Below are 144,179 nucleotides of genomic sequence, written 5' to 3'. Positions count from 1 at the left end.
GGGAGACCAGGGAGTCGTTGTACCAGGGGTAATGATGAGAGAGACCAGGGAGCCGTTGGACCAGGGGTAATGATGAGAGAGACCAGGGATAATGATGGGAGAGACCAGGGTGTCGTTGGACCAGGGGTAATGAGAGAGAGAGACCAGGGAGTCATTGTACCAGGGGTAATGAGCGAGAGACCAGGGAGTCGTTGTACCAGGGTTAATGATGAGAGAGACCAGGGAGTTGTTGGACCAGGGGTAATGAGAGAGAGAGACCAGGGAGTCATTGTACCAGGGGTAATGAACGAGAGACCAGGGAGTCGTTGTACCAGGGTTAATGATGAGAGAGCCCAGGGGTAATGATGAGAGAGACCAGGGAGCCGTCTGACAAGGGGTAATGATGAGAGCGACCAGGAAGCCATTGGACCAGGGGTAATGATGAGAGAGACCAGAGGTAATGATGAGAGAGACCAGGGAGCCGTTGGACCAGGGGTAATGATGATAGAGACCAGGGGTAATGATGAGAGAGACCAGGGGTAATGATGAGAGAGACCAGGGAGCCGTTGTTCCAGGGGTAATGATGAGAGAGACCAGGGGTTATGATGAGAGAGACCAGGGAGTCATTGTACCAGGGGTAATGATGAGAGAGACCAGGGAGCCATTGTTCCAGAGGCAATGATGAGAGAGACCAGGGGTAATGATGAGAGAGACAAGGGAGTCGTTGGACCAGGGGTAATGAGATAGAAACCAGGGGTAATGATGAGAGAGACCAGTGGTAATGATGAGAGAGACCAGGGGTAATGAGAGAGAGACCATGGAGTCATTGGACCAGAGTTAATGAGAGAGAGACCAGGGAGTCGTAGGACCAGGGTAATGAGAGAGAGAGACCAGGGAGTCGTTTGACCAGGGGTAATGAGAGAGACCAGGGAGTCGTTGGACCAGGGGTAATGAGAGAGAGAGACCAGGGAGACATTGTACCAGGGGTAATGAGAGAGAGACCAGGGAGTCGTTGTACCAGGGGTAATGATGAGAGAGACCAAGGGTAATGATGAGAGATACCTGGTGTAATGATGAGAGAGACCAGGGGTAATGATGAGAGAGACCAGGGAGTCGTTGGACCAGTGGTAATGAGATAGAGACCAGGGGTATTGATGAGAGAGACCAGGGGTAATGATGAGAGAGACGATGGGTAATGAGAGAGAGACCATGGAGTCGTAGGACCAGGGGTAATGAGAGAGTGCAGGGAGTCGTTGGACCAAGGGTAATGAGAGAGCGAGAACAGGGAGTCGTTGGACAAGGGGTAATGATGAGAGACACCAGGGGTAATGATGAGAGAGACCAAGGGTAATGATGAGATATACCAGGGGTAATGATGGGAGAGACCAGGGAGTCGTTGGACCAGGGGTAATGAGAGAGAGAGTCCAGGGAGTCATTGTACCAGGTGTAATGAGAGAGAGACCAGGGAGTCGTTGGACCAGGGTTAATGATGAGAGAGACCAAGGGTAATGATGAGAGATACCAGGGGTAATGATGTGAGAGACCAGGGGTAATGATGAGAGAGACCAGGGAGTCGTTGGACCAGGGGTAATGAGAGAGAGAGACCAGGGAGTCATTTGACCAGGGGTAATGAGAGAGAGCAGGGAGTTGTTGGACCAGGGGTAATGAGAGAGAGAGACCAGGGAGTCATTGTACCAGGGGTAATGAGAGAGAGAGAGACCAGGGAGTCGTTGTACCAAGGTTAATGATGAGAGAGACCAGGGGTAATGATGAGAGAGACCAGGGAGTCGTTGTTCTAGGGGTAATGATGAGAGAGACCAGGGGTAATGATGAGAGAGACCAGGAGTAATGATGAGAGAGACTAGGGAGCCGTTGGACCAGGGGTAATGATGAGAGAGACCAAGGGTAATGGGACAGAGACCAGGGAGCCATTCGACCAGGGGTAATGAGGAGACAGACCAGGGGTAATGATGAGAGAGACCAGGAAGCCGTTGGACCAGGGAAAATGATGACAGAGACCAGGGGTAATGATGAGGAAGACAGGGAAGCCTTGGGACCAGGGGTAATAATGAGACAGACCAGGGGTAATTATGAGAGAGACCAGGAAGCCGTTGGACCAGGGGTAATGATGAGAGAGACCAGGGGTTATGATGAGAGAGACCAGGAAGCCGTTGGAACACGGGTAATGATGAGACAGACCAGATGTAATGATGAGAGACACCAGGGGTAATGATGAGAGAGACCAAGGGTAATGATGAGATATACCAGGGGTAATGATGGGAGAGACCAGGGAGTCGTTGAACCAGGTGTAATGAGAGAGAGAGTCCAGGGAGTCATTGTACCAGGGGTAATGAGAGAGAGACCAGGGAGTCGTTGTACCAGGGATAATGATGAGAGAGACCAGGGGTAATGATGAGAGACACCAGGGGTAATGGGACAGAGACCAGGGAGCCATTGGACCAGTGGTAATAATGAGAGAGACCAGGGGTAATGATGAGAGATACCAGGGAGCTGTTGGACCAGGGGTAATGAGAGAGAGAGACCAGGGAGACATTGTACCAGGGGTAATGAGAGAGAGACCAGGGAGTCGTTTTACCAGGGTTAATGATGAGAGACCAGGGGTAATGATGAGAGAGACCAGGGAGTCGTTGGACCAGGGGTAATGATGAGAGAGACCAGGGGTAATGATGAGAGAGACCAGGAATTAATGATGAGAGAGACCAGGGAGTCGTTGTACCAAGGTTAATGATGAGAGAGACCAGGGGTAATGATGAGAGAGACCAGGGAGTCGTTGTTCTAGGGGTAATGATGAGAGAGACCAGGGGTAATGATGAGAGAAACCAGGAGTAATGATGAGAGAGACTAGGGAGCCGTTGGACCAGGAGTAATGATGAGAGAGACCAAGGGTAATGGGACAGAGACCAGGGAGCCATTGGACCAGGGGTAATGAGGAGACAGACCAGGGGTAATGATGAGAGAGACCAGGAAGCCGTTGGACCAGGGAAAATGATGACAGAGACCAGGGGTAATGATGAGGAAGACCAGGAAGCCTTGGGACCAGGGGTAATGATGAGACAGACCAGGGTTAATGATGAGAGAGACCAGGAAGCCGTTGGACCAGGGGTAATGATGAGAGAGACCAGGGGTTATGATGAGAGAGACCAGGAAGCCGTTGGACCAGGGGTAATGAGAGAGAGACCAGGGAGTCGTTGTACCAGGGATAATGATGAGAGAGACCAGGGGTAATGATAAGAGACACCAGGGGTAATGGGACAGAGACCAGGGAGCCATTGGACCAGTGGTAATAATGAGAGAGACCAGGGGTAATGATGAGAGAGACCAGGGAGACATTGTACCAGGGGTAATGAGAGAGAGACCAGGGAGTCGTTTTACCAGGGTTAATGATGAGAGACCAGGGGTAATGATGAGAGAGACCAGGGAGTCGTTGGACCAGGGTTAAGGATGAGAGAGACCAAGGGTAATGATGAGAGATACCAGGGGTAATGATGAGAGAGACCAGGGGTAATGATGAGAGAGACCAGGGAGTCGTTGGACCAGGGGTAATGAGAGAGAGAGAGACCAGGGAGTCATTTGACCAGGGGTAATGAGAGAGAGCAGGGAGTTGTTGAACCAGGGGTAATGAGAGAGAGAGACCAGGGAGTCATTGTACCAGGGGTAATGAGAGAGAGAGAGACCAGGGAGTCGTTGTACCAAGGTTAATGATGAGAGAGACCAGGGGTAATGATGAGAGAGACCAGGGAGTCGTTGTTCTAGGGGTAATGATGAGAGAGACCAGGGGTAATGATGAGAGAGACCAGGAGTAATGATGAGAGAGACTAAGGAGCCGTTGGACCAGGGAAAATGATGACAGAGACCAGGGGTAATGATGAGGAAGACCAGGAAGCCTTGGGACCAGGGGTAATGATGAGACAGACCAGGGTTAATGATGAGAGAGACCAGGAAGCCGTTGGACCAGGGGTAATGATGAGAGAGACCAGGGGTTATGATGAGAGAGACCAGGAAGCCGTTGGACCAGGGGTAATGAGAGAGAGACCAGGGAGTCGTTGTACCAGGGATAATGATGAGAGAGACCAGGGGTAATGATAAGAGACACCAGGGGTAATGGGACAGAGACCAGGGAGCCATTGGACCAGTGGTAATAATGAGAGAGACCAGGGGTAATGATGAGAGAGACCAGGGAGACATTGTACCAGGGGTAATGAGAGAGAGACCAGGGAGTTGTTTTACCAGGGTTAATGATGAGAGACCAGGGGTATTGATGAGAGAGACCAGGGAGTCGTTGGACCAGGGTTAAGGATGAGAGAGACCAAGGGTAATGATGAGAGATACCAGGGGTAATGATGAGAGAGACCAGGGGTAATGATGAGAGAGACCAGGGAGTCGTTGGACCAGGGGTAATGAGAGAGCGATTAGGAAGCCATTGGACCAGGGGTGATGATAAGAGAGACCAGGGTAATGATGTTAGAGACCAGGGGTAATGATGAGAGAGAGCAGGGAGCCCTTGTTCTACGGGTAATGATGAGAGAGTCCGGGGGTAATGATGAGAGAGACCAGGGGTAATGATGAGAGAGACCAGGGAGCTGTTGGACCAGGGGTAATGATGAGAGAGACCAGAGAGTCGTTGGACCAGGGGTAATGATGAGAGAGACCAGGGGTAATGATGAGAGAGACCGGGGGTAATAATGAGAGAGATCAGGGAGTCGTTGGACCAGGGGTAATGAGAGAGAGAAACCAGGGAGTCATTGTACCAGGGGTAATGAGCGAGAGACCAGGGAGTCGTTGTACCAGGGTTAATGATGAGAGAGCCCAGGGGTAATGATGAGAGAGACCAGGGGTAATGATGAGAGAGACCAGTGAGTCGTTGGACCAGGGGTAATGAGAGAGAGACCAGGGAGTCGTTGGACCAGGGGTAATGAGAGAGAGACCGTGGAGTCGATGGACCAGGGGTAATGAGAGAGAGACCAGGGAGTCGTTGGACCAGGGGTAATGAGAGAGAGACCAGGGAGTCGTAGGACCAGGGTAATGAGAGAGAGAGAGACCAGGGAGTCGTTTGACCAGGGGTAATGAGAGAGACCAGGGAGTCGTTGGACCAGGGGTAATGAGAGAGAGAGTCCAGGGAGTCATTGTACCAGGGGTAATGAGAGAGACCAGGGAGTCGTTGTACCAGGGTTAATGATGAGAGAGACCAGGGGTAATGATGAGAGAGACCAGGGGTAATGGGACAGAGACCAGGGAGCCATTGGACCAGGGGTAATAATGAGAGAGACCAGGGGTAATGATGAGAGAGACCAGGGAGCCGTTGGACCAGGGGTAATGATGAGAGAGACCAGGGATAATGATGGGAGAGACCAGGGTGACGTTGGACCAGGGGTAATGAGAGAGAGAGACCAGGGAGTCATTGTACCAGGGGTAATGAGCGAGAGACCAGGGAGTCGTTGTACCAGGGTTAATAATGAGAGAGACCAGGGGTAATGATGAGAGAGACCAGGGAGCCGTTGGACCAGGGGTAATGATGAGAGAGACCAGGGATAATGATGGGAGAGACCAGGGTGTCGTTGGACCAGGGGTAATGAGAGAGAGAGACCAGGGAGTCATTGTACCAGGGGTAATGAGCGAGAGACCAGGGAGTCGTTGTACCAGGGTTAATGATGAGAGAGACCAGGGAGTCGTTGGACCAGGGGTAATGAGAGAGAGAGACCAGGGAGTCATTGTACCAGGGGTAATGAATGAGAGACCAGGGAGTCGTTGTACCAGGGTTAATGATGAGAGAGCCCAGGGGTAATGATGAGAGAGACCAGGGAGCCGTCTGACAAGGGGTAATGATGAGAGCGACCAGGAAGCCATTGGACCAGGGGTAATGATGAGAGAGACCAGAGGTAATGATGAGAGAGACCAGGGAGCCGTTGGACCAGGGGTAATGATGATAGAGACCAGGGGTAATGATGAGAGAGACCAGGGGTAATGATGAGAGAGACCAGGGAGCCGTTGTTCCAGGGGTAATGATGAGAGAGACCAGGGGTTATGATGAGAGAGACCAGGGAGTCATTGTTACCAGGGGTAATGATGAGAGAGACCAGGGAGCCATTGTTCCAGAGGCAATGATGAGAGAGACCAGGGGTAATGATGAGAGAGACAAGGGAGTCGTTGGACCAGGGGTAATAAGATAGAAACCAGGGGTAATGATGAGAGAGACCAGTGGTAATGATGAGAGAGACCAGGGTTAATGAGAGAGAGACCATGGAGTCATTGGACCAGGGTTAATGAGAGAGAGACCAGGGAGTCGTAGGACCAGGGGTAATGAGAGAGAGACCAGGGAGTCGTTGTACCAGGGTTAATGATGAGAGAGCCCAGGGGTAATGATGAGAGAGACCAGGGGTAATGATGAGAGAGACCAGTGAGTCGTTGGACCAGGGGTAATGAGAGAGAGACCAGGGAGTCGTTGGACCAGGGGTAATGAGAGAGAGACCGTGGAGTCGATGGACCAGGGGTAATGAGAGAGAGACCAGGGAGTCGTTGGACCAGGGGTAATGAGAGAGAGACCAGGGAGTCGTAGGACCAGGGTAATGAGAGAGAGAGAGACCAGGGAGTCGTTTGACCAGGGGTAATGAGAGAGACCAGGGAGTCGTTGGACCAGGGGTAATGAGAGAGAGAGTCCAGGGAGTCATTGTACCAGGGGTAATGAGAGAGACCAGGGAGTCGTTGTACCAGGGTTAATGATGAGAGAGACCAGGGGTAATGATGAGAGAGACCAGGGGTAATGGGACAGGGACCAGGGAGCCATTGGACCAGGGGTAATAATGAGAGAGACCAGGGGTAATGATGAGAGAGACCAGGGAGCCGTTGGACCAGGGGTAATGATGAGAGAGACCAGGGATAATGATGGGAGAGACCAGGGTGACGTTGGACCAGGGGTAATGAGAGAGAGAGACCAGGGAGTCATTGTACCAGGGGTAATGAGCGAGAGACCAGGGAGTCGTTGTACCAGGGTTAATAATGAGAGAGACCAGGGGTAATGATGAGAGAGACCAGGGAGCCGTTGGACCAGGGGTAATGATGAGAGAGACCAGGGATAATGATGGGAGAGACCAGGGTGTCGTTGGACCAGGGGTAATGAGAGAGAGAGACCAGGGAGTCATTGTACCAGGGGTAATGAGCGAGAGACCAGGGAGTCGTTGTACCAGGGTTAATGATGAGAGAGACCAGGGAGTCGTTGGACCAGGGGTAATGAGAGAGAGAGACCAGGGAGTCATTGTACCAGGGGTAATGAATGAGAGACCAGGGAGTCGTTGTACCAGGGTTAATGATGAGAGAGCCCAGGGGTAATGATGAGAGAGACCAGGGAGCCGTCTGACAAGGGGTAATGATGAGAGCGACCAGGAAGCCATTGGACCAGGGGTAATGATGAGAGAGACCAGAGGTAATGATGAGAGAGACCAGGGAGCCGTTGGACCAGGGGTAATGATGATAGAGACCAGGGGTAATGATGAGAGAGACCAGGGGTAATGATGAGAGAGACCAGGGAGCCGTTGTTCCAGGGGTAATGATGAGAGAGACCAGGGGTTATGATGAGAGAGACCAGGGAGTCATTGTTACCAGGGGTAATGATGAGAGAGACCAGGGAGCCATTGTTCCAGAGGCAATGATGAGAGAGACCAGGGGTAATGATGAGAGAGACAAGGGAGTCGTTGGACCAGGGGTAATAAGATAGAAACCAGGGGTAATGATGAGAGAGACCAGTGGTAATGATGAGAGAGACCAGGGTTAATGAGAGAGAGACCATGGAGTCATTGGACCAGGGTTAATGAGAGAGAGACCAGGGAGTCGTAGGACCAGGGTAATGAGAGAGAGAGACCAGGGAGTCGTTTGACCAGGGGTAATGAGAGAGACCAGGGAGTCGTTGGACCAGGGGTAATGAGAGAGAGAGACCAGGGAGACATTGTACCAGGGGTAATGAGAGAGAGACCAGGGAGTCGTTGTACCAGGGGTAATGATGAGAGAGACCAAGGATAATGATGAGAGATACCTGGTGTAATGATGAGAGAGACCAGGGGTAATGATGAGAGAGACCAGGGAGTCGTTGGACCAGTGGTAATGAGATAGAGACCAGGGGTATTGATGAGAGAGACCAGGGGTAATGATGAGAGAGACGATGGGTAATGAGAGAGAGACCATGGAGTCGTAGGACCAGGGGTAATGAGAGAGTGCAGGGAGTCGTTGGACCAAGGGTAATGAGAGAGCGAGAACAGGGAGTCGTTGGACAAGGGGTAATGATGAGAGACACCAGGGGTAATGATGAGAGAGACCAAGGGTAATGATGAGATATACCAGGGGTAATGATGGGAGAGACCAGGGAGTCGTTGGACCAGGGGTAATGAGAGAGAGAGTCCAGGGAGTCATTGTACCAGGTGTAATGAGAGAGAGACCAGGGAGTCGTTGGACCAGGGTTAATGATGAGAGAGACCAAGGGTAATGATGAGAGATACCAGGGGTAATGATGTGAGAGACCAGGGGTAATGATGAGAGAGACCAGGGAGTCGTTGGACCAGGGGTAATGAGAGAGAGAGACCAGGGAGTCATTTGACCAGGGGTAATGAGAGAGAGCAGGGAGTTGTTGGACCAGGGGTAATGAGAGAGAGAGACCAGGGAGTCATTGTACCAGGGGTAATGAGAGAGAGAGAGACCAGGGAGTCGTTGTACCAAGGTTAATGATGAGAGAGACCAGGGGTAATGATGAGAGAGACCAGGGAGTCGTTGTTCTAGGGGTAATGATGAGAGAGACCAGGGGTAATGATGAGAGAGACCAGGAGTAATGATGAGAGAGACTAGGGAGCCGTTGGACCAGGGGTAATGATGAGAGAGACCAAGGGTAATGGGACAGAGACCAGGGAGCCATTCGACCAGGGGTAATGAGGAGACAGACCAGGGGTAATGATGAGAGAGACCAGGAAGCCTTTGGACCAGGGAAAATGATGACAGAGACCAGGGGTAATGATGAGGAAGACAGGGAAGCCTTGGGACCAGGGGTAATAATGAGACAGACCAGGGGTAATGATGAGAGAGACCAGGAAGCCGTTGGACCAGGGGTAATGATGAGAGAGACCAGGGGTTATGATGAGAGAGACCAGGAAGCCGTTGGACCAGTGGTAATGATGAGACAGACCAGGGGTAATGATGAGAGAGACCAGGAAGCTGTTGGAACACGGGTAATGATGAGACAGACCAGATGTAATGATGAGAGACACCAGGGGTAATGATGAGAGAGACCAAGGGTAATGATGAGATATACCAGGGGTAATGATGGGAGAGACCAGGGAGTCGTTGAACCAGGTGTAATGAGAGAGAGAGTCCAGGGAGTCATTGTACCAGGGGTAATGAGAGAGAGACCAGGGAGTCGTTGTACCAGGGATAATGATGAGAGAGACCAGGGGTAATGATGAGAGACACCAGGGGTAATGGGACAGAGACCAGGGAGCCATTGGACCAGTGGTAATAATGAGAGAGACCAGGGGTAATGATGAGAGATACCAGGGAGCTGTTGGACCAGGGGTAATGAGAGAGAGAGACCAGGGAGACATTGTACCAGGGGTAATGAGAGAGAGACCAGGGAGTCGTTTTACCAGGGTTAATGATGAGAGACCAGGGGTAATGATGAGAGAGACCAGGGAGTCGTTGGACCAGGGGTAATGATGAGAGAGACGAAGGGTAATGATGAGAGATACCAGGGGTAATGATGAGAGAGACCAGGGGTAATGATGAGAGAGACCAGGGAGTCGTTGGACCAAGGGTAATGAGAGAGAGAGACCAGGGAGTCATTGTACCAGGGGTAATGAGAGAGAGAGAGACCAGGGAGTCGTTGTACCAAGGTTAATGATGAGAGAGACCAGGGGTAATGATGAGAGAGACCAGGGAGTCGTTGTTCTAGGGGTAATGATGAGAGAGACCAGGGGTAATGATGAGAGAGACCAGGAGTAATGATGAGAGAGACTAGGGAGCCGTTGGACCAGGAGTAATGATGAGAGAGACCAGGGTTAATGAGAGAGAGACCATGGAGTCATTGGACCAGGGTTAATGAGAGAGAGACCAGGGAGTCGTAGGACCAGGGTAATGAGAGAGAGAGACCAGGGAGTCGTTTGACCAGGGGTAATGAGAGAGACCAGGGAGTCGTTGGACCAGGGGTAATGAGAGAGAGAGACCAGGGAGACATTGTACCAGGGGTAATGAGAGAGAGACCAGGGAGTCGTTGTACCAGGGGTAATGATGAGAGAGACCAAGGGTAATGATGAGAGATACCTGGTGTAATGATGAGAGAGACCAGGGGTAATGATGAGAGAGACCAGGGAGTCGTTGGACCAGTGGTAATGAGATAGAGACCAGGGGTATTGATGAGAGAGACCAGGGGTAATGATGAGAGAGACGATGGGTAATGAGAGAGAGACCATGGAGTCGTAGGACCAGGGGTAATGAGAGAGTGCAGGGAGTCGTTGGACCAAGGGTAATGAGAGAGCGAGAACAGGGAGTCGTTGGACAAGGGGTAATGATGAGAGACACCAGGGGTAATGATGAGAGAGACCAAGGGTAATGATGAGATATACCAGGGGTAATGATGGGAGAGACCAGGGAGTCGTTGGACCAGGGGTAATGAGAGAGAGAGTCCAGGGAGTCATTGTACCAGGTGTAATGAGAGAGAGACCAGGGAGTCGTTGGACCAGGGTTAATGATGAGAGAGACCAAGGGTAATGATGAGAGATACCAGGGGTAATGATGTGAGAGACCAGGGGTAATGATGAGAGAGACCAGGGAGTCGTTGGACCAGGGGTAATGAGAGAGAGAGACCAGGGAGTCATTTGACCAGGGGTAATGAGAGAGAGCAGGGAGTTGTTGGACCAGGGGTAATGAGAGAGAGAGACCAGGGAGTCATTGTACCAGGGGTAATGAGAGAGAGAGAGACCAGGGAGTCGTTGTACCAAGGTTAATGATGAGAGAGACCAGGGGTAATGATGAGAGAGACCAGGGAGTCGTTGTTCTAGGGGTAATGATGAGAGAGACCGGGGGTAATGATGAGAGAGACCAGGAGTAATGATGAGAGAGACTAGGGAGCCGTTGGTACCAGGGGTAATGATGAGAGAGACCAAGGGTAATGGGACAGAGACCAGGGAGCCATTCGACCAGGGGTAATGAGGAGACAGACCAGGGGTAATGATGAGAGAGACCAGGAAGCCGTTGGACCAGGGAAAATGATGACAGAGACCAGGGGTAATGATGAGGAAGACAGGGAAGCCTTGGGACCAGGGGTAATAATGAGACAGACCAGGGGTAATGATGAGAGAGACCAGGAAGCCGTTGGACCAGGGGTAATGAGAGAGAGAGACCAGGGAGACATTGTACCAGGGGTAATGAGAGAGAGACCAGGGAGTCGTTGTACCAGGGGTAATGATGAGAGAGACCAAGGATAATGATGAGAGATACCTGGTGTAATGATGAGAGAGACCAGGGGTAATGATGAGAGAGACCAGGGAGTCGTTGGACCAGTGGTAATGAGATAGAGACCAGGGGTATTGATGAGAGAGACCAGGGGTAATGATGAGAGAGACGATGGGTAATGAGAGAGAGACCATGGAGTCGTAGGACCAGGGGTAATGAGAGAGTGCAGGGAGTCGTTGGACCAAGGGTAATGAGAGAGCGAGAACAGGGAGTCGTTGGACAAGGGGTAATGATGAGAGACACCAGGGGTAATGATGAGAGAGACCAAGGGTAATGATGAGATATACCAGGGGTAATGATGGGAGAGACCAGGGAGTCGTTGGACCAGGGGTAATGAGAGAGAGAGTCCAGGGAGTCATTGTACCAGGTGTAATGAGAGAGAGACCAGGGAGTCGTTGGACCAGGGTTAATGATGAGAGAGACCAAGGGTAATGATGAGAGATACCAGGGGTAATGATGTGAGAGACCAGGGGTAATGATGAGAGAGACCAGGGAGTCGTTGGACCAGGGGTAATGAGAGAGAGAGACCAGGGAGTCATTTGACCAGGGGTAATGAGAGAGAGCAGGGAGTTGTTGGACCAGGGGTAATGAGAGAGAGAGACCAGGGAGTCATTGTACCAGGGGTAATGAGAGAGAGAGAGACCAGGGAGTCGTTGTACCAAGGTTAATGATGAGAGAGACCAGGGGTAATGATGAGAGAGACCAGGGAGTCGTTGTTCTAGGGGTAATGATGAGAGAGACCAGGGGTAATGATGAGAGAGACCAGGAGTAATGATGAGAGAGACTAGGGAGCCGTTGGACCAGGGGTAATGATGAGAGAGACCAAGGGTAATGGGACAGAGACCAGGGAGCCATTCGACCAGGGGTAATGAGGAGACAGACCAGGGGTAATGATGAGAGAGACCAGGAAGCCTTTGGACCAGGGAAAATGATGACAGAGACCAGGGGTAATGATGAGGAAGACAGGGAAGCCTTGGGACCAGGGGTAATAATGAGACAGACCAGGGGTAATGATGAGAGAGACCAGGAAGCCGTTGGACCAGGGGTAATGATGAGAGAGACCAGGGGTTATGATGAGAGAGACCAGGAAGCCGTTGGACCAGTGGTAATGATGAGACAGACCAGGGGTAATGATGAGAGAGACCAGGAAGCTGTTGGAACACGGGTAATGATGAGACAGACCAGATGTAATGATGAGAGACACCAGGGGTAATGATGAGAGAGACCAAGGGTAATGATGAGATATACCAGGGGTAATGATGGGAGAGACCAGGGAGTCGTTGAACCAGGTGTAATGAGAGAGAGAGTCCAGGGAGTCATTGTACCAGGGGTAATGAGAGAGAGACCAGGGAGTCGTTGTACCAGGGATAATGATGAGAGAGACCAGGGGTAATGATGAGAGACACCAGGGGTAATGGGACAGAGACCAGGGAGCCATTGGACCAGTGGTAATAATGAGAGAGACCAGGGGTAATGATGAGAGATACCAGGGAGCTGTTGGACCAGGGGTAATGAGAGAGAGAGACCAGGGAGACATTGTACCAGGGGTAATGAGAGAGAGACCAGGGAGTCGTTTTACCAGGGTTAATGATGAGAGACCAGGGGTAATGATGAGAGAGACCAGGGAGTCGTTGGACCAGGGGTAATGATGAGAGAGACCAAGGGTAATGATGAGAGATACCAGGGGTAATGATGAGAGAGACCAGGGGTAATGATGAGAGAGACCAGGGAGTCGTTGGACCAAGGGTAATGAGAGAGAGAGACCAGGGAGTCATTGTACCAGGGGTAATGAGAGAGAGAGAGACCAGGGAGTCGTTGTACCAAGGTTAATGATGAGAGAGACCAGGGGTAATGATGAGAGAGACCAGGGAGTCGTTGTTCTAGGGGTAATGATGAGAGAGACCAGGGGTAATGATGAGAGAGACCAGGAGTAATGATGAGAGAGACTAGGGAGCCGTTGGACCAGGAGTAATGATGAGAGAGACCAGGGTTAATGAGAGAGAGACCATGGAGTCATTGGACCAGGGTTAATGAGAGAGAGACCAGGGAGTCGTAGGACCAGGGTAATGAGAGAGAGAGACCAGGGAGTCGTTTGACCAGGGGTAATGAGAGAGACCAGGGAGTCGTTGGACCAGGGGTAATGAGAGAGAGAGACCAGGGAGACATTGTACCAGGGGTAATGAGAGAGAGACCAGGGAGTCGTTGTACCAGGGGTAATGATGAGAGAGACCAAGGGTAATGATGAGAGATACCTGGTGTAATGATGAGAGAGACCAGGGGTAATGATGAGAGAGACCAGGGAGTCGTTGGACCAGTGGTAATGAGATAGAGACCAGGGGTATTGATGAGAGAGACCAGGGGTAATGATGAGAGAGACGATGGGTAATGAGAGAGAGACCATGGAGTCGTAGGACCAGGGGTAATGAGAGAGTGCAGGGAGTCGTTGGACCAAGGGTAATGAGAGAGCGAGAACAGGGAGTCGTTGGACAAGGGGTAATGATGAGAGACACCAGGGGTAATGATGAGAGAGACCAAGGGTAATGATGAGATATACCAGGGGTAATGATGGGAGAGACCAGGGAGTCGTTGGACCAGGGGTAATGAGAGAGAGAGTCCAGGGAGTCATTGTACCAGGTGTAATGAGAGAGAGACCAGGGAGTCGTTGGACCAGGGTTAATGATGAGAGAGACCAAGGGTAATGATGAGAGATACCAGGGGTAATGATGTGAGAGACCAGGGGTAATGATGAGAGAGACCAGGGAGTCGTTGGACCAGGGGTAATGAGAGAGAGAGACCAGGGAGTCATTTGACCAGGGGTAATGAGAGAGAGCAGGGAGTTGTTGGACCAGGGGTAATGAGAGAGAGAGACCAGGGAGTCATTGTACCAGGGGTAATGAGAGAGAGAGAGACCAGGGAGTCGTTGTACCAAGGTTAATGATGAGAGAGACCAGGGGTAATGATGAGAGAGACCAGGGAGTCGTTGTTCTAGGGGTAATGATGAGAGAGACCGGGGGTAATGATGAGAGAGACCAGGAGTAATGATGAGAGAGACTAGGGAGCCGTTGGTACCAGGGGTAATGATGAGAGAGACCAAGGGTAATGGGACAGAGACCAGGGAGCCATTCGACCAGGGGTAATGAGGAGACAGACCAGGGGTAATGATGAGAGAGACCAGGAAGCCGTTGGACCAGGGAAAATGATGACAGAGACCAGGGGTAATGATGAGGAAGACAGGGAAGCCTTGGGACCAGGGGTAATAATGAGACAGACCAGGGGTAATGATGAGAGAGACCAGGAAGCCGTTGGACCAGGGGTAATGATGAGAGAGGCCAGGGGTTATGATGAGAGAGACCAGGAAGCCGTTGGACCAGTGGTAATGATGAGACAGACCAGGGGTAATGATGAGAGAGACCAGGAAGCTGTTGGAACACGGGTAATGATGAGACAGACCAGATGTAATGATGAGAGACACCAGGGGTAATGATGAGAGAGACCAAGGGTAATGATGAGATATACCAGGGGTAATGATGGGAGAGACCAGGGAGTCGCTGAACCAGGTGTAATGAGAGAGAGAGTCCAGCGAGTCATTGTACCAGGGGTAATGAGAGAGAGACCAGGGAGTCGTTGTACCAGGGATAATGATGAGAGAGACCAGGGGTAATGATGAGAGACACCAGGGGTAATGGGACAGAGACCAGGGAGCCATTGGACCAGTGGTAATAATGAGAGAGACCAGGGGTAATGATGAGAGATACCAGGGAGCTGTTGGACCAGGGGTAATGAGAGAGAGAGACCAGGGAGACATTGTACCAGGGGTAATGAGAGAGAGACCAGGGAGTCGTTTTACCAGGGTTAATGATGAGAGACCAGGGGTAATGATGAGAGAGACCAGGGAGTCGTTGGACCAGGGGTAATGATGAGAGAGACCAAGGGTAATGATGAGAGATACCAGGGGTAATGATGAGAGAGACCAGGGGTAATGATGAGAGAGACCAGGGAGTCGTTGGACCAAGGGTAATGAGAGAGAGAGACCAGGGAGTCATTGTACCAGGGGTAATGAGAGAGAGAGAGACCAGGGAGTCGTTGTACCAAGGTTAATGATGAGAGAGACCAGGGGTAATGATGAGAGAGACCAGGGAGTCGTTGTTCTAGGGGTAATGATGAGAGAGACCAGGGGTAATGATGAGAGAGACCAGGAGTAATGATGAGAGAGACTAGGGAGCCGTTGGACCAGGAGTAATGATGAGAGAGACCAAGGGTAATGGGACAGAGACCAGGGAGCCATTGGACCAGGGGTAATGAGGAGACAGACCAGGGGTAATGATGAGAGAGACCAGGAAGCCGTTGGACCAGGGAAAATGATGACAGAGACCAGGGGTAATGATGAGGAAGACCAGGAAGCCTTGGGACCAGGGGTAATGATGAGACAGACCAGGGTTAATGATGAGAGAGACCAGGAAGCCGTTGGACCAGGGGTAATGATGAGAGAGACCAGGGGTTATGATGAGAGAGACCAGGAAGCCGTTGGACCAGGGGTAATGAGAGAGAGACCAGGGAGTCGTTGTACCAGGGATAATGATGAGAGAGACCAGGGGTAATGATAAGAGACACCAGGGGTAATGGGACAGAGACCAGGGAGCCATTGGACCAGTGGTAATAATGAGAGAGACCAGGGGTAATGATGAGAGAGACCAGGGAGACATTGTACCAGGGGTAATGAGAGAGAGACCAGGGAGTCGTTTTACCAGGGTTAATGATGAGAGACCAGGGGTAATGATGAGAGAGACCAGGGAGTCGTTGGACCAGGGTTAAGGATGAGAGAGACCAAGGGTAATGATGAGAGATACCAGGGGTAATGATGAGAGAGACCAGGGGTAATGATGAGAGAGACCAGGGAGTTGTTGGACCATGGGTAATGAGAGAGAGAGAGACCAGGGAGTCATTTGACCAGGGGTAATGAGAGAGAGCAGGGAGTTGTTGGACTAGGGGTAATGAGAGAGAGAGACCAGGGAGTCATTGTACCAGGGGTAATGAGAGAGAGAGAGACCAGGGAGTCGTTGTACCAAGGTTAATGATGAGAGAGACCAGGGGTAATGATGAGAGAGACCAGGGAGTCGTTGTTCTAGGGGTAATGATGAGAGAGACCAGGGGTAATGATGAGAGAGACCAGGAGTAATGATGAGAGAGACTAGGGAGCCGTTGGACCAGGGGTAATGATGAGAGAGACCAAGGGTAATGGGACAGAGACCAGGGAGCCATTGGACCAGGGGTAATGAGGAGACAGACCAGGGGTAATGATGAGAGAGACCAGGAAGCCGTTGGACCAGGGAAAATGATGACAGAGACCAGGGGTAATGATGAGGAAGACAGGGAAGCCTTGGGACCAGGGGTAATAATGAGACAGACCAGGGGTAATGATGAGAGAGACCAGGAAGCCGTTGGACCAGGGGTAATGATGAGAGAGACCAGGGGTTATGATGAGAGAGACCAGGAAGCCGTTGGACCAGTGGTAATGATGAGACAGACCAGGGGTAATGATGAGAGAGACCAGGAAGCTGTTGGAACACGGGTAATGATGAGACAGACCAGATGTAATGATGAGAGACACCAGGGGTAATGATGAGAGAGACCAAGGGTAATGATGAGATATACCAGGGGTAATGATGGGAGAGACCAGGGAGTCGTTGAACCAGGTGTAATGAGAGAGAGAGTCCAGGGAGTCATTGTACCAGGGGTAATGATGAGAGAGACCAGGAAGCCGTTGGACCAGGGGTAATGATGAGAGAGACCAGGGGTTATGATGAGAGAGACCAGGAAGCCGTTGGACCAGGGGTAATGATGAGACAGACCAGGGGTAATGATGAGAGAGACCAGGAAGCTGTTGGAACACGGGTAATGATGAGACAGACCAGGTGTAATGATGAGAGACACCAGGGGTAATGATGAGAGAGACCAAGGGTAATGATGAGATATACCAGGGGTAATGATGGGAGAGACCAGGGAGTCGTTGGACCAGGGGTAATGAGAGAGAGAGTCCAGGGAGTCATTGTACCAGGGGTAATGAGAGAGAGACCAGGGAGTCGTTGTACCAGGGATAATGATGAGAGAGACCAGGGGTAATGATGAGAGACACCAGGGGTAATGGGACAGAGACCAGGGAGCCATTGGACCAGTGGTAATAATGAGAGAGACCAGGGGTAATGATGAGAGATACCAGGGAGCTGTTGGACCAGGGGTAATGAGAGAGAGAGACCAGGGAGACATTGTACCAGGGGTAATGAGAGAGAGACCAGGGAGTCGTTTTACCAGGGTTAATGATGAGAGACCAGGGGTAATGATGAGAGAGACCAGGGGTAATGATGAGAGAGACCAGGGAGTCGTTGGACCAGGGGTAATGAGAGAGAGCAGGGAGTTGTTGGACCAGGGGTAATGAGAGAGAGAGACCAGGGAGTCATTGTACCAGGGGTAATGAGAGAGAGATTGACCAGGGAGTCGTTGTACCAAGGTTAATTATGAGAGAGACCAGGGGTAATGATGAGAGAGACCAGGGAGTCGTTGTTCTAGGGGTAATGATGAGAGAGACCAGGGGTAATGATGAGAGAGACCAGGAATTAATGATGAGAGAGACTAGGGAGCCGTTGGACCAGGAGTAATGATGAGAGAGACCAAGGGTAATGGGACAGAGACCAGGGAGCCATTGGACCAGGGGTAATGAGGAGACAGACCAGGGGTAATGATGAGAGAGACCAGGAAGCCGTTGGACCAGGGAAAATGATGACAGAGACCAGGGGTAATGATGAGGAAGACCAGGAAGCCTTGGGACCAGGGGTAATGATGAGACAGACCAGGGGTAATGATGAGAGAGACCAGGAAGCCGTTGGACCAGGGGTAATGATGAGAGAGACCAGGGGTTATGATGAGAGAGACCAGGAAGCCGTTGGACCAGGGGTAATGATGAGACAGACCAGGGGTAATGATGAGAGAGACCAGGAAGCTGTTGGACCAGGGGTAATGATGAGACAGACCAGGTGTAATGATGAGAGACACCAGGGAGCCGTTGTTCCAGGGGTAATGATGAGAGAGACATTAGGTAATGATGAGAGACACCAGGGAGCCGTTGTTCCAGGGGTAATGATAAGAGAGACCAGGGGTAATGATGAGAGGGACCATGGAGCCGTTGTTCCATGGGTAATGATGACAGAGACCAGGGGTAATGGTGAGAGAAGCCAGGGAGCCATTGTCCCAGGGGTAATGATGAGAGAGACCAGGGATCCGTTGTTCCAAGGGTAATGATGAGAGAGACCAGGGGTAATGATGAGAGAGACCAGGGGTAATGATGAGAGAGACCAGGGAGCCGTTGTTCCAGGGGCAATGATGAGAGAGACCAGGGGTAATGATGAAAGAGATCAGGGAGTCGTTGTGCCAGGGGTAATGAGCGAGAGACCAGGGAGTCGATGTACCAGGGTTAATGATGAGAGAGCCCAGGGGTAATGATGAGAGACACCAGGGAGCCGTCTAACCAGGGGTAATGATGAGAGCGATTAGGAAGCCATTGGACCAGGGGTGATGATAAGAGAGACCAGGGTAATGATGTTAGAGACCAGGGGTAATGATGAGAGAGAGCAGGGAGCCCTTGTTCTACGGGTAATGATGAGAGAGTCCGGGGGTAATGATGAGAGAGACCAGGGGTAATGATGAGAGAGACCAGGGAGCTGTTGGACCAGGGGTAATGATGAGAGAGACCAGAGAGTCGTTGGACCAGGGGTAATGATGAGAGAGACCAGGGGTAATGATGAGGAAGACAGGGAAGCCTTGGGACCAGGGGTAATAATGAGACAGACCAGGGGTAATGATGAGAGAGACCAGGAAGCCGTTGGACCAGGGGTAATGATGAGAGAGACCAGGGGTTATGATGAGAGAGACCAGGAAGCCGTTGGACCAGGGGTAATGATGAGACAGACCAGGGGTAATGATGAGAGAGACCAGGAAGCTGTTGGACCAGGGGTAATGATGAGACAGACCAGGTGTAATGATGAGAGTCACCAGGGAGCCGTTGTTCCAGGGGTAATGATGAGAGAGACATTAGGTAATGATGAGAGACACCAGGGAGCCGTTGTTCCAGGGGTAATGATGAGAGAGACCAGGGGTAATGATGAGAGAGACCATGGAGCCGTTGTTCCATGGGTAATGATGACAGAGACCAGGGGTAATGGTGAGAGAAGCCAGGGAGCCATTGTCCCAGGGGTAATGATGAGAGAGACCAGGGATCCGTTGTTCCAAGGGTAATGATGAGAGAGACCAGGGGTAATGATGAGAGAGACCAGGGGTAATGATGAGAGAGACCAGGGAGCCGTTGTTCCAGGGGCAATGATGAGAGAGACCAGGGGTAATGATGAAAGAGATCAGGGAGTCGTTGTGCCAGGGGTAATGAGCGAGAGACCAGGGAGTCGATGTACCAGGGTTAATGATGAGAGAGCCCAGGGGTAATGATGAGAGACACCAGGGAGCCGTCTAACCAGGGGTAATGATGAGAGCGATTAGGAAGCCATTGGACCAGGGGTGATGATAAGAGAGACCAGGGTAATGATGTTAGAGACCAGGGGTAATGATGAGAGAGAGCAGGGAGCCCTTGTTCTACGGGTAATGATGAGAGAGTCCGGGGGTAATGATGAGAGAGACCAGGGGTAATGATGAGAGAGACCAGGGAGCTGTTGGACCAGGGGTAATGATGAGAGAGACCAGAGAGTCGTTGGACCAGGGGTAATGATGAGAGAGACCAGGGGTAATGATGAGAGAGACCGGGGGTAATAATGAGAGAGATCAGGGAGTCGTTGGACCAGGGGTAATGACAGAGAGAAACCAGGGAGTCATTTTACCAGGGGTAATGAGCGAGAGACCAGGGAGTCGTTGTACCAGGGTTAATGATGAGAGAGCCCAGGGGTAATGATGAGAGAGACCAGGGGTAATGATGAGAGAGACAAGTGAGTCGTTGGACCAGGGGTAATGAGAGAGAGACCAGGGAGTCGTTGGACCAGGGGTAATGAGAGAGAGACCGTGGAGTCGATGGACCAGGGGTAATGAGAGAGAGACCAGGGAGTCGTTGGACCAGGGGTAATGAGAGAGAGACCAGGGAGTCGTAGGACCAGGGTAATGAGAGAGAGAGAGACCAGGGAGTCGTTTGACCAGGGGTAATGAGAGAGACCAGGGAGTCGTTGGACCAGGGGTAATGAGAGAGAGAGTCCAGGGAGTCATTGTACCAGGGGTAATGAGAGAGACCAGGGAGTCGTTGTACCAGGGTTAATGATGAGAGAGACCAGGGGTAATGATGAGAGAGACCAGGGGTAATGATGAGAGAGACCAGGGGTAATGGGACAGAGACCAGGGAGCCATTGGACCAGGGGTAATAATGAGAGAGACCAGGGGTAATGATGAGAGAGACCAGGGAGCCGTTGGACCAGGGGTAATGATGGGAGAGACCAGGGATAATGATGGGAGAGACCAGGGTGTCGTTGGACCAGGGGTAATGAGAGAGAGAGACCAGGGAGTCATTGTACCAGGGGTAATGAGCGAGAGACCAGGGAGTCGTTGTACCAGGGTTAATGATGAGAGAGACCACGGAGTCGTTGGACCAGGGGTAATGAGAGAGAGAGTCCAGGGAGTCATTGTACCAGGGGTAATGAGAGAGAGACCAGGGAGTCGTTGTACCAGGGTTAATGATGAGAGAGACCAGGGGTAATGATGAGAGAGACCAGGGGTAATGATGAGAGAGACCAGGGGTAATGGGACAGAGACCAGGGAGCCATTGGACCAGGGGTAATAATGAGAGAGACCAGGGGTAATGATGAGAGAGACCAGGGAGCCGTTGGACCAGGGGTAATGATGAGAGAGACCAGGGATAATGATGGGAGAGACCAGGGTGTTGTTGGACCAGGGGTAATGAGAGAGAGAGACCAGGGAGTCATTGTACCAGGGGTAATGAGCGAGAGACCAGGGAGTCGTTGTACCAGGGTTAATGATGAGAGAGACCAGGGAGTCGTTGGACCAGGGGTAATGAGAGAGAGAGACCAGGGAGTCATTGTACCAGGGGTAATGAACGAGAGACCAGGGAGTCGTTGTACCAGGGTTAATGATGAGAGAGCCCATGGGTAATGATGAGAGAGACCAGGGAGCCGTCTGACAAGGGGTAATGATGAGAGCGACCAGGAAGCCATTGGACCAGGGGTAATGATGAGAGAGACCAGGGGTAATGATGAGAGAGACCAGGGAGCCGTTGTTCCAGGGGTAATGATGAGAGAGACCAGGGGTTATGATGAGAGAGACCAGGGAGTCATTGTACCAGGGGTAATGATGAGAGAGACCAGGGAGCCATTGTTCCAGAGGCAATGATGAGAGAGACCAGGGGTAATGATGAGAGAGACAAGGGAGTCGTTGGACCAGGGGTAATGAGATAGAAACCAGGGGTAATGATGAGAGAGACCAGTGGTAATGATGAGAGAGACCAGGGGTAATGAGAGAGAGACCATGGAGTCGTTGGACCAGGGTTAATGAGAGAGAGACCAGGGAGTCGTAGGACCAGGGTAATGAGAGAGAGAGACCAGGGAGTCGTTTGACCAGGGGTAATGAGAGAGACCAGGGAGTCGTTGGACCAGGGGTAATGAGAGAGAGAGAGACCAGGGAGACATTGTACCAGGGGTAATGAGAGAGAGACCAGGGAGTCGTTGTACCAGGGTTAATGATGAGAGACCAGGGGTAATGATGAGAGAGACCAGGGAGTCGTTGGACCAGGGGTAATGATGAGAGAGACTAAGGGTAATGATGAGAGATACCTGGTGTAATGATGAGAGAGACCAGGGGTAATGATGAGAGAGACCAGGGAGTCGTTGGACCAGTGGTAATGAGAGAGTGCAGGGAGTCGTTGGACCAAGGGTAATGAGAGAGCGAGACCAGGGAGTCGTTGGACAAGGGGTAATGATGAGAGACACCAGGGGTAATGATGAGAGAGACCAAGGGTGATGATGAGATATACCAGGGGTAATGATGGGAGAGACCAGGGAGTCGTTGGACCAGGGGTAATGAGAGAGAGAGTCCAGGGAGTCATTGTACCAGGTGTAATGAGAGAGAGACCAGGGAGTCGTTGGACCAGGGTTAATGATGAGAGAGACCAAGGGTAATGATGAGAGATACCAGGGGTAATGATGAGAGAGACCAGGGGTAATGATGAGAGAGACCAGGGAGTCGTTGGACCAGGGGTAATGAGAGAGAGAGACCAGGGAGTCATTTGACCAGGGGTAATGAGAGAGAGCAGGGAGTTGTTGGACCAGGGGTAATGAGAGAGAGAGACCAGGGAGTCATTGTACCAGGGGTAATGAGAGAGAGAGAGACCAGGGAGTCGTTGTACCAAGGTTAATGATGAGAGAGACCAGGGGTAATGATGAGAGAGACCAGGGAGTCGTTGTTCTAGGGGTAATGATGAGAGAGACCAGGGGTAATGATGAGAGAGACCAGGGGTAATGATGAGAGACACCAGGGGTAATGGGACAGAGACCAGGGAGCCATTGGACCAGTGGTAATAATGAGAGATACCAGGGGTAATGATGAGAGATACCAGGGAGCTGTTGGACCAGGGGTAATGAGAGAGAGAGACCAGGGAGACATTGTACCAGGGGTAATGAGAGAGAGACCAGGGAGTCGTTTTACCAGGGTTAATGATGAGAGATCAGGGGTAATGATGAGAGAGACCAGGGAGTCGTTGGACCAGGGGTAATGATGAGAGAGACCAAGGGTAATGATGAGAGATACCAGGGGTAATGATGAGAGAGACCAGGGGTAATGATGAGAGAGACCAGGGAGTCGTTGGACCAAGGGTAATGAGAGAGAGCAGGGAGTTGTTGGACCAGGGGTAATGAGAGAGAGAGACCAGGGAGTCATTGTACCAGGGGTAATGAGAGAGAGAGAGACCAGGGAGTCGTTGTACCAAGGTTAATGATGAGAGAGACCAGGGGTAATGATGAGAGAGACCAGGGAGTCGTTGTTCTAGGGGTAATGATGAGAGAGACCAGGGGTAATGATGAGAGAGACCAGGAGTAATGATGAGAGAGACTAGGGAGCCGTTGGATCAGGAGTAATGATGAGAGAGACCAAGGGTAATGGGACAGAGACCAGGGAGCCATTGGACCAGGGGTAATGAGGAGACAGACCAGGGGTAATGATGAGAGAGACCAGGAAGCCGTTGGACCAGGGAAAATGATGACAGAGACCAGGGGTAATGATGAGGAAGACCAGGAAGCCTTGGGACCAGGGGTAATGATGAGACAGACCAGGGTTAATGATGAGAGAGACCAGGAAGCCGTTGGACCAGGGGTAATGATGAGAGAGACCAGGGGTTATGATGAGAGAGACCAGGAAGCCGTTGGACCAGGGGTAATGAGAGAGAGACCAGGGAGTCGTTGTACCAGGGATAATGATGAGAGAGACCAGGGGTAATGATAAGAGACACCAGGGGTAATGGGACAGAGACCAGGGAGCCATTGGACCAGTGGTAATAATGAGAGAGACCAGGGGTAATGATGAGAGAGACCAGGGAGACATTGTACCATGGGTAATGAGAGAGAGACCAGGGAGTCGTTTTACCAGGGTTAATGATGAGAGACCAGGGGTAATGATGAGAGAGACCCGGGAGTCGTTGGACCAGGGTTAAGGATGAGAGAGACCAAGGGTAATGATGAGAGATACCAGGGGTAATGATGAGAGAGACCAGGGGTAATGATGAGAGAGACCAGGGAGTCGTTGGACCAGGGGTAATGAGAGAGAGAGACCAGGGAGTCATTTGACCAGGGGTAATGAGAGAGAGCAGGGAGTTGTTGGACCAGGGGTAATGAGAGAGAGAGACCAGGGAGTCATTGTACCAGGGGTAATGAGAGAGAGAGAGACCAGGGAGTCGTTGTACCAAGGTTAATGATGAGAGAGACCAGGGGTAATGATGAGAGAGACCAGGGAGTCGTTGTTCTAAGGGTAATGATGAGAGAGACCAGGGGTAATGATGAGAGAGACCAGGAGTAATGATGAGAGAGACTAGGGAGCCGTTGGACCAGGGGTAATGATGAGAGAGACCAAGGGTAATGGGACAGAGACCAGGGAGCCATTGGACCAGGGGTAATGAGGAGACAGACCAGGGGTAATGATGAGAGAGACCAGGAAGCCGTTGGACCAGGGAAAATGATGACAGAGACCAGGGGTAATGATGAGGAAGACAGGGAAGCCTTGGGACCAGGGGTAATAATGAGACAGACCAGGGGTAATGATGAGAGAGACCAGGAAGCCGTTGGACCAGGGGTAATGATGAGAGAGACCAGGGGTTATGATGAGAGATACCAGGAAGCCGTTGGACCAGGGGTAATGATGAGACAGACCAGGGGTAATGATGAGAGAGACCAGGAAGCTGTTGGAACACGGGTAATGATGAGACAGACCAGGTGTAATGATGAGAGACACCAGGGGTAATGATGAGAGAGACCAAGGGTAATGATGAGATATACCAGGGGTAATGATGGGAGAGACCAGGGAGTCGTTGGACCAGGGGTAATGAGAGAGAGAGTCCAGGGAGTCATAGTACCAGGGGTAATGAGAGAGAGACCAGGGAGTCGTTGTACCAGGGATAATGATGAGAGAGACCAGGGGTAATGATGAGAGACACCAGGGGTAATGGGACAGAGACCAGGGAGCCATTGGACCAGTGGTAATAATGAGAGAGACCAGGGGTAATGATGAGAGATACCAGGGAGCTGTTGGACCAGGGGTAATGAGAGAGAGAGACCAGGGAGACATTGTACCAGGGGTAATGAGAGAGAGACGAGGGAGTCGTTTTACCAGGGTTAATGATGAGAGACCAGGGGTAATGATGAGAGAGACCAGGGGTAATGATGAGAGAGACCAGGGAGTCGTTGGACCAGGGGTAATGAGAGAGAGCAGGGAGTTGTTGGACCAGGGGTAATGAGAGAGAGAGACCAGGGAGTCATTGTACCAGGGGTAATGAGAGAGAGAGAGACCAGGGAGTTGTTGTACCAAGGTTAATGATGAGAGAGACCAGGGGTAATGATGAGAGAGACCAGGGAGTCGTTGTTCTAGGGGTAATGATGAGAGAGACCAGGGGTAATGATGAGAGAGACCAGGAATTAATGATGAGAGAGACTAGGGAGCCGTTGGACCAGGAGTAATGATGAGAGAGACCAAGGGTAATGGGACAGAGACCAGGGAGCCATTGGACCAGGGGTAATGAGGAGACAGACCAGGGGTAATGATGAGAGAGACCAGGAAGCCGTTGGACCAGGGAAAATGATGACAGAGACCAGGGGTAATGATGAGGAAGACCAGGAAGCCTTGGGACCAGGGGTAATGATGAGACAGACCAGGGGTAATGATGAGAGAGACCAGGAAGCCGTTGGACCAGGGGTAATGATGAGAGAGACCAGGGGTTATGATGAGAGAGACCAGGAAGCCGTTGGACCAGGGGTAATGATGAGACAGACCAGGGGTAATGATGAGAGAGACCAGGAAGCTGTTGGACCAGGGGTAATGATGAGACAGACCAGGTGTAATGATGAGAGACACCAGGGAGCCGTTGTTCCAGGGGTAATGATGAGAGAGACATTAGGTAATGATGAGAGACACCAGGGAGCCGTTGTTCCAGGGGTAATGATGAGAGAGACCAGGGGTAATGATGAGAGAGACCATGGAGCCGTTGTTCCATGGGTAATGATGACAGAGACCAGGGGTAATGGTGAGAGAAACCAGGGAGCCATTGTCCCAGGGGTAATGATGAGAGAGACCAGGGATCCGTTGTTCCAAGGGTAATGATGAGAGAGACCAGGGGTAATGATGAGAGAGACCAGGGGTAATGATGAGAGAGACCAGGGAGCCGTTGTTCCAGGGGCAATGATGAGAGAGACCAGGGGTAATGATGAGAGAGACCAGGGGTAATGATGAGAGAGACCAGGGAGCCGTTGTTCCAGGGGCAATGATTAGAGAGACCAGGGGTAATTATGGGAGAGACCAGGGGTAATGATGAGAGAGACCAGTGAGTCGTTGGACCAGGGGTAATGAGAGAGACCAGGGAGTCGTTGGACCAGAGGTAATGAGAGAGAGACCAGGGGTAATGATGAGAGAGACCAGGGGTAATGAGAGAGAGACCATGGAGTCGTTGGACCAGGGGTAATGAGAGAGAGACCAGGGAGTCTTAGGACCAGGGTCATGAGAGAGAGAGAGAGACCAGGGAGTCGTTTGACCAGGGGTAATGAGAGAGACCAGGGAGTCGTTGGACCAGGGGTAATGAGAGAGAGAGACCAGGGAGCTGTTGGACCAGGGGTAATGAGAGAGAGAGACCAGGGAGACATTGTACCAGGGGTAATGAGACAGAGACCAGGGAGTCGTTGTACCAGGGTTAATGATGAGAGACCAGGGGTAATAATGAGAGAGACCAGGGAGTCGTTGGACCAGGGGTAATGATGAGAGAGACCAAGGGTAATGATGAGAGATACCAGGGGTAATGATGAGAGAGACCAAGGGTAATGATGAGAGATACCAGGGGTAATGATGAGCGAGACCAGGGGTAATGATGAGAGAGACCAGGGAGTCGTTGGACCAGGGGTAATGAGAGAGAGACCAGGGAGTCGTAGGACCAGGGGTAATGAGAGAGAGCAGGGAGTCGTTGGACCAGGGGTAATGAGAGAGCGACACCAGGGAGTTGTTTGAACAGGGGTAATGAGAGAGAGCAGGGAGTTGTTGGACCAGGGGTAATGAGAGAGAGAGACCAGGGAGTCGTTGTACCAAGGTTAATGATGAGAGAGACCAGGGGTAATGATGAGAGAGACCAGGGGTAATGATGAGAGAGACCAGGGAGTCGTTGTACCAGGGTTAATGATGAGAGACCAGGGGTAATAATGAGAGAGACCAGGGAGTCGTTGTACCAGGGGTAATGATGAGAGATACCAGGGGTAATGATGAGAGAGACCAGGGGTAATGATGAGAGAGACCAGGGAGTCGTTGGACCAGGGGTAATGAGAGAGAGAGACCAGGGAGTCGTAGGACCAGGGGTAATGAGAGAGAGCAGGGAGTCGTTGGACCAGGGGTAATGAGAGAGAGAGACCAGGGAGTCATTGTACCAGGGGTAATGAGAGAGAGAGACCAGGGAGTCGTTGTACCAAGGTTAATGATGAGAGAGACCAGGGGTAATGTTGAGGGAGACCAGGGAGTCGTTGGACATGGGGTAATGATGAGAGAGACCAGGGGTAATGATGAGAGAGACCATGGGTAATGATGAGATATACCAGGGGTAATGATGAGAGAGACCGGGGAGTCGTTGGACCAGGGGTAATGATGAGAGAGACCGGGGAGTCGTTGGACCGGGGGTAATGATGAGAGAGACCTGCGGTAATGAGAGAGAGACCAGGGAGTCGTTGGACCAGGGGTAATAATGAGAGAGACCAGGGAGTCGTTGGACTCACAAGCCTTATTGAATTTAATAACCAGGTGTGTGTGTGTGTGTGTGTTTGTGTGCGTGTGCGTGTGCGTTTGTGTGTGTGTGTGTGTGTGTGTGTGTGTGTTGCAGGGCTACAGGCGGTGATGTGTTTGACTGGATTCTGGACCAGGGGAATTACACAGAGAGAGATGCTTCCAACGTGATCAAACAGGTTCTAGAGGCTGTATCCTATCTACACTCACTCAACATCGTACACAGGAACCTCAAGGTAAATGTGTGTGTGTGTGTGTGTGTGTGTGTGTGTGTGTGTGTGCTTCAGGTTTCTGAGTGTGTGTGCTTCAGGTTTCTGAGTGTGTGTGCTTCATGTTTATGAGTGAGTGTGCTTCAGGTTTATGAGTGTGTGTGGTGTGTTTTGTGGTTCTACAGTTGGAGAACCTGATGTACTACACAGAGAATAATCACAACAAAGTGGTTCTGCGAGATTTCTACCTGTCCAAGTTTGAGAACGGTTCCATCACAGAACCCTGTGGAACACCGGAGTACCTGGGTAGAGTACCTCTCTGCTCTCCACCTCTCTGCTCCCCACTTCTCTGCTCTCCCCCTCTCTGCTCTCCCCCTCTCTGCTCTCCATCTCTCTGATCTCCACCCCTCTCTGCTCTCCCCCTCTCTGCTCTCCCCCTCTCTGCTCTCCCCCTCTCTGCTCTCCCCCTCTCTCTGCTCTCCACCTCTCTGCTCTCCACCTCTCTGCTCTCCACCTCTCTGCTCTCCACCTCTCTCTACTCTCCACCCCTCTCTGCTCTCCACCCCTCTCTGCTCTCCCCCTCTCTGCTCTTCACCTCTCTCTGCTCTCCACCTCTCTCTGCTCTCCACCTCTCTGCTCTCCACCTCTCTCTGCTCTCCACCTCTCTGCTCTCCACCTCTCTGCTCTCCACCTCTCTCTGCTCTCCACCTCTCTGCTCTCCACCTCTCTCTGCTCGCCACCTCTCTCTGCTCTCCATCTCTCTCTGCTCTCCACCTCTCTGCTCTCCCCCTCTCTGCTCTCCACCTCTCTCTGCTCTCCACCTCTCTCTGCTCTCCACCTCCCTCTGCTCTCCATCTCTCTGCTCTCCCCCTCTCTGCTCTCCACCTCTCTCTGCTCTCCCCCTCTCTGCTCTCCACCTCTCTCTGCTCTCCACCTCTCTGCTCTCCCCCTCTCTGCTCTCCCCCTCTCTCTGCTCTCTTCCTCCTCTCCTCCTCATCCCTCTCTTCCTCCTCCTCCAGTCCTTTATTTACAGTAAAGGGCAGCTCAGTCATTCACACCAGAGAGTAATTACATCAAAATGAAATAGATGAATAAGGAGGGATGGAGGGAGGGAGGGATGAAGGGAGAGAAATAAATTAACTGCATTAAGGGATTGGTGAAATAAAAGTTAGGAAAGACGGAGGAGAGGGTGAGGCACGGCAGAGCAATGAGAGATGAGGGGATGGAAAAAGAGAGGAGAGGGGACAAGGAGAGGAGACAGCGAGGTAATGAGAAGAGGGAGAGAATGAGAGATGAAGGGATTGAAAGAGGAGAATGCTGAAGGAAGATACAGACTGATTAATCTGCTGATTAATGAAGCCAGTTTGTTGTCGCCTCTCCGTTCCCCCTCCCCTCTTTCTCCGTTCCCCCTGCCCTCTCGATCACCCCTTAACTCTCTCTCTCTCTCTCTCTCTCTCTCTCTCTCTCTCTCTCTCTCTCTCTCTTTCTCTCTTTCTCTCGCTCTCTCTGTCTCTGTCTCTGTCTCTGTCTCTCTCTCTCTCTCTCTCTCTCTCTCTCTCTCTCTCTCTCTCTCAGCTCCTGAGGTTGTGGCCAGACATCGGTACGGTCGACCAGTGGACTGTTGGGCAGTAGGGGTCATCATGTACATACTGTGAGTGTTCATAGAGGAGTTATAGCATGTAGTCTTCACACTGTGAGTGTTCATTTAGGAGTTATAGTATGTACATACTGAGAGTGTTCATAGAGGGGTTATAGCATGTACATACTGTTAGTATTCATAGAGGGGTTATAGCGTGTACATACTGTTAGTGTTCATAGAGGGGTTATAGCATGTACATACTGTTAGTGTTCATAGAGGGGTTATAGCATGTACATACTGTTAGTGTTCATAGAGGGGTTATAGCATGTACATACTGTTAGTGTTCATAGAGGGGTTATAGCATGTACATACTGTTAGTGTTCATAGAGGGGTTATAGCATGTACATACTGTTAGTGTTCATAGAGGGGTTATAGCATGTACATACTGTTAGTGTTCATAGAGGGGTTATAGCATGTACATACTGTTAGTGTTCATACTGTTAATGTACATACTGTTAATTCATGCCTTGCCAGCCGTTCCTACATATCTAAATATCTCATCAATAACATCTGTCGCGGCAGCTGGTTTGAATACAATAACATTTATTGCTGTATTACTAAATCGGCAAACGTCGATGACCTCTAGGAGATCTGGTTCTGCGGACATTAAACTACAAGCTTTCTCTCTGTAAGTCTCTTTGGATAAAATAGTCTCTTTTTGTTAGTCTGTCGGGGAATCCTCCGTTCTACGACGAGACAGAAGAAGAGAACACAGACCTTCACAACCGGATCATCTTCTGTCGTATCATAGCCGGGGAGTTTGAGTTTGACGCTCCTTACTGGGACGACATCTCTGTTCCAGGTACACAACGACAACTCAACGACAACACAACGACAACACAACAACAACACAACAACACAACGACAACACAACAACACAACGACAACACAACGACTACACAATGACACAACGACAACACAACAACACAAAGACAACACAACAACAACACAACGACAACACAACAACACAACGACAACACGACAACACAACGACAACACAACGACAACACAATGACAACACAACGACAACGACAACACAACGACAACACAACGACAACACAACGACACAATGACAACACAACGACACAACGACAACACAACGACACAACGACAACACAACAACAACACAACGACAACACAACGACAACACAACGACACAATGACAACACAATGACAACACAACGACAACATAACGACAACACAATGACAACACAACAACACAACGACAACACAACGACAACACAACAACAACACAACAACACAACAACAACACAACGACAACACAACGACAACACAACGACAACACAACGACAACACAACAACACAACGACAACACAACAACACAACGACAACACAACGACAACACAACGACAACACAACGACACAATGACAACACAACGACAACATAACGACAACACAGCGACAACACAACAACACAACGACAACACAACGACACAACGACAACACAACGACAACACAACGACAACACAACGACAACACAACGACACAATGACAACACAACGACAACATAACGACAACACAAAGACAACACAACAACAACACAACGACAACACAACAACACAACGACAACACGACAACACAACGACAACACAACGACAACACAATGACAACACAACGACAACGACAACACAACGACAACACAACGACAACACAACGACACAATGACAACACAACGACACAACGACAACACAACGACACAACGACAACACAACAACAACACAACGACAACACAACGACAACACAACGACACAATGACAACACAATGACAACACAACGACAACATAACGACAACACAATGACAACACAACAACACAACGACAACACAACGACAACACAACAACAACACAACAACACAACAACAACACAACGACAACACAACGACAACACAACGACAACACAACGACAACACAACAACACAACGACAACACAACAACACAACGACAACACAACGACAACACAACGACAAACAAACGACACAATGACAACACAACGACAACATAACGACAACACAGCGACAACACAACAACACAACGACAACACAACGACACAACGACAACACAACGACAACACAACGACAACACAACGACAACACAACGACACAATGACAACACAACGACAACATAACGACAACACAACGACAACACAACAACACAACGACACAGTGACAACACAACAACAACACAACATCAAAGTACCTACGACTGACTGTGGTATGTACCTAGAGACGGCCAACCACATAAGCCGGCCACTAGAGACAGCCGGCCACTAGAGACAGCCTGCCACTAGAGACAGCCTGCCACTAGAGACAGCATGCCACTAGAGACAGCATGCCACTAGAGACAGCCTGCCACTAAAGACAGCATGCCACTAGAGACAGCATGCCACTAGAGACAGCCTGCCACTAGAGACAGCCTGCCACTAGAGACAGCATGCCACTAGAGACAGCCTGCCACTAGAGACAGCATGCCACTAGAGACAGCCATCCACTAGAGACAGCCGGCCACTAGAGACAGCCAGCCACTAGAGATAGCCGGCCACTAGAGACAGCATGACACTAGAGATGGCCACTAGAGACAGCATGCCACTAGAGACAGCCAGCCACTAGAGACAGCCGGCCACTAGAGACCGTTTGCCACTAGAGACAGCCGGCCACTAGAGACAGCCAGCCACTAGAGATACCATGCCACTAGAGACAGCCGGCCACTAGAGATACCATGCCACTAGAGACAGCCGGCCACTATAGGCAGCCGGCCACAAGAGACAGCATGCCACTAGAGACTGTTTGCCACTAGAGACAGCCTGCCACTAGAGATAGCCGGCCACTAGAGACAGCATGCCACTAGAGATGGCCACTAGAGACAGCATGCCACTAGAGACAGCATGCCACTAGAGACAGCCGGCCACTAGAGACAGCATGCCACTAGAGACAGCCGGCCACTAGAGACAGCATGCCACTAGAGACAGCATACCACTAGAGACAGCCGGCCACTAGAGACAGCATGCCACTAGAGACGGCCACTAGAGACAGCATGCCACTAGAGACAGCCACTAGAGACAGCATGCCACTAGAGACAGCATACCACTAGAGACAGCCGGCCACTAGAGACAGCATGCCACTAGAGACGGCCACTAGAGACAGCATGCCACTAGAGACAGCCACTAGAGACAGCATGCCACTAGAGACAGCATGCCACTAGAGACAGCCACTATAGACAGCCGGCCACTAGAGATACCATGCCACTAGAGACAGCCACTAGAGACAGCATGCCACTAGAGACGGCCATTAGAGACGGCCACTAGAGACAGCCACTAGAGACAGCATACCACTAGAGACATCATACCACTAGAGACAGCCACTAGAGACAGCATACCACTAGAGACATTCACTAGAGACAGCATACCACTAGAGACAGCCTACCACTAGAGATAGCATACCACTAGAGACAGCATACCACTAGAGACAGCCACTAGAGACAGCATACCACTAGAGACAGCCACTAGAGACAGCCGGCCACTAGAGATGGCCACTAGAGACAGCATGCCACTAGAGATGGCCACTAGAGACAGCATGCCACTAGAGATGGCCACTAGAGACAGCATGCCATTAGAGACAGCATGCCACTAGAGACAGCCACTAGAGACAGCATGCCACTAGAGACAACCACTAGAGAAAGCATACCACTAGAGACGGCCACTAGAGACAGCATGCCACTAGAGACAGCATGCCACTAGAGACGGCCATTAGAGACGGCCACTAGAGACAGCCACTAGAGACAGCCACAAGAGACAGCATACCATTAGAGACAGCATACCACTAGAGACAACCACTAGAGACAGCATACCACTAGAGACAGCCACTAGAGACAGCCACAAGAGACAGCATACCACTAGAGACAGCATCCAACTAGAGACAATCACTAGAGACAGCATACCACTAGAGACAGCCACTAGAGACAGCATACCACTAGAGACAGCATACCACTAGAGACAGCATACTACTAGAGACAGCCACTAGAGACAGCATACTACTAGAGACAGCCACTAGAGACAGCCGGCCACTAGAGACAGCCACTAGAGACAGCATGCCACTAGAGACAGCATGCCACTAGAGACAGCCACTAGAGACAGCTTGCCACTAGAGACAGCATGCCACTAGAGACAGCCACTAGAGACAGCATGCCACTAGAGATGGCCACTAGAGACAGCATGCCACTAGAGACGGCCATTAGAGACGGCCACTAGAGACAGCCACTAGAGACAGCATACCACTAGAGACATCATACCACTAGAGACAGCCACTAGAGACAGCATACCACTAGAGATATTCACTAGAGACAGCATACCACTAGAGACAGCCTACCACTAGAGATAGCATACCACTAGAGACAGCATACCACTAGAGACAGCCACTAGAGACAGCATACCACTAGAGACAGCATGCCACTAGAGACAGCATGCTACTAGAGACAGCCACTATAGACAGCCGGCCACTAGAGATACCATGCCACTAGAGACAGCCACTAGAGACAGCATGCCACTAGAGACGGCCATTAGAGACGGCCACTAGAGACAGCCACTAGAGACAGCATACCACTAGAGACATCATACCACTAGAGACAGCCACTAGAGACAGCATACCACTAGAGACATTCACTAGAGACAGCATACCACTAGAGACAGCCTACCACTAGAGATAGCATACCACTAGAGACAGCATACCACTAGAGACAGCCACTAGAGACAGCATACCACTAGAGACAGCCACTAGAGACAGCCGGCCACTAGAGATGGCCACTAGAGACAGCATGCCACTAGAGATGGCCACTAGAGACAGCATGCCACTAGAGATGGCCACTAGAGACAGCATGCCATTAGAGACAGCATGCCACTAGAGACAGCCACTAGAGACAGCATGCCACTAGAGACAACCACTAGAGAAAGCATACCACTAGAGACGGCCACTAGAGACAGCATGCCACTAGAGACAGCATGCCACTAGAGACGGCCATTAGAGACGGCCACTAGAGACAGCCACTAGAGACAGCCACAAGAGACAGCATACCATTAGAGACAGCATACCACTAGAGACAACCACTAGAGACAGCATACCACTAGAGACAGCCACTAGAGACAGCCACAAGAGACAGCATACCACTAGAGACAGCATCCAACTAGAGACAATCACTAGAGACAGCATACCACTAGAGACAGCCACTAGAGACAGCATACCACTAGAGACAGCATACCACTAGAGACAGCATACTACTAGAGACAGCCACTAGAGACAGCATACTACTAGAGACAGCCACTAGAGACAGCCGGCCACTAGAGACAGCCACTAGAGACAGCATGCCACTAGAGACAGCATGCCACTAGAGACAGCCACTAGAGACAGCTTGCCACTAGAGACAGCATGCCACTAGAGACAGCCACTAGAGACAGCATGCCACTAGAGATGGCCACTAGAGACAGCATGCCACTAGAGACGGCCATTAGAGACGGCCACTAGAGACAGCCACTAGAGACAGCATACCACTAGAGACATCATACCACTAGAGACAGCCACTAGAGACAGCATACCACTAGAGATATTCACTAGAGACAGCATACCACTAGAGACAGCCTACCACTAGAGATAGCATACCACTAGAGACAGCATACCACTAGAGACAGCCACTAGAGACAGCATACCACTAGAGACAGCCACTAGAGACAGCCGGCCACTAGAGATGGCCACTAGAGACAGCATGCCACTAGAGATGGCCACTAGAGACAGCATGCCACTAGAGATGGCCACTAGAGACAGCATGCCATTAGAGACAGCATGCCACTAGAGACACCCACTAGAGACAGCATGCCACTAGAGACAACCACTAGAGAAAGCATACCACTAGAGACAGCCACTAGAGACAGCATGCCACTAGAGATGGCCACTAGAGACAGCATGCCACTAGAGACGGCCATTAGAGACGGCCACTAGAGACAGCCACTAGAGACAGCATACCACTAGAGACATCATACCACTAGAGACAGCCACTAGAGACAGCATACCACTAGAGATATTCACTAGAGACAGCATACCACTAGAGACAGCCTACCACTAGAGATAGCATACCACTAGAGACAGCATACCACTAGAGACAGCCACTAGAGACAGCATACCACTAGAGACAGCCACTAGAGACAGCCGGCCACTAGAGATGGCCACTAGAGACAGCATGCCACTAGAGATGGCCACTAGAGACAGCATGCCACTAGAGATGGCCACTAGAGACAGCATGCCATTAGAGACAGCATGCCACTAGAGACACCCACTAGAGACAGCATGCCACTAGAGACAACCACTAGAGAAAGCATACCACTAGAGACGGCCACTAGAGACAGCATGCCACTAGAGACAGCATGCCACTAGAGACGGCCTATAGAGACGGCCACTAGAGACAGCCACTAGAGACAGCCACAAGAGACAGCATACCATTAGAGACAGCATACCACTAGAGACAACCACTAGAGACAGCATACCACTAGAGACAGCCACTAGAGACAGCCACAAGAGACAGCATACCACTAGAGACAGCATCCAACTAGAGACAATCACTAGAGACAGCATACCACTAGAGACAGCCACTAGAGACAGCATACCACTAGAGACAGCATACCACTAGAGACAGCATACTACTAGAGACAGCCACTAGAGACAGCATACTACTAGAGACAGCCACTAGAGACAGCCGGCCACTAGAGACAGCCACTAGAGACAGCATGCCACTAGAGACAGCATGCCACTAGAGACAGCCACTAGAGACAGCTTGCCACTAGAGACAGCATGCCACTAGAGACAGCCACTAGAGACAGCATGCCACTAGAGATGGCCACTAGAGACAGCATGCCACTAGAGATGGCCACTAGAGACTGTATGCCACTAGAGACAGCCACTAGAGACAGCCGGCCTCTAGAGACAGCCGACCACTATAGACAGCATGCCACTAGAGACAGCATGCCACTAGAGACAGCCACTAGAGACAGCATGCCACTAGAGACAACCACTAGAGACAGCATACCACTAGAGACGGCAAATAGAGACAGCATACCACTAGATACGGCCACTGGAGACAGCATACCACTAGAGACAGCCACTAGAGACAGCATACCACTAGAGACAGCATACCACTAGAGACAGCATACCACTAGAGAAGGCCATTAGAGACGGCCACTAGAGACAGCATGCCACTAGAGACGGCCACTAGAGACAGCCACTAGAGACAGCCACAAGAGACAGCATAACACTAGAGACAGCATACCACTAGAGACAACCACTAGAGACAGCATACCAATAGAGACAGCCACTAGATACAGCATACCACTAGAGACAGCAAACCACTAGAGACAGCATACCACTAGAGACAGCATACTACTAGAGACAGCCACTAGAGACAGCATACTACTAGAGACAGCCACTAGAGACAGCCGGCCACTAGAGACAGCATGCCACTAGAGACAGCCACTAGAGACAGCATGCCAATAGAGACAGCATGCCACTAGAGACAGCATGCCACTAGAGACAGCATGCCACTAGAGACAGCATGCCAATAGAGACAGCATGCCACTAGAGACAGCCACTAGAGACAGCATGCCACTAGAGATGGCCACTAGAGACAGCATGCCACTAGAAATGGCCACTAGAGACAGCATGCCACTAGAGATGGCCACTAGAGACTGTATGCCACTAGAGACAGCCGGCCACTAGAGACAGCATGCCACTAGAGACAGCATGCCACTAGAGACAGCCACTAGAGACAGCATGCCACTAGAGACAACCACTAGAGACAGCATAACACTAGAGATGGCCACTAGAGACAGCATACCACTAGAGACAGCCGGCCACTAGAGACCGTCTGCCACTAGAGACAGCATGCCACTAGAGACAGCCGGCCACTAAAGACAGCCACTAGAGACCGCCAGCCCCTAGAGACAGCCACTAGAGACAGCTTCTAGAGATGGCCAGCCACTAGAGACAGCCAGCCACTAGAGGGGGGTAATGCTCTACTGCAGGTACACATTAACATACTGTCTTTGCATCTCTCTTCCTCTCTCTTCTCTCTCCCTCTCTTCTCTCCTTTTCTCTTCTCTCCCCCTCTCTTCTCTCCCCTCTCTCTTCTTTCTCTCTCTCTTCTCTCTTCTCTCTCCCTCTCTTCTCTCTCTCTCTCTCTCCATCTTTCTTCATCTCTTGTCTCTCCCCCTCATCTTTCCCCCTCCCTCTCTCTCTTTTCTCTCTCCCCCTCTCCTTCTCTTCTCTCTCCCCCTCTCTTCTCTCTCCCTTGTTCTTCTCTCTCCATCTCTCTCCATCTTTCTTCTCTTTCCCTATCTTCTCTTCCCCCTTCTCTCTCTTCCCACCTCTTCTCTCTCTCTCTCTCTTTCACTCCCGCTCTCTTGTCTCTCCATTTCTCTTCATCTCTTGTCTCTCCCCCCTTCTCTCTCTCCCCCTCTCGTCTCTCCATCTCTCTCCGTCTCTCTTCTCTCTCCCCCCTCTTCTCTCTCCCGCCGTCTCTACCACTCTCTTCTCTCTCCCTCTCCATCTCTCCCTCTCTCTTCTATCTCCCTCTCCCCTTCCCATCTCCTCTCCTCCCTCCCTCTTCCTCTCTCCCTTCTCTCCTGGTCTCTGCCCCCTCTCAGCTAAGGAGTTAGTGTGTAGGCTGATGGAGGTGGACCAGATGCTGAGAATCACAGCTGCAGATGCTCTCTTACACGAGTGGTGAGCACACACACACACACACACACACACACACACACACACACACACACACACACACACATACAAACACACACACACGCACACAACAAACTAATTGAATCTCTGTCATTCATTTTGTTTATGTTTCTGTCTGTCAGGATTGCTGGTAACGGGGCCTCGGAGAAGAACCTGAAGGAGGGAGTGTGTGCCCAGTTTGAGAAGAACTTTGCAAAGGCCAAATGGAGGGTAAGAATCCTCCTCCCACTCGTACATGTTTTTTTTTTAACTCAAAAATGTCAACATTTATTTGTCACAGGATACAGCAGTGAAATGATATAAATATGTCCTCTGTTGATAGTTAAACCCTGTGTTCTATGTACCACATACGTTCCCATGACTTCGTTAACTTGCCTGGATTAAAATGATGATTGTGGAAATAATGGTGATGATGACAGTTATCATGATTATGACGATGACGATTTAGTTGTTGCTTCCAGAGGAGGCTGGTGGGTGGAACTACAGGAGGAAATGGCTCATTGTAATGTGTTTGATCCATTTACTCCATTACAAGGAGCCCACCAGCCTCCTCTGGTTGTTTCTAATGATGATGGTGATGCAGTATATCCAGTAGGAGGATGATGATGATGCAGTATCAGCGTGATTAACCTCCCTAACCCTCTTCTCTCCCCTGCATGTGGTTCCCAGGAGCTGAAGGTACTGTGCTCACTATGAGTCTGGAGAGGGAGAGAGAGAGAGCGGGAGAGAGAGAAAGAGAGAGAGAGAGAGCGGGAGAGAGAGAGAGAGAGAGAGAGAGAGAGAGAGAGAGAGAGAGAGAGAGAGAGAAAAAGGGAGAAAGGGAGGGAGAGAGAGAGAGACAGAAAGAGAGAGAGAGAAAGAGAGAGAGCGGGAGAAAGGGAGGGAGGGAGAGAGAGACGGAGAGAGAGAGAGAGAGAGAGAGGGAGAGAGAGAGCGAAAGGGAAAGAGGAAGAGAAAAGGGAACAGTAAGACTCTCACAAACAGAAATCGTTTTCTCTCTTGTTCACTCATTTCTCATGGCCAGTTAATAACTGTTCAGATTTTTTGACCTGAAGAAATAGGTTCTATAAGAGCGTTCCGAAGAGCACCCGATTCAAATCAAACTTTATTAGTCACGCGCTCCGAATACAACAGGTTGACCTCACAGTGAAATTCTGAATACAACAGGTGTAGTAGACCTTACAGTGAAATGCTGAATACAACAGGTGTAGTAGACCTTACAGTGAAATGCTGAATACAACAGGTGTAGTAGACCTCACAGTGAAATGCTGAATACAACATTTGTAGTAGACCTCACAGTGAAATGCTGAATACAACAGGTGTAGTAGACCTTACAGTGAAATGCTGAATACAACAGGTGTAGTAGACCTTACAGTGAAATGCTGAATACAGCAGATGTAGTAGACCTTACAGTGAAATGCTGAATACAACAGGTGTAGTAGACCTCACAGTGAAATGCTGAATACAACAGGTGTAGTAGACCTCACAGTGAAATGCTGAATATAACAGGTGTAGTAGACCTTACAGTGAAATGCTGAATACAACAGGTGTAGTAGACCTTACAGTGAAATGCTGAATACAACAGGTGTAGTAGACCTTACAGTGAAATGCTGAATACAACAGGTGTAGTAGACCTCAAAGTGAAATGCTGAATACAACAGGTGTAGTAGACCTTAGTGAAATGGTTACTTACGGGGTACCGGTACAGAGTCAATGTGGAGACTATATACAGGGGGTACCGGTACAGAGTCAATGTGGAGGCTTTATACAAGGGGTACCGGTACAGAGTCAATGTGGAGGCTATATACAGGGGTTACCGGTACAGAGTCAATGTGGAGACTATAAACAGGGGGTACCGGTACCGAGTCAGTGTGCAGGGTACAGGTTAGTCGAGTCAATGTGGAGGTTATATACAGGGGGTCCGTGTGCAGGGTGGGTCGAGGTATTTTGTACATCAAGGTGGGGGTGTAGTGACTATGCATAGATAATAAACAGCGAGTAGCAGCAGTATAAATACAAAGGGGGCGGGGGGGTCAATGTAAATAGTCCTGGGTGGCCATTTGATTAATTGTTCAGCAGTCTTATGGCTTGGGGGGTAGAAGCTGTTAAGGAGCCTTTTGGACCTAGACTTGGTGCTCCGGTACCTCATGCGCACTACCCTCTGTAGCGTCTTACGGTCGGATGCCGAGCAGTTGCCATACCAGGCGGTGGTGTTCAGGATGCTCTCGATGGTGCAACTGTATACATTTTTGAGGATCTGGGGACCCATCACAAATCTTTTCCGTTTCCTGAGGGGGAAAAGGTTTTGTCGTGCCCTCTTCACAACTGTCTTGGTGTGTTAAGACCATGATAGATTGTCGGAGATGTAGACACTAAGGAAGTGAAACTCTCTACCCGCTCCACTACAGCCCCGTCGATGTTAATGGGGGCCAGTTCGGCCCTCCTTTTCCTGTAGTCCACGATCAGCTCCTTTGTCTTGCTCACATAAGTTTTTATTCTGGCACCACACTGCCAGTTCTCTGACCTCCTCCCTATAGGCTGTCTCATCGTTGTCGGTGATCAGGCCTACCACTGTTCTATCTTCAGCAAACTTAATGATGGTGTTGGAGTTGTGTTTGGCTACGCATTCGTGGGTGAGCAGAGAGTACAGGAGGGGACTGAGCCCTGGGGGGCCCCAGTGTTGAGGATCAGCATAGCAGATGTGTTGTTGCCTACCCTCACCACCTGGGGGCGGTCCGTCAGGTCCTGGATCCAGTTGCAGAGGGAGGTGTTTAGTCCCAGGGTCATTAGCTTAGTGTAGAGCTTTGAGGGCACTATGGTGTTGAACGCTGAGCTGTAGTCAATGAACAGCATTCTCACATAGGTGTTCCTTCTGTCCAGGTGGGAAAGGGCAGTGTGGACTGCAATAGAGATTGCATCATCTGTAGATCTGTTGGGGCGGTATGTGAATTGGAGTGGGTCTAGCGTGTCTGGGATGATGGTGTTGATGTGAGCCATGACCAGCCTTTCAAAGCACTTCATGGCGACCGACGTGAGTGCTACGGGGCGGTAATCATTTAGGCAGGTTACCTTCGCGTTCTTGGGAACAGGGACAATGGTGGTCTGCTTGAAACATGTTGGTATTACAGACTTGGAACAGGGAGAGGTTGAACCGGTCAGTGAAGACACTTGCCAGTTGGTCCGTGCATGCTTTGAGTACACATCTTGGTAATCCGTCTGGCCCTGCGGCTTTGTGAATGTTAACCTGTTTAAAGGTCTTGCTCACATCGGCTACCGAGAGCGTGATCACACAGTTATCCGGAACGGTTGGTGCTCTCATGCATGCTTCAGTGTTGATTGCCTCGAAGCAAGCAATAAAAGCATTTAGCTCGTCTGGTAGGCTCACGTCACAGGGAATTTCACGGCTGGGTTTCCCTTTTTAGTCTGTAATAGTTTTCAAGCCCTGGCAAATCTGACGAGCATCAGAGCTGGTGTAGTAGGATTCTTAGTCCTGTATTGACGCTTTGCCTGTTTTGATGGTTCTTCTGAGGGCGTAGTGGGATTTCTTATAAGCGTCCGGATTAGTGTCCCACTCCTAGGCTTTAGCTCGGTGCGGATGTTGCCTGTAATCCATGGCTTCTGGTTGGGATATGTACGTACGGTCAATGTGGGGACGATGTTGTCGATGCACTTATTGATGAAGCCAGTGACTGAGGTGGTGTACTCCTCAATGCCATTGGATGAATCCCGGATCATATTCCAGTCTGTGCTACAAAACAGTCCTGTAGCGTAGCATCTGCGTCATCTGACCACTTCCATATTGAGCGAGACACTGGTACTTCCTGCTTTAGTTTTTGCTTGTAACCAGGAATTAGGAGGATAGAATTATGGTCAGACTTGCCAAATGGAGGGCGAGGGAGAGCTTTGTATACATGTCTGTGTGTGGACTATAGATGATCTTGAGTTTTTTTCCCTCTGGTTGCACATGTGACATGCTGGTAGAAATGAGGTAAAACTGATTTAAGTTGCATTAAAGTCCCCGGCCACTAGGAGCGCCACTTCTGGATGAGCATTTTCTTGTTTGCTAATGGTCTTATAGAAGTGGTTGAGTGCGTTCTTAGTACCAGCATCGGTCTGTGGTGGTAAATAGACGGCTATATAGATGAGAACTCTCTTGGTAGATAATGTGGTCTACAGCTTATCATGAGGTACTCTACCTCAGGCAAGTAATACCTTGAGACTTCTTTAATATTAAACATCAGCCATCATTATTGAAAAATTGACAACCCCCCACCCCTCCCCGCCCCTGGTCCATAGGGCCCTGGTCAAACGTAGTACACAATATAGGGAATAGGGTTCCATTTGGGATGCAACCACTAGGAGTCTCAAAGGAGACTTATTCAGATGAACACCATCAGTGTATTTCTGTGAGAGAGAAACAGAGAGGAAACGTGTCTGATTGGTGAGATAAAGTCTCTCTTCCCTCAGCCCCTCCCACTCCGATCCAGCCCACTGTCACTCAGCCAATCCCAGAAGAGTTCCATCTGCGATTTCCTCCTCTTCTTCGGGTGCATCTCAAGTGTTCTTCATTTCCTTGCTTCCTTTCCTTCCTTCCTTTCCTTTCCTACATTGGCACTGATCTAGGCCTAGGATACATGGGTCAGGTGAAAGCAAAATGGTCAAATGTTATGAAGAACATCTGCTTTCTCCTGTCCAGCTCTGTTAGGATCAGTGCAGATGAAGGAAAAGAAAGGAAGCCACTGTGGATTTTTGAGATGCAGTGATTGACTATCCAGCCCGGCCCTGTCTCTATCTCATTCCTCTGAAGTAGTTCCTGGTTCATTGACCCATACATACGCTGGCTCCCGAGTGGCTCAGAGGTCTAAGGCACTGCATTTCAGTATTAGAGGTATTAGAGGTGTCACTATAGACACCATGGTTCGAATCCAGGCTGTATCAAAACCGGCCATGATTGGGAATCATATAGGGCGGCGCACAATTGGCCCAGCGTCGTCCGAGTTTGGCCGGTGTAGGCCATCATAGTAAATATGAATTTCTTCTTAAAACTAACTTGCCTAGTTAAATAAAGTTTCAATTTAAAAAATTTAATTTTTTTAACATACTGTACTTCAGTCTCAATCCTCTGAAGTAGTTCCTGGTTCATTGACCCATACATACTGTGGTTAAGTCTCATTCTTCTGAAGTAGTTCCTGGTTCATTGACCCATACATACTGTGGTTAAGTCTCATTCTTCTGAAGTAGTTCCTGGTTCATTGACCCATACATACTGTGGTTTAGTCTCATTCTTCTGAAGTAGTCTCTGGTTCATTGACCCATACATACTGTGGTTAAGTCTCATTCTTCTGAAATAGTTCCTGGTTCATTGACCCATACTGTGGTTAAGTCTCATTCTTCTGAAATAGTTCCTGGTTCATTGACCCATACATACTGTGGTTAAGTCTCATTCTTCTGAAATTGTTTCTGGTTCATTGACCCATACATACTGTCACGTTTGTTTGTTGAATAAACGGACCAAGGCACAGCATGCGCCACATGTTTAATTATTGAAACTCACCAAAACAATGCAGAAACATGCCTAAGTATGATCCCCTATCAGAGACAACGATAGACAGCTGCCTCTGATTGGGAACCATACCAGGCCAACATCGAAATAACAAAACCAGAATGCCCATTCTAGTCACACCCGACCTAACCAGAATAGAGAATAAAGGATGTCTAAGGTCAGGGCGTGACAGTACACCCCCCCCCCCCCCCCCCCCCCCCCCCCCCTCCGCAAAGGTACAGACTCCGGCCGCATCTAGCCTCGGTGGCGGCTCCGGTGCGGGACCGCCCGCTTCGGTGGCGACTCTGGTGCGGGGATCGTCACCGGAAACTCCGGACCATGGATCGTCCCCGGAGGAACCGGATCGTGGATCATCGGAGGAGGAACCTGGCAGTGAATCGTAGCCGGAAGCTCCGGCCCATAGAACATCGCCGGAGGAACCGGACCGTGGATCGTCGCAGGAGGAACCTGGCCATGGATCGTCGCCGGAGGAACCTGGCTATGGATCGTCGCCGGAGGAACCTGGCCGTGGATCGTCGCTGGAGGAACCTGGCCGTGGATCGTCGCCGGAAGCTCTGGACCGTGGATCGTCGCTGAAGGCTCCGGACTGGGAACTGTCGCTGAAGGCTCCGGACTGGGAACTGTTGCTGGAGGCTCCGGACTGGGAACTGTCGCTGGAGGCTCCGGACTGGGAACTGTCGCTGAAGGCTCCGGACTGGGAACTGTCGCTGAAGGCTCCGGACTGGGAACTGTCGCTGAAGGCTCCAGACTGGGAACTGTCGCTGGAGGCTCCAGACTGGGAACTGTCGCTGAAGGCTCCGGACTGGGAACTGTCGCTGAAGGCTCCAGACTGGGAACTGTCGCTGGAGGCTCCGGACTGGGAACTGTCGCTGGAGGCTCCGGACTGGGAACTGTCGCTGAAGGCTCCGGACTGGGAACTGTCGCTGGAGGCTCCGGACTGGGAACTGTCGCTGGAGGCTCCGGACTGGGAACTGTCGCTGGAGGCTCCAGACTGGGAACTGTCGCTGAAGGCTCCGGACTGGGAACTGTCGCTGAAGGCTCCAGACTGGGAACTGTCGCTGGAGGCTCCGGACTGGGAACTGTCGCTGGAGGCTCCGGACTGGGAACTGTCGCTGGAGGCTCCGGACTGGGAACTGTCGCTGGAGGCTCCGTACTGGCACAGGTGGCATTAAACTGAGGACACGCTCCTTAGGGCGAATGTCGTGCCTCATGCACCAACACACCAACACAACACTCCTCCAATTTCCCCATCAACTCACTGACTGTCTCTGATTCACTCCCTTCACTCCCCTCCAAGTTCACCTTCCTCTCCCAGACTGGCTCTGGTTCAACCCTCAGCTCCGCCGACCAACCCGTGTGCCCCTCCCAAAAATATTTTTTTAAGGCTGCCTCTCGGGCTTCCGTCGTGGCCACGAACCCCTTTGTCGTTGTTGCTGCTCCTTTGCTGCCTCCGCCTGCTTCCATGGCATGCTTGCTGCCTCCTGCCACAATCTTGTCCCACGTCCAGGATGTCCTCCACTCCTGGCTTTCCTCCCAGGCCCAGGATCCCTGCTCCTCCTGGGCACCCTGCTTGGTCCGTGGGTGGTGGGATCTTCTGTCACGTTCGTTTAATGAATAAACGGACCAAGGCGCAGCGTGGGTAGAGTTCCACATGTTTAATTATTGAAACTCACCAAAACAATACAGAAACAAACTAAACGTGAAGTAATGGAGTGCTCACAGGCACTACACAAAAACAAGATCCCACAAAAACCCAGTGGGAAAAGGCTGCCTAAATATGATCCCCAATCAGAGGCAATGATAGACAGCTGCCTCTGATTGGGAACCATACCAGGCCAACATCGAAATAACAAAACTAGAATGCCCACCCTAGTCACACCCGGACGTAACCAAAATAGAGAATAAAGGATCTCTAAGGTCTGGGCGTGACACATACATACTGTGGTTAAGTCTCATTCTTCTGAAATAGTTCCTGGTTCATTGATCCAATCATACTGTGGTTAAGTCTCATTCTTCTGAAATAGTTCCTGGTTCATTGATCCAATCATACTGTGGTTAAGTCTCATTCTTCTGAAATAGTTCCTGGTTCATTGACCCATACATACTGTGGTTAAGTCTAGTTATAGAAATCACTCACCCAATCCCAAGTCAAGAAGTGACAAAATATTGACCGTCAACATGTTTCACAGCCTGGCTCTGTCAACATGTTTCACAGCCTGGCTCAGTCGACATGTTTCACAGCCTGGCTATGTCAACATGTTTCAGAGCCTGGCTCTGTCAACATGTTTCACAGCCTGGCTCAGTCGACATGTTTCACAGCCTGGCTCTGTCGACATGTTTCACAGCCTGGCTCTGTCAACATGTTTCACAGCCTGGCTCTGTCAACATGTTTCACAGCCTGGCTCTGTCGAACATGTTTCACAGCCTGGCTCTGTCGACATGTTTCACAGCCCGGCTCTGTCGACATGTTTTACAGCCCGGCTCTGTCAACATGTTTCACAGCCCGGCTCTGTCAACATGTTTCACAGCCTGGCTCTGTCAACATGTTTCACAGCCTGGCTCTGTCAACATGTTTCACAGCCTGGCTCTGTCGTCTCTGTCGACATGTTTCACAGCCTGGCTCTGTCAACATGTTTCACAGCCTGGCTCTGTCAACATGTTTCACAGCCTGGCTCAGTCAACATGTTTCACAGCCTGGCTCTGTCAACATGTTTCACAGCCTGGCTCTGTCAACATGTTTCACAGCCTGGCTCTGTCAACATGTTTCACAGCCTGGCTCAGTCGACATGTTTCACAGCCTGGCTCTGTCGTCATGTTTCACAGCCTGTCTCTGTCGACATGTTTCACAGCCTGGCTCTGTCGTCATGTTTCACAGCCTGGCTCAGTCGACATGTTTCACAGCCTGGCTCTGTCGACATGTTTCACAGCCTGGCTCAGTCAACATGTTTCACAGCCTGGATCTGTCAACATGTTTCACAGCCTGTCTCAGTCAACATGTTTCACAGCCTGGCTCAGTCAACATGTTTCACAGCCTGGCTCAGTCAACATGTTTCACAGCCTGGCTCTGTCAACATGTTTCACAGCCTGGCTCTGTCAACATGTTTCACAGCCTGGCTCTGTCGTCTCTGTCGACATGTTTCACAGCCTGGCTCTGTCAACATGTTTCACAGCCTGGCTCTGTCAACATGTTTCACAGCCTGGCTCTGTCAACATGTTTCACAGCCTGGCTCAGTCAACATGTTTCACAGCCTGGCTCTGTCAACATGTTTCACAGCCTGGCTCTGTCAACATGTTTCACAGCCTGGCTCTGTCAACATGTTTCACAGCCTGGCTCAGTCGACATGTTTCACAGCCTGGCTCTGTCGTCATGTTTCACAGCCTGTCTCTGTCGACATGTTTCACAGCCTGGCTCTGTCGTCATGTTTCACAGCCTGGCTCAGTCGACATGTTTCACAGCCTGGCTCTGTCGACATGTTTCACAGCCTGGCTCAGTCAACATGTTTCACAGCCTGGATCTGTCAACATGTTTCACAGCCTGTCTCAGTCAACATGTTTCACAGCCTGGCTCAGTCAACATGTTTCACAGCCTGGCTCAGTCAACATGTTTCACAGCCTGGCTCTGTCGACATGTTTCACAGCCTGGATCTGTCAACATGTTTCACAGCCTGGCTATATCAACATTTTTCACAGCCTGGCTCTGTCAACATGTTTCACAGCCTGGCTCAGTCAACATGTTTCACAGCCCGGCTCTGTCAACATGTTTCACAGCCCGGCTCTGTCAACATGTTTCACAGCCTGGCTCTGTCAACATGTTTCACAGCCTGGCTCTGTCAACATGTTTCACAGCCTGGCTCTGTCGTCTCTGTCGACATGTTTCACAGCCTGGCTCTGTCAACATGTTTCACAGCCTGGCTCTGTCAACATGTTTCACAGCCTGGCTCTGTCAACATGTTTCACAGCCTGGCTCAGTCAACATGTTTCACAGCCTGGCTCTGTCAACATGTTTCACAGCCTGGCTCTGTCAACATGTTTCACAGCCTGGCTCTGTCGACATGTTTCACAGCCTGGCTCAGTCGACATGTTTCACAGCCTGGCTCTGTCGTCATGTTTCACAGCCTGTCTCTGTCGACATGTTTCACAGCCTGGCTCTGTCGTCATGTTTCACAGCCTGGCTCAGTCGACATGTTTCACAGCCTGGCTCTGTCGACATGTTTCACAGCCTGGCTCTGTCAACATGTTTCACAGCCTGGATCTGTCAACATGTTTCACAGCCTGTCTCAGTCAACATGTTTCACAGCCTGGCTCAGTCAACATGTTTCACAGCCTGGCTCAGTCAACATGTTTCACAGCCTGGCTCTGTCGACATGTTTCACAGCCTGGATCTGTCAACATGTTTCACAGCCTGGCTATATCAACATTTTTCACAGCCTGGCTCTGTCAACATGTTTCACAGCCTGGCTCAGTCAACATGTTTCAGTTTCAGCTAAATATTTGTCATGATATATTCCCCATATATTCTCCCACTAAGACCAAACTAGACATACCATAAGTAATGCTGTAAAGATGTATGAAGGTACAGTGCTGTGATGTATTATCTGATTACACCCTCCTCCACCTCCCCCGGTCACCCCCCTCCCCGGTCACCCTCCTCCCCCTCCCCCGGTCACCCCCCTCCCCCGGTCACCCTCCTCCCCTCCTCCCCCGGTCACCCTCCTCCCCCCTCCCCTCCCCCGGTCACCCTCCTTCCCCGGTCACCCTCCTCCCCCCCCCCTCCCCCGGTCACCCTTCTCCCCCCCTCCCCGGTCACCCTCCTCCCCCTCCCCCGGTCACCCCCCTCCCCCGTTCACCCCCCCCCCCCTCCCCTCCCCCGGTCACCCCCCCTCCCTCTCTCTTTTACAGAAAGCGATCCGAGTCACCACCTTCATGCAGCGTCTTCGTGCATCTGAAGCTGCTGCAGCCGAGGCGGCAGCAGCAGGAGGGCAAGGGGGAGGAGGAGGAGAGGTTCAGGGGGGAGGAGGAGGAGGAGAGGTCCAGGGAGGAGGAGGAGGAGGAGAGGTCCAGGGAGGAGGAGGAGGAGGAGAGGTCCAGGGAGGAGGAGGAGTGGGGGAGACTAAGGAAGGAGGGGTGACACCAGGCAGTGTATCTCTAGAGGTGACGGTTGAAACCAGCCCGGAGCGGGAGGAGATGAACGGGGGACTAGGGGTGAGGAGGAGGGGGAAGGAGGAGAGTGTAGGGGGGAGGATCCCTCTAAGTCCCTCCATAGGGATCTCTCCTTCTGCCACCAATGAACAGCGCTCTCAACCTCTCAGCCAATCAAATGCCAGTTCCAAACCTACAGGGGAGGAGCCAGAGAAGCCAGCCTTGAAGAAGACGTCAGGCAAAATGGCTGCCGCATTGGGCAAAACCAAAACAAACCCAGAGACCAAAACACTTCCTATCCCCACCGTAACCCCTGACATCACCAAACCCCAGGATCCCACCCCAATCTCCGTCCCTGAACCCAAAAGAGCAGTATCATCGTTGCCTAACAACGCTGAAAAGAAGCATCCGCCCTCTGTCGCTCCCGAGACTCCAACGACCCAACGGCGCAAGATGGCCGCCCAACTCCACAACACCGGCCCAGGCCCTGCTGCTCCTACAGCTCCTGTTGCTGCCTCTACCACTCCTACAGTCCCTGTTGCTGCCTCTACCACTCCTACAATTCCTGTTGCTGCCTCTACCACTCCTACAGTTCCTGTTGCTGCCTCTCCCACTCCTACAGCTCCTGTTGCTGCCTCTACCACTCCTACAGCTCCTGTTGCTGCCTCTCCCACTCCTACAGCTCCTGTTGCTGCCTCTACCACTCATACAGCTCCTGTTGCTGCCTCTACCACTCATACAGCTCCTGTTGCTGCCTCTACCACTCCTACAGTTCCTGTTGCTGCCTCTCCCACTCCTACAGCTCCTGTTACTACCACAGTGCCCCCCCCTGACAGGAGGCCGGCAGTGCAGGCTCCAGTGGAGGAGAAGAAGCAGGAGATGGATGATAGGAGCTGGTGTCAGACCCAGCTCCCTGAGGCTGTAGCTGAGAGGCCTGCTGGACTGGAGGTTGGGGTGGGTGTAGGGTCCATGGGGGTAGGAACTGGGATGGAGATGGGAGGGGTAGGGACATTTGGAGCAGGGGCAGGGGCAGGGATATTTGGAATAGGGGTAGGTTCAGGAGTAGGACCTGGGATAGGGCCAAGAGGTGACTCGAGCCCCATTGGTAGAGACCAGAGGGCAGACAGGCACAGTGTAGAGTTCAGCATGTCCAGGGGGGAACCCAAACCGTCCGAGGGGGGCTACAGTTATACCATAGGGGCCCTGGGAAGCTCCCCTAGTCTAGGCCGACACACCACCGCATACAGCCAGGAGGTTGAGCTGGGGGGGTACGGGGGTTCCTACTGCTCCTCTCTGTACGGCAGTGGGGGTGGAGGAGGGATGTATGGGGGACTGGAGCACGGAGGTGTTGGGGTCAGAGGTCATGGTAGTAGTACTGCTGATTGGCAGATGGACAGCGTGATCGAACAGATCGAGAAGCAAATGGCGGCGGTGCTGGAGAAGATCGAGGGGGACATGCCCTCTCTCCTGGAACAGATCAGTGACTGCCCCCCGCCACCCGAACCCCCCCGCAGCACACACACCTCCCCCTCCTCACGCTCCCGCTCCTCTCATCTCTCCCCCACCTCCTCCTCCCTCACCTCTACCTCTTCCCCCCCGCCCCTCCCCACCTCCCCCAGACCCCCTCTCCCCTCCCTCCCCCACCTCACCATCCCCCCTCCTTCCTACCCTCCTCCCTCCCCGCCCACCCACTCCCCTGGCCAGCCAATCTGTGAGCAGGAGGAGAGAGAGGGACAGATGGGAGCAGTCCATTCTAGCCAATCCCCATCCTCCAGGCCAGGGAAGGGCCTATAAGGTGGGTGGGTGGGGTTTGGATCTAAAGATGTTCCAATATCCACACTAGAACACCTCTTCCATTCTATAATGTATTCTAGAATACCTCTTCTGTTCTATAATGTATTCTAGAACACCTCTTCTGTTCTATAATGTATTCTAGAACACCTCTTCTGTTCTATAATGTATTCTAGAACACCTCTTCCATTCTATAATGTATTCTAGAAGACCTCTTCCATTCTGTAATGTATTCTTAAATATATTGCTTCATTCTAAGTAGTATGTCACTGGATATAAGAAGAGCAACAGATTGGTTTTTACATATGAACAAGTGTTTATACTAGACACTAGTACTCCACCAGAAACATGAGATGGAGATTGTTCCAGAGTACGAATTACAGGGGAGGGCCCCTAAATGCAACAAAGACCAACTACGGGGAGGAGACGGTCTCTAAATAATGCTAATAGTAATGTCCATGTAAAAGTGCCCACAAGCACCAACAGGGCCCATGAGCACCAACAGGGCCCACGAGCACCAACAGGGCCCATGAGCACCAACAGAGCCCATGAGCACCAACAGGGCCCATGAGCACTGTCATGAACCGGCTCGAAGCTCGTAACAAAAAGGAGACAACATAGAGATAAGGAATATCAAAAAGATATTCAAGAACTGAAGTAACCTATATACAATAAACAATGGTGTGTGTAGTCAGTAGTGTAAGTGAGTGGTTGCCTGCATAGTGATAATGAGGGGTGTTGAAAGGTGCCCAAACAAACAAACAAACAAACAAACAAACAAACAAAATGGCCACAAAAATGCGACAACCAAAATCCAACAGTGTGTCTGTCTGCATGGAGAGTCTCCTCAATGAATGGGGAAGAGGTGTATTTATCCTGGGACACACCTGAGTCCAGGCGTGTCCCATTTCGCTGACGACCCTCCCGGCTCCGCCCACCATCATCCTAATAAGGAAAACAAGAGCAAAGAGAAAGAATACGGCAGACAGAGTGGGAGGGTCGTCACAGCACCAACAGGGCCCATCAGCACCAACAGGGCCAACAGGGCCCATGAGCACCAACAGGGCCCAAGAGCACCAACAGGGCCCATCAGCACCAACAGGGCCAACAGGGCCCATGAGCACCAACAGGGCCCATGAGCACCAACAGGGCCCATCAGCACCAACAGGGCCCATCAGCACCAACAGGGCCAACAGGACCCATCAGCACCAACAGGGCCCATCAGCACCAACAGGGCCCATCAGCACCAACAGGGCCAACAGGGCCCATGAGCACCAACAGGGCCCATCAGCACCAACAGGGCCCATCAGCACCAACAGGGCCAACAGGGCCTACGAGCACCAATCAGGGCCCACGAGCACCAACACGGCGGCCGTGTCAAATTGGGGATCAAATGAAAGCTAAGAGCCCCCCAAAAATGAAATGAAGCTATATATACATCCTATAATGAGGAATAAACAAAGACTTTGATTTCTGGTCAAACAGATGAAAACAGGGTCTTAGAAAAGCTCTCTCAGAAACACTCTTACAAGGTGTTATAAATACAGCAATCAATACAATGTATTTATTAAAGCCCTTCGTACATCAGCTGATATCTCAAAGTGCTGTACAGAAACCCAGCCTAAAACCCCAAACAGCAAGCAATGCAGGTGTAGAAGCACGGTGGCTAGGAAAAACTCCCTAGAAAAGGCCAAAACCTAGGAAGAAACCTAGAGAGGAACCAGGCTATGAGGGGTGGCCAGACCTCTTCTGGCTGTGTCAGGTGGAGATTATAACAGAACATGGCCAAGATGTTCAAATGTTCATAAATGACCAGCAGGGTCAAATTATAATAATCACAGTGGTTGCAGAGGGTGCAACAGGTCAGCACCTCAGGAGAAAATGTCAATTGGCTTTTCATAGCTGAGCATTCAGAAGTAGAGACAGCAGGTGCAGTAGAGAGAGAGAGGTAGAGACACCCGGTGCGGTAGAGAGAGAGAGGTAGAGACAGCCGGTGCAGTAGAGAGAGAGAGGTAGAGACAGCCGGTGAGGTAGAGAGAGAGAGGTAGAGACAGCAGGTGCAGTAGAGAGAGAGAGGTAGAGACAGCCGGTGAGGTAGAGAGAGAGAGAGAGGTAGAGACAGCAGGTGCGGTAGAGAGAGAGAGGTAGAGACAGCCGGTGAGGTAGAGAGAGAGAGAGAGGTAGAGACAGCAGGTGCGGTAGAGAGAGAGCGGTAGCGACAGAAGGTGCAGTAGAGAGAGAGAGGTAGAGACACCCGGTGCGGTAGAGAGAGAGAGGTAGAGACCGCCGGTGCGGTAGAGAGCTAGAGACAGCCGGTGCAGTAGAGAGAGAGAGGTAGAGACAGCTGGTGCGGTAGAGAGAGAGAGGTAGAGACCGCCGGTGCGGTAGAGAGCTAGAGAGGTAGAGACACCCGGTGCAGTAGAGAGAGAGAGGTAGAGACAGCCGGTGCGGTAGAGAGAGAGAGGTAGAGACAGCCGGTGAGGTAGAGAGAGAGAGGTAGAGACAGCCGGTGAGGTAGAGAGAGAGAGGTAGAGACAGCAGGTGCGGTAGAGAGAGAGGTAGAGACAGCAGGTGCGGTAGAGAGAGAGAGGTAGAGACACCCGGTGCAGTAGAGAGAGAGAGGTAAATGAATATCAACACTTACTGTATATTTAGTTTTGGAGACATTTTCCTTCCTTCTGTAAGTTTAAGAAATATTGCCTTGTATCTTGTAATTCTGTTACCACATCCACAATATTGTCTAATTTCTCTCCCTCATGAGGAGGAGCATAATGACAGTCCGCAGATCAAGTACAGGTAGACCTATCAATTTGTTATAGTTATTTTACTGATATACATGTTGTTTATGAATTATCAAGTGATTAAAACTTGAAATTCCGTTACCAAATCGGTAATGGAATTTCCCCAAACATTTGTAACGGAATTTCTGCAAATTAATTTTCTACAATGGGCAATCATAGTAGTCACAAACCACAGTTGGGTTCACAAGTTTGGACAGTATAGTATAGTACAATACAGTAGAGTAGAGTTCATTACAGTACAGTACAGTAGAGTTCAGTACAATACAGTAGAGTAGAGTTCATTACAGTACAGTACAGTAGAGTTCAGTACAGTAGAGTTTAATACAGTAGAGTACACAGTAGAAAACAGTACAGTAGAGTTTAATACAGTAGAGTACACAGTAGAGTACAGTACAGTAGAGTTTAATACAGTAGAGTACACAGTAGAGTACAGTACAGTAGAGTTTAATACAGTACAGTAGAGTTCAGTACAGTACATTACAGTACAGTAGAGTTCAGTACAGTACAGTAGAGTTCAGTACAGTAGAGTTCAGTACAGTACAGTAGAGTTCAGTACAGTACAGTGGAGTTCAGTACAGTACAGTAGAGTAGAGTACAGTACAGTAGAGTAGAGTACAGTACAGTAGAGTAGAGTACAGTAGAGTTTAATACAGTACAGTAGAGTTCAGTACATTACAGTACAGTAGAGTTCAGTACAGTACAGTAGAGTTCAGTACAGTACAGTGGAGTTCAGTACAGTAGAGTACAGTACAGTACAGTACAGTAGAGCTTAATACAGTAGACTACAGTATAATTGTAAGTGTAATACAGTAGAGTACACCGCAGAGTTCAGTACAGTACAGTAGAGTATAGTATAGTACATTACAGTGGAGTAGAGTTTAGTACAGTACAGTAGAGTTTAATACAGTAGAGTACACTGTCGAGTTCACTAGAGTAGAGTACAGTAGAGTAGAGTACAGTAGAGTTCAGTAGAGTTCAGTAGAGTACAGTAGAGTTCAGTAGAATACAGTAGAGTTCAGTAGAGTAGAGTTCAGTAGAGTTCAGTACAGTATAGTAGAGCTTATACAGTAGAGTACACCGCAGAGTTCAGTACAGTAGAGTATAGTACATTGCAGTGGAGTAGAGTTTAATACAGTAGAGTACACAGTAGAGTTCAGTAGAGTAGAGTTCAATACAGTACAGCACTGTACAGTAGAGTTCAGTAGAGTAGAGTTCAGTAGAGAACAGTACAGTAGAGTTCAAGAAGAGTTCAGTAGAGTAGAGTTCAGTAGAGTTCAGTAGAGTAGAGTTCAGAAGAGTAGAGTTCAGTACAGTACAGCAGAGTTCAGTAGAGTTCAGTAGTGTACAGTAGAGTAGAGTTCAGTACAGTTCAGTACAGTAGAGTAGAGTTCAGTAGAGTAGAGTTCAGTAGAGTACAGTAGAGTAGAGTTCAGTAGAGTTCAGTACAGTAGAGTAGAGTACAGTAGAGTAGAGTTCAGTAGAGTAGAGTTCAGTATAGTACAGTAGAGTAGAGTTCAGTAGAGTATAGTTCAGTAGAGTGGAGTTCAGTAGAGTACAATAGATTAGATTTCAGTAGAGTTCAGTAGAGTACAGTAGAGTAGATTTCAGTACAGTACAGTAGAGTACAGTAGAGTAGAGTTCAGTATATTACAATAAGGTAGAGTTCAGTACAGTACAGTACAGTTCAGGAGAGTAGAGTTCAGCACAGTAAAGTACAGGAGAGTACAGTAGAGTTTAATACAGTACAGTACACAGTAGAGTTCAGTAGAGTACAGTAGAGTGCAGTAAAGTTCAGTACAGTACAGTAGAGTTCAGTAGATTACAGTAGAGTAAAGTAAAGTTCAGTAGAGTACAGTAAAGTTCAGTACAGTAGAGTTCAGTAGATTACAGTAGAGTAAAGTAAAGTTCAGTAGAGTACAGTAAAGTGCAGTACAGTAGAGTTCAGTAGATTACAGTAGAGTAAAGTAAAGTTCAGTAGAGTACAGTAAAGTTCAGTACAGTACAGTAGAGTTCAGTAGATTACAGTAGAGTGAAGTTCAGTAGAGTAGAGTTCAGTAGATTACAGTAGAGTAAAGTAAAGTTCAGTAGAGTAAAGTTGAGTAGAGTAGAGTTCAGTGGAGTACAATACTGTAGAGTAGAGTTCAGTACATTAGAGTTCAGTAGAGTAGAGTTCAGTTGAGTACAGTACAGTAGAGTTCAGTAGAGTTCAGTACAGTACAGTAGAATTTAAGACAATATAATACACACAAGAGTTTAATACAGTACAGTACACAGTAGAGCAAACAAATTGAGTACAACTGTACTGTACTGTATTCTACTGTTCTGTAATATACTGTATTCTACTGTACTGTACTGAACTCTACTGTACTCTACTCTACTGAACTCTACTCTACTGAACTCTACTGTACTGTATTCTACTGTACTGTAATGTACTGTATTCTACTGTACTGTCATGTACTGTATTCTACTGTTCTGTAATGTACTGTATTCTACTGTACTGTATTCTACTGTTCTGTAATGTACTGTATTCTACTGTACTGTATTCTACTGTACTGTAATGTACTGTATTCTACTGTACTGTACTGTATTCTACTGTTCTGTAATGTACTGTGTTCTACTTTACTGTATTCTACTGTAATGTAATGTACTGTATTCTACTGTTCTGTAATGTACTGTATTCTACTGTACTGTACTGTGTTCTACTGAACTGTACTGTATTATGCTGTACTCTACTGTTTTGTACTGTACTGTATTCTACTGTACTCTACTGTATTCTACTGTACTGTACTGTATTCTACTGTACTGTACTGTACTCTTCTGTTCTGTACTGTATTCTACTATATTCTACTGTCCTGTACTCAACTGTTCTGTACTGTATTATACTGTATTCTACTGTACTGTACTGTATTCTATTGTTCTGTACTGTATTCTACTATATTCTACTGTACTGTACTGTATTTGACTGTTCTGTACTGTATTCTACTGTTCTGTATTGTTTTCTACTGTTCTGTACTGTACTGTATTCGACTGTTCTGTACTGTATTTGACTGTTCTGTACTGTACTGTATTCTACTGTTCTGTACTGTACTGTATTATACTGTTCTGTACTGTACTGTACTCTACTGTTCTGTACTGTACTGTACTCTACTGTTCTCTACTGTACTGTACTGTATTCTACCGTATTCTATTGTACTCTACTGTAAAGTATTTTATGTTTCTACTTTATTGTTCTGTATTCTACTGTTCTGTACTGTACTGTGTTCTACTGCAGTGTACTGTACTCTACTCTACTGTATTCTACTGTACTGTACTGTACTCTACTGTTCTGTTCTGTTCTGTATTCTACTGTTCTGTATTCTACTGTTCTGTACTGTTCTGTATTCTACTGTTCTGTACTGTTCTGTATTCTACTGTTCTGTACTGTTCTGTATTCTACTGTTCTGTTCTGTATTCTACTGTTCTGTACTGTTCTGTATTCTACTGTTCTGTATTCTACTGTTCTGTACTCTACTCTTCTGTTCTATATTCTACTGTTCTGTACTGTTCTGTGTTCTACTGTTCTGTATTCTACTGTTCTGTACTCTACTATTCTGTTCTGTATTCTACTGTTCTGTACTGTTCTGTATTCTACTGTTCTGTTCTGTATTATACTGCTCTGTTCTGTATTCTACTGTTCTGCTCTGTATTCTACTGTATTCTACTGTTCTGTACTCTACTGTTCTGTACTGTATTCTACTGTTCTGTACTGTTCTGTATTCTAGTGTTCTGTAGTGTTCTGTATTCTACTGCTCTGTTCTGTATTCTACTGTTCTGTTCTGTATTCTACTGTATTCTACTGTTCTGTATTCTACTGTTCTGTTCTGTACTCTACTGTTCTGTACTGTATTCTACTGTTCTGTACTGTTCCGTATTCTACTGTTCTGTACTGTTCTGTATTCTACTCTTCTGTTCTGTACTCTACTGTTCTGTACTGTATTCTACTGTTCTGTACTGTTCCGTATTCTACTGTTCTGTACTGTTCTGTATTCTACTGTTCTGTTCTGCATTCTACTGTTCTGTTCTGTATTCTACAGTTCTGTACTCTACTGTTCTGTTCTGTATTCTACTGTTCTGTTCTGTATTCTACTGTTCTGTAATGTATTCTGCTGTTCTGTACTGTATTCTACTGTTCTGTACTGTTCTGTATTCTACTGTTCTGTACTGTTCTGTATTCTACTGTTATGTAGTGTATTCTACTGTTCTGTACTGTATTCTACTGTTATGTACTGTTCTGTATTCTACTGTTTTGTATTCTACTGTTCTGTACTGTTCTGTATTCTACTGTTCTGTATTCTACTGTTCTGTACTGTATTCTACTGTTCTGTACTGTTCTGTATTCTACTGTTCTGTACTGTTCTGTATTCTACTGTTCTGTACTGTATTCTACTGTTCTGTACTGTATTCTACTGTTCTGTACTGTTCTGTATTCTGCTGTTCTGTACTCTACTGTTCTGTACTGTACTGTATTCTACTGTTCTGTACTGTACTGTATTCTACTGTTCTGTACTGTTCTGTATTCTACTGTTCTGTACTGTACTGTATTCTACTGTTCTGTACTGTACTGTATTCTACTGTTCTGTACTGTACTGTATTCTACTGTTCTGTACTGTACTGTATTCTACTGTTCTGTACTGTTCTGTATTCTACTGTTCTGTACTGTACTTTATTCTACTGTTCTGTACTGTTCTGTATTCTACTGTTCTGTACTGTTCTGTATTCTACTGTTCTGTACTCTACTGTTCTGTTCTGTATTATACTGTTCTGTACTGTTCTGTATTCTACTGTTCTGTATTCTACTGTTCTGTACTGTATTCTACTGTTCTGTACTGTTCTGTATTCTACTGTTCTGTACTGTTCTGTATTCTACTGTTCTGTACTGTTCTGTATTCTACTGTTCTGTACTGTATTCTACTGTTCTGTACTGTTCTGTATTCTGCTGTTCTGTACTCTACTGTTCTGCACTGTACTGTATTCTACTGTTCTGTACTGTACTGTATTCTACTGTTCTGTACTGTTCTGTATTCTACTGTTCTGTACTGTACTGTATTCTACTGTTCTGTACTGTTCTGTATTCTACTGTTCTGTACTGTACTATATTCTACTGTATTCTACTGTTCTGTACTGTACTGTATTCTACTGTACTGTACTGTATTCTACTGTTCTCTACTGTTCTGTTCTGCATTCTACTGTTCTGTTCTGTACTCTACTGTTCTGTTCTGCATTCTACTGTTCTGTACTGTATTCTACTGTTCTGTACTGTACTCTACTGTTCCGTTCTGTACTGTATTCTACTGTATTCTACTGTATTCTACTGTTCTGTACTGTTCTGTATTCTACTGTTCTGTACTGTATTCTACTGTATTCTACTGTTCTGTACTGTACTCTACTGTTCTGTTCTGTACTGTATTCTACTGTATTCTACTGTTCTGTACTGTTCTGTATTCTACTGTTCTGTACTGTATTCTACTGTTCTGTACTCTACTGTATTCTACTGTACTGTATTCTGCTGTTCTGTACTGTATTCTACTGTTCTGTACCCTACTGTATTCTACTGTTCTGTACTGTATTCTATTGTTCTGTACTCTACTGTACTGTATTCTACTGTTCTGTTCTGCATTCTACTGTTCTGTTCTGTATTCTACAGTTCTGTACTCTACTGTTCTGTTCTGTATTCTACTGTTCTGTTCTGTATTCTACTGTTCTGTACTGTATTCTGCTGTTCTGTACTGTATTCCACTGTTCTGTACTGTTCTGTATTCTACTGTTCTGTACTGTTCTGTATTCTACTGTTCTGTACTATATTCTACTGTTCTGTACTGTATTCTACTGTTATGTACTGTTCTGTATTCTACTGTTTTGTATTCTACTGTTCTGTACTGTTCTGTATTCTACTGTTCTGTATTCTACTGTTCTGTACTGTACTGTATTCTACTGTTCTGTACTGTACTGTATTCTACTGTTCTGTACTGTTCTGTATTCTACTGTTCTGTACTGTACTGTATTCTACTGTTCTGTACTGTACTGTATTCTACTGTTCTGTACTGTACTGTATTCTACTGTTCTGTACTGTACTGTATTCTACTGTTCTGTACTGTTCTGTATTCTACTGTTCTGTACTGTACTGTATGCTACTGTTCTGTACTGTTCTGTATTCTACTGTTCTGTACTGTTCTGTATTCTACTGTTCTGTACTCTACTGTTCTGTTCTGTATTCTACTGTTCTGTACTGTTCTGTATTCTACTGTTCTGTATTCTACTGTTCTGTACTGTATTCTACTGTTCTGTACTGTTCTGTATTCTACTGTTCTGTACTGTTCTGTATTCTACTGTTCTGTACTGTTCTGTATTCTACTGTTCTGTACTGTATTCTACTGTTCTGTACTGTTCTGTATTCTGCTGTTCTGTACTCTACTGTTCTGCACTGTACTGTATTCTACTGTTCTGTACTGTACTGTATTCTACTGTTCTGTACTGTTCTGTATTCTACTGTTCTGTACTGTACTGTATTCTACTGTTCTGTACTGTTCTGTATTCTACTGTTCTGTACTGTACTATATTCTACTGTATTTTACTGTTCTGTACTGTACTGTATTCTACTGTACTGTACTGTATTCTACTGTTCTCTACTGTTCTGTTCTGCATTCTACTGTTCTGTTCTGTACTCTACTGTTCTGTTCTGCATTCTACTGTTCTGTACTGTATTCTACTGTTCTGTACTGTACTCTACTGTTCCGTTCTGTACTGTATTCTACTGTATTCTACTGTATTCTACTGTTCTGTACTGTTCTGTATTCTACTGTTCTGTACTGCATTCTACTGTATTCTACTGTTCTGTACTGTACTCTACTGTTCTGTTCTGTACTGTATTCTACTGTATTCTACTGTTCTGTACTGTTCTGTATTCTACTGTTCTGTACTGTATTCTACTGTTCTGTACTCTACTGTATTCTACTGTACTGTATTCTGCTGTTCTGTACTGTATTCTACTGTTCTGTACCCTACTGTATTCTACTGTTCTGTACTGTATTCTATTGTTCTGTACTCTACTGTACTGTATTCTACTGTTCTGTTCTGCATTCTACTGTTCTGTTCTGTATTCTACAGTTCTGTACTCTACTGTTCTGTTCTGTATTCTACTGTTCTGTTCTGTATTCTACTGTTCTGTACTGTATTCTGCTGTTCTGTACTGTATTCTACTGTTCTGTACTGTTCTGTATTCTACTGTTCTGTACTGTTCTGTATTCTACTGTTCTGTACTATATTCTACTGTTCTGTACTGTATTCTACTGTTATGTACTGTTCTGTATTCTACTGTTTTGTATTCTACTGTTCTGTACTGTTCTGTATTCTACTGTTCTGTATTCTACTGTTCTGTACTGTATTCTACTGTTCTGTACTGTTCTGTATTCTACTGTTCTGTACTGTTCTGTATTCTACTGTTCTGTACTGTATTCTACTGTTCTGTACTGTTCTGTATTCTGCTGTTCTGTACTCTACTGTTCTGTACTGTGCTGTATTCTACTGTTCTGTACTGTACTGTATTCTACTGTTCTGTACTGTTCTGTATTCTACTGTTCTGTACTGTACTGTATTCTACTGTTCTGTACTGTTCTGTATTCTACTGTTCTGTACTGTTCTGTATTCTACTGTTCTGTACTCTACTGTTCTGTTCTGTATTCTACTGTTCTGTACTGTTCTGTACTCTACTGTACTGTTCTGTACTGTTCTGTACTGTACTCTACTGTTCTGTACTGTTCTGTATTCTACTGTTCTGTTCTGTACTCTATTGTACTGTACTCTACTGTTCTGTACTGTATTCTACTGTTCTGTTCTGTACTATATTCTACTGTATTCTACTGTTCTGTACTGTTCTGTATTCTACTGCTCTGTTCTGTATTCTACTGTTCTGTTCTGTATTCTACTGTATTCTACTGTTCTGTACTGTTCTGTATTCTACTGTTCTGTTCTGTACTCTGCTGTTCTGTTCTGTACTCTACTGTTCTGTACTGTATTCTACTGTATTATACTGTTCTGTACCCTACTCTAATGTTCTGTTCTGTTCTGTATTCTTCTGTTTTATACTGTATTCTAATGTTCTGTACTGTATTCTACTGTTCTGTACTGTACTGTATTCTACTGTTCCCTACTGTTCTGTATTCTACTGTTCTGTACTGTACTCTACTGTTCTGTTCTGCATTCTACTGTTCTGTACTGTATTCTACTGTATTCTACTGTATTCTACTGTTCTGTACTGTTCTGTATTCTACTGTTCTGTACTGTATTCTACTGTATTCTACTGTTCTGTACTGTACTCTACTGTTCTGTTCTGTACTGTAGTCTACTGTTCTGTACTGTAGTCTAATGTTCTGTACTGTATTCTACTGTTCTGTACTGTACTGTATTCTACTCTTCTGTACTGTACTGTATTCTACTGTACTGTACTGTATTCTACTGTTCTCTACTGTTCTGTTCTGCATTCTACTGTTCTGTTCTGTACTCTACTGTTCTGTTCTGCATTCTACTGTTCTGTACTGTATTCTACTGTATTCTACTGTTCTGTACTGTACTCTACTGTTCCGTTCTGTACTGTATTCTACTGTATTCTACTGTATTCTACTGTTCTGTACTGTTCTGTATTCTACTGTTCTGTACTGTATTCTACTGTATTCTACTGTTCTGTACTGTTCTGTATTCTACTGTTCTGTACTGTATTCTACTGTATTCTATTGTTCTGTACTGTATTCTACTGTTCTGTACTGTTCTGTATTCTACTGTTCTGTACTGTATTCTACTGTATTCTATTGTTCTGTACTGTACTCTACTGTTCTGTACTGTACTGTATTCTACTGTTCTGTACTCTACTGTATTCTACTGTTCTGTACTGTTCTGTATTCTACTGTTCTGTACTCTACTGTATTATACTGTTCTGTACTGTTCTGTATTCTACTGTTCTGTACTGTATTCTACTGTTCTGTACTCTACTGTATTCTACTATACTGTATTCTGCTGTTCTGTACTGTATTCTACTGTTCTGTACCCTACTGTATTCTACTTTTCTGTACTGTATTCTATTGTTCTGTACTCTACTGTACTGTATTCTACTGTTCTGTACTCTACTGTATTCTACTGTATTCTACTGTACTGTATTCTACTGTTCTGTTCTCTACTGTATTCTACTGTATTGTACTGTACTGTATTCTGCTGTTCTGTTCTTTGATGTCCAAACTTGTGAAACATAGACTTGTATGATTGGTTCAGATTTGGTCCGGTCCCATGATGATATTCCGTTAGTTCTCAGGTGTTCCCAGGTTTTTGGGGGGACATCACCGAATGTCATTCCACTCTTTTGGTGTTTTATTCCAGATGTCTCTGTCCGTTCCTCAAATGGCTGGTGCACAGTGCACTGTCTGGATGCTGGAGATATTTTGGAGAGATTAAATATTAAAAGTGAATAAAAAATCTTTATTGTTAATAAATTACTCTTTTTTTTTATCCCCCCGAATGTCACCGTATAATTCGCACTCTGGATTGTTCAATTCATTTGAAGAATCAGAAATGAATTGAATTCAAATTAATCTCCTGAATTGATTGGAGTGAAATGGAATTGATCCCACCCCTGATGGTAAAACTCAACAGAGTTGATTCAGTCTCTCAACAGAGCTGATTCAGTCTCTCAACAGAGTTGGGCAGTGACAGGATGATGTGGACAGTCTACTCTATACATGACTGATTCCCTCTACTCTACTCTATACATGACTGATTCCCTCTACTCTACTCTACTCTACACATGACTGATTCCCTCTACTCTACTCTACTCTACACATGACTGATTCCCTCTACTCTACACATGACTGATTCCCTCTACTCTACTCTACTCTACACATGACTGATTCCCTCTACTCTGCTCTACTCTACACATGACTGATCCCCTCTACTCTACACATGACTGATCCCCTCTACTCTACACATGACTGATCCCCTCTACTCTACACATGACTGATCCCCTCTACTCTACAAATGACTGATTCCCTCTACTCTACTCTACTCTATACATGACTGATTCCCTCTACTCTACTCTACTCTACACATGACTGATTCCCTCTACTCTACTCTACTCTACACATGACTGATCCCCTCTACTCTACTCTATACATGACTGATTCCCTCTACTCTACTCTACACATGACTGATTCCCTCTACTCTACTCTACACATGACTGATCCGCTCTACTCTACTCTGTACATGACTGATTCCCTCTACACATGACTGATCCCCTCTACTCTACTCTATACATGACTGATTCCCTCTACTCTACTCTACACATGACATATCCCCTCTACTCTACTCTATACATGACTGATTCCCTCTACTCTACTCTACACATGACTGATCCCCTCTACTCTACTCTATACATGACTGATTCCTTCTACTCTATTCTACTCTACACATGACTGATCCCCTCTACTGTACTCTATACATGACTGATTCCTTCTACTCTACTCTACACATGACTGATCCCCTCTACTCTACTCTACACATGACTGATTCCCTCTACTCTACACATGACTGATCCCCTCTACTCTACTCTACTCTACACATGACTGATTCCCTCTACTCTACACATGACTGATCCCCTCTACTCTACTCTACTCTACACATGACTGATTCCCTCTACTCTATTCTACTCTACACATGACTGATCCCCTCTACTGTACTCTATACATGACTGATTCCTTCTACTCTACTCTACACATGACTGATTCCCTCTACTCTACTCTACTCTACACATGACTGATCCCCTCTACTCTACTCTACACATGACTGATTCCCTCTACTCTACACATGACTGATCCCCTCTACTCTACTCTACACATGACTGATTCCCTCTACTCTACACATGACTGATCCCCTCTACTCTACTCTACTCTATACATGACTGATTCCCTCTACTCTACTCTACACATGACTGATTCCCTCTACTCTACTCTACTCTACACATGACTGATCCCCTCTACTCTACACATGACTGATCCCCTCTACTCTACTCTACTCTACACATGACTGATCCCCTCTACTCTACTCTACTCTACACATGACTGATCCCCTCTACTCTACTCTACACATGACTGATTCCCTCTACTCTACACATGACTGATCCCCTCTACTCTACTCTACTCTACACATGGACTGATTCCCTCTACTCTACACATGACTGATCCCCTCTACTCTACGCTCCCTTTCTCTCCTCTACTCGTCTTGTCATCTCCTTTATTGATCCCTCCCAAACTGTAAATAAAATAAACTGAATAGATTCCTCTTTTGTCATCATCATATCCTAAAATGGTTATTATTAAACTAAGGCCTGTCCCCTGTAGAGAGTATCTTTGTCCCAGCATGCACTCCATTCTCAATATAGTGTGCTTCTTATGACCAGACCCCAAGTAGTGCACTATGTAGGGCAGTGTTTCCCAACTCCAGTCCTCCAGTCCCCCCAACCGCACATCTCCAGTCCTCCAGTCCCCCCAACAGCCCAACTCCAGCTCCAGTCCCCCCAACAGCCCAACTCCAGTCCTCCATTACCCCCAACAGCCCAACTCCAGTCCTCCAGTATCCCTAACAGCCCAACTCCAGTCCTCCAGTATTCCTAACAGCCCAACTCCAGTCCTCCAGTATCCCCAACAGCCCAACTCCAGTCCTCCAGTCCTCCAGTACCCCCAACAGCCCATCTCCAGTCCTCCAGTACCCCCAACAGCCCATCTCCAGTCCTCCAGTAGCCTGTTGGGCTGTTGGGGGTACTGGAGGACTGGAGTTGGGCTGTTGGGGATACTGGAGGACTGGAGATGGAAAACACTGAATAGGGTGTAATTTGGGACCGAGGCTGTTTCAAATCAACCCATTTCCCGTCAACTTTCTTTTGTGTATTTGTCCTTTTTTTAAATTTGATAAATTAATAAAATTATTTAACTATTGTTGAGTGTGTAAACATATGATCACGACTAGTTGGGTATGTCCTGTAGTGTGTCCACTTGTACAGAAAACCTAGCCTGTAGTAAAAAACAGAAGGGATGTTGATGTTTATATACACTGACTGACTATGTATGTATGTAACACACTGCTCTTTGACACACAAACTGTTTTTACTGTTCCTTTTCCCTGATCTGTTGACAGTTTTTATATTTTGTATTTTTTACCCATTTTTTCTCCCCAATTTCCTGGTATCCAATTGGTAGTTACAGTCTTGTCTCATCGCTGCAACTCCCGTACGGACTCGGGAGAGGCGAAGGTCGAGAGCCGCGCGTCCCTTGAAACACAACCCAACACAATGCCCACTTAACCCGGAAGCCAGCCGCACCAATGTGTCGGAGGAAACACCATAACACCTGGCGACCGTGTCAGCGTGCACTGTGCCCGGCCCGCCACAGGAGTCACTAGAGCGCAATGGGACAAGAACATCCCTGCCGGCCAAACCCTCCCCTAACCCGGACGACACTGGGCCAAACCCTCCCCTAACCCGGACGACACTGGGCCAAACCCTCCCCTAACCCGGACGACACTAGGCCAAACCCTCCCCTAACCCGGACGACACTGGGCCAAACCTTTCCCCTAACCCGGACGACACTGGGCCAAACCCTCCCCTAACCCGGACGACACTGGGCCAAACCCTCCCCTAACCCGGACGACACTGGGCCAAACCCTCCCCTAACCCGGACGACACTGGGCCAAACCTTTCCCCTAACCCGGACGACACTGGGCCAATTGTGTGCCTGCCCCATGGGCCTCCCGGTCACGGCCGGCTGTGACAGAGCCTGGACTCGAACCAGGGTCTCTACTAGCCTTAGACCACTACACCACTCGGGAGGCCCTTGTTGACTGGTTTTGATCATGTTGAACTTGATTGATTCTACTGTATACTGCTTTGTTCATGTTCTTCTGATGTGAATAATATCTTTGTTTCTTTCTGTAAACTTCTTGAGACCCTCTCAGATGTTGGCCTGCCACCTGTCCTTATTCTTAATAAGGTCTGTCTGTCTGTCTTTGAATAAAAAGTTCAGAACTAAACTTGTCGCGGTGCATTGGCTCTCTGATTCGTGTTTAACACACATGCACACCATTTTTAATGGTCACCAGAAATCCACAATAGATCATTGCTATAAAGATGTGACATCTATCGTAGGTACACTATGAAGATCCTCTCGAGACTGGAGTAATAGAGAATAGTCTGTTTCTGTACAATGCCAGAAGAAGCCATGTTGTTTGACCTAGCCTACACAGTGCCATCGGTCCAGAGGGGTTCTGAGTGTGTTGTTTGACCTAGCCTACACAGTGCCATCGGTCCAGAGTGGTTCTGAGTGTGTTGTTTGACCTAGCCTACACAGTGCCATCGGTCCAGAGTGGTTCTGAGTGTGTTGTTTGACCTAGCCTACACAGTGCCATCGGTCCAGAGGGGTTCTGAGTGTGTTGTTTGACCTAGCCTACACAGTGTGATCGGTCCAGAGTGGTTCTGAGTGTGTTGTTTGACCTAGCCTACACAGTGCCATCGGTCCAGAGTGGTTCTGAGTGTGTTGTTTGACCTAGCCTACACAGTGCCATCGGTCCAGAGGGGTTCTGAGTGTGTTGTTTGACCTAGCCTACACAGTGCCATCGGTCCAGAGGGGTTCTGAGTGTGTTGTTTGACCTAGCCTACACAGTGTGATCGGTCCAGAGTGGTTCTGAGTGTGTTGTTTGACCTAGCCTACACAGTGCCATCGGTCCAGAGTGGTTCTGAGTGTGTTGTTTGACCTAGCCTACACAGTGCCATCGGTCCAGAGGGGTTCTGAGTGTGTTGTTTGACCTAGCCTACACAGTGCCATCGGTCCAGAGGGGTTCTGAGTGTGTTGTTTGACCTAGCCTACACAGTGCCATCGGTCCAGAGGGGTTCTGAGTGTGTTGTTTGACCTAGCCTACACAGTGCCATCGGTCCAGAGTGGTTCTGAGTGTGTTGTTTGACCTAGCCTACACAGTGCCATCGGTCCAGAGTGGTTCTGAGTGTGTTGTTTGACCTAGCCTACACAGTGCCATCGGTCCAGAGGGGTTCTGAGTGTGTTGTTTGACCTAGCCTACACAGTGCCATCGGTCCAGAGGGGTTCTGAGTGTGTTGTTTGACCTAGCCTACACAGTGCCATCGGTCCAGAGGGGTTCTGAGTGTGTTGTTTGACCTAGCCTACACAGTGTGATCGGTCCAGAGTGGTTCTGAGTGTGTTGTTTGACCTAGCCTACACAGTGCCATCGGTCCAGAGTGGTTCTGAGTGTGTTGTTTGACCTAGCCTACACAGTGCCATCGGTCCAGAGGGGTTCTGAGTGTGTTGTTTGACCTAGCCTACACAGTGCCATCGGTCCAGAGGGGTTCTGAGTGTGTTGTTTGACCTAGCCTACACAGTGCCATCGGTCCAGAGGGGTTCTGAGTGTGTTGTTTGACCTAGCCTACACAGTGCCATCGGTCCAGAGTGGTTCTGAGTGTGTTGTTTGACCTAGCCTACACAGTGTGATCGGTCCAGAGTGGTTCTGAGCCATGTTGTTTGACCTAGCCTACACAGTGCCATCGGTCCAGAGTGGTTCTGAGTGTGTTGTTTGACCTAGCCTACACAGTGCCATCGGTCCAGAGGGGTTCTGAGTGTGTTGTTTGACCTAGCCTACACAGTGCCATCGGTCCAGAGTGGTTCTGAGTGTGTTGTTTGACCTAGCCTACACAGTGCCATCGGTCCAGAGGGGTTCTGAGTGTGTTGTTTGACCTAGCCTACACAGTGCCATCGGTCCAGAGTGGTTCTGAGTGTGTTGTTTGACCTAGCCTACACAGTGCCATCGGTCCAGAGTGGTTCTGAGTGTGTTGTTTGACCTAGCCTACACAGTGCCATCGGTCCAGAGGGGTTCTGAGTGTGTTGTTTGACCTAGCCTACACAGTGCCATCGGTCCAGAGTGGTTCTGAGTGTGTTGTTTGACCTAGCCTACACAGTGCCATCGGTCCAGAGTGGTTCTGAGTGTGTTGTTTGACCTAGCCTACACAGTGCCATCGGTCCAGAGGGGTTCTGAGTGTGTTGTTTGACCTAGCCTACACAGTGCCATCGGTCCAGAGGGGTTCTGAGTGTGTTGTTTGACCAAGCCTACACAGTGCCATCGGTCCAGAGTGGTTCTGAGCCACGTTGAGCCTCCAGGCTGTGTAAGGTCTATATGACCAAGAAGGAGAGTGACAGAGTTATGCATCAGATGACCTGGCCTTTAGTTTAAGTTACTTGCTGGTCCAGCATTCTCTGCTCATTATTACGAAACTTCCTCTCAAGCTCTGAAACAGAACAGCAGAAAACTCATTATAAGAAGACAACAGGGACATAAATTTAAAAAATGTGTCCCAAATGACGCCCTGCTTTGGAGCCGAGCCCAACGGGCCCTGGTCAAAACTGTTGTTCTATGTAGAGAATTTCCAGTTCACACTTACAGGCACATCTACATTCAAAACCAAAGACACCATGCTGATATCCCGTGTTCATGGAATACTTTACAGCCATGACTTCACTTTATGGTTCCATACTGGCCTTTAGTTTATTTTGGGTAACAGACATACAACAAAATGTACAATGTGGACCCAGAGGATATCACTTGAAAGTATTAATTAAAACGCTTGTTTCCAAAGTGGTCCTCGATGGTAAAAACAATAACACATATAATGATTAAAAGACAAGAAAAAAATTACAAACAACCATAAATACATTCACTTATATTGACATCTTAAAAAGTTGCCCTATTCACGTCCCCCTAACCTTAAAAATCAACCATATTCATTAAAACAATCTATTCATTGCACATCATATCGATCCTTCAAATCAATACACCCGACCAGCACAAGGGGGGGGGGGGGGGGGGGCACAAGGGGCAGTGGAGTGGTTTCTCTGACTTAGACAACCTTGTCCAAATGAAAACCTTTTTAAATCTGTTTCTACTTTTTCTTTGCTTGATCTCCAAGGGGAGGCTATTCCATAGACAAATGCCTGTATAGAGAAACGTGCTCCTCCCAATACTGTTTACTCTTGGGATATTACAAGACATAACACTAGATCTGGTATTGTAACTGTGGTGGTTATAGACCATGTCAATGTGGTTTTTCATATAACCTGGGGCACGATCATTTAAGATGTCAAACATTCTGATTAAGTTTAAGTTGGTCCACTTTGGACTCCAAAGGCAACAAGCCCACTTCCAAATCTCACTTTCCTGCTAAATGTGGTCAAAAGGGTGGATAAAGAAATTGAAATTAGCTGTTTTAAAGACAGACTGGAGTTTATAGAGCCAGACTGGAGTTCACAGAGCCAGACTGGAGTTCACAGAGCCAGACTGGAGTTCACAGAGCCAGACTGGAGTTCACAGAGCCAGACTGGAGTTCATAAATAAGTTTATTCTCCAGAAGGTAGAAGGATCCCTCAAGTAGATTACAAACTCATCTCTCAACAACTTTGGATGAGGTTCTGAGGATTGACACGGGCCTGTAGTTTCCGACATTTGTTTTACTGCTCTTCTTGTGGAGTGAAACTGTTTTGGGATCCTTGGGGAATTGACCACTGCTAATAGAAAGGTTTATAATATGCGTTATAATTTTTGCAGTGACACGAGCACTATCCTTTATGAATCTTGCAGGAAGGTTGTCCAGCCCAGTTGCTTTGTTCGTGCTCATCAAGCATAGTAGATTGGCAAGGTTGTCCTCTGTCACCTCCTCTGTCACAGCTCAAACTAATCATTAGGGATCCTTTGATGTGGTACAAGTTGATAATAAAGACTGTCCATAGTGTCCAGAGAAGGTGGGTAACTTCTTAACCAGAGATGAGGCTGAGAGTGGTCAAAACTGTGTTAAAAGTTCATTAGAGTTACCAGCCTCAGAATTCATAATAGTGGAGACAGGATCAGTTTATTAGAGTTACCAGCCTCAGAAATCGGCAAAATACTGCACCTCAGATTGCAGCCCAATCACCAGACCTCAACACAATTGAGATGGGATGGTTTGAGTGAAGGAGTGAAGGAAAAGCAGCCAACAAGTGCTCAGCATATGTGGGAACTCCTTCAAGACTGTTGGAAAAGCATTCCTCTTGAAGCTGGTTGAGAGAATGCCAAGAGTGTGCAAAGGTGTCATCAAGGCAAAGGGTCATCGTAAATGGTCGCCGTGTCTAAACACATATGGGACACAATTTGAGGGATTTTAAATGATATTATTAGTAACCAATCAGATCAGTAACCAATCAGATCAATAGGACTGTAGATGTTTTCAAAGTGAGGAGAAAAAGACAGGAAATGTTGAAACTTTGAAAAATCTAAAATGTATTTAGATTTTTGAAATACTTTTTTGCTTACTATATGATTCCATATGTGTTATTTCATTGTTTTGATTATTCTAAAATGTAGATTGGTAGGTGTGTCCAAACTTTTGACTGGTACTGTATGTTTCAGTAAGATTAGATTTAAGATTTTTTAATTTATTGCAATGGTTATCAACTGTACTGCAGGGATGCAATGTAAGTCGCAGAAAATTGAAGTTGTGGTGGCAGCTGCAGAGAGGTATTTGTGTGTGCGAGACTTGAAGTGAGAAGAGTTACAGGGTGTGTTCAGTGATGGTGTCCCATCCTTTCAGTCTGTTGGCCTGAGGTAGGACCAGATAGATTTAAATAGTGGAGAATGTTTTTGTTTTTGTTGTTTTTAAGCAAAGTGTACTCCAGTCCAGTAGGTGGCGGTAAATGCAACATGTATTGGATACCCGTCGCCGTTAAACCTCATCGAAGAAGAAATAGGTGCTGGCTGCAAGCGGTGCTGGGAATACCCAGCCGGTAACCGTCCAGCAGTGTGAAAATTCAGTCCATCCTTCGACTGATGAATAACGGACAATAACGTTAAGATTAGTTTTGAAGTTGGGTAGCTAAGCGTTTTTTTTTGTCTTGTATTTGAAAAAAATATATATATAAATATATATACTACGGACCAGGCCCCGAGTAATATCGGATGTGGTGAGTCCTGCATACTTATATCGCCAATGTTAACTACTGTAGATGGCTACTGAAAAGGTCGAGTTCTCCCCCCATAAGTTGCTTTAACTAGCTACTTGCTAACAACTTTAGCCTAAATTAACATCGAGAAAATATCGACACATGTTCTACTTGATAGATAACGGACAGCCCATTTGAATTATTATCTGTATAACAAGCTGGGTTAATAACGTCCCTAACGTTAGCTAATTAGTTAGCTCTAACTCTTTTACTGTAACGTCGTTTTGCATAAGCTAACGGATTCAGTCAAGCTAGTCAGCTAGCCACCTAACCAACTAGCCACCTAGTCAGCTAGCCACCTAACCAACTAGCCACCTAGTCAGCTCGCCACCTAACCAACTAGTCAGCTAGCCACCTAGTCAGCTAGCCACCTAACCAGCTAGCCACCTAGTCAGCTCGCCAGCTAGTCAGCTAGCCACCTAACCAACTAGCCACCTAGTCAGCTCGCCAGCTAGCCACCTAACCAACTAGTCAGCTAGCCACCTAGCATGCTTGGCTAGTTGAACTGCGTCCTCGGCTTTTGTTAAGATCATGGATCCAGGAGCAGCGTTAGCTAAACTACCCATGTTATTAATAACACTTGTAAACCAACTCGCAAGGCAACGACAAAAAAAAGGAGGGGGGAACATTTTAACAAGTGTCCCGTGTGCACGGAGAATATGTTGTACTCATGCAGAAGAGAATCCATTTCCACTTTCTTGCTACGACAAGAGATCCGAACCCCCCACCCCTCCCCATGCCTCTCTTCCTTGCACCCCCCCAGGCCTCTCTTCCTCTGCACCCCCCCAGGCCTCTCTTCCTCTGCACCCCCCCAGGACTCTCTTCCTCTGCACCCCCCAGGCCTCTCTTCCTCTGCACCCCCCCAGGACTCTCTTCCTCTGCACCCCCCAGGCCTCTCTTCCTCTGCACCCCCCCAGGCCTCTTTTCCTCTGCACCCCCCCAGGCCTCTTTTCCTCTGCACCCCCCCAGGCCTCTTTTCCTCTGCACCCCCCCAGGCCTCTTTTCCTCTGCACCCCCCCAGGCCTCTCTTCCTCTGCACCCCCCCAGGCCTCTCTTCCTCTGCACCCCCCCAGGCCTCTCTTCCTCTGCACCCCCCCCAGGCCTCTCTTCCTCTGCACCCCCCCCAGGCCTCTCTTCCTCTGCACCCGAGAATTTGTGATTTGCCAACCACCCCCTCCCCCAACACTCATTCGCTTCAATTCTCCCAAGAATGCTGACCCCCCCCCCCCCCCCCCCCACCTAACCCCAATATGTGGCAGAGCAGTTCCATATCATTCACTTGTGAGCCATCTATTCCAGCATGCTACAGTTTGTATTATTTGTGGGAGCATGTAGGAAAAAAAGTGGATTATACAGCTAAGTTCAGTCTCAGGTTGTTTTTGACCTAGTGATGTGATCTTTAACATTTCACAAGCAAGCACATCACTGCACCCATACCACAGATGGAAGGAGCCAGATCTCTCAGGATGTTTAAAGGATAGGTAGCTTAAATGTAACCACATTGAACATATGGATTTGCATTCGTATACGCATCAAATCTAACTTTATTTGCCACGTGCCCAGAATACAACAAGTGTAGACTTTATTGTGAAATGCTGACCCTGAACCAACAGTGACTGACTGACTGACCCTGAACCAACAGTGCAGTTCAAGAAGAAGAAAATATTTATCAAGTAGAACAAAATAAAAAGTAACACAAAGAATAACAATAACGAGTCTATATACAGGGGGCACCGGTACAGAGTCAGTGTGGAGGCTATATACAGGGGGCACCGGTACAGAGTCAGTGTGGAGGCTATATACAGGGGGTACTGGTACAGAGTCAATGTGGAGGTTATATACAGGGGGTACCGGTACAGAGTCAGTGTGGAGGCTATATACAGGGGGTACTGGTACAGAGTCAATGTGGAGGCTATATACAGGGGGTACTAGTACAGAGTCAATGTGGAGGCTATATACAGGGGGTACCAGTACAGAGTCAATGTGGAGGTTATATACAGGGGGCAACGGTACAGAGTCAGTGTGGAGGCTATATACAGGGTGTTATGGTACAGAGTCAATGTGGAGGCTATATACAGGGGGCACCAGTACAGAGTCAATGTGGAGGCTATATACAGGGGGTACCAGTACAGAGTCAATGTGGAGGTTATATACAGGGGGTACCGGTACAGAGTCAATGTGGAGGCTATATACAGGGGGTACCGGTACAGAGTCAGTGTGGAGGCTATATACAGGGGGTACTGGTACAGAGTCAATGTGGAGGCTATATACAGGGGGTACCAGTACAGAGTCAATGTGGAGGCTATATACAGGGGGTACCGGTACAGAGTCAGTGTGGAGGCTATATACAGGGGGTACTGGTACAGAGTCAATGTGGAGGCTATATACAGGGGGCACCGGTACAGAGTCAATGTGGAGGCTATATACAGGGGGTACTAGTACAGAGTCAGTGTGGAGGCTATATACAGGGGGTACCGGTACAGAGTCAGTGTGGAGGCTATATACAGGGTGTACCGGTACAGAGTCAATGTGGAGGCTATATACAGGGGGTACTAGTACAGAGTCAATGTGGAGGCTATATACAGGGGGTACTAGTACAGAGTCAATGTGGAGGCTATATACAGGGGGTACTGGTACAGAGTCAATGTGGAGGCTATATACAGGGGTACTGGTACAGAGTCAGTGTGGAGGCTATATACAGGGGGTACTGGTACAGAGTCAATGTGGAGGCTATATACAGGGGGTACTAGTACAGAGTCAATGTGGAGGCTATATACAGGGGGTACCAGTACAGAGTCAATGTGGAGGTTATATACAGGGGGCAACGGTACAGAGTCAGTGTGGAGGCTATATACAGGGTGTTATGGTACAGAGTCAATGTGGAGGCTATATACAGGGGGCACCAGTACAGAGTCAATGTGGAGGCTATATACAGGGGGTACCAGTACAGAGTCAATGTGGAGGTTATATACAGGGGGTACCGGTACAGAGTCAATGTGGAGGCTATATACAGGGGGTACCGGTACAGAGTCAGTGTGGAGGCTATATACAGGGGGTACTGGTACAGAGTCAATGTGGAGGCTATATACAGGGGGTACCAGTACAGAGTCAATGTGGAGGCTATATACAGGGGGTACCGGTACAGAGTCAGTGTGGAGGCTATATACAGGGGGTACTGGTACAGAGTCAATGTGGAGGCTATATACAGGGGGCACCGGTACAGAGTCAATGTGGAGGCTATATACAGGGGGTACTAGTACAGAGTCAGTGTGGAGGCTATATACAGGGGGTACCGGTACAGAGTCAATGTGGAGGCTATATACAGGGTGTACCGGTACAGAGTCAATGTGGAGGCTATATACAGGGGGTACTAGTACAGAGTCAATGTGGAGGCTATATACAGGGGGTACTAGTACAGAGTCAATGTGGAGGCTATATACAGGGGGTACTGGTACAGAGTCAATGTGGAGGCTATATACAGGGGTACTGGTACAGAGTCAGTGTGGAGGCTATATACAGGGGGTACTGGTACAGAGTCAATGTGGAGGCTATATACAGGGTGTACCGGTACAGAGTCAATGTGGAGGCTATATACAGGGGGTACTAGTACAGAGTCAATGTGGAGGCTATATACAGGGGGTACTGGTACAGAGTCAATGTGGAGGCTATATACAGGGGTACTGGTACAGAGTCAGTGTGGAGGCTATATACAGGGGGTACTGGTACAGAGTCAATGTGGAGGCTATATACAGGGTGTACCGGTACAGAGTCAATGTGGAGGCTATATACAGGGGGTACTAGTACAGAGTCAATGTGGAGGTTATATACAGGGGGTACTGGTACAGAGTCAATGTGGAGGCTATATACAGGGGTACTGGTACAGAGTCAGTGTGGAGGCTATATACAGGGGGTACTGGTACAGAGTCAATGTGGAGGCTATATACAGGGTGTACCGGTACAGAGTCAATGTGGAGGCTATATACAGGGGGTACCGGTACAGAGTCAGTGTGGAGGCTATATACAGGGGGTACTAGTACAGAGTCAATGTGGAGTCTATATACAGGGGGTACTGGTACAGAGTCAATGTGGAGGCTATATACAGGGGTACTGGTACAGAGTCAGTGTGGAGGCTATATACAGGGGGTACTGGTACAGAGTCAATGTGGAGGCTATATACAGGGGTACCGGTACAGAGTCAGTGTGGAGGCTATATACAGGGGGCACCAGTACAGAGTCAATGTGGAGGCTATATACAGGGGTACTGGTACAGAGTCAGTGTGGAGGCTATATACAGGGGGTACTGGTACAGAGTCAATGTGGAGGCTATATACAGGGGTACCGGTACAGAGTCAGTGTGGAGGCTATATACAGGGGGTACTAGTACAGAGTCAATGTGGAGTCTATATACAGGGGGTACTGGTACAGAGTCAATGTGGAGGCTATATACAGGGGTACTGGTACAGAGTCAGTGTGGAGGCTATATACAGGGGGTACTGGTACAGAGTCAATGTGGAGGCTATATACAGGGTGTACCGGTACAGAGTCAGTGTGGAGGCTATATACAGGGGGTACTAGTACAGAGTCAATGTGGAGTCTATATACAGGGGGTACTGGTACAGAGTCAATGTGGAGGCTATATACAGGGGTACTGGTACAGAGTCAGTGTGGAGGCTATATACAGGGGGTACTGGTACAGAGTCAATGTGGAGGCTATATACAGGGGTACCGGTACAGAGTCAGTGTGGAGGCTATATACAGGGGGCACCAGTACAGAGTCAATGTGGAGGCTATATACAGGGGTACTGGTACAGAGTCAGTGTGGAGGCTATATACAGGGGGTACTGGTACAGAGTCAATGTGGAGGCTATATACAGGGGTACCGGTACAGAGTCAGTGTGGAGGCTATATACAGGGGGCACCAGTACAGAGTCAATGTGGAGGCTATATACAGGGGGCACCGGTACAGAGTCAGTGTGGAGGCTATATACAGGGGGCACCGGTACCGAGTCAGTGTGGAGGCTATATACAGGGGGCACCGGTACAGAGTCAGTGTGGAGGCTATATACAGGGTGCACCGGTACCGAGTCAGTGTGGAGGCTATATACAGGGGCACCGGTACCGAGTCAGTGTGCGGGGGTACAGGCCAGTTGAGGTAATCTGTACATGTAGGTGGGGGTGAAGTGATTATGCATAGATAATAAGCAAACAGAGTAGCAGCATTGTACAAGAGGAGGGGGGGGTCAATGTAAATTGTCCGGTGGCGGTTTTTATGACTTGTTCAGTAGTCTAATGGCTTTGGAGTAGAAGCTGTTGAGGAGCCTTTTGGTCCTAGACTTGGTGCCCCGGTACAGCTTGCTGTGCGGTAGCAGAGAAAACAGTATAACTTGGGTGACAGGAGACTCTGACTCTGACACTGCCCATTTATACAGGTCCTGGATTAAAAGTCCCAAAGTAACACCTAATATTTCTATTGTATTAGTTATTCCATAAAACCGATCAGAATTTCAAAGAATGCCGAAGTCATGCCAGAATTGTTTCTTGCGGGGTGTGACGTAATATGGACCTATTTAAGCCTATTTACTATAACGTAAAACCCAACAGAAATGCAGGGTCATTTAAAAACCCTGGAAAAGTCATGGAGTTTGACGTTTTTTCCCCCAGGCCTGGAAAAGTTCTGGAAAATGATAAAAGTAATTAAAATTAATTTAATTTCTGTTTAATGTCATTTATTTATGCAGTTTTAAAATATTTGATCAATAAAGTTTTTAAAAATCAACATATCAGCCAGGATCGGGATGACACTTCAACGTGTCTGTGTGTTTTTAAAATCACCTGCATGAGTGGGAGATGAGTGGGAGATGAGTGGGAGATGAGTGGGAGATGAGTGGGAGATGAGTGGGAGATGAGTGGGAGATGAGTGGGAGATGTGTGGAGATGAGTGGGAGATGTGTGGAGATGAGTGGGAGATGTGTGGGAGATGAGTGGGAGATGAGTGGGAGATGTGTGGGAGATGAGTGGGAGATGAGTGGGAGATGAGTGGGAGATGAGTGGGAGATGAGTGGGAGATGAGTGGGAGATGAGTGGGAGATGTGTGGAGATGAGTGGGAGATGTGTGGAGATGAGTGGGAGATGTGTGGGAGATGAGTGGGAGATGAGTGGGAGATGTGTGGGAGATGAGTGGGAGATGAGTGGGAGATGAGTGGGAGATGAGTGGGAGATGAGTGGGAGATGAGTGGGAGATGAGTGGGAGATGTGTGGAGATGAGTGGGAGATGTGTGGAGATGAGTGGGAGATGTGTGGGAGATGTGTGGGAGATGAGTGGGAGATGAGTGGGAGATGTGTGGGAGATGAGTGGGAGATGAGTGGGAGATGAGTGGGAGATGTGTGGGAGATGAGTGGGAGATGTGTGGGAGATGTGTGGGAGATGAGTGGGAGATGTGTGGGAGATGAGTGGGAGATGAGTGGGAGATGTGTGGGAGATGTGTGGGAGATGAGTGGGAGATGTGTGGGAGATGTGTGGGAGATGAGTGGGAGATGTGTGGGAGATGAGTGGGAGATGTGTGGGAGATGTGTGGGAGATGAGTGGGAGATGTGTGGGAGATGAGTGGGAGATGAGTGGGAGATGTGTGGGAGATGTGTGGGAGATGAGTGGGAGATGAGTGGGAGATGTGTGGGAGATGAGTGGGAGATGAGTGGGAGATGAGTGGGAGATGAGTGGAGATGAGTGGAAGATGAGTGGGAGATGAGTGGGCCGTTGCTCAATAAAGAGACTGTCTCAATGCAGCAGCATGTAAATGCTATAAAATGACGGAGAACAGACTAATAACTAGGTAGCCAATTCACAACCCATCTTGTACCTTCCAGTTAACTGTCTAGCTATTATTAGCATGCATTGATGTTTTCCTCATGTCCCAAAAATACTCCATCGATACCAGCTAATAAGGCCATACAAAGTTGATTCATGAAGTTTTAAACAATTCATGATTCAATTTAAACTATTTTTGACGAAACAAACAATACACTTCACATTGTATTAGTGGGGATTCGGTTCAATTGTGCTGAATCAAATCATGTGAATCAAAATCATTTGTGAATCGTGAACACTAATTTTAGGAAAAAAGTAGCCTGTCTCCATGAGAGATAATGGGTGGTCCACCATCCTCCATGAGAGATAATGGGTGGTCCACCATCCTCCATGAGAGATAATGGGTGGTCCACCATCCTCCATGAGAGATAATGGGTGGTCCACCATCCTCCATGAGAGATAATGGGTGGTCCACCATCCTCCATGAGAGATAATGGGTGGTCAACCATCCTCCATGAGAGATAATGGGTGGTCCACCATCCTCCATGAGAGATAATGGGTGGTCAACCATCCTCCATGAGAGATAATGGGTGGTCCACCATCCTCCATGAGAGATAATGGGTGGTCAACCATCCTCCATGAGAGATAATGGGTGGTCCACCATCCTCCATGAGAGATAATGGGTGGTCAACCATCCTCCATGAGAGATAATGGGTGGTCCACCATCCTCCATGAGAGATAATGGGTGGTCCACCATCCTCCATGAGAGATAATGGGTGGTCAACCATCCTCCATGAGAGATAATGGGTGGTCCACCATCCTCCATGAGAGATAATGGGTGGTCCACCATCCTCCATGAGAGATAATGGGTGGTCCACCAACTTTATATAATATACTACATCAATAAAATCAATTTAGCCTCAAATAAATAATGAAACATGTTCAATTTGGTTTAAATAATGCAAAAACAAAGTGTTGGAGAAGAAAGTAAAAGTGCAATATGTGCCATGTAAGAAAGCTAACGTTTAAGTTCCTTGCTCAGAACATGAGAACATATGAAAGCTGGTGGTTCCTTTTAACATGAGTCTTCAATATTCCCAGGTAAGAAGTTTTAGGTTGTAGTTATTATAGGAATTATAGGACTATTTCTCTCTATACCATTTGTTTTCCATTAACCTTTGACTATTGGATGTTCTTATAGGCACTTTAGTATTGCCAGTGTAACAGTATAGCTTCCGTCCCTCTCCTCGCCCCTACCTGGGCTCGAACCAGGAACACATCGACAACAGCCACCATCGAAGCAGCGTTACCCATGCAGAGCAAGGGGAATAACTACTCCAAGTCTCAGAGCGAGTGACGTTTGAAACGCTATTAGTGCGCACCCCGCTAACTAGCTAGCCATTTCACATCGGTTACACCAGCCTAATCTCTGGAGTTGCTAGGCTTCAAGTCATAAACAGCGCAATGCTTGAAGCACAGTGAAGAGCTGCTGGCAAAACGCACGAAAGGGCTGTTTGAATGAATGCTTACGAGCCTGCTGCTGCCTACCACCGCTCAGTCAGACTGCTCTATCAAATATAAAATCATAGACTTAATTATAACATAATAACACACAGAAATACGAGCCTTTGGTCATTAATATGGTCGAATCCAGAAACTATCATTTCGAAAACAAAACATTTATTATTATTGCATATACCCTGACTCTGCGTGCAATGAACGCAAGAGAAGTGACACAATTTCACCTGGTTAATATTGCCTGCTAACCTGGATTTATTTTAGCTAAATATGCAGGTTTAAAAATATATACTTCTGTGTATTGATTTTAAGAAAGGCATTGATGTTCATGGTTAGGTACACATTGGAGCAACGTTACGCAGCGCAACGATTATATGCAACGCAGGACACGCTAGATAAACTAGTAATATCATCAACCATGTGTAGTTAACTAGTGATTATGATTGATTGTTTTTTATAAGTTAAGTTTAATGCTAGCTAGCAACTTACCTTGGCTTCTTACTGCATTCGCGTAACATGTAGGCTCCCCGTGGAGTGAAATGAGAGGTAGGTGGTTAGAGTGTTGGACTAGTTAACTGTAAGGTTGCTAGATCGAATCCCTGAGCTGACAAGGTACAAATCTGTGGTTCTGCCCCTGAACAAGGCAGTTAACCCACTGTTCCTAGGCCGTCATTGAAAATAATAATTTGTTCTTAACTGACTTGCCTAGTTAAATAAAGGTGTAAAAAAATAAATAATAATAAACGCCCAAATCGGTGTCCAAAAATACAGATTTCCGATTGTTATGATAACTTGAAATCTGCTCTAAGTAATCGGCCATTCCTATTAATCGGTCAACCTCTAGATCAGAGGGCAGCCTCCCGATGTCGACACCACATTGGATCAGAGAACAGCCTCCCGGTGTCGATACCCACATGGGATCAGAGAACAGCCTCCCAGTGTCGATACCCAAATGGGATCAGAGAACAGCCTCCCAGTGTCAATACCCACATGGGATCAGAGAACAGCCTCCCAGTGTCAATACCCACATGGGATCAGAGAACAGCCTCCCAGTGTCGATACCCAAATGGGATCAGAGAACAGCCTCCCAGTGTCAATACCCACATGGGATCAGAGAACAGCCCCCCAGTGTCGATACCCACATGGGATCAGAGAACAGCCTCCCAGTGTCGATACCCAAATGGGATCAGAGAACAGCCTCCCAGTGTCAATACCCACATGGGATCAGAGAACAGCCTCCCAGTGTCAATACCCACATGGGATCAGAGAACAGCCTCCCAGTGTCGATACCCAAATGGGATCAGAGAACAGCCTCCCAGTGTCAATACCCACATGGGATCAGAGAACAGCCTCCCAGTGTCGATACCCAAATGGGATCAGAGAACAGCCTCCCAGTGTCAATACCCACATGGGATCAGAGAACAGCCTCCCAGTGTCAATACCCACATGGGATCAGAGAACAGCCTCCCAGTGTCGATACCCAAATGGGATCAGAGAACAGCCTCCCAGTGTCAATACCCACATGGGATCAGAGAACAGCCTCCCAGTGTCAATACCCACATGGGATCAGAGAACAGCCTCCCAGTGTCAATACCCAAATGGGATCAGAGAACAGCCTCCCGGTGTCGATACCACATGGGATCAGAGAACAGCCTCCCAGTGTCAATACCCACATGGGATCAGAGAACAGCCTCCCAGTGTCAATACCCACATGGGATCAGAGAACAGCCTCCCAGTGTCAATACCCACATGGGATCAGAGAACAGCCTCCCGGTGTCGATACCACATGGGATCAGAGAACAGCCTCCCTGTGTCGATACCACATGGGATCAGAGAACAGCCTCCCAGTGTCGATACCACATGGGATCAGAGAACAGCCTCCCAGTGTCGATACCCACATGGGATCAGAGAACAGCCTCCCTGTGTCGATACCACATGGGATCAGAGAACAGCCTCCCAGTGTCGATACCACATTACGCTGACTTGTTTTATACGTAGAATTATTGGTCATGGAAATTGGTTAAAAGTCATGGGGTAATCAATGGACATACTGCACATTGGTCGACTGTAATCAATGGACATACTGCACATTGGTTGACTGTAATCAATGGACGTACTGCACATTGGTCGACTAATCAATGGACATACTGCACATTGGTCAACTGTAATCAATTGGCAGCTACAGAAAGGTGCGTCAGGTAGCCTAGTGGTTAAGAGCGTTGTGTCGGGAGCCGAAAGGTTGCTGGTTTGACTCCCCGAGCCGGCTAGGTGAAATATCGGTCGATGTGCCCTTGAGCAAGGCACTTAACCCTAATTTGCTCCCTTAAATCGCTCTGGATGAGCGTCTGCTAAATGACTAAAATGAGAACTGAGTGCACGGAATCCCCAGATGCTCTGTAGGCCAATGCAGCAGCAGGCAGGGGTTCTCCATTTCCGTCACATGGATTCTGGAGAGGTCGTTTTTGAGATATCCCTTTAAACATATCCTATATCTGCAACATTTGTTAAATGATTTTTATTTTTTTGTGTGACGGAAATTAGGTGGTTGCCTCAGCGATGCCTCTCCAACAGCACCCTGGAGAGATGCGCTGGGATGGATGGACAAGCAAAATACACTGAACAGAAATATAAAAGCAACATGTAGATTGCTGGTTTCACGAGCTGAAATAAAAGATCCCAGGAATGTTACATGTGCACAAGCTTATTTCGCTCTATTTGTTCGGGAACAAATGTAAAATTGTAGGGTGATTGACATAAATATGCAGCTTAAAATAAATAAATGAATGGTGATCATGAATATTCAATATTTACTTTGGAAGCTCACCAGCGATGGGGCATTACTAACATAGGCTTACTGGCCTTTTGGTATGAAATCGCTTGAAATTAATAATTTACTTAAAGCTTGCGTTTGGAATTTGTTAAAATGTAATTATTACATTGTCAAAATATGTTGTAGACAAAATAATAAACAGGGCTATCTGGTAGCCTCAATTAGACTGTGTGTGTATATAGATATTTATTCAACTTGACTTGCTCTTATGCTGGGCATACACTACACGAATTTGCCACGTTTTCTTCTGTCCCAGACGGTGAAATCCCATGAACTTGGGCTAGGATCAGTATGTTGGTACTGGCGTAGTTTGAGCGGGTCAAGGATGCACGAACGGCTGTTCCGTTCTCCAGACACGGTCGGAGTGTTGCGTTCTCCAGACCCCGTCGGAGTGTTCCGTTCTCCAGACCCGGTCGGAGTGTTCCGTTCTCCAGACCCGGTCGGAGTGTTCCGTTCTCCAGACCCCGTCGGAGTGTTTCGTTCTCCAGACCCGGTCGGAGTGTTCCGTTCTCCAGACCCCGTCGGAGTGTTCCGTTCTCCAGACCCCGTCGGAGTGTTTCGTTCTCCAGACCCGGTCGGAGTGTTCCGTTCTCCAGACCCCGTCGGAGTGTTTCGTTCTCCAGACCCGGTCGGAGTGTTCCGTTCTCCAGACCCGGTCGGAGTGTTCCGTTCTCCAGACCCGGTCGGAGTGTTCCGTTCTCCAGACCCGGTCGGAGTGTTCCGTTCTCCAGACCCGGTCGGAGTGTTCCGTTCTCCAGACCCCGTCGGAGTGTTTCGTTCTCCAGACCCGGTCGGAGTGTTCCGTTCTCCAGACCCCGTCGGAGTGTTCCGTTCTCCAGACCCCGTCGGAGTGTTTCGTTCTCCAGACCCGGTCGGAGTGTTCCGTTCTCCAGACCCCGTCGGAGTGTTTCGTTCTCCAGACCCGGTCGGAGTGTTGCGTTCTCCAGACCCCGTCGGAGTGTTCCGTTCTCCAGACCCGGTCGGAGTGTTCCGTTCTCCAGACCCGGTCGGAGTGTTCCGTTCTCCAGACCCGGTCGGAGTGTTCCGTTCTCCAGACCCCGTCGGAGTGTTCCGTTCTCCAGACCCCGTCGGAGTGTTTCGTTCTCCAGACCCGGTCGGAGTGTTCCGTTCTCCAGACCCCGTCGGAGTGTTCCGTTCTCCAGACCCCGTCGGAGTGTTCCGTTCTCCAGACCCCGTCGGAGTGTTCCGTTCTCCAGACCCGGTCGGAGTGTTCCGTTCTCCAGACCCCGTCGGAGTGTTTCGTTCTCCAGACCCGGTCGGAGTGTTCCGTTCTCCAGACCCCGTCGGAGTGTTCCGTTCTCCAGACCCGGTCGGAGTGTTCCGTTCTCCAGACCCCGTCGGAGTGTTGCGTTCTCCAGACCCCGTCGGAGTGTTGCGTTCTCCAGACCCCGTCGGAGTGTTGCGTTCTCCAGACCCCGTCGGAGTGTTGCGTTCTCCAGACCCCGTCGGAGTGTTGCGTTCTCCAGACCCGGTCGGAGTGTTCCGTTCTCCAGACCCCTGTTGGATGTCCCAAATGTTGGTTGTACGTCTTGTCGTATGTGCAGTGCTAGGACTAGGGCTGAGAGTCTTCTGTTCTTTTAAACATATATTTTTCCATATAGACACACCCTATGTTTGAATAAAATCAACCATATGTTGGCTACTGAGATCGTCTGATGCTTTAAGCCCTGTGATTTTTTTAAATGAAGACACAAATTACTAAAGAGAGAGCCAGAGATCAATATAACCTAACCAGACGAAATCAAACCTGCCCCCCACAGATTCTGCCCTTTATGCTCCTGAAGTTGCCAGTAACGGGCCACACCAGCGGTCAAGCAACCTTTCCATTTGGAGTGCAAAGTTATCCGACCATTTCTACTGACCCTGCGTGCCAGTTATGATATTCATACGCATGTTTCGTGGAACATTTTCATTTAATTTATAATGATCTTCATATTGATCTTCATATTGCAATGTCATGTGGTTAATCAAAATTATATCTAAATGAAAATTGATACAAATCTAACAGTCACTTCTATTGCCAATATGTAAACATAGCCTACATAAAGCCAACAAATAAAAACATTGCAGCCTGCAGGTAGAAAATATCCTGATTTTAAAAATAAATATCCTATAAATCACATTGGCTATCCGTGGCCTGTCTGGAAGGAACTGTAAATATTGTATCAACTATTAACTTGGGTCGGGCCTGAAGCTAGCACTAGCAAACTTACAACATTATATAAAATATTCTGAGCCCTTAGCGTTTCCTGCCCCGGTGAGCTCCAGACACACAGCTGTAGTCTATAAGAAGTAATCAGGTAGGTGTTTTATAACATTTCCACCGGATCAGAGCATCAAATCCCCCCCTTTCATGCCGAGTGGTTATTGAAAGGGAGAGGGCTGAAATGTGTTTTCTAATAGGCTGAAATGTGTTTTCTAATAGGCTGAAATGTGTTTTCTAATAGGCTGAAATGTGTTTTCTAACAGGCTGCGTTGACGAACTAGTGTCATTCTCAATGGATATAAAAAAAAAACAGACTTTTTTACTTGCTTTTTGAGGCCGAAGAGAGAGATATTTTGAGAAGCTCCACAGTGATGGGGAGTTAAGACAATCAGAAATAGTATCACATCCCCAAAGGGGCACATTTTATAGGCCTACATTTGCACACAGACAGGCCAGGTAGCCTAGTTCTATCTGTTAGCAGGTGCGTGTCCTTACTCAACATTGACGCTCCAAACAAAAGACAATGAATAAATTGACAACTTGTAAACGTAATGAAATAAACCAAAACGTATTTCTCACAACTGTAGCCTAGGTTGTGCGCTCTGCAAACAACGTGTCCACTGTTACAATGACAACTGTAAAAACTTGAATAATCATATATTGAATGCATTAATAGAAATTACTATAACCAAACAAACCATGTAGATTTGAAATGATGGTAATTAATGGTAAATGTGATACTGGTGTGCCATCCCTGCAGCCTCCACAATGGATTAGTCCACTGAGACAGACCTCCACAATGGATTAGTCCACTCAGACAGGCCTCCACAATGGATTAGTCCACTCAGACAGACCTCCACAATGGATTAGTCCACTCAGACAGGCCTCCACAATGGATTAGTCCACTCAGACAGGCCTCCACAATGGATTAGTCCACTGAGACAGGCCTCTACAATGGATTAGTCCACTCAGACAGGCCTTTAGCTGACAAGGTACAAATCTGTCATTCTGCCCCTGAACAGGCAGTTAACCCACTGTTCCTAGGCCGTCATTGAAAATAAGAATTTGTTCTTAACTGACTTGCCTAGTTAAATAAAGGTAAAAATTTAAAAAATTTAAAAAAAATGGATTAGTTCACTCAGACAGGCCTTTACAATGGATTAGTCCACTCAGACAAAGTGTGCCATATTTTTTTTAAACAGAGCATTTGGAAAGTATTCAGACTTTTTCCACATTTTGTTACATTACAGCCTTATTCTAAAATGTAATAAATCGTTTTTTCCCTCTCATCAATCTACACAATACAATACCCCATAACGACAATGCAGAAACAAGTTTAGACATTTTAAAACAGATCATATTTACAGAAGTATTCAGATTTACTCAGTACTTTGTTGAAGCACCTTTGGTAGCGATTATAGCCTCTAGTCTTCTTGGGTATGACACTGCAAGCTTGGCTCACCTGTATTTTGTGAGTTTATCCCATTCTTCTCTGCAGATCCTCTCAAGCTCTCGGTTGGATGGAGAGTCTCACTAAACAGCTATTTTCAGGTCTCTCCAGAGATGTTCGATCGGGTTCAAGTCTGGGCTCTGACTGGGCCACTCAGACATTCAGAGACTTGTCCTAAAGCCACTCCTGCGTTCTCTTGGCTGTGTGCTTAGGATTGTTGTCCTGTTAGAAGGTGAAGTTTCATCCCAATCTGAGGTCCTGAGCGCTCTGGAGCAGGTTTTCATCAAGGAACCACAAACGATTGTTAGGTCAGAGCCAAGTCCCAAAAACACACACAGCCATTTTTCCAGCCAAAGAGAGGAGTCACTAAAAGCTGAAATAGATAGAGAATTAATCACTAACCTTTGATGATCTTCATCAGATGATACTCATAGGACTTCATGTTACACAATACATGTATGTTTTGTTTGATAACGTTCATATTTAAATCCAAACATCTCAGGTTACATTGGTGCGTTATGTTCAGTAGTTCCAAAAATATGCAGTGATATTGCAGAGAGCCACATCCATTTACAGAAATACTCATTATAAATGTCGATGAAAATACAAGTGTTATATATGGAAATATAGATAGACTTCTCCTTAATGCAACCGCTGTGTCAGATTTCAAACCATGCAATAATCTGAGGACGGCACTCAGACAAACAAATACATACAGTGGGGCAAAAAAGTTTAGTCAGCCACCAATTGTGCAAGTTCTCCCACTTAAAAAGATGAGGCCTGTAATTTTCATCATAGGTACACTTCAACTATGACAGACAAAATGAGAAAAAAAAATCCAGAAAATCACATTGTAGGATTTTTAATGAATTTATTTGCAAATTATGGTGGAAAATAAGTATTTGGTCACCTACAAACAAGCAATGTTTCTGGCTCTCACAGACCTTTAAAAGAGGCTCCTCTGTCCTCCACTCGTTACCTGTATTAATGGCACCTGTTTGAACTTGTTATCAGTATATCCGCCATGTTGGGTAGTCAACAGAAGTCAGAAATAACATTATAAATATTCACTTACCTTTGATGATCTTCATCAGAATGCACTCCCAGGAATCCCAGTTCCACAATAAATGTTTTTGTTCGATAATGTCCATCCTTTATGTCCAAATAGCTACTTTAGTTAGCGCGTTTGGTAAACAAATCAAAGCTCACGAAGCGCGTTCGCTAGTTGCAGACAAAATGTCAAAGTTCCACTACAGCCCGTAGAAACTTGTCAAACGATGTATAGAATCAATCTTTAGGATGTTTTTAACATAAATCTTCCAACCGGAGAATTCCTTTGTCTTCAGACAAGCAAAGGAACGGGAGCTACCGCTAATGTGAAATGCGCGTGACCAGCGCGTGACTGCTCTGACTCATTCCTCTCTCATTCAGCCCCCCTTCATAGTAGAAGCATCAAACACATTTCTAAAGATGGTTGACATCTAGTGGAAGCCTTAGGAATTGCAACATGACCAATATCCCACTATCTTCGATAGGGGCTGAGTTGAAAATCGACCAACCTCAGATTTCCCACTTCCTGGTTGGATTTTTTCTCAGGTTTTTGCCTGCCATATGAGTTCTGTTACACTCACAGACATCATTCAAACCGTTTTAGAAACGTCAGAGTGTTTTCTATCCAATACTAATAATAATATGCATATATTAGCATCTGGGACTGAGGAGCGGGCAGTTTACTCTGGGCACCTCTGGGCACCTTTCATCCAAGCTACTCAATACTGCCCCTGCAGCCATAAGAAGTTAAGACACTACAGCTTACAGACTGTATGCAATTAAGGTCAGTTATGAAAACTAAGGACACTAAAGAGGCCTTTCTACAGACTCTGAAAAACACAAAGAAAGATGCCCAGAGTCCTTGCCCTTCTGCGTGAACGTGCCTTAGGCATGCTGCAAGGAGGCATGAGGACTGCAGATGTGGCCAGGGCAATAAATTGCAATGTCCGTACTGTGAGACGCCTAAGACAGCACTACGGCGAGACCGGACGGACATCCGATCGTCCTCACAGTGGCAGACCACGTGTAACAACACCTGCACATCCAAACATAACACCTGCGGGACAGGTACAGGGTGGCAACAACTGCCCGAGTTACACCAGGAACGCACAATCCCTCCATCAGTGCTCAGAATGTCCGCAATAGCCTGAGAGAGGCTGGACTGAGGGCTTGTAGGCCTGTTGTAAAGCAGGTTTTCATCAGACATCTCCGGCAACAACGTTGCCTATGGGCACAAACCCACCGTCGCTGGACCAGACAGGACTGGCAAAAAGTGCTCTTCACTGACGAGTTTTGTCTCACCAGGGGTGATGGTCAGATTTGCATTTATCGTCGAAGGAATGAGCGTTACACTGAGGCCTGTACTCTGGAGCGAGATCGATTTGGAGGTGGAGGGTAAGTCATGGTCTAGTGCGGTGTGCCACAGCATCATCGGACTGAGCTTGATGTCATTGCAGGCAATCTCAACGCTGTGTTACCCTTCCTGCAGGCTCATCCTGACATGACCCTCCAGCATTACAATGCCACCAGCCATACTGCTCATTCTGTGCGTGATTTCCTGCAAGACAGAATGTCAGTGTTCTGCCATGGCCAGCAAAGAGCCCGGATCTCAATCCCGTTGAGCACGTCTAGGACCTGTTGGATCGGAGGGTGAGGGCTAGGGCCATTCCCCCCAGAAATGTCCGGGAACTAGCATGTGCCTTTGTGGAAGAGTGGCGTAACATCTCACAGCAAGAACTGGCAAATCTGGTGCAGTCCATGAGGAGGAGATGCACTGCAGTACTTAATGCAGCTGGTGGCCACACCCGATACTGACTGTTACTTTTGATTTTGACCCTGCCTTTGTTCAGGGACACATTATTCCATTTATCTTAGTCACATGTCCGTGGAACTTGATCAGTTTGTCTGTTGTTGAATCTTGTTGTGTTCATACAAATATTTACACATGTTAAGTTTGCTGAAAATAAACGCAGTTGACAGTGAGAGGATGTTTATTTTTTTTGCTGCAATATATATATTTTTTATCTCTTTGAGATGTTTAGTCAGTGTCCATGGTAACCATATACTCTTTCTGTCATACGTGCCTTAAACTACCGTAAACCCCTTACCGAAGGAAACATCCCAAGGATCCCTGATAGCACGGACAGATTTCAATCTGTCCTAGCCAATGAGGGGCAGATTTGGAGAGCGCACATATAATATGACATTTGAAATGTCTCTCTTACTTTTGATTGGTTTATTTCACATTTTTATCCTTTTCACTTTGACAATGTAGACAAACATATGTTTCCCATGCCAATAAAGCCCATTGAATTTGTGGAGGCAGAGATACGGTATATAATGACTAGATGGTTTCGGGCCCTAACAGTGGGATTCGTCCGAAGTGCGACAAGGCAGTTTATCGCTCGCTGTTTACGGACAGAGGTTTGATGGAAGTGGATCATCTCGCTTCGCGTCTTCCTCTCTGGCTGAGGCCACCCCTTCCGCCAGAGATATTCGAGGAAAGAGTATCTACCTCTGCCATTTTGGTTTTTGTTCCCGTCTTGTGCTCGCAAATACAGGAACGCGAATACACAGGACTCGACCAGCTAAACGACATAGTGACTCGACATTATAGTCCGAAACCTTTTCACCCCATTTTTTATTTATTTTTGTCAGCAGAACAATCATCGTTATTGACGTTTACACACAAGAGAGGAGCGGTTTGCACAGAGAAGGGACAGAGAAGGATTATTGGTAAGCCAGGCAAATCAATGGACACTAGGTGCGAAATAACTAGTTACAATAGCTACTCCAGTAATGTACATACTGTTATTTCTGCTCGATTATTCATTGTAGGCGCTTAGTCATAGCCTAGATATTGCATTCGGGGTTATTTAAAGACATATGTTTGCTACCTATGCTAGAGCTATATACCACTCAGCGGCTCTGTTTTAGCTGAAGGTAGCAGCACAACCGTACCGTCGGTTCCGCTCTCTGAGTGCCGACGTTAGGCCCCAGTCCAGCAGCGCTGGTCTCCCTACACCGACCGAGCGCAGGGAGGGAGGCAGTCTGGTGATGGCACGTTTTGTTGTTATTCCTGTTCCGACCGTATTCAGCAGTGATCCACTTGCCAAAATGACTTTATGTGATTAGTTAGTCAGCTGCACACGGCCTACTAATAATAGCTTTGGCCTCTTGGTGCTGTTGCCGGACATTTTTGACGTCCCTTTTGTTGTTCACCAAAACGACAGACTAAGTTGGTGTGTTATCTGGTTCGGTAGACTGGTTCGGTGGGCCCCAGTGCTGACTGTCAACCAGTCAATATTTTTTTTGTGGGGGGTTCATTCACTCGAAATAACGTGGAGTGTTATAGCCAACAGAACACATGTTATGATATTCCTTTTTTGTTTCAGTTTTGGACTTTGCTGTATCATTGTGGTATTTTCGATTATTTTATTTATTGATGGGCAATTATTATTATTATTTTTACCATGATATGAGTTACTTTGTACCCACATATGACACTTGACGCTCTCTCTTGCCTCAGTTTGTCCCGTGTGCATTTAGCCATTGCAGAAGATCAGTCGTTGTTTCTTGTCGCTATGCGCTTGCTAGTTATAATGCTGGGTCGACAGGCAGCTGCAGTGGATGCGGCATTTCCGCCTCTCTTGTTGGCTGGTTGTCATGAATCTAGAAGTTACGGTCTGTTCCCACACTGTCCCGGAAACACCGCTGTCCTATCTTGGTGGGAGTCTTAGTTGATTGCTATTTACCGGTAGATTCGTACAACGTTAAAGACCTATAGCTTTTGTGTGCGATCTCAACCCGTTTTCTAATGATGTTTTAATTCTGTCGCAACTTTGTATAAATAACCGACTGTGATTAGCATTTATGAACAGAGACTATTTTCCATATATTCTGTTTCTTTTTGTCGCGTGATGACTGTCATCAATAACCAGACGTGCTCGAGCTAAATGGCTGTTGTTGTATGCGGCCTAGACGACAGCCCCCCCCCCCCCCCCCCCCCCCCACCATGAGGTTTTGTTAAGCGTTGCACCACTACAGTTCACTGCAGTAAAGTTTTACTGAATCAGCATTTTTTTGTGTTTAGGCAGAGATGGGGGAGCGGGGCCTTACATATAATTAACAATACCAGTGGCGTTTGTGTGCTGCGACTTCCTTACTGTATAATTAAGTGTTAAGGCTTGCGTTTAGGGCTGTTCTTATGCGAGACGCAGCAAGGAGTGCCTGGATACAGCCCTTAGCCGTGGTATATTGGCCATATACCACACACCCTCAGGGGCTCCCGAGTGGCACAGCAGTGCACTGCATCTCAGTGCTTGAGGCGTCACAACAGAAACCCTGGTTCGAATCCGGCTGTGATTGGGAATCCCACAGGGCAACGCACAATTGGCCGGCGGTAGGCCGTCATTGTAAATAAGAAATTGTTCTTAACTGACTTGCCTAGTTAAAGGTTAAATAAATATTTAAATAAATACACCACAAACCACCGAGGTGCCTTAATGCTATTAAAAACTGGTTACCAAAGTCATTATGGTGGCAGGTAGTCTAGTGTATTAGAGCGTTGGACTAGTAACCAGAAGGTTGTGAGTTCAAACCCCCGAGCTGACAAGGTACAAATATGTTAAAGTGATAATGCCCTGGAAGCGGTGTTTAGAGCACGGTTTTCCATCCCTCAACTTCATATCGGGCCTAACACCTGTGCCAATGCATCCTCCAAACACCGGCTTCTAGGGCGTTATCACTTAAATATGCCACGGCTGTCAGCCTCTCAGCATTCAGGGCTCGAACCACCTAGTTTATAATACACTAGAGATGGGGCTCTCTCCTTATAGTATAATACCACTAGAGATGGGGTCCTTATAGTATAATACCACTAGAGATGGGGTCCTTATAGTACCAGTAGAGATGGGGTGGGCCTTCCTTATAGTATGATACCACTAGAGATGGGGTGGGTTTTCCTTATAGTATAATACCAGTAGAGATGGGGTATAGCCTTCCTTATAGTATAATACCACTAGAGATGGGGTATAGTATAATACCAGTAGAGATGGGGTGGGCCTTCCTTATAGTATAATACATAATACCAGTATGTGGTCTGTCTCTGAATGAAACAGATGATACCTCTGTTCATATCTGTTACCAGTAGAGCTCTGCTGCCAACCCCAACGGGCCCCGGCGTTATTCATCCGGATAGGGTTGTTTTGTTCCATCAATAACGAGTGTACGGGCAGGGCTCGGCTGTCACTAAATTGATCACTAACATGTTTAAACTGAGCCATTTGCTCGTGCTCTGCTGCACATTCTAGTCATATCTGACTAGAACCACAACATGGCGTCAGAAGTGCTATAACTAAGTGCTATAACCAAATATTAAGATGAGAGATTATTTCACAGAATTTCCCTGGAGTTTTGTCTGAGTTTAGAGCGATGAAAAGTAGCTAACTGCTAACTGATCTCATGTCTCTTCATTGAGCAGCCCAAGTGGAGCTGTTGCTATGGTTACTCAGACTCCAAACCCCCATGAGCAGAAACCATGCAGAGCAATCTGCCTGCGCAGAGATCAAGTGACAGAGAGGAGATTTACTAACGGTGCCTTAAATTTGACAAAAGCAAATCGGGGTAGGGCCTGAACGTCACAGGCATGAGGTAGGGCTTAAATCAATGCCCCGGGCCTCCCGGGTGGCGCAGTGGTCTAAGGCACTGGATCAGAGTGCTAGCTGTGCCACCAGAGACTCTGGGTTCGAGCCCAGGCCCTGTCGCAGCCGGCTGCGACCGGGAGGTCCATGGGGCGACGAGCAATTGGCCTGGCGTCTTCCGGGTTAGGGAGGGTTTGGCCGGTAGGGATATCCTTGTCTCATCGCGCACTAGCGACTCCTGTGGCGGGCCGGGCGCAGTGCACGCTGACCAGGTCACCAGGTTAGGTGTTACGGCGTTCGGGTTGGATGCGCGCTGTGTTGGGTTGTGTTTCGGAGGACGCATGGCTTTCGACCTTCGTCTCTCCCGAGCCCGTACGGGAGTTGTAGCGATGAGACAAGATAGTAACTACTAACAATTGGACACCATTAATTTGGGGAGGAAAAAGGGGGTAAAATTAAGGGCTCTTGTTCCCAGGGACCGCCCTGATCCATATTTGATGATATCTCTAGTCATATCTCTTCTCAGGCCTGGTCCAGGTTCTACTGGATGTTTCTCTAGTGGCCAGTGCAGCTGCTCGTTAATTTAAATACATATTTTCTCTGGGGTGAGTAGAATTGAATGATGGTTAGTGGAAGGAGGGATGGATGAACGTTTATTGTTTTCTGTCTAGCCTTTTATTTTATTTTATTTATTTAACCAGGTAGGCAAGTTGAGAACAAGTTCTCATTTACAATTGCGACCTGGCCAAGATAAGGCAATACTGTATAAACAAGTCTATATACGATGTGAGCATATGAGGTGAGATAAGGGAGGTAAAGGCAATAATAGGCCATGGTGGCAAAGTAAATACAATATAGCAAGTAAAACACTGGAATGGTAGATTTGCAATGGAAGAATGTGCAAAGTAGAAATAAAATAATGGGGTGCAAAGGAGCAAAATAAATAAGTAAATAAAATAAATACAGTAGGGAAAGAGGTAGTTGTTTGGGCTAAATTATAGGTGGGCTATGTACAGGTGCAGTAATCTGTGAGCTGCTCTGACAGCTGGTGCTTAAAGCTAGTGAGGGAGATATGTGTTTCCAGTTTAAGGGATTTTTGTAGTTCGTTCCAGTCATTGGCAGCAGAGAACTGGAAGGAGAGACGGCCAAAGAAAGAATTGGTTTTGGGGGTGACCAGAGAGATATACCTGTTGGAGCTTGTGCTACAGGTGGGAGATGCTATGGTGACCAGCGAGCTGAGATAAGGGGGGATTTTACCTAGCTGGGTCTTGTAGATGACATGGAGCCAGTGGGTTTGGCGACAAGTATGAAGCGGGGGCAGCCAACGAGAGTGTACAGGTCGCAATGGTGGGTAGTATATGGGGCTTTGGTGACAAAACGGATTGCACTGTCATAGATTGCATCCAGTTTGTTGAGTAGAGTGTTGGATGCTATTTTATAAATGACATCGCCGAAGTCGAGGATTGGTAGGATGGTCAGTTTTACAAGGGTATGTTTGGCAGCATGAGTGAAGGATGCACTGTTGCGAAATAGGAAGCCAATTCTAGATTTAACTTTGGATTGGAGATGTTTGATGTGAGTCTGGAAGGAGAGTTTACTGTCTAACCAGACACCTAGGTACTTGTAGTTGTCCACGTATTCTAAGTCAGAGCCGTCCAGAGTAGTGATGTTGGACAGGCGGGCAGGTGCAGGCAGCGATCGGTTGAAGAGCATGCATTTAGTTTTACTTGTATTCAAGAGCAATTGGAGGCCACGGAAGGAGAGTTGTATGGCATTGAAGCTTGCCTGGAGGGTTGTTAACACAGTGTCCAAAGAAGGGCCAGAAGTATACAGAATGGTGTCGTCTGCGTAGAGGTGGATCAGAGACTCACCAGCAGCAAGAGCGACATCATTGATGTATACAGAGAAGAGAGTCGGTCCAATAATTGAACCCTGTGGCACCCCCTTAGAGACTGCCAGAGGTCCGGACAGCAGACCCTCCGATTTGACACACTGAACTCTATCAAAGAAGTAGTTGGTGAACCAGGTGAGGCAATCAATTGAGAAACCAAGGCTGTCGAGTCTGCCGATGAAGATGTGGTGATTGACAGAGTCGAAAGCCTTGGCCAGATCAATGAATACGGCTGCACAGTAATGTTTCTTATCGATGGCGGTTAAGATATCGTTTAGGACCTTGAGCGTGGCTGAGGTGCACCCATGACCAGCTCTGAAACCAGATTGCATAGCAGAGAAGGTGCGGTGAGATTCAAAATGGTCGGTAATCTGTTTGTTGACTTGGCTTTCGAAGACCTTCGAAAGGCAGGGTAGGATAGCTAAGTCATGACTCTCTTGTCAATTCTTACAACTGTTACATCAGCTGTTTGAAGGAAAATTCATTCACCTGCAGTCCTCATTTAATCCTATTGACATTGGCTGGTCAGACGGCAAGGATTTAGTCAGTTGTTGGTCAGGCAGTCTCATTGCACTGAGATGACTTACCAACTAAATAATGACTTACCAACTAAATAATGACTTACCAACTAAATCATAATTTACACACTATCACGGTCATCAACATTTCATGTTTTGATTTTGGAGTCTTCAGGAGGTTGTGTCAGGGCTGTCCGGGTACTGCAGTATGTTAGTCTACAGACTCCTGTTAGGACTGTGTGTGTCTGTGTTGTCAGACAGAAAGGAGAGCCTCACACTCTAGGAGCTCAGATGTAATAATAGAACAACCAACATTTCAACAGCCTTCCTCAGGGTATAATGACAAACACTGTGGGTTACTAGTTTCTAGAGTTTGAAAGGACACACACAGGTGTCTGTAATCATGGCCGGCTGTGGCTTGATATCATTGGTTGATTTACTGATATATAAATTGAACATATAACAAACATGAATGGATAGCATACGGTCATAGATACAATATGGCTACATTGGCTAAGGGATAGCATACAGTCATAGATACAATATGGCTACATAGGCTAATGGATAACAAACAGTCATAGATACAATAGGGCTACATAGGCTAATGGATAGCAAACGGTCATAGATACAATAGGGCTACATAGGCTAATGGATAGCATACGGTCATAGATACAATAGGGCTACATAGACTAATGGATAGCATACGGTCATAGATACAATGTGGCTACATAGACTAATGGATAGCATACGGTCATAGATGCAATGTGGCTAGATAAGCCTACAAACATTTACAATAGCAAAATCCACAATAATCACAAGAATGTCTTCAGATCAAAGTCTACGTTGAGACCGACGGGGGCAAGGTTCTTTAAATTAAAGATCCAGGCAGCCTCTCGTTTAACAATAAATTGTCGAGGTCACCCTCCTCTCCTAGGGAGGGTGACGTGTTCGATATCAATATAACGAATGTACCAAACGGTGGGGTTGGTCTTCAAGACAGGGGGCCAGTACTGGGTATGTTGTCTGTGTGTATGTCTCTGTTAGGTTGTCAACCTAATAATTGTGTTTGTTTTCAGATGTCCAGCTCGCCGCTGTCCAAGAAGCGTCGCGTGTCAGACTCAGAGACGAAGACGGGATCTCACTGCTCCTCCTCTAACTCTGTCAGAACTGAACTGTCTCACACACCCACCAACGTACGTACACACACACACACTGTTTGTCTTCTGTGTCTGTCACAACTGAACTGTCTCTCATACTGCTGGGTTAGTTTGACTGGTTCTCACTCCTGTTGTTCTCCAGGGCATGGCTAAGAATGGCAATGATGCTGAGATCGATGAAGGCCTGTACTCCAGACAGCTGTAAGTACCATATCTATAACCCTTGAATAACCCTTGAGCGTTGGTGACAAACTGCTGCAGGCAACAATTTAATGATGCATTTTTTGCCGATGTTTACTGATACTGGCCATATTCAACGGGTGTTGAGCGTTGGTAAATTCATCCGTTATTCTGCTCTCTGATACACTCAGACCAGAGTGCTCTGAAATCGGAGTAGATAGACAGAGAGAATTTACGAAAGCACCTGAATGTCCATTGAGAACGCACTATGACTGTACCGCTAAGCTAAGAATGACGGGAATAATCAAGTCAATAAACGTTGGGTAGTTAGTTAGCCTACAGCATATAGTTAATATACTGGCATACTGCTGTAATGATATGCTATGTGGTTCATAAGGACAGCGTAGCTAACATACCAGTACATACTGCTGTAATGATATGCTATGTGGTTCATAAGGACAGCGTAGCTAACTAACATACCAGTACATACTGCTGTAATGATATGCTATGTGGTTCATAAGGACAGCATAGCTAACTAACATACCAGTACATACTGCTGTAATGATATGCTATGTGGTTCATAAGGACAGTGTAGCTAACATACCAGTACAGACTGCTGTAATGATATGCTATGTGGTTCATAAGGACAGCATAGCTAACATACCAGTACATACTGCTGTAATGATATGCTATGTGGTTCATAAGGACAGCGTAGCTAACTAACATACCAGTACATACTGCTGTAATGATATGCTATGTGGTTCATAAGGACAGCGTAGCTAACTAACATACCAGTACATACTGCTGTAATGATATGCTATGTGGTTCATAAGGACAGTGTAGCTAACATACCAGTACATACTGCTGTAATGATATGCTATGTGGTTCATAAGGACAGCATAGCTAACATACTGCAGGCGCTACACAAAACGCAGAAATAAAATATAAATCATGCCTTACCTTTGACAAGCTTCTTTTGTTGGCACTCCAATATGTCCCATAAACATCACAAATGGTCCTTTGGTTCGATTAATTCCGCCCATATATATCCAAAATGTCCATTTATTTGGCGCGTTTGATCCAGGAAAAAACAGCTTCCAGATTGCGCAACGTCACTACAAAATATCTCAAAAGTTGCCTGTAAACTTTGCCAAAACATTTCAAACTACTTTTGTAATACAACTTTAGGTATTTTTAAACGTTAATAATCGATCAAATTGAAGACGGGTCTATCTAGAGGACGAGAGGAAACTAACGCTACTTTTCAAGTCTTGCGCAACTCTCAACAGTGTTACCCATTTCATGGATGGCCGTACTTCTTCATTGCACAAAGGAATAACCTCAACCAAATTCCAAAGACTGGTGACATCCAGTGGAAGCGGTAGGAACTGAAAACGAGTGCCTAAGAAATATCGTTTCCCAATGAGAACTCACTGAACAAACAGAGACCTAAACAAAAAAAATATATATATTCTCAACGGTTAGTCCTCGGGTTTTTCCTGCTACATAAGTTCTGTTATATTCACAGACATGATTCAAACAGGTTTAGAAAGAGTTTTTTTCTATCCAAATCTACTAATAATATGCATATCTTATATTCTTGGCATGAGTAGCAGGAAGTTGAAATTGGGCACGCTATTTATCCAAAAGTGAAAATGCTGCCCCCTATACCTTAAGAAGTTAAACAATGAATTTGTATTCGCTCTCGTTGGACTTCGGCTGCATATTTTCGTCAAATCTGAAAATGATGTGAAGCCACACCCATTTTCTGAAGAGTTGCATTATGGGCCCAAAAAGCACAGAAATAGTGTCCACTGCTTGTGTACTACATATTTTGGCAAATATTGTACGATGTCCGGAAACTTTTGTCATACTAACTATATCCATACTATATACTCAATTTACTTCACAAATAGTACTATTAGTGTGAGTATTTGAACACAGCTCTGGTCTCTCTCCGTAGAGCTCCAACGTCCTGGTCTCAGGGCTGAGAGGGCTGACGTAGTGTTGTAGAGGTGGTATGTAGTCTTATAAAGCCTGTATTCTCTCCTCCATAGCTACGTGTTGGGCCATGATGCTATGAAGCGCATGCAGAGCTCCAACGTCCTGGTCTCAGGGCTGACGTAGTGTTGTAGAGGTGTTATGTAGTCTTATAATGCCTGTATTCTCTCCTCCATAGCTACGTGTTAGGCCATGATGCTATGAAGCGCATGCAGAGCTCCAATGTCCTAGTCTCAGGGCTGAGAGGGCTGGGCGTGGAGATCGCTAAGAACATCATCCTGGGAGGAGTCAAGAGTGTTACCCTGCACGACCAGGGACAGGCCGAGTGGAGAGACCTCTCCTCACAGGTACGTGATGTGTGTTTGTGGAGCTTCTCTTTGGGCATTCTCAGGTCAAGATGATATTGTTTGGATCATGTTGTTAGTTTCCGTTTAGTTCCACCTGAGAGAAGAGGACCTGTCTCTGTAACGACCCTGTCTCTGTAACGACCCTGTCTCTGTAACGACCCTGTCTCTGTAACACCTCTGTGATAACCCTGTCTCTGTCACGACCCTGTCTTTGTCTCCAGTTCTACCTGAGAGAAGAGGATCTGGGAAAGAACAGGGCTGAGGTGTCTCAGACTCGCCTGGCTGAACTCAACAGCTACGTACCAGTAGTGGCCTACACTGAAGCCCTCACCGATGATTACCTGACTCAGTTTCAGGTAAAACTACATTAACCATCTACCCCCTTACCTAGTGAAACTACATTACTCTGAAGCCCTCACTGATGACTACCTGACTCTGTTCCAGGCAGGGTATAAACTACATTACCCATCAACCCCCATTGACTGGTTAAACTACATTACACTGGAGCCCTTACTGATGACTAGTGTTGCACGGTATACTGACTGTGGTACATTTTGCATACTAAAACTTGAAAAATGGAACCCTACTAGAATGTATTTTTAGGACTTCTGTCAAATGTGTCTGTGATCAAGCCTGTCCATCATCCCAGCCAACCTCTAGCCTGTACTGGGAGTCTGGGCTGTACCATGTTAGCTCCACTAACTCCCTGCTAGCCTGGGAGTCTGGGCTGTATCATGTTAGATCCACTAACTCCCTGCTAGCCTGTACTGGGAGTCTGGGCTGTACCATGTTAGCTCCACTAACTCCCTGCTAGCCTGGGAGTCTGGGCTGTATCATGTTAGATCCACTAACTCCCTGCTAGCCTGTACTGAGAGTCTGGACTGCATCATGTTAGCTCCACTAACTCCCTGCTAGCCTGGGAGTCTGGGCTGCATCATGTTAGCTCCACTAACTCACTGCTAGCCTGGGAGTCTGGGCTGCATCATGTTAGCTCCACTAACTCACTGCTAGCCTCGGAGTCTGGACTGCATCATGTTAGCTCCACTAACTCACTGCTAGCCTGTACTGAGAGTCTGGACTGCATCATGTTAGCTCCACTAACTCACTGCTAGCCTGTACTGAGAGTCTGGACTGCATCATGTTAGCTCCACTAACTCACTGCTAGCCTGTACTGAGAGTCTGGACTGCATCATGTTAGCTCCACTAACTCCCTGGGAGTCTGGGCTGCATCATGTTAGCTCCACTAACTCACTGCTAGCCTGGGAGTCTGGGCTGCATCATGTTAGCTCCACTAACTCACTGCTAGCCTGGGAGTCTGGGCTGCATCATGTTAGCTCCACTAACTCACTGCTAGCCTGTACTGGGAGTCTGGGCTGTATCATGTTAGCTCCACTAACTCACTGCTAGCCTGGGAGTCTGGGCTGCATCATGTTAGCTCCACTAACTCACTGCTAGCCTGTACTGGAAGTCTGGACTGCATCATGTTAGCTCCACTAACTCACTGCTAGCCTGGGAGTCTGGGCTGCATCATGTTAGCTCCACTAACTCACTGCTAGCCTGTACTGGAAGTCTGGACTGCATCATGTTAGCTCCACTAACTCACCGCTAGCCTGTACTGGGAGTCTGGGCTGCATCATGTTAGCTCCACTAACTCACTGCTAGCCTGTACTGGAAGTCTGGACTGCATCATGTTAGCTCCACTAACTCACTGGTAGCCTGGGAGTCTGGGCTGCATCATGTTAGCTCCACTTACCCACTGCTAACCTGGGAGTCTGGGCTGCATCATGTTAGCTCCACTTACCCACTGCTAACCTGGGAGTCTAGCCTGTATCATGTTAGCTCCACTAACTCACTGCTAGCCTGGGAGTCTGGACTGCATCATGTTAGCTCCACTAACTCCCTGCTAGCCTGGGAGTCTGGGCTGCATCATGTTAGCGCCACTAACTCACTGCTAGCCTGTACTGGAAGTCTGGACTGCATCATGTTAGCTCCACTAACTCACTGCTAGCCTGGGAGTCTGGGCTGCATCATGTTAGGTCCACTAACTCACTGCTAGCCTGGGAGTCTGGGCTGCATCATGTTAGCTCCACTAACTCACTGCTAGCCTGTCCTGGAAGTCTGGACTGCATCAAGTTAGCTCCACTAACTCACTGCTAGCCTGGGAGTCTAGCCTGTATCATGTTAGCTCCACTAACTGACTGCTAGCCTGGGAGTCTGGACTGCATCATGTTAGCTCCACTAACTCACTGCTAGCCTGGGAGTCTGGGCTGCATCATGTTAGCTCCACTAACTCACTGCTAGCCTTTACTGAGAGTCTGGACTGCATCATGTTAGCTCCACTAACTCACTGCTAGCCTGGGAGTCTGGACTGCATCATGTTAGCTCCACTAACTCACTGCTAGCCTGGGAGTCTGGGCTGCATCATGTTAGCTCCACTAACTCACTGCTAGCCTTTACTGAGAGTCTGGACTGCATCATGTTAGCTCCACTAACTCCCTGCTAGCCTGGGAGCCTGGGCTGCATCATGTTAGCTCCACTAACTCACTGCTAGCCTGGGAGTCTGGGCTGCATCATGTTAGCTCCACTAACTCACTGCTAGCCTGGGAGTCTGGGCTGCATCATGTTAGCTCCACTAACTTCCTGCTAGCCTGGGAGTCTGGGCTGCATCATGTTAGCTCCACTAACTCACTGCTAGCCTGGGAGTCTGGGCTGCATCATGTTAGCTCCACTAACTCACTGCTAGCCTGTACTGGAAGTCTGGACTGCATCATGTTAGCTCCACTAACTCACTGCTAGCCTGGGAGTCTGGGCTGCATCATGTTAGCTCCACTAACTTCCTGCTAGCCTGGGAGTCTGGGCTGCATCATGTTAGCTCCACTAACTCACTGCTAGCCTGGGAGTCTGGGCTGCATCATGTTAGCTCCACTAACTTCCTGCTAGCCTGGGAGTCTGGGCTGCATCATGTTAGCTCCACTAACTCACTGCTGGCCTGCACTGGGAGTCTGGACTGTGTCATGTTAGCGCCACAATCAGGCTGCACAGAAGTTAACACACTTGAACACCTCTTAAACTATATTATACTGGAGCCCTCACCGACGACTACCTGCCTCCGTTCCAGGTGAGGTTACCTGTTTAGATGCATTACACTGGTACAGGTAATGTCCAGGGGGTGTACTGTACATCAAGGGGTCTCACTACAGAAACAGGAGTTATCACACAGGAACCTGCAGGCGCTAGCTCGTCAGTTGGTGTTTGATGGACCTCGTTGCCACGGAGCAGTGAGTTGAATTGAGCAGCGACCTCTTTTTGACCGTTGCCATGACGACCTTCTGTTCACTCTAATCATGCTATATTCTCCCACCATATATGGTCGAGACGGATTTTGGACTTTGTTTTTAATGCAATTCTCTTCTGAATTAATATATATTTTTCATAATCACATTGAATGTGTGATAACGCGTCTCTGTGTTGTAGGTTGTGGTCCTGACCAACTCCCCTCTAGAAGAGCAGCAGCGTGTCGGAGACTTCTGTCACAGTAACGGCATCAAGCTGGTGATCGCTGACACACGGGGACTCTTCGGACAGCTCTTCTGTGACTTCGGAGAGGAGATGCTGGTGATCGATACCAACGGAGAGCAGCCTCTCTCTGCTATGATCTCCATGATCACCAAGGTTAGTACCTTTACTACAATTCAGGCTGTGGAGGTTTTTAAGTCTAAATAAGCTTTTTGTTGTACAATTTTAAAGGTCAAATACGCTGCTTTTCAGACAGAAATTAATGTCATGAATTCAGGGCTTGTGAAATTATACACATTTGAGACCCACTAATAATTGTATAATTTTATCAAAATACAGGGATGCAAACTAGTCACCTTACGGTGAAATTCGCCGTTTTGAATCCAAAATAGGTGACCTGCGTGATTCGTGTAGATCCAATGAGTAAAGTTTGGGAGGGTTGGATCACTACTGGCTGTAAGCGAACGAGTGATCCGCGTTTGGGGCAATACTCTGCTGTATCCAAGGCTCAGCCAATATACCGGCTGCTGTATCCAAGGCTCAGCCAATATATACCGGCTGCTGTATCCAAGGCTCAGCCGATATACCGGCTGCTGTATCCAAGGCTCAGCCGATATACCGGCTGCTGTATCCAAGGCTCAGCCGATATACCGGCTGCTGTATCCAAGGCTCAGCCGATATACCGGCTGCTGTATCCAAGGCTCAGCCGATATACCGGCTGCTGTATCCAAGGCTCAGCCGATATACCGGCTGCTGTATCCAAGGCTCAGCCGATATACCGGCTGCTGTATCCAAGGCTCAGCCGATATACCGGCTGCTGTATCCAAGGCTCAGCCGATATACCGGCTGCTGTATCCAAGGCTCAGCCGATATACCGGCTGCTGTATCCAAGGCTCAGCCAATATACCGGCTGCTGTATCCAAGGCTCAGCCGGAATGCAGCACCCGACTGCAGAGAGAAGAGACGACCAACTGACTAGTTACAGCATCTGGAAAGGCAGAGCAGCGCGTCCCCTGAACTGTAACGGAGGGTAGTCCACTACTGGAGCTGTTTGGTTAGTCCACTACTGGAGCTGTTTGGTTAGTCCACTACTGGAGCTGTTTGGTTAGTCCACTACTGGAGCTGTTTGGTTAGCCCACTACCGGAGCTGTTTGGTTAGCCCACTACCGGAGCTGTTTGGTTAGCCCACTACCGGAGCTGTTTGGTTAGTCCACTACTGGAGCTGTTTGGTTAGTCCACTACTGGAGCTGTTTGGTTAGCCCACTACCGGAGCTGTTTGGTTAGTCCACTACCGGAGCTGTTTGGTTAGTCCACTGCTGGAGCTGTTTGGTTAGTCCACTGCTGGAGCTGTTTGGTTAGTCCACTGCTGGAGCTGTTTGGTTAGTCCACTGCTGGAGCTGTTTGGTTAGTCCACTACTGGAGCTGTTTGGTTAGTCCACTACTGGAGCTGTTTGGTTAGTCCACTACTGGAGCTGTTTGGTTAGTCCACTACTGGAGCTGTAGATGCTGTGGTTTGATACCAGGAGCCCCTCTGATTAGTACCTCGCTACACCAGAACTCAGTCTGGAACTCGGCTAAACACTGGGACGGTTGTCAGTGTGTACCATTTCAGGATAAGAAAAGCAGTTTTGGAAACACTGACTGATATGCCGTTCAGCAGATGCTTTTATCCAAAGCGACTTAGTCATGCGTGCATCCATTTTACTTATGGGTGGCCCCGGGAATCGAACCCACTACCCCCTGGTGTTACAAGCGCCGTGCTCTACAAAGAGCAACGAAGGACCACTCATCATATGTGTGATACATACACCCCCTTCCCCAGTCTTCCTAGTACTCTTACATTTAAATTTTATCATGGAGTGGAGCTGGTAACCTCTGTTCCTGGCTTCCCATGCTGTGCAGATCTCATCCCTGCTTCTCACCCTGTTAGGATGCAGCAGGCGTGGTGACGTGTTTGGACGAGGCTCGCCACGGGTTTGAGAGTGGAGACTCTGTGATCTTCACTGAGGTGCAGGGCATGACGGAGCTCAACAGCTGCCAGCCAATAGAGATCAAGACCTTGGGTGAGTCCTATCCTGTAGCAATACTTAGTATCAGCCTAATCAACTGTGGTATTTTGTGATTTTTTTTTGTGTTATTTTGTACACAATGTTGCTGCTACCGTCTCTTTGACCCAAAAGAGCTTCTGTAAATCAGTACAGCGATTACTCACCTCGAACTGGACAAAGATTTGTTTTCTTTATTGAGTACGACGAGAAGGATATACTCCTTCCCCAGACCAGGCTCCATTCACAAAGCCGCAGGGCCAGCTGGATTACCAGGACGTGTACTCGGGGTATGCACGGAACAACTGGCAAGTGTCACTGATATTTTCAAACTCTCCCTGACGGAGTCTGTAATACCTACATGTTTCAAACAGACGACCGTAGTCCCTGTGCCCAAGAACACTAAGGTAACCTGCCTAGATGACTACCAACCCGTAGCACTCACGTCTGTAGCCATGAAATGCTTCGAAAGGCTGGTCATGACTCACATCAACACCATCATCCCGGAAATCCTAGGCCCCTTCAATTCGCATAGCGCCCCAACAGATCCACAGATGAAGCAATCTCGCACTCCATGCTGCCCTTTCCCACCTGGACGAAAGGAACACCTACGTGAGAATGTGAGACACCTCCCTCTGGATCCTGGACGTCCTGACGGGCCGCCCCCAGGTGGTGAGGGTAGTTAACAGCACATCTGCCATGCTGATCCTCAACACTGGAGCCCCTCAGGGGTGCGTGCTTAGTCCCCTCCTGTACTCTCTGTTCACCCGCGATTGCGTGGCCAAGCATGACTCCCAACACAACCATTAAGTTTGCAGACGACAACAGTGGTAGGCCAGATCACCGACAATGATGAGAGCCTACAGGGAGGAGGTCAGAGACCTGGCAGTGTGGTATCAGGACAACAACCTCTCCCTCCATGAGCAAGACAAAGGAGGTGATCGTGGACTACAGGAAAAGGGAGGTCTGAACAAATTGCATTTAGGGATTGGAAAAACATAATAGCACTGGAATGATCTCTTTAGACATATGCCACTTTGGAGAGGTTTAGGGACACTTGGAAACATCCCGTGACCACACCTGACACCACTTACTAAACCATCTGCCCATTTCTAGTTGTTAGGTCTAACAATCCCATTTATTTGACCAGGCTGCGAATCACAGTACTACTGGGACCAGGCTGCGAATCACAGTACTACTGGGACCAGGCTGCGAATCACAGTACTACTGGGACCAGGCTGTGAATCACAGTACTACTGGGACCAGGCTGTGTATCACAGTACTACTGGGACCAGGCTGCGAATCACAGTACTACTGGGACCAGGCTGCGAATCACAGTACTACTGGGACCAGGCTGCGAATCACAGTACTACTGGGACCAGGCTGCGAATCACGGTACTACTGGGACCAGGCTGCGTATCACGGTACTACTGGGACCAGGCTGTGAATCACGGTACTACTGGGACCAGGCTGTGTATCACGGTACTACTGGGACCAGGCTGTGTATCACGGTACTACTGGGACCAGGCTGTGTATCACGGTACTACTGGGACCAGGCTGTGTATCACGGTACTACTGGGACCAGGCTGTGTATCACGGTACTACTGGGACCAGGCTGTGTATCACGGTACTACTGGGACCAGGCTGCGAATCACGGTACTACTGGGACCAGGCTGTGTATCACAGTACTACTGGGACCAGGCTGCGAATCACGGTACTACTGGGACCAGGCTGTGTATCACAGTACTACTGGGACCAGGCTGTGTATCACGGTACTACTGGGACCAGGCTGTGTATCACGGTACTACTGGGACCAGGCTGTGTATCACGGTACTACTGGGACCAGGCTGTGTATCACGGTACTACTGGGACCAGGCTGTGTATCACGGTACTACTGGGACCAGGCTGTGTATCACGGTACTACTGGGACCAGGCTGTGTATCACGGTACTACTGGGACCAGGCTGTGTATCACGGTACTACTGGGACCAGGCTGTGTATCACGGTACTACTGGGACCAGGCTGTGTATCACGGTACTACTGGGACCAGGCTGTGTATCACGGTACTACTGGGACCAGGCTGCGTATCACGGTACTACTGGGACCAGGCTGCGTATCACGGTACTACTGGGACCAGGCTGCGAATCACGGTACTACTGGGACCAGGCTGCGAATCACGGTACTACTGGGACCAGGCTGCGAATCACGGTACTACTGGGACCAGGCTGTGTATCACGGTACTACTGGGACCAGGCTGTGTATCACGGTACTACTGGGACCAGGCTGTGTATCACGGTACTACTGGGACCAGGCTGTGTATCACGGTACTACTGGGACCAGGCTGTTTATCACGGTACTACTGGGACCAGGCTGTGTATCACGGTACTACTGGGACCAGGCTGTGTATCACGGTACTACTGGGACCAGGCTGTGTATCACGGTACTACTGGGACCAGGCTGTGTATCACGGTACTACTGGGACCAGGCTGTGTATCACGGTACTACTGGGACCAGGCTGTGAATCACGGTACTACTGGGACCAGGCTGTGTATCACGGTACTACTGGGACCAGGCTGCGAATCACGGTACTACTGGGACCAGGCTGCGAATCACGGTACTACTGGGACCAGGCTGTGTATCACGGTACTACTGGGACCAGGCTGTGTATCACAGTACTACTGGGACCAGGCTGTGAATCACAGTACTACTGGGACCAGGCTGTGTATCACAGTACTACTGGGACCAGGCTGTGTATCACGGTACTACTGGGACCAGGCTGCGAATCACGGTACTACTGGGACCAGGCTGCGAATCACGGTACTACTGGGACCAGGCTGCGAATCACGGTACTACTGGGACCAGGCTGTGTATCACAGTACTACTGGGACCAGGCTGTGTATCACGGTACTACTGGGACCAGGCTGTGTATCACGGTACTACTGGGACCAGGCTGCGAATCACGGTACTACTGGGACCAGGCTGCGAATCACGGTACTACTGGGACCAGGCTGCGAATCACGGTACTACTGGGACCAGGCTGTGTATCACAGTACTACTGGGACCAGGCTGTGTATCACGGTACTACTGGGACCAGGCTGTGTATCACGGTACTACTGGGACCAGGCTGTGTATCACAGTACTACTGGGACCAGGCTGTGTATCACAGTACTACTGGGACCAGGCTGTGTATCACGGTACTACTGGGACCAGGCTGTGTATCACGGTACTACTGGGACCAGGCTGTGTATCACGGTACTACTGGGACCAGGCTGTGTATCACAGTACTACTGGGACCAGGCTGTGTATCACAGTACTACTGGGACCAGGCTGTGTATCACGGTACTACTGGGACCAGGCTGTGTATCACGGTACTACTGGGACCAGGCTGTGTATCACGGTACTACTGGGACCAGGCTGTGTATCACAGTACTACTGGGACCAGGCTGTGTATCACAGTACTACTGGGACCAGGCTGTGTATCACGGTACTACTGGGACCAGGCTGTGTATCACGGTACTACTGGGACCAGGCTGTGTATCACGGTACTACTGGGACCAGGCTGTGTATCACAGTACTACTGGGACCAGGCTGTGTATCACGGTACTACTGGGACCAGGCTGCGAATCACGGTACTACTGGGACCAGGCTGTGTATCACGGTACTACTGGGACCAGGCTGCGAATCACAGTACTACTGGGACCAGGCTGTGAATCACAGTACTACTGGGACCAGGCTGTGTATCACAGTACTACTGGGACCAGGCTGCGAATCACGGTACTACTGGGACCAGGCTGCGAATCACGGTACTACTGGGACCAGGCTGCGAATCACGGTACTACTGGGACCAGGCTGTGAATCACAGTACTACTGGGACCAGGCTGTGAATCACAGTACTACTGGGACCAGGCTGTGTATCACAGTACTACTGGGACCAGGCTGTGTATCACAGTACTACTGGGACCAGGCTGTGTATCACAGTACTACTGGGACCAGGCTGTGTATCACAGTACTACTGGGACCAGGCTGTGTATCACAGTACTACTGGGACCAGGCTGTGTATCACGGTACTACTGGGACCAGGCTGTGTATCACGGTACTACTGGGACCAGGCTGTGTATCACAGTACTACTGGGACCAGGCTGTGTATCACGGTACTACTGGGACCAGGCTGTGTATCACAGTACTACTGGGACCAGGCTGTGTATCACGGTACTACTGGGACCAGGCTGTGTATCACAGTACTACTGGGACCAGGCTGCGTATCACGGTACTACTGGGACCAGGCTGTGTATCACGGTACTACTGGGACCAGGCTGTGTATCACAGTACTACTGGGACCAGGCTGTGTATCACAGTACTACTGGGACCAGGCTGTGTATCACAGTACTACTGGGACCAGGCTGTGTATCACAGTACTACTGGGACCAGGCTGTGTATCACAGTACTACTGGGACCAGGCTGTGTATCACGGTACTACTGGGACCAGGCTGTGTATCACGGTACTACTGGGACCAGGCTGTGTATCACGGTACTACTGGGACCAGGCTGTGTATCACGGTACTACTGGGACCAGGCTGTGTATCACAGTACTACTGGGACCAGGCTGTGTATCACGGTACTACTGGGACCAGGCTGTGTATCACGGTACTACTGGGACCAGGCTGCGTATCACGGTACTACTGGGACCAGGCTGTGTATCACGGTACTACTGGGACCAGGCTGTGTATCACAGTACTACTGGGACCAGGCTGTGTATCACAGTACTACTGGGACCAGGCTGCGAATCACAGTACTACTGGGACCAGGCTGTGAATCACAGTACTACTGGGACCAGGCTGTGTATCACAGTACTACTGGGACCAGGCTGTGTATCACAGTACTACTGGGACCAGGCTGCGAATCACGGTACTACTGGGACCAGGCTGTGTATCACGGTACTACTGGGACCAGGCTGTGTATCACAGTACTACTGGGACCAGGCTGTGTATCACAGTACTACTGGGACCAGGCTGTGTATCACAGTACTACTGGGACCAGGCTGTGTATCACGGTACTACTGGGACCAGGCTGTGTATCACGGTACTACTGGGACCAGGCTGTGTATCACGGTACTACTGGGACCAGGCTGTGTATCACGGTACTACTGGGACCAGGCTGTGTATCACGGTACTACTGGGACCAGGCTGCGTATCACGGTACTACTGGGACCAGGCTGCGTATCACGGTACTACTGGGACCAGGCTGTGTATCACGGTACTACTGGGACCAGGCTGTGTATCACAGTACTACTGGGACCAGGCTGTGTATCACGGTACTACTGGGACCAGGCTGTGTATCACAGTACTACTGGGACCAGGCTGCGAATCACGGTACTACTGGGACCAGGCTGCGAATCACGGTACTACTGGGACCAGGCTGCGTATCACAGTACTACTGGGACCAGGCTGTGTATCACAGTACTACTGGGACCAGGCTGTGTATCACGGTACTACTGGGACCAGGCTGTGAATCACGGTACTACTGGGACCAGGCTGTGTATCACAGTACTACTGGGACCAGGCTGTGTATCACGGTACTACTGGGACCAGGCTGTGAATCACGGTACTACTGGGACCAGGCTGTGTATCACGGTACTACTGGGACCAGGCTGTTTATCACGGTACTACTGGGACCAGGCTGCGAATCACGGTACTACTGGGACCAGGCTGTGTATCACGGTACTACTGGGACCAGGCTGTGAATCACAGTACTACTGGGACCAGGCTGTGTATCACGGTACTACTGGGACCAGGCTGTGAATCACAGTACTACTGGGACCAGGCTGTGTATCACGGTACTACTGGGACCAGGCTGTGTATCACGGTACTACTGGGACCATCCATGTATTTCCTATTCAATATTCTGGAAGAAGTCTTCTGAAGTCAGTACGTTCTCTCTTTCCGCCCCCCCCTCTCTCTCCGTCCCCCCCCTCTCTCTCTCCGCCCCCCCCCCCTCTCTCTCTCCGTCCCCCCCTCTCTCTCCGTCCCCCCCTCTCTCTCTCCGTCACCCCCTCTCTCTCTCCGTCCCCCCCTGTCTCTCTCCGTCCCCCCCTCTCTCTCTCCGTCCCCCCCTCTCTCTCTCCGTCCCCCCCTCTCTCTCTCCGTCCCCCTCTCTCTCTCTCCGTCCCCCCTTCTCTCTCTCCGTCCCCCCCTCTCTCTCTCCGTCCCCCCCTCTCTCTCTCCGTCACCCCCTCTCTCTCTCCGTCCCCCCCTGTCTCTCTCCGTCCCCCCCTGTCTCTCTCCGTCCCCCCCTGTCTCTCTCCGTCCCCCCCTCTCTCTCCGTCCCCCCCCTCTCTCTCTCCCCCCCCCCTCTCTCTCCGTCCCCCCCTCTCTCTCCGTCCCCCCCCTCTCTCTCTGTCCCCCCCTCTCTCTCTCCGTCCCCCCCTCTCTCTCTCCGTCCCCCCCTCTCTCTCTCCGTCCCCCTCTCTCTCTCTCCGTCCCCCTCTCTCCGTCCCCCCCTCTCTCTCTCCGTCCCCCCCTCTCTCTCTCCGTCCCCCCCTCTCTCTCTCCGTCCCCCCCTCTCTCTCTCCGTCCCCCCCTCTCTCTCTCCGTCCCCCCCTCTCTCTCTCCGTCCCCCCCTCTCTCTCTCCGTCCCCCCCTCTCTCTCTCTCTCTCTCCGTCCCCCTCTCTCTCTCTCCGTCCAGGCCCCTACACCTTCAGTATCTGTGACACCACAGGTTTCTCCGACTACGTCAGGGGAGGCATCGTCTCTCAGGTCAAGATGCCCCAGAAGGTGGCCTTCGTAAGTACCAGACATTTGTCCGCATGTCATGGTGTCAAGTTCATGTAGAGGGTGGAATGTGTTGGTTCTCGTTAAACCGTTCTGTTACTGTGATGTGGCAGACAGTTTACTGTCATTAGACCAATGTTTAATGTAGTGGGTACAAGCCTGGTAAAATGTGCAGGTTGCGTAACAGATCAATGGGGGAAAATGTCATTTCTGACTAACCACGACGTGTAGATTTCACCAGTAAAGTAATCTCCAACAGTGCATAGTTCACTATTACTTGCTGGAAGAAAGGTTGAGTTAATTCACGTCTCGCCTTCTCTCTCTCTCTGTAGAAATCCTTCACCACTTCCATGACAGAGCCAGAGTTTGTGGTGACAGACTTTGCTAAGTTTGAGCGACCAGGACAGCTTCACCTGGGCTTCCAGGCTCTACACAGCTACCAGAGGAAACACAGCAGGCTGCCCAAGCCCTGGTGCCAGGTACATACACACACCTGTATACACACACACACCTGTACCTGGGCTTCCCGGCTCTACACAGCTACCAGAGGAAACACAGCAGGCTTCCCAAGCCCTGGTGCCAGGTACATACACACACCTGTATACAGACACACACACACACACACACCTGTACATGGGCTTCCCGGCTCTACACAGCTACCAGAGGAAACAGCAGGCTGCCCAAGCCCTGGTGCCAGGTACATACAGTGCCTTGCGAAAGTATTCGGCCCCCTTGAACTTTGCGACCTTTTGCCACATTTCAGGCTTCAAACATAAAGATATAAAACTGTATTTTTTTGTGAAGAATCAACAACAAGTGGGACACAATCATGAAGTGGAACGACATTTATTGGATATTTCAAACTTTTTTAACAAATCAGAAACTGAAAAATTGGGCGTGCAAAATTATTCAGCCCCCTTAAGTTAATACTTTGTAGCGCCACCTTTTGCTTCCCAAGCCCTGGTGCCAGGTACATACACACACCTGTATACACACACACACACACACACCTGTACCTGGGCTTCCATGCTCTACACAGCTACCAGAGGAAACACAGCAGGCTGCCCAAGCCCTGGTGCCAGGTACACACAGACACACACACACACACACACACACATAATGATAATCCCATCAATCAAATCTTGTGAACAAGAATGAATAAATGTGTTCTACTTAGTTTCAACGTGGCTACTGGAATGAATGTCTTACCCACCAACGTGGCTACTGGAATGAATGTCTTACCCACCAACGTGGCTATTGGAATGAATGTCTTACCCACCAACGTGGCTGCTGGAATGAATGTCTTACCCACCAACATGGCTGCTGGAATGAATGTCTTACCCACCAACGTGGCTGCTGGAATGAATGTCTTACCCACCAACGTGGCTGCTGGAATGAATGTCTTACCCACCAACGTGGCTACTGGAATGAATGTCTTACCCACCAACGTGGCTATTGGAATGAATGTCTTACCCACCAACGTGGCTGCTGGAATGAATGTCTTACCCACCAACATGGCTGCTGGAATGAATGTCTTACCCACCAACGTGGCTGCTGGAATGAATGTCTTACCCACCAACGTGGCTGCTGGAATGAATGTCTTACCCACCAACGTGGCTGCTGGAATGAATGTCTTACCCACCAACGTGGCTGCTGGAATGAATGTCTTACCCACCAACGTGGCTACTGGAATGAATGTCTTACCCACCAACGTGGCTACTGGAATGAAGGTCTTACCCACCAACGTGGCTACTGGAATGAAGGTCTTACCCACCAACGTGGCTACTGGAATGAAGGTCTTACCCACCAACGTGGCTACTGGAATGAAGGTCTTACCCACCAACGTGGCTACTGGAATGAAGGTCTTACCCACCAACGTGGCTACTGGAATGAATGTCTTACCCACCAACGTGGCTGCTGGAATGAATGTCTTACCCACCAACGTGGCTACTGGAATGAATGTCTTACCCACCAACGTGGCTGCTTGAATGAATGTCTTACCCACCAACGTGGCTACTGGAATGAATGTCTTACCCACCAACGTGGCTACTGGAATGAATGTCTTACCCACCAACGTGGCTACTGGAATGAATGTCTTACCCACCAACGTGGCTGCTGGAATGAATGTCTTACCCACCAACGTGGCTGCTTGAATGAATGTCTTACCCACCAACGTGGCTGCTTGAATGAATGTCTTACCCACCAACGTGGCTGCTGGAATGAATGTCTTACCCACCAACGTGGCTACTGGAATGAATGTCTTACCCACCAACGTGGCTACTGGAATGAATGTCTTACCCACCAACGTGGCTACTGGAATGAATGTCTTACCCACCCATGCCTAAACCAGCAGGTGGCAGGTGTTCATTTTAGGCCCTGCCTCTATAGATGAGAGACTGCCCAACACACCACCTGGTGATATGTTGGGCACTTACTGACCGCAAGAAATATGTTATGAAATGTATATTTTTCTAAAATATAGATTTAAGGAAGTACGGTACTATAAGGCACCACATTACTACAATAACAAACACTCAAGTAGGATGGTCTTGTAAGTATAAAAGCAAAGGTCATGTTAATAATTTTAAAAAGATGGAAAATGTTGTGGAGTGGGATTCCTGTGGTGTGTGAAGAATCCTCATATGTTAACTTATATGCGGTACAAATCACATTATTCTGTAGGCATTATTCTGGAAGCACCTCTAACAGTGAATCAGGCTGTTTGAGAAGGTTTGAATCCTAAGCAACCTGCCTACACATAGTTTGAAGTACAATATACCAACATAGCTACTGTAGTAGGTCAAAGCTGTGTGCTGTAAAACCTTGGTGGAGCATGGGTGGAGTAGGCGTTGTGGTTCTCGTGAATTTCCAAGTTTTTTTTTTCTGTGTGCTTTTACCTCGTGTCGGAGGAAACACTGTCCAGCTGGCGACCGGGTTCAGCCTGCAGGCACCCGGCCCGCCACAAGGAGTCACTAAAGCTCAGTGGGACAAGGTCATCCCGGCTGGCCAAACCCCTCCCAACCCGAAGGCAGGTTTATGCCCATAAAAGGGTCAGTTTGTTCTGACATGTCTATCTGAGAGAGAGAGAAATAAGATCAGGAAATGTTATTTTATTTTTTAAACATGTATTTAACCCCTTATTTTGGCCCTAATGTCTCCGGTTGGAGATAGGATCGATTTCATTTTTTCAGTCTTGTGAGGCATGTGGGTGTCCTTTAGCAAAACAACCAACGTACGTGTTCATGAATCTCACCTTTCCACAGAGTGGGCATAATAGTGTGTAGCCCAAACTGTTAGACAGAAGTTGGCAAATCGCCTATACAAACTTGCAAGTCCTAAGATGCTTATGGGGGGGGGGGTAGAGCAGAGCAAAACGGAGTACACCGTCGTGTCAATGAGTCTGATCTTTACATAAAGGGTCATTATAGTTTGTAGGCCAAACCATTCGGACGCTACAGATTATTTTGTAAGTGGGCCGATTTCCAGGATGTCTCATCATCAAATCAAATTTATTTATATAGCCCTTCGTACATCAGCTGATATCTCAAAGTGCTGTACAGAAACCCAGCCTAAAACCCCAAACAGAAAGCAATGCAGGTGTAGAAGCACGGTGGCTAGGAAAAACTCCCTAGAAAGGCCAAAACCTAGGAAGAAACCTAGAGAGGAACCAGGCTATGAGGGGTGGCCAGTCCTCTTCTGGCTGTGCCGGGTGGAGATTATAACAGAACATGGCCAAGATGTTCAAATGTTCATAAATGACCAGCATGGCCGAATAATAATAAGGCAGAAGAGTTGAAACTGGAGCAGCAGCACAGTCAGGTGGACTGGGGACAGCAAGGAGTCATCATGTCAGGTAGTCCTGGGGCATGGTCCTAGGGCTCAGGTCCTCCGAGAGAGAGAAAGAAAGAGAGAAGGAGAGAAATAGAGAACGCACACTTAGATTCACACAGGACACCGAATAGGACAGGAGAAGTACTCCAGATATAACAAACTGACCCTAGCCCCCCGACACGTAAACTACTGCAGCATAAATACTGGAGGCTGAGACAGGATGGGTCAGGAGACACTGTGGTCCCATCCAATGACACCCCCGGACAGAGCCAAACAGGAAGGATATAACCCCACCCACTTTGCCAAAGCACAGCCCCCACACCACTAGAGGGATATCTTCAACTACCAACTTACCATCCTGAGACAAGGCTGAGTATAGCCCACAAAGACCTCCGCCACGGCACAACCCGGGGGGGGGGGCGCCAACCCAGACAGGATGACCACATCAGTGAATCAACCCACTCAGGTCTCATGGTCTGACAAACACCGCTCGGTCACCTTTCACCTTTCTGTCACCGCGACGACGGCGGATGCGGTGCGTTGACATGCAACCAGTACAAGCTCTGTCAGTACTCTGACAGTACTCTGCCAGTACTCTGCCAGTACTCCAATGCAAAAAACACATATTTCTAGTTTAAATTGACAGATTTTTTCATTATGCTATTTCGGTTTCCGCGGGGGTGTGGACATTGACCTCTGGGTTAAGTCCACTTGAATCAGTGTAGATGGTGAGAAGACAGGTTAAAGAAGGATTTTTAAGCCTCGAGAAAATTACAGTGGCTTGCGAAAGTATTCACCCCCTTGGCATTTTTCCTGTTTTGTTGCCCTACAACCTGGTATTAAAATGGATTTTGGGGGGGTTTGCCTACCCCTTTGAAGATGCCAAATATTTTTTATTGTGAAACAAACAAAAAAATAAGACAAAAAAACAGAACTTGAGCGTGCATAACTATTCACCCCCAAAGGTCAACACTTTGTCGAGCCAGCTTTTGCAGCAATTACAGCTGCAAGTCTCTTGGGGCATGTCTCTTTAAGATTGGCACATCTAGCAACTGGGATGTTTGCCCATTCTTCAAGGCAAAACTGCTCCTTCAAGTTGGATGGGTTCCGCTGGTGTACAGCAATCTTTAAGTAATACCACAGATTCTCAATTGGATTAAGGTCTGGGCTTTGACTAGCCCATTCCAAGACATTTAAATGTTTCCCCTTAAACCACTCGAGTGTTGCTTTAGCAGTATGCTTAGGACCATTGTCCTGCTGGAAGGTGAACCTCCATCCCAGTCTCAAATCTCTGGAAGACTGGAACCGGTTTCCCTCAAGAATGTCCCTTTATTTAGCGCCATCCTTCAATTCTGACCAGTTTCCCTGCACATGAAAAACATGCTGCCACCACCATGCTTCACTGTGGGGATGGTGATCTCGGGGTGATGAGAGATGTTGGGTTTGCGCCAGACATAGCATTTTCCTTAATGGCCAAAAAAATCAATTTTTGTCTCAACTGACCAGAGTACCTTCTCCCACATGCCTTTTGGCAAACACCAAATGTGTTTCTTTTATTTTTTTTCTTTAAGCAGTGGCTTTTATCTGGCCACTCTTCCGTGAAGCCCAGCTCTGTGGAGTGTACGGCTTAAAGTGGTCCCATGGACAGATACTCCAATCTGTGGAGCTTTGCAGCTCCTTCTGGGTTATCTTTGGTCTCTTTGTTGCCTCTCTGTTTAATGTCCTCCCTGCCTGGTGTGAGTTTTGGTGGGCGGCCCTCTCTTGGCAGGTTTGTTGTGGTGCCATATTCTTTCAAAAAATGTTATACTTGATTTAATGGTGCTCCGTGGGATGTTCAAAGTTTCTGATATTTTTTTATAACCCAACCCTGATCTGTACTTCTCCACAACTTTGTCCCTGACCTGTTTGGAGAGCTCCTTGGTCTTCATGGTGCCGCTTGCTTGGTGGTGCCCCTTGTTTAGTGGTGTTGCAGACTGGGGCCTTTCAGAACAGGTATATATGTGACTTCTGAAGGTAATTGGTTGCACCACTGTGAGACATGGATTGTGTATGTGTGCCATTTAGAGGGTGAATGGGTAAGACCAAAGATGTAAGGGCCTTTGAACAGGGTATGATAGTAGTTGCCAGGTGAACCAGTTTGTGTCAAGAACTGCAACGCTGCTGGGTTTTTCACACTCAAGTTTCCAGTGTGCATCAAGAATGGCCCACCACCCAAATGACACCCAGCCATCTTGACACAACTGTTGGAAGCATTGTAGTCAACATGGGCCAGCATCCCTGTGGAATGCTTTCTGCACCTTGTAGTCATGCCTATCAATGTAATGCTTTGTGGTGTGTTCCAGGCTGATGGAGAGGAGTTGGTGTCCCTGGCTAAAGAGGTTAACTCCAGCCAGACGGGGTCAGCTAAGGTGGACGAGCTGGATGACAAGCTCATTAAGAAACTGGCCTTTGTCTCCGCCGGCGACCTGGCACCAATCAACGCTTTCATTGGTGGACTGGCCGCACAGGAAGTAATGAAGGTAAGGAGCGGCTCACCTTCCTGTCTACTCAAAACTGTCTTTCTGCTCAATATGGTTATACTGTGTGTGTGTGTGTGCTTGTGTCCGCTGTATTTTTTATTTACCGGACTCATATGCATTGGGTGCGTAACCTGATTAGGGTGTCCACCCATGGTGCTCAGAATGACCAAAATCACATTTAGGGGGGCGCTAGGGAGCAAGCCATGGAGTAGGTCACGTTTATCCGAGCTACTGAAATGTTAATGTTTTACAATGGTGGGGAAAAATGCACTATCGTGGCACTTGAGGTGTTCCTCACCGTTATTACGCAGTTTATTCCTTTTTATTTACCGCCCACCCCAATCTTGTCTCATCGCTGCAACTCCCGAAAGGGAGCGGCGAAGTTGGAGTCACGCGTCCTCCGAAACATGAACCGCCAATACCGCGCTTCTTAACACCCGCGTGTCGGAGGAAGCACCGTTCAACTGACGACCCAAAATCAGCCTGCAGGAGTTGCTGATGGCTGAGGACCTGGGCTCAAGCTCGACTTCATCGGCCTGAAAGCCCTCGAGACGGCATTGTTGTCCCTCCATCAGGTCTAATGGCCTGGTACTCAGGGCTCTATTGTCCCGCCATCAGGTCTAATGGCCTGGTACTCAGGGCTCTATTGTCCCTCTGTCAGGTCTAATGGCCCGGTACTCAGGGCTCTATTGTCCCTCCATTAGATCCTAATGGCCTGGTACTCAGGGCTCTTTTGTCCCTCCATTAGATCCTAATGGCCTGGTACTCAGGGCTCTGTTGTCCCTCCATCAGGTCCTCATGGCCTGGTACTCAGGGCTCTGTTGTCCCTCCACCAGGTCCTAATGGCCTGGGACTCAGGGCTCTGTTGTCCCTCCATCAGGTCCTAATGGCCTGGTACTCAGGGCTCTGTTGTCCCTCCACCAGGTCCTAATGGCCTGGGACTCAGGGCTCTGTTGTCCCTCCATCAGGTCCTAATGGCCTGGTACTCAGGGCTCTGTTGTCCCTGCCGGTAGTGTCCGTGTCTACCGGCAGACTCAAAACTAATATTGAAAAACAACCTAGCATGTGAACACAAAAAATAGCCAAGAAACCGCAGCACAAAAGTCTCACTGTACCTTTCAGGTTCATTCAACCAACTTCTACATTTTGAGCATTGGATAATATAACAAATGATACCAAATGCTGTGACCCACCCGTGGGGGGGGGTGCTGATTACCCACCCTGTTCATGCCCAGGGGGGGTGGGGGGGTAGCTAGTATTATAACTGTGTGTCTGTCCTAGGCGTGTACAGGGAAGTTCATGCCCATGATGCAGTGGCTGTATTTTGATGCTCTGGAGTGTCTGTCTGAGGAAGAGGGAGGAGCCATGCTCACTGAGGAGGACTGTGCCCCTGTGAGTACATTTCACACACTCCGACGTCTACCATACTCACCCACCAATATGCACACACCGAACACAAACCCTCACAGGCCAAACACATACAGGCACTACAGGTCTGGCACAAAACACATCATGCCACTATTTCAAGTAGAACTATAAAGCCTCACCTTCTACCTGTTCTCCTTTACAGTCTCACCTGTTCTCCTTTACAGCCTCACCTGTTCTCCTTTACAGCCTCACCTGTTCTCCTTTACAGCCTCACCTGTTCTCCTTTACAGCCTCACCTGTTCTCCTTTACAGTCTCACCTGTTCTCCTTTACAGCCTCACCTGTTCTCCTTTACAGTCTCACCTGTTCTCCTTTACAGTCTCACCTGTTCTCCTTTACAGTCTCACCTGTTCTCCTTTACAGTCTCACCTGTTCTCCTTTACAGTCTCACCTGTTCTCCTTTAGTCTCTCCTGTTCTCCTTTAGTCTCACCTGTTCTCCTTTACAGTCTCACCTGTTCTCCTTTACAGTCTCACCTGTTCTCCTTTACAGTCTCACCTGTTCTCCTTTACAGTCTCACCTGTTCTCCTTTACAGTCTCACCTGTTCTCCTTTACAGTCTCACCTGTTCTCCTTTACAGTCTCACCTGTTCTCCTTTACAGTCTCACCTGTTCTCCTTTACAGCCTCTCCTTCTACCTGTGGGAAAACTATTAAATGACATCTCTCCCTCTCCCCAGAGGAACAGTCGTTATGACGGCCAGATCGCTGTGTTTGGCTCCCAGCTGCAGGAGGAGCTGGCTAAACAACGTTACTTCCTGGTTGGGGCTGGCGCTATTGGCTGTGAGCTGCTCAAGAACTTTGCCATGATTGGATTGGCTGGCGGAGAGGGAGAGGTCATCGTGACAGACATGGACACCATTGAGAAATCCAACCTCAACAGACAGTTCCTCTTCAGGTGAGAGGGGGGAGGAGTTGAGGGGCAAACTTAACCCTTGGAGGGTTTAAATCATGCAACACAAGCATCTCTTTAGCCTTGACCCTGTGATTACACTGGTTTAGACATCGGGTGTCTGAAATGGCACCCACTTTCCAACATACTGCTTTACTGTAGATCAGTGCACAGCGGGTCTGTTCAGATGCCGTTACTCTACATGGAATAGAGAACCACTTGGGACGTGGACCTTGGTGTTTTAATTGAGCTGTTATTGCTTCTTGTTTGCTTGTATTTCATTGTTCTTCTGTAAAGGTTTACAGGTTTCAAAGGATCTTTTATGAAATAAAGTACTGTTTTGGTTTGTAATTCAGGCCGTGGGACGTGACGAAGATGAAGAGCGAGACGGCGGCGGCGGCGGTGAAGCAGATGAACCCGTCCATCCGGATCACGGGACACCAGAACCGCGTCGGGCCCGAGACGGAGCGTGTCTACGATGACGACTTCTTCGAGAGCCTCCACGGAGTCGCCAACGCTCTGGACAACGTTGACGCGCGTAAGACGCACTTCTAACATTACTGCACCGTGTGTGCTGTCGTTATCGACCGTTATCTATCGGTATCGACTGTTATCTATCGGTATCGACCGTTATCGACCGTTATCTATCGGTATCGACCGCTATCTATCGGTATCTATCGGTATCGACCGTTACAGGTGGTATAGTCTCCACAGTTTTCAACGGCTACAGGCGGTATAGTCACTACAGTTATCAACGGCTACAGGCGGTATAGTCACTACAGTTATCAACGGCTACAGGTGGTATAGTCTCCACAGTTATCAACGGTTACAGGTGGTATAGTCTCCACAGTTATCAACGGTTACAGGTGGTATAGTCTCCACAGTTATCAACGGTTACAGGTGGTATAGTCTCCACAGTTATCAACGGTTACAGGTGGTATAGTCTCCACAGTTATCAACGGCTACAGGTGGTATAGTCTCCACAGTTATCAACGGCTACAGGCGGTATAGTCTCCACAGTTTTCAACGGCTACAGGCGGTATAGTCTCCACAGTTATCAACGGCTACAGGTGGTATAGTCTCCACAGTTATCAACGGTTACAGGTGGTATAGTCTCCACAGTTATCAACGGCTACAGGTGGTATAGTCACTACAGTTATCAACGGCTACAGGTGGTATAGTCACTACAGTTATCAACGGCTACAGGTGGTATAGTCTCCACAGTTTTCAACGGCTACAGGTGGTGTAGTCTCCACAGTTATCAACGGTTACAGGTGGTGTAGTCTCCACAGTTATCAACGGCTACAGGTGGTATAGTCTCCACAGTTATCAACGGCTACAGGCGGTATAGTCACTACAGTTATCAACGGCTACAGGCGGTATAGTCACTACAGTTATCAACGGCTACAGGTGGTATAGTCACTACAGTTATCAACGGCTACAGGTGGTATAGTCTCCACAGTTATCAACGGCTACAGGTGGTATAGTCTCCACAGTTTTCAACGGCTACAGGCGGTATAGTCACTACAGTTATCAACGGCTACAGGTGGTATAGTCTCCACAGTTATCAACGGTTACAGGCGGTATAGTCACTACAGTTATCAACGGCTACAGGTGGTATAGTCTCCACAGTTTTCAACGGCTACAGGTGGTATAGTCTCCACAGTTATCAACGGCTACAGGTGGTATAGTCTCCACAGTTATCAACGGCTACAGGTGGTATAGTCTCCACAGTTATCAACGGTTACAGGTGGTATAGTCTCCACAGTTTTCAACGGCTACAGGTGGTATAGTCACTACAGTTATCAACGGCTACAGGTGGTATAGTCTCCACAGTTTTCAACGGCTACAGGCGGTATAGTCTCCACAGTTATCAACGGCTACAGGTGGTATAGTCTCCACAGTTATCAACGGCTACAGGTGGTGTAGTCTCCACAGTTATCAACGGCTACAGGTGGTATAGTCTCCACAGTTATCAACGGTTACAGGTGGTATAGTCTCCACAGTTTTCAACGGCTACAGGCGGTATAGTCACTACAGTTATCAACGGCTACAGGTGGTATAGTCACTACAGTTATCAACGGCTACAGGTGGTATAGTCTCCACAGTTATCAACGGTTACAGGTGGTATAGTCTCCACAGTTATCAACGGTTACAGGTGGTATAGTCTCCACAGTTATCAACGGTTACAGGTGGTATAGTCACTACAGTTATCAACGGCTACAGGTGGTATAGTCACTACAGTTATCAACGGCTACAGGCGGTATAGTCACTACAGTTATCAACGGTTACAGGTGGTATAGTCACTACAGTTATCAACGGCTACAGGCGGTATAGTCACTACAGTTATCAACGGTTACAGGTGGTATAGTCTCCACAGTTATCAACGGTTACAGGTGGTATAGTCACTACAGTTATCAACGGCTACAGGTGGTATAGTCACTACAGTTATCAACGGTTACAGGTGGTATAGTCTCCACAGTTATCAACGGTTACAGGTGGTATAGTCACTACAGTTATCAACGGCTACAGGTGGTATAGTCACTACAGTTATCAACGGCTACAGGTGGTATAGTCACTACAGTTATCAACGGCTACAGGTGGTATAGTCACTACAGTTATCAACGGTTACAGGTGGTATAGTCTCCACAGTTATCAACGGTTACAGGTGGTATAGTCACTACAGTTATCAACGGCTACAGGTGGTATAGTCACTACAGTTATCAACGGCTACAGGTGGTATAGTCACTACAGTTATCAACGGCTACAGGTGGTATAGTCACTACAGTTATCAACGGCTACAGGCGGTATAGTCACTACAGTTATCAACGGTTACAGGTGGTATAGTCTCCACAGTTATCAACGGTTACAGGTGGTATAGTCACTACAGTTATCAACGGCTACAGGTGGTATAGTCACTACAGTTATCAACGGCTACAGGTGGTATAGTCTCCACAGTTATCAACGGTTACAGGTGGTATAGTCTCCACAGTTATCAACGGTTACAGGCGGTATAGTCTCCACAGTTATCAACGGCTACAGGTGGTATAGTCTCCACAGTTATCAACGGCTACAGGCGGTATAGTCACTACAGTTATCAACGGCTACAGGCGGTATAGTCACTACAGTTATCAACGGCTACAGGCGGTATAGTCACTACAGTTATCAACGGCTACAGGTGGTATAGTCTCCACAGTTATCAACGGCTACAGGTGGTATAGTCTCCACAGTTATCAACGGCTACAGGCGGTATAGTCACTACAGTTATCAACGGCTACAGGTGGTATAGTCTCCACAGTTATCAACGGCTACAGGTGGTATAGTCTCCACAGTTATCAACGGCTACAGGCGGTATAGTCACTACAGTTATCAACGGCTACAGGCGGTATAGTCACTACAGTTATCAACGGCTACAGGTGGTATAGTCTCCACAGTTATCAACGGCTACAGGTGGTATAGTCTCCACAGTTATCAACGGCTACAGGCGGTATAGTCACTACAGTTATCAACGGCTACAGGTGGTATAGTCTCCACAGTTATCAACGGCTACAGGCGGTATAGTCACTACAGTTATCAACGGCTACAGGCGGTATAGTCACTACAGTTATCAACGGCTACAGGTGGTATAGTCTCCACAGTTATCAACGGTTACAGGTGGTATAGTCTCCACAGTTATCAACGGTTACAGGCGGTATAGTCTCCACAGTTATCAACGGCTACAGGTGGTATAGTCTCCACAGTTATCAACGGTTACAGGTGGTATAGTCTCCACAGTTATCAACGGTTACAGGCGGTATAGTCTCCACAGTTATCAACGGCTACAGGTGGTATAGTCTCCACAGTTATCAACGGCTACAGGTGGTGTAGTCTCCACAGTTATCAACGGCTACAGGTGGTGTAGTCTCCACAGTTATCAACGGCTACAGGCGGTATAGTCTCCACAGTTATCAACGGCTACAGGTGGTGTAGTCTCCACAGTTATCAACGGTTACAGGTGGTGTAGTCTCCACAGTTATCAACGGCTACAGGTGGTGTAGTCTCCACAGTTATCAACGGCTACAGGTGGTGTAGTCTCCACAGTTATCAACGGCTACAGGTGGTGTAGTCTCCACAGTTATCAACGGCTACAGGCGGTATAGTCTCCACAGTTATCAACGGGTACTGGTTACCGTTTATACCCGCAGAACTTTCGAAGAGGAGTCCAGGGAGCTGGGTCGGTTCAATTAGATTGTTTAGGGCTGAGGAAGAGGAGTCCAGGGAGCTGGGCCGGTTCAATTAGATTGTTTAGGGCTGAGGAAGAGGTGCCCGGGGGGGTCGATTGTTTAGGGCTGAGGAAGAGGTGCCCGGGGGGGGGTCGATTGTTTAGGGCTGAGGAAGAGGTGCCCGGGGGGGGGTCGATTGTTTAGGGCTGAGGAAGAGGAGTCCGGGGGGGGGGGGTCGATTGTTTAGGGCTGAGGAAGAGGAGTCCGGGGGGGGCGTTTGTTTAGGGCTGAGGAATATTGGGAACAATTATGCTTTGTGAATGTCCCTCTCCTGTAGGTATGTACAGTGCCTTGCAAAAGTATTCGGCTCCCTTGAACTTTGCGACCTTTTGCCACATTTCAGGCTTCAAACATAAAGATATAAAACTGTATTTTTTTTTGAAGAATCAACAACAAGTGGGACACAATCATAAAGTGGAACGACATTTATTGGATATTTCAAACTTTTTTAACAAATCAAAAACTGAAAAATTGGGCGTGCAAAATTATTCAGCCCCCTTAAGTTAATACTTTGTAGCGCCACCTTTTGCTGCGATTACAGCTGTAAGTCGCTTGGGGTATGTCTCTATCAGTTTTGCACATCGAGAGACTGAAATTTTTCCCCATTCCTCCTTGCAAAACAGCTCGAGCTCAGTGAGGTTGGATGGAGAGCATTTATGAACAGCAGTTTTCAGTTCTTTCCACAGATTCTCGATTGGATTCAGGTCTGGACTTTGACTTGGCCATTCTAACACCTGGATATGTTTATTTTTGAACCATTCCATTGTAGATGTTGCTTTATGTTTTGGATCATTGTCTTGTTGGAAGACAAATCTCCGTCCCAGTCTCAGGTCTTTTGCAGACTCCATCAGGTTTTCTTCCAGAATGGTCCTGTATTTGGCTCCATCCATCTTCCCATCAATTTTAACCATCTTCCCTGTCCCTGCTGAAGAAAAGCAGGCCCAAACCATGATGCTGCCACCACCATGTTTGACAGTGGGGATGGTGTGTTCAGCTGTGTTGCTTTTACGCCAAACATAACGTTTTGCATTGTTGCCAAAAAGTTCAATTTTGGTTTCATCTGACCAGAGCACCTTCTTCCACATGTTTGGTGTGTCTCCCAGGGGGCTTGTGGCAAACTTTAAACAACACTTTTTATGGATATCTTTAAGAAATGGCTTTCTTCTTGCCACTCTTCCATAAAGGCCAGATTTGTGCAATATACGACTGATTGTTGTCCTATGGACAGAGTCTCCCACCTCAGCTGTAGATCTCTGCAGTTCATCCAGAGTGATCATGGGCCTCTTGGCTGCATCTCTGATCAGTCTTCTCCTTGTATGAGCTGAAAGTTTAGAGGGACGGCCAGGTCTTGGTAGATTTGCAGTGGTCTGATACTCCTTCCATTTCAATATTATCACTTGCACAGTGCTCCTTGGGATGTTTAAAGCTTGGGAAATCTTTTTGTATCCAAATCCGGCTTTAAACTTCTTCACAACAGTATCTCGGACCTGCCTGGTGTGTTCCTTGTTCTTCATGATGCTCTCTGCGCTTTTAACGGACCTCTGAGACTATCACAGTGCAGGTGCATTTATACGGAGACTTGATTACACACAGGTGGATTGTATTTATCATCATTAGTCATTTAGGTCAACATTGGATCATTCAGAGATCCTCACTGAACTTCTGGAGAGAGTTTGCTGCACTGAAAGTAAAGGGGCTGAATAATTTTGCACGCCCAATTTTTCAGTTTTTGATTTGTTAAAGAAGTTTGAAATATCCAATAAATGTCGTTCCACTTCATGATTGTGTCCCACTTGTTGTTGATTCTTCACAAAAAAATACAGTTTTATATCTTTATGTTTGAAGCCTGAAATGTGGCAAAAGGTCGCAAAGTTCAAGGGGGCCGAATACTTTCGCAAGGCACTGTATATGGACCGGAGGTGTGTCTACTACAGGAAGCCCCTGTTAGTTTGTCATATTGTCTGTCCTGTAGGTATGTATATGGACCGGAGGTGTGTCTACTACAGGAAGCCCCTGTTAGTTTGTCATATTGTCTGTCCTGTAGGTATGTATATGGACCAGAGGTGTGTCTACTACAGGAAGCCCCTGTTAGTTTGTCATATTGTCTGTCCTGTAGGTATGTATATGGACCGGAGGTGTGTCTACTACAGGAAGCCCCTGTTAGAGTCCGGGACTCTGGGAACCAAGGGAAACGTTCAGGTGGTCATTCCCTTCCTGACAGAGTCATACAGCTCCTCCCAGGACCCCCCGGAGAAGTCCATCCCCATCTGCACACTGAAGAACTTCCCCAACGCCATCGAACACACCCTGCAGGTAACACACACACATACACACTCTCTAACCTGCGGGACTGACGTCCACACACTCACACACACACACACCCTGCAGGTAACAAACACACACACACACTCTCTCTCTAACCTGCGGGACTGACGTCCACACACTCACACACACACACACACCCTGCAGGTAACAAACACACACACACACTCTCTCTCTAACCTGCGGGACTGATGTCCACACACTCACTCACTCACTCACACACACACACCCTGCAGGTAACACACACACACCCTGCAGGTAACAAACACACACACACTCTCTCTCTAACCTGCGGGACTGACGTCCACACACTCACTCACACACACACACACCCTGCAGGTAACACACACACTCACACACACACCTGTCGACTGATGTCCTCTATATGCAGTGTGTGGTAACTCTCGTGTCTCCTTCTCCTCTCTAGTGGGCCCGTGATGAGTTTGAGGGTCTGTTTAAACAGCCGTCAGAGAATGCCATGCAGTACCTCACGTAAGTCTACAGCTCTGGCTTTTGAAAGGCCTTTTTCTGTCTGAAGGCTTATACAGTGCCTTACAAAAGTATGCACCCTTGGCGTTTCTCCTATTTTGTTGCATTACAGCCTGTAATTTAAATTGATTTTTATTTGATTTAATGTAAAGGACATATACAAAATAGTCCAAATTGGTGAAGTGAAATGAAAAAAAATTGTTTCAAAAAAGATGTCTTTAAATAGAAAAGTGTGATGTATTCACCCCCTTTACTATGAAGCCCCTAAATAAGATCTGGTGCAACCAATTACCTTCAGAAGTCACACAATTAGTTACTTTGCACACAGGTGAACTTTAACTGTCACATGATCTGTCATGTGATCTCAGTATATATACACCTGTTCTGAAAGGCCCCAGAGTCTGCCACACCACCAAGAGCAAGGGGCACCACCAAGAGCAAGGGGCACCACCAAGAGCAAGGGGCACCACCAAGAGCAAGGGGCACCACCAAGAGCAAGGGGCACCACCAAGAGCAAGGAGCTCTCCATACAGATCAGGGTTGGGTTATAAAAAAATATCAAACTTTGAACATCCCATGGAGCACCATTTAAATCCATTATTAAAAAATGGAAAGAATATGGCACCACAACAAACCTGCCAAGAGAGGGCCGCCCACCAAAACTCACAGACCAGGCAAGGAGGGCATTAAACAGAGGCAACAAAGAGACCAACGATAGCCCTGATGCAGCTTTGGGGAGTATCTGTCCATAGGGCCACTTTAAGCCGTACACTCCACAGAGCTGAGTGGCCAGAAACAAGCCATTGCTTAAAGAAAGAAATAAGCAACCACATTTGGTGTTTGCAAAAAGGCATGTGGGAGATACGGTGGAAAATTCCAAGATGATGTTATAATGCTGTTATTGCATTAAATGGCTGTTTTATGAAACCGAATAAGGGGTGGTTAGAACGCTCATCTGTGTGTGGGCCTTTGGGAGATAACGCTGACCGGAGATTTATGATGTCTTTTGGGTGATGAAATCTCATTCCGGAGCATGAGTTAATGTTTCTGTTCTATATGGGTACCAGGGAAGACCCTGGTCTGAACAATGAAACATAACAGTTGACACAGCAGATACTTATAATTCACAGCAGACAGTATCTTTCATACAAATCTTAACTTTGTGTCCCATTCTATACATCGGTTCGTCATGCAGGTTGAAAGGGGTGTATCTTGGCTATAAAATACCTTTGTAATTTTTTCTCGGGGCTCTCAACAAATCATCTGATCGTAATTCGTCGACCAGCCATCATTATCGTAGACAACTCAAATCGATTCACTTTATATTTGTGTGTTGTATTGACTTGCTCCCTTATTAATAAGTGATAAAATATTTAGTTTAAGTATAACTCTTACTTGTGTGGTAAGTTTATCTCATGTGATAGTAAAGAAATGAACCACCACCGAGACTCCCCAAACATATGAAAGCAGGTACTCTGGTCAGATGAGACAAAAATTTAGCTTTTTGGCCATCAAGGAAAACACTGTCTGGCACAAACCCAACATCTCTCATCACCCCGAGAACACCATCCCCACAGTGAAGCATGGTGGTGGCAACATGTTTTTCATCTGCAGGGACTGGGAAACTTGTCAGAATTGAAGGATTGATGGATGGCGCTAAATACAGGGAAATTCTTGAGACTTGTACGGAGGTTCACCTTCCAGCAGTACAATGGTCCTAAGCATACTGCTAAAGCAACACTCGAGTGGTTTAAGGGGAAACATTTAAATGTCTTGGAATGGCCTAGTCAAAGCCCAGACCTTAATCCAATTGAGAATCTGTGGTATTACTTAAAGATTGCTGTACACCAGCGGAACCCATCCAACTTGAAGGAGCAGTTTTGCCTTGAAGAATGGGCAAACATCCCAGTTGCTAGATGTGCCAAGCTCATAGAGACATACCCCAATAGGCTTGCAGCTGTAATTGCTGTAAAAGGTTGCTCTACAAAGTATTGACTTTGGGGGGGTGAATAGTTTTGCATGCTTAAGTTTTCTATATTTGTGTCTTATCTGTTTGTTTCACAATAAAAAAATATTTGGCATCTTCAAAGTGGTAGGAATGTTGTGTAAATCAAATGATACAAACCCGCAAAAATCTAATTTAATTCCAGGTTGTAAGGCAACAAAATAGATAAAAATTACAAGGGGGGTGAATACTTTCGCAAGCCGCTGTTGCTGGTGCTCTTCTAAGTTGAAGGCTTCTAGCTGGTGCTCTTCTAAATTGATGTTTTATGATCCAGAGATGCTAAGTTCCTGGAGAGGACCCTGAAGCTGCCTGGAGCGCAGCCTCTAGAAGTGTTGGAGGCCGTCTATAAGAGTTTGGTGATCGACTGCCCTCGCAGCTGGGCCGACTGTGTCACCTGGGCTCGCCACCACTGGCAATGCCAGTACAGCAACAACATCCATCAGCTACTGCACAACTTCCCCCCAGAACAGGTGTATAGAACACACACACCGAGTATACAGAACATTAGGAACACCTCTTTCCATGACATAGACTGACCAGGTGAAAGCTATGATACCTTATTGATGTTAAACTTGTTAAAACCCACTTTAAATCAGTGTAGATGAAGGGGAAGGAGACAGGTTAAAGAAGGATTTTTAAGCCTTGAGACAATTGAGACATGGATTGTATATATGGGTCATTCAGAAGATGAATGGGCAAGACGAGACTAATGTGCCTTTTGAACAGGGTATGGTAGTAGGTGCACACTGGTTTGTTAACTTCTCTGGGCGCTAGCGTCCCACCTTGCCAACAGCCAGTAAAATTGCAGTGGCCAAATTCAAAACAGAAATCAAATTAAAATTCCTCAAACGTACAAGGATTATACACCATTTTAAAGATAAACTTCTCATTAATCCAGCCACAGTGTCTGATTTCAAAAAGGCTTTACGGCGAAAGCACACCTTGCGATTATGTTAGGTCAGCGCCTAGCCACAGAAAAACATACAGCCATTTTCCAAAGGAGAGGTGTCACAAAACTCAGAAATAGCATTATAAATATTCCCTTACCTTTGATGATCTTCATCGGAATGCACTCCCAGGAATCCCAGTTCCACAATAAATGTTTGTTTTGTTCAATAAAGTCCATTATTTATGTTCAAATACCTCCTTTTTGTTGGCGCGTTTAGCCCAGTAAGCCAAATGCACAATGCGCGAGCAAATAGTTCAGACGAAAGTCACAGTTTTATATTACAGTTCGTAGAAACATGTCAAACGATGTATAGAATCGATCTTTAGGATGTTTTTATCATCAATCTTCAATAATGTTTCAACCGGACCATTCCTTTGTCTTTAGAAATGAGAAGGAACGCAGCTACCTCTCACGGCCGCGCGCCTGGCTGAGCTCATGGCATTCTGCCAGACTGTTGACATCTAGTGGAAGCCTTAGGAAGTGCAATATGACCCCATAGACACTGTATATTGGATAGGCAAAGACTTGAAAAACTACAAACCTCAGATTTCCCACTTCCTGGTTGGACTTCTTCTCAGGTTTTCACCTGCCATATGAGTTATGTTATACTCACAGACATCATTCAAACAGTTTTAGAAACTTCAGAGTGTTTTCTATCCAAATCTACTATATGCGTATTCTAGCTTTTGGGTCTGAGTAGCAGGCAGTTTACTCTGGGCACCTTATTCATCCAAGCTACTCAATACTGCCCCCCCAGTCCCAAAGAAGTTAAGAACTGCAACGCTGCTGGCTTTTTCACGCTCAACATTTTCCTGTGTGTATCAAGAATGATCCACCACCCAAAGGACATCCAGTCAACTTGACACAACTGTGGGAAGCACAGTGACAAATTTATGCTGTTCTGAGAGCAAAAACTCAATGTTAGGAAGGTGTTCTTAATGTTTTGTGCTCTGATTGTTGATACACAAACTGGTGGTACAGTCATACACTTAACATGTTTGACTATCTCTAACCCTACTTTCTCTTTCTCTCTCCACCACTTTCGCTCTCTCCTTTCTCAGCTGACCAGCTCTGGCGCCCCCTTCTGGTCCGGTCCAAAGAGATGTCCTCACCCTCTGGAGTTCAGCACCAGCAATGTGAGTCCTTTCTTCCCCCCCTCCTGTCCTCCCTATCTATTACCTTGCCCCTCCTGACCTCCCTATCTATTACCTTACCCCTCTACCCTAGCCCCTCCTGACCTCCCTATCTATTACCTTACCCCTCTACTCTAGCCCCTTCTCCCCCCCTCCTGTCCTCTCCCTCATACATCCTCTCTCTCTCTCTCTAGAACCTCCATATGGACTATGTGATGTCAGGAGCCAACTTATTTGCCCAGTCGTACGGCATGCAGGGCTCTACCGACCGTGTCGGTGTGGCTAAGATCCTGGACAGCCTATCGGTGCCCACCTTCGTCCCCAGGTCAGGGGTCAAGATCCACGTCTCCGACCAGGAGCTGCAGAGCGCCAACGTCAACGTCGGTGAGGGAGAGGGCTTTTACATTTATATAGGCCATTTATTTATACATGTATAGAGTGTAGAACTAAGCCAGCCATCGCAGCAGAGTGCGGGAGAGTGTAGAACTAAGCCAGCCATCGCAGCAGAGTGCAGGAGCGTGTAGAACTAACAAAGCCATCGCAGCAGAGTGCGGGAGCGTGTAGAACTAAGCCAGCCATCGCAGCAGAGTGCAGGAGCGTGTAGAACTAAGCCAGCCATCGCAGCAGAGTGCAGGAGCGTGTTGAACTAACAAAGCCATCGCAGCAGAGTCTGCAGGAGCGTGTAGAACTAAGAAAGCCATCGCAGCAGAGTCTGCAGGAGCGTGTAGAACTAAGAAAGCCATCGCAGCTGATTGCAGGAGCGTGTAGAACTAAGAAAGCCTCTAGAAATGGGACATCTTTTATTTCTGCATTTGCCACAGACTGGATGGAAGGACTTGTGTTGAATTAAATGACTACTGAGAGGGAAGAATCCCAGTTATGATCAGAGTATGTTTATTGTGTTTCATCAGAAAAAACTAACAAGACAGGTCCCACCTCTCGCCACCGGCCACGTGAGATGATTTTACAACATGCCCCTGTCTCATTGGCCTGTTTCCCTGTCTGTCAGCCAATGGACACTGTCGGACTAACGGATGTGTGTCTCTCTCTCTCTCTGGTGTGAATGTCTTTGGGATGTGTGTGTGAATCTGGGGGGTGCGTCTGGGTCTGGGGGGGTTGTGTCTGGGTCTGGGGGGGTTGTGTCTGGGTCTGGGGGGGTTGTGTCTGGGTCTGGGGGGGGGTTGTGTCTGGGTCTGGGGGGGGGTTGTGTCTGGGTCTGGGGGGGTTGTGTCTGGGTCTGGGGGGGTTGTGTCTGGGTCTGGGGGGGTTGGGTCTGGGGGGTTGTGTCTGGGGGGGTTGTGTCTGGGTCTGGGGGGGTTGTGTCTGGGTCTGGGGGGGTTGTGTCTGGGTCTGGGGGGTGGTGTCTGGGTGTGTGTAGATGACAACAGGCTGGAGGAACTGAAGACTCTGCTGCCTGGACCGGAAGCTTCTTCTCACTTTAAACTCACTGCCATCGACTTTGAGAAGGTAGAGATCTCTCTCTTTACCACCCCCCCTCTCTCTTTACTCTACCTCCCCCCTCTCTCTTTACCACCCCCCCTCTCTCTTTACTCTACCTCCCCCCTCTCTCTTTACTCTACCTCCCCCCCTCTCTCTTTACTCTACCTCCCCCCTCTCTCTTTACTCTACCTCCCCCTCTCTCTTTACTCTACCCCCCCTCTCTCTTTACTCTACCTCCCCTCTCTCTTTACTCTACCTCCCCCCTCTCTTTACTCTACCTCCCCCCCTCTCTCTTTACTCTACCTCCCCCCTCTCTCTTTACTCTACCCCCCCTCTCTCTTTACTCTACCTCCCCCCTCTCTTTACTCTACCTCCCCCCTCTCTCTTTACTCTACCTCCCCCCTCTCTCTTTACTCTACCTCCCCCCTCTCTCTTTACTCTACCTCCCCCCCTCTCTCTTTACTCTACCTCCCCCTCTCTCTTTACTCTACCTCCCCCTCTCTCTTTACTCTACCTCCCCTCTCTCTTTACTCTACCTCCCCTCTCTCTTTACTCTACCTCCCCTCTCTCTTTACTCTACCCCCCCTCTCTCTTTACTCTACCCCCCCCTCTCTCTTTACTCTACCCCCCCTCTCTCTCTTTACTCTACCCCCCCTCTCTCTCTTTACTCTACCCCCCCTCTCTCTTTACTCTACCCCCCCCTCTTTACTCTACCCCCCCTCTTTACTCTATCCCCCCTCTTTACTCTACCCCCTCCCTTTACTCTACCCCCCCCCTCTTTACTCTACCCCCCCCCCCCTCTTTACTCTACCCCCCCCCCCTCTTTACTCTACCCCCCCTCTCTCTTTACTCTACCCCCCCTCTTTACTCTACCCCTTCTTTGCTCTATCTGACAATGCTCTGAATTTACTTACGGACAATCTGACAACAGGATGATGATGACTGTATGTTCCAGGATGATGACTCTGTATGTTCCAGGATGATGACTCTGTATGTTCCAGGATGATGACTCTGTATGTTCCAGGATGAAGACTCTGTGTATTCTGTATGTTCCAGGATGAAGACTCTGTGTATTCTGTATGTTCCAGGATGATGACTCTGTATGTTCCAGGATGATGACTCTGTATGTTCCAGGATGATGACTCTGTGTATTCTGTATGTTCCAGGATGAAGACTCTGTGTATTCTGTATGTTCCAGGATGATGACTCTGTATGTTCCAGGATGATGACTCTGTGTATTCTGTATGATCCAGGATGATGACTCTGTGTATTCTGTATGTTCCAGGATGATGACTCTGTGTATTCTGTATGTTCCAGGATGATGACTCTGTGTATTCTGTATGTTCCAGGATGATGACTCTGTGTATTCTGTATGTTCCAGGATGATGACTCTGTGTATTCTGTATGTTCCAGGATGATGACTCTGTGTATTCTGTATGTTCCAGGATGATGACTCTGTGTATTCTGTATGTTCCAGGATGATGACTCTGTGTATTCTGTATGTTCCAGGATGATGACTCTGTGTATTCTGTATGTTCCAGGATGATGACTCTGTATGTTCCAGGATGATGACTCTGTATGTTCCAGGATGATGACTCTGTATGTTCCAGGATGATGACTCTGTGTATTCTGTATGTTCCAGGATGATGACTCTGTGTATTCTGTATGTTCCAGGATGATGACTCTGTGTATTCTGTATGTTCCAGGATGATGACTCTGTGTATTCTGTATGTTCCAGGATGATGACTCTAACTTCCACATGGACTTCATTGTGGCTGCTTCCAACCTGAGAGCAGAAAACTACAACATTCCCCCTGCAGACAGACACAAGGTGTGTACGTACACACACTGTCGCTCTCGCTGTCCCGGTGGCTCTCTCTCTGACTCTGCTCGTTCGCTGTCTTGCGCTCTGTGACTCTGGCTCGTTCTCTGTCTTGCTCTCTCTGACTCTGCTCGTTCGCTGTCTTGCTCTCTGTGACTCTGGCTCGTTCTCTGTCTTGCTCTCTCTGACTCTGGCTCGTTCTCTGTCTTGCTCTCTGTGACTCTGGCTCGTTCGCTGTCTTGCTCTCTCTGACTCTGGCTCGTTCTCTGTCTTGCTCTCTGTGACTCTGGCTCGTTCGCTGTCTTGCTCTCTCTAACTCTGCTCGTTCTCTGTCTTGCTCTCTGTGACTCTGGCTCGTTCTCTGTCTTGCTCTCTGTGACTCTGGCTCGTTCTCTGTCTTGCTCTCTGTGACTCTGGCTCGTTCTCTGTCTTGCTCTCTGTGACTCTGGCTCTCTCTGTCCACAGAGTAAGCTGATAGCTGGGAAGATCATTCCTGCGATAGCGACCACCACCGCAGCGGTCGTAGGTCTGGTCTGTCTGGAGCTCATCAAGATCGTTCAGGGACACAAGAAGGTGGAGTCGTTTAAGAACGGCTTCATGAACCTGGCGCTGCCGTTCTTCGGCTTCTCAGAACCCATCTCTGCTCCCAGCCACAAGGTAGGGTTGGATCCGGGAGGGAGGGGGGTCTGTTCTCTCTCCCAGTACGTCCGCCCGGCCTCACAACAGCAGACCACGTGTAACCACGCCAGCCCAGGACCTCCTCATCCAGCTTCTTCACCTGCGGGATCGGGTGGTGGGGGGGGTGTTTCTGTCTGTAGTAAAGCCCTGGGGATCAACTCATTCTGATTGGCTGGGCCTGGCTCCCCAGTGGATGCACCCCTGCCCAGTCATGTGAAATCCATAGATTAGGGCCTAATTTGTTTATTTCAATTGACTGATTTCCTTATATGAACTGTAACTCAGTAAACCTTTTGAAATTGTTGTATGTTGCGTTTATATTTTTGTGAAGAATGTTCCGGCCCAACAACCATACACTCAGAGAGAAATGTCCCCGTGGCTGAATCCCCTGGTCTAGGATCAGAACACTGAGCAGTGTCAAGGGGACATTTCTTAACTAGATGTCAGGTATTTATGTTAGGCCCGGGCTTTTCATTTAGTGTTTGTCTGTACCTCTAACATATTCTTCTGTCCCCACACTTTTCTCTCCCTATCCATCTCTCTTTCTCTCTGCCTCCCTCTCTCTGCCCATCCATCTCTTCCTCTCTCTGCCTCCCTCTCTCTGCCTCCCTCTCTCTGCCCATCCATCTCTCTTTCTCTCTGCCTCCCTCTCTCTGCCCATCCATCTCTTTCTCTCTCTGCCTCTCTCTCCCCATCCATCTCTTTCTCTCTCTGCCTCCCCATCTCTTTCTCTCTGCCTCCCTCTCTCTCCATCCATCTCTTTCTCTCTCTGCCTCCCTCTCTCTCCATCCATCTCTTTCTCTCTCTGCCTCCCTCTCTCCCCATCCATCTCTTTCTCTCTCTGCCTCCCTCTCTCTGCCCATCCATCTCTTTCTCTCTCTGCCTCCCTCTCTCTGCCCATCCATCTCTCTTTCTCTCTGCCTCCCTCTCTCTGCCCATCCATCTCTTTCTCTCTCTGCCTCCCCATCTCTTTCTCGCACTTTCTCTCTCTGCCTCCCCCTCTCCCCATCCATCTCTTTCTCTCTCTGCCTCCCCCTCTCTCCCCATCCATCTCTTTCTCTCTCTGCCTCCCCATCTCTCTCGCTCTGCCTCTCTCCCTCCCCATCCATCTCCATCTCTCCCTCCCTCCATAGTACTATGACATTGACTGGTCTCTGTGGGATCGTTTTGAGGTGAAGGGTCTGCAGGCCAATGGAGAGGAGATGACCCTCCGACAGTTCCTGGACTACTTCAAGGTACGCCTGGCCTCGTGCTGAGTCTCTGTGCTAAGCTTACGTTCATTATTGGTTTCTGTAACATTTAGTCTTTCCTTCCCCTGTAGAATGAGCATCAGTTGGAGATCACCATGCTGTCTCAGGGAGTCTCCATGCTCTACTCCTTCTTCATGCCTGCAGCTAAACTCAAGGAGAGGCTGCTGTTACCGTGAGTCACTGCTAACCCTGTCCTGTCACGTCTAGAACTGACCCCGTCCTGTCACGTCTAGAACTGACCCCGTCCTGTCACGTCCAGAACTGACCCCGTCCTGTCACGTCTAGAACCTGACCCCGTCCTGTCACGTCTAGAACCTGACCCCGTCCTGTCACGTCTAGAACCTGACCCCGTCCTGTCACGTCCAGAACTGACACTGTCACGTCCAGAACTGACCCTGTCTCGTCCAGAACTGACCCTGTCTCGTCCAGAACTGACCCTGTCTCGTCCAGAACTGACCCTGTCTCGTCCAGAACTGACCCTGTCTCGTCCAGAACTGACCCTGTCTCGTCCAGTACTGACCCTGTCTCGTCCAGAACTGACCCTGTCTCGTCCAGAACTGACCCTGTCTCGTCCAGAACTGACCCTGTCTCGTCCAGAACTGACCCTGTCTCGTCCAGAACTGACCCTGTCTCGTCCAGAACTGACCCTGTCTCGTCCAGAACTGACCCTGTCTCGTCCAGAACTGACCCCGTCCTGTCACGTCTAGAACTGACCCCGTCCTGTCACGTCTAGAACTGACCCCGTCCTGTCACGTCCAGAACTGACCCCGTCCTGTCACGTCTAGAACCTGACCCCGTCCTGTCACGTCTAGAACCTGACCCCGTCCTGTCACGTCTAGAACCTGACCCCGTCCTGTCACGTCCAGAACTGACACTGTCACGTCCAGAACTGACCCTGTCTCGTCCAGAACTGACCCTGTCTCGTCCAGAACTGACCCTGTCTCGTCCAGAACTGACCCTGTCTCGTCCAGAACTGACCCTGTCTCGTCCAGAACTGACCCTGTCTCGTCCAGAACTGACCCTGTCTCGTCCAGAACTGACCCTGTCTCGTCCAGAACTGACCCTGTCTCGTCCAGAACTGACCCTGTCTCGTCCAGAACTGACCCCGCGCTGTCTCGTCTAGAACTGACCCCTTCACGTCCAGAACTGACCCCGTCCTGTCACGGCGTCTAAACTGACCCCCCGCTGTCTCGGCGTCTAAACTGACCCCCCGCTGTCTCGGCGTCTAAACTGACCCCCCGCTGTCTCGTCTAGAACTGACCCTGCGCTGTCTCGTCTAGACATATTCTGTTGAGTATCATACTGGGGTCCACAAAATGACACGTCTCTTTTCCATCTCATGTTGCTGAAGTGAACAGCAGACCTGGTTTAGAAACCAGTGAAAGCGACACCTCGCGGCACACGGCCTGTCCCCTAGAGCGATGCCTGGCCTGTCCCCTAGAGCGACGCCTGGCCTGTCCCCTAGAGCGACGCCTGGCCTGTCCCCTAGAGCGACGCCTGGCCTGTCCCCTAGAGCGACGCCTGGCCTGTCCCCTAGAGCGACAACTTGCGGCATTTTGTAAATGTATGTAGTTCTGTCCTTGAGCTGTTCTTGTCTATTAATCAAATCAAATTTATTTTATATAGCCCTTCGTACATCAGCTGATATCTCAAAGTGCTGTACAGAAACCCAGCCTAAAACCCCAAACAGCAAGCAATGCAGGTGAAGAAGCACGGTGGCTAGGAAAAACTCCCTAGAAAGGCCAAAACCTAGGAAGAAACCTAGAGAGGAACCAGGCTATGTGGGGTGGCCAGTCCTCTTCTGGCTGGAGATTAGAAACCTAGAGAGGAACCAGGCTATGTGGGGTGGTAAGTCCCCTTCTGGCTATGCCAGGTGGAGATTAGAAACCTAGAGAGGAACCAGGCTATGTGGGGTGGTAAGTCCCCTTCTGGCTATGCCAGGTGGAGATTAGAAACCTAGAGAGGAACCAGGCTATGAGGGGTGGCCAGTCCTCTTCTGGTTGTGCCGGGTGGAGATTATAACAGAACATGGTCAAGATGTTCAAATGTTCATAAATGATCAGCATGGTCGAATAATAATAAGGCAGAACAGTTGAAACTGGAGCAACAGCACGGTCAGGTGGACTGGGGACAGTAAGGAGTCATCATGTCAGGTAGTCCTGAGGCATGGTCCTAGGGCTCAGGTCCTCCGAGAGAAGGAGAGAATTAGAGAGAGCATACTTAAATTCACACAGGACACCGAATAGGACAGGAGAAGTACTCCAGATATAACAAACTGACCCTAGCCCCCCGACACATAAACTACTGCAGCATAAATACTGGAGGCTGAGACAGGATTGGTCAGGAGACACTGTGGCCCCATCCAAGGACACCCCCGGACAGGGCCAAACAGGAAGGATATAACCCCACCCACTTATTAATGTTCTGTATTATGTTTGATGTTTTGTGGAACCCAGGAAGAGTAGCTGCTGCTTTTACAACAGCTAATGAGGATCCTAATACATCCCACAAAATACTACATCTTCTTTGATCTCTGCTCGGGTCCGACAGTCATAACATACGCAAGTTATTTCAGGACTGTACCGAAGGGGTTACTGCCCTAATTAAGCTGAAGGTCTGAAATGTGACACAATTCAATATTTTGTTGCCAATCAAATATTGGAATGACAGGAATTTCTAACTTCAGGAATCTGAAGTTTCTCAAACTGCCAGAGATGACTGGGGTCTTACTGAACTAAATGTTGTCTCCCCTCTCTCCTCTCCTCCCCTCTCTCTCCTCCCCCCTCTCTCCTCTCCTCCCCTCTCTCTCCTCTCCTCCCCTGTCCTCTCCTCTCCTCCCCTCTCCTCTCCTCCCCCCTCTCTCCTCTCCTCCCCTCTCTCTCCTCTCCTCCCCTCTCCTCTCCTCTCCTCCCCTCTCTCCTCCCCCTCTCTCCTCCCACTCTCTCCTCCCCTCTCTCTCCTCCCCTCTCTCTCCTCCCCTCTCTCTCCTCCCCTCTCTCTCCTCCCCTCTCTCTCCTCCCCTCTCCCCCCTCTCTCTCCCCCCTCTCTCTCCTCCCCTCTCTCTCCTCCCCTCTCTCTCCTCCCCTCTCTCTCCTCCCTCTCTCCTCCCCTCTCTCCTCCCCTCTCTCCTCCCCTCTCTCCTCCCCTCTCTCCTCCCCTCTCTCCTCCCCTCTCTCCTCCCCTCTCTCCTCCCCTCTCTCCTCCCCTCTCTCCTCCCCTCTCTCCTCCCCTCTCTCCTCTCCCCCCTCTCTCCTCTCCCCCCTCTCTCCTCTCCCCCCTCCCTCCTCTCCCCCCCTCCCACCTCCCCCCCCCTCCCCTCTGCAGGATGACAGAGATTGTGACCAAGGTTTCTAAGAAGAAGCTGGGGAAGCATGTGAAAGCTTTGGTGTTTGAGCTGTGCTGCAACGACCTGACTGAGGAAGATGTGGAGGTTCCCTACGTCAGATACACCATCCGCTGAACCAACACACACACACACCGGGGGGGAGAGAGTAAGGAGAGAGGATGGCTTTGGATCAATCACTTGTAGAGGAAAGTTTATTGGATCCCTGGTTCAAAATGGCACCCTATTCCCTATATAGTGTACCCTATTCCCTATATAGTGTACCCTATTTCCCTGAACTTATAGAGACTAGGGTGCCAAACAACGATCTGAAATGACGTGTTGGGACATGGTTGTGGGGAGATTGTAAACGGGTTGGTCCCTGTACCCAACAACTCTGCTACCCCCCCCCCCCCCCTCAACTCTGCTACCCCCCCCCGCCCCTCAACAACTCTGCTACCCCCCCCCGCCCCTCAACAACTCTGCTACCCCCCCCTCAACTCTGCTACCCCCCCCCCGCCCCTCAACAACTCTGCTACCCTCCCCCCCTCAACAACTCTGCTACCCCCCCCCCCCTCAACAACTCTGCTACCCTCCCCCCCTCAACAACTCTGCTACCCTCCCCCCCAACAACTCTGCTACCCCCCCCTCAACAACTCTGCTACCCCCCCCCCTCAACAACTCTGCTACCCTCCCCCCTCAACAACTCTGCTACCTTCCCCCCCTCAACAACTCTGCTACCCTCCCCCCCCAACAACTCTGCTACCCTCCCCCATCAACAACTCTGCTACCCTCCCCCCCTCAACAACTCTGCTACCCCCCCCTCAACAACTCTGCTACCCTCCCCCCCTCAACAACTCTGCTACCCTCCCCCCTCAACAACTCTGCTACCCTCCCCCCCTCAACAACTCTGCTACCCTCCCCCCCTCAACAACTCTGCTACCCCCCCCTCAACAACTCTGCTACCCCCCCCTCAACAACTCTGCTACCCCCCCCTCAACAACTCTGCTACCCCCCCCCCTCAACAACTCTGCTACCCTCCCCCCTCAACAACTCTGCTACCTTCCCCCCCTCAACAACTCTGCTACCCCCCCCCCCTCAACAACTCTGCTACCTTCCCCCCCTCAACAACTCTGCTACCCCCCCCCCTCAACAACTCTGCTACCCTCCCCCCTCAACAACTCTGCTACCCTCCCCCCCCAACAACTCTGCTACCCTCCCCCATCAACAACTCTGCTACCCTCCCCCCTCAACAACTCTGCTACCCTCCCCCCCTCAACAACTCTGCTACCCCCCCCCTCAACAACTCTGCTACCCTCCCCCATCAACAACTCTGCTACCCTCCCCCCCTCAACAACTCTGCTACCCTCCCCCCCTCAACAACTCTGCTACCCTCCCCCCCTCAACAACTCTGCTACCCTCCCCCCCTCAACAACTCTGCTACCCTCCCCCCTCAACAACTCTGCTACCCTCCCCCCTCAACAACTCTGCTACCCTCCCCCCTCAACAACTCTGCTACCCTCCCCCCTCAACAACTCTGCTACCCCCCCCCCCTCAACAACTCTGCTACCCTCCCCCATCAACAACTCTGCTACCCTCCCCCCTCAACAACTCTGCTACCCCCCCCCCCCTCAACAACTCTGCTACCCTCCCCCATCAACAACTCTGCTACCCTCCCCCATCAACAACTCTTCTACCCTCCCCCCCTCAACAACTCTGCTACCCCCCCCTCAACAACTCTGCTACCCCCCCCCCTCAACAACTCTGCTACCCCCCCCCTCAACAACTCTGCTACCCCCCCCCCCTCAACAACTCTGCTACCCCCCCCCTCAACAACTCTGCTACCCTCCCCCCCTCAACAACTCTGCTACCCTCCCCCCTCAACAACTCTGTTACCCCCCCTCAACAACTCTGCTACCCTCCCCCCTCAACAACTCTGTTACCCCCCCTCAACAACTCTGCTACCCTCCCCCCCTCAACAACTCTGCTACCCTCCCCCATCAACAACTCTGCTACCCTCCCCCATCAACAACTCTGCTACCCTCCCCCCTCAACAACTCTGCTACCCTCCCCCCCTCAACAACTCTGCTACCCCCCCCCCTCAACAACTCTGCTACCCCCCCCCTCAACAACTCTGCTACCCTCCCCCCCTCAACAACTCTGCTACCCTCCCCCCCTCAACAACTCTGCTACCCTCCCCCCCTCAACAACTCTGCTACCCTCCCCCCCTCAACAACTCTGCTACCCTCCCCCATCAACAACTCTGCTACCCTCCCCCATCAACAACTCTGCTACCCTCCCCCTCAACAACTCTGCTACCCTCCCCCAACAACTCTGCTACCCTCCCCCCTCAACAACTCTGCTACCCTCCCCCAACAACTCTGCTACCCTCCCCCCTCAACAACTCTGCTACCCTCCCCCTCAACAACTCTGCTACCCCCCCCCAACAACTCTTCTACCCTCCCCCCCCAACAACTCTTCTACCCTCCCCCCCTCAACAACTCTGCTACCCCCCCTCAACAACTCTGCTACCCCCCCCCCTCAACAACTCTGCTACCCCCCCTCAACAACTCTGCTACCCCCCCCCTCAACAACTCTGCTACCCTCCCCCCTCAACAACTCTGCTACCCCCCTCAACAACTCTGCTACCCCCCCCCTCAACAACTCTGCTACCCTCCCCCCCTCAACAACTCTTCTACCCTCCCCCCCCAACAACTCTTCTACCCTCCCCCCTCAACAACTCTGCTACCCCCCTCAACAACTCTGCTACCCTCCCCCCTCAACAACTCTGCTACCCTCCCCCCCTCAACAACTCTGCTACCCCCCCCTCAACAACTCTTCTACCCTCCCCCCTCAACAACTCTGCTACCCTCCCCCCCTCAACAACTCTGCTACCCTCTTCCCCCTCAACAACTCTGCTACCCTCCCCCCTCAACAACTCTGCTACCCTCCCCCCTCAACAACTCTGCTACCCTCCCCCCTCAACAACTCTGCTACCCTCCCCCCTCAACAACTCTGCTACCCTCCCCCCCTCAACAACTCTGCTACCCTCCCCCCCTCAACAACTCTGCTACCCTCCCCCATCAACAACTCTGCTACCCTCCCCCCTCAACAACTCTGCTACCCTCCCCCCTCAACAACTCTGCTACCCTCCCCCCCCAACAACTCTGCTACCCTCTTCCCCCTCAACAACTCTGCTACCCTCCCCCCTCAACAACTCTGCTACCCTCCCCCCTCAACAACTCTTCTACCCTCCCCCCCAACAACTCTTCTACCCTCCCCCCTCAACAACTCTGCTACCCTCCCCCCATCAACAACTCTGCTACCCTCCCCCCTCAACAACTCTGCTACCCTCCCCCCATCAACAACTCTTCTACCCTCCCCCCTCAACAACTCTTCTACCCTCCCCCCCCAACAACTCTGCTACCCTCCCCCATCAACAACTCTGCTACCCTCCCCCCTCAACAACTCTGCTACCCTCCCCCCCTCAACAACTCTGCTACCCCCCCTCAACAACTCTGCTACCCTCCCCCATCAACAACTCTGCTACCCTCCCCCCTCAACAACTCTGCTACCCTCCCCCCCTCAACAACTCTGCTACCCTCCCCCCCTCAACAACTCTGCTACCCTCCCCCATCAACAACTCTGCTACCCTCCCCCATCAACAACTCTGCTACCCTCCCCCATCAACAACTCTGCTACCCTCCCCCATCAACAACTCTGCTACCCTCCCCCATCAACAACTCTGCTACCCCCCCCTCAACAACTCTGCTACCCCCCCCCCCTCAACAACTCTGCTACCCTCCCCCCTCAACAACTCTGCTACCCCCCCCCTCAACAACTCTGCTACCCCCCCCCCTCAACAACTCTGCTACCCCCCCCCTC

At 48.5% G+C, this 144,179-nt stretch overlaps 2 protein-coding genes across 7 annotated transcripts in view; both read left to right on the top strand.

The window, feature by feature from the left end:
• LOC118939598 (caM kinase-like vesicle-associated protein) overlaps positions 1–39,382 on the top strand; it is a 189,870-nt gene extending 150,488 nt beyond the window's left edge. The window contains exons 5-11 of the mRNA XM_036947835.1: positions 28,085–28,223; positions 28,382–28,502; positions 29,772–29,847; positions 30,501–30,637; positions 38,530–38,608; positions 38,746–38,833; positions 39,293–39,382. Of these exons, the coding sequence (XP_036803730.1) occupies positions 28,085–28,223; positions 28,382–28,502; positions 29,772–29,847; positions 30,501–30,637; positions 38,530–38,608; positions 38,746–38,833; positions 39,293–39,319 (667 nt within the window). The 3' untranslated portion in view covers positions 39,320–39,382. The remainder of the gene's footprint in view (positions 1–28,084; positions 28,224–28,381; positions 28,503–29,771; positions 29,848–30,500; positions 30,638–38,529; positions 38,609–38,745; positions 38,834–39,292) is intronic.
• Positions 39,383–71,768: 32,386 nt separating this feature from the next.
• LOC110514470 (ubiquitin-like modifier-activating enzyme 1) lies at positions 71,769–140,744 on the top strand. 6 transcript variants are annotated; one of them, XM_036947830.1, is made up of 26 exons: positions 90,387–90,628; positions 97,020–97,136; positions 97,243–97,301; positions 99,338–99,403; positions 99,526–99,628; positions 99,850–99,984; positions 103,103–103,300; positions 105,075–105,207; positions 111,871–111,968; positions 112,289–112,435; positions 118,130–118,306; positions 119,588–119,698; positions 120,411–120,628; positions 120,979–121,160; positions 127,001–127,197; positions 127,634–127,698; positions 129,975–130,170; positions 131,711–131,785; positions 131,977–132,166; positions 132,694–132,735; positions 133,161–133,249; positions 134,961–135,053; positions 135,510–135,701; positions 136,856–136,957; positions 137,044–137,144; positions 140,297–140,744. In XM_036947830.1, exons 2-26 carry the CDS (start codon positions 97,020–97,022, stop codon positions 140,430–140,432), a joined length of 3,222 nt encoding a protein of 1,073 aa, XP_036803725.1. In that variant the 5' UTR covers positions 90,387–90,628; the 3' UTR covers positions 140,433–140,744. The 6 variants fall into 6 exon arrangements, with proteins under 6 accessions (XP_036803726.1, XP_036803725.1, XP_036803724.1 ...); XM_036947831.1 differs by lacking the exons at positions 90,387–90,628; positions 99,338–99,403 and adding an exon at positions 71,769–71,973 and having other exon boundaries at positions 99,460–99,628; XM_036947829.1 differs by lacking the exon at positions 99,338–99,403 and having other exon boundaries at positions 99,460–99,628.
• The last annotated feature ends 3,435 nt before the right edge of the window (positions 140,745–144,179 follow it).

Source organism: Oncorhynchus mykiss, chromosome 16 (genome assembly GCF_013265735.2).
Source record: "Oncorhynchus mykiss isolate Arlee chromosome 16, USDA_OmykA_1.1, whole genome shotgun sequence".
Taxonomy (NCBI): domain Eukaryota; kingdom Metazoa; phylum Chordata; class Actinopteri; order Salmoniformes; family Salmonidae; genus Oncorhynchus; species Oncorhynchus mykiss.
Note: the sequence above shows the minus strand (reverse complement) of the source record. Positions and strands in the feature narration are given on the sequence as shown.

Bases quoted from the DNA above. Each gene is read 5' to 3' on its own strand.
- LOC110514470 (XM_036947831.1), top strand. From the start codon at position 97,020: ATGTCCAGCTCGCCGCTGTCCAAGAAGCGTCGCGTGTCAGACTCAGAG. The intron at 103,301-105,074 runs GTTAGTACCTTT...TCACCCTGTTAG, and splicing joins TGATCTCCATGATCACCAAG to GATGCAGCAGGCGTGGTGAC. The intron at 132,167-132,693 runs GTGAGGGAGAGG...GTGTTTCATCAG, and splicing joins GAGCGCCAACGTCAACGTCG to AAAAAACTAACAAGACAGGT.